At 50.3% G+C, this 144,179-nt stretch overlaps 1 protein-coding gene across 2 annotated transcripts; it reads left to right on the top strand.

Moving 5' to 3' along the window:
- The first annotated feature begins 36,261 nt into the window (after window positions 1-36,261).
- Window positions 36,262-95,930, top strand: LOC134928687 (chondroitin sulfate glucuronyltransferase-like). Of its 2 annotated transcripts, XM_063924680.1 has the most exons (5): window positions 36,262-37,983; window positions 42,690-42,960; window positions 89,455-90,019; window positions 92,120-92,302; window positions 94,497-95,930. In XM_063924680.1, the coding sequence occupies exons 2-5, from the start codon at window positions 42,701-42,703 to the stop codon at window positions 95,757-95,759; spliced, it is 2,271 nt and encodes a 756-aa protein (XP_063780750.1). In that variant the 5' UTR covers window positions 36,262-37,983; window positions 42,690-42,700; the 3' UTR covers window positions 95,760-95,930. The 2 variants fall into 2 exon arrangements, with proteins under 2 accessions (XP_063780750.1, XP_063780751.1); XM_063924681.1 differs by lacking the exons at window positions 36,262-37,983; window positions 42,690-42,960 and adding an exon at window positions 44,164-44,241.
- Window positions 95,931-144,179: the final 48,249 nt, after the last annotated feature.

Below are 144,179 nucleotides of genomic sequence, written 5' to 3'. Positions count from 1 at the left end.
TTGGGAAGAGGAACCACAACTGAGCCGGAACAGGGGTGGCCTAATATAGGACCTCCTCATACAGGACGCTGACAGTAAGGTTTAGTGAAATATTGAAGAGCTTTATTGCAGAAGAAGAACAACTTAAAGTCATAATCATAAAGGAGCTTATGAGGGAATGTCCAGACCCATTGAAGGGTTTAGTGAGCAATATCAGAGATACAGGTGACCGTGGGAACTGTGGGTGATGTTTAAAAGTCACTGTTACTTGAAGAACTTGAAAAATGGTGGTTAAAGACACAACTGGTTAAAGGAACTTGTGAGCGGAGATTAAGACACTGGTGATTAGAAGAACTTAGTGCGGTGGGTTAGGACGCTGATAATTTGTAGAACTTAAGTGCAGTGGTTTAGGACGCTGTTGATTTGTAGAACTTGAGAACGGTGACTGAGACGCTGATGATGTGAAGAACTTAAGTGCAGTGATTTAAGACGCTGTTGGTTTGTAGAACTTGAGAACGGTGACTGAGACGCTGATGATGTGAAGAACTTAAGTGCAGTGGTTTAAGACGCTGTTGGTTTGTAGAACTTGAGAACGGTGACTGAGACGCTGATGATGTGAAGAACGTAAGTGCAGTGATTTAAGACGCTGTTGGTTTGTAGAACTTGAGAACGGTGACTGAGACGCTGATGATGTGAAGAACGTAAGTGCAGTGGTTTAGGACGCTGTTGGTTTGTAGAACTTGAGAACGGTGACTGAGACGCTGATCATATGAAGAACGTAAGTGCAGTGGTTTAAGACGCTGGTGATTCGTAGAACTTGAGAACGGTGATTAGGGCCCGCAGCCCACGCTGATTCCTAGGAGCACTGAAGACTGGTCCGCAGAGAGGCACACCAGCCGCTGGGTACACTGGAACCGGTGCAGCGAACTGGCACCTGGAAATGCCGGAGACACTGGAGTACAACTTCAGAGATCCTCGCTGGGAACAAGAGCGCTGGCATCCACGTCAGAGAGAAGACGATACTCAGGCACTGAGGCTCTGTCCGGCGTCTGACTTTGAATCTCCCGCCACCGCTGGATTGGCGGAACAGTCTGATGACGTCACCTGCCCCCCGTCCACGTGATGCCGGGTGTCATGGCGGCGCCCATACCCAGGAGGACCGCCGGGAGCCGCGCCAGCCAGACGCCGGAGCCCGTGGCCCACCAAAGGCGGAGGCCGCAACACAGACCAGCAAACACGCAGGGGTAAGCGCGGCGAATGCCGCCTCTGGCGTCTGACAGTACCCCCTCTTCCAGGAGTGGCCCCTGGACACTTCCCAGGTTTTGTTGGATGTCTGGAATGGAAGATCTGCACCAGTCGGGGAGCTTTAACTTCAGTAGCCTTGACCCAGCTCCTTTCCTCGGGACCAAAACCTTTTCATTCCACCAAATACTGTAGATTCTTGTGAAGATAGCGAGAATCAAGAATAGCTTTGATTTCAAAGTCCGTACCCTCTTCAGCCTCTGCAGAGGTTGGTCTTGGGGATTTGGAATGAAACCAGTTCAAAACAAGAGGGCGAAGAAGAGAGACATGAAAGGAATTTGGTATCCGGAGATGGGAAGGCAATCCCAATTTGCAAACAACCGGATTCAGGACTTGTAACACGGGATAAGGACCAATGAACCTCGGAGCAAACTTCATAGTGGGCACCTTCAAACGGAGATTGCGGGTAGAGAGCCATACCCTGTCACCAACCTTGTATTGAGGAGCTGCCTGTCGCTTCCTATCCGCAAAGAACTTATAGCGTCCAGAAACTCTCTTGAGGTTGGCATGAACTCGACTCCAGATTTGACTGAAGTGCCGGAGAGTAGAGGCTGCAGCAGGAACTTCTTCCGCAGGACAAATGGGTAATTCTAGAACTTGGGGATGAAATCCATAATTAATGAAAAATGGAGACTCACCAGTCGAAGAGTGGTATAGATGATTATGGGCGAACTCGGCCCAGGGCAGCAACTCCACCCAATTATCTTGTGAGGGGGAGAGATAAACACGGAGCAAAGTCTCTAAATCTTGATTGACGCGTTCAGTTTGCCCATTGGTCTGTGGATAGTAAGCGGATGAAAACTTGAGTTTTATTTATAAGGCCGTACAGAGGGCTCTCCAGAATCTTGCCGTAAACTGTACCCCTCGGTCAGAAACTATTTCCAGAGGTAACCTGTGCAGGCGGAAGTGTTCCCGAATAAATAACAAAGCCAACTTGGAAGCTGATGGTAATCCGGTCAACGGAACAAAATGTGCCATCTTAGAGAAACGGTCAATATTCACCCAGACGGTGTTATGACCCTTAGAGAGAGGCAGTTCAGTAACAAAGTCCATAGAGATATGAGTCCAAGGCCTCTTAGGAATGGACAATGGGTGCAACAACCCCGCAGGAGGCAGACGAAGAATTTTGTGCTGAGCACATTGAGGACACGAGTTGACATACTCTTGAACGTCCTTCTTCATAGTGTCCCACCAGTAAGATCTTCGTAGAAATTCCCACATCTTTTGAACTCCAGGATGGCCGGAAAACTTGGAAATGTGAGCCCACTGCAACAATCTCGGTCGAAATTTAGCTGGCACAGACATTCTTCCAGGAGGAGGACCCAACGCGGTGGGAGCCGCTGAAATAGAAACTGGACTGAGAATCAAAGCCTTTTCAACGGAATTCTCTTCATCCAAAGCCATTAAGGAACGGGATAGGGCATCCGCCTTGGTGTTAAGAGTTCCAGCCCGGTACTTAATGACAAACGAAAATCGGGCAAAGAAGAGCGCCCATCTTGCTTGACAGGGATTCAAGCACTGGGCCGTCTTGAGATACAGCAAATTCTTGTGATCAGTGAAAATCGTAATTAGGTGTTTAGCACCTTCCAAAAGTTATCTCCATTCTTCCAAAGCAGATTTTATTGCCAAAAGCTCTTTGTCTCCAATGGTGTAATTTAGTTCAGCAGGAAAGAACTTGCGAGAATGGAAACCACATGGATGTAACTTCCCATCTGGAGCGTACTGCGAAAGTACGGCACCAATGCCTACCGTAGAAGCATCAACCTCCAGAAAGAATGGTTTGAAAAAGTCTGGTTGCTGAAGTACCGGAGCGGTCATAAAGGCTGCCTTCAACTGAGCGAACGCTGCTACAGCTTCAGAGGACCAATGGCTTGGGTCAGCCCCCTTCTTGGTTAGGGCAGTAATAGGCGCCACAATAGTAGAGAAACCCCTTATGAATTTCTCTAACGTCCTAAGTGGATGCTGGGGACTCCGTCAGGACCATGGGGATTAGCGGCTCCGCAGGAGACAGGGCACAAAAATAAAGCTTTAGGATCAGGTGGTGTGCACTGGCTCCTCCCCCTATGACCCTCCTCCAAGCCTCAGTTAGGTTTTTGTGCCCGTCCGAGCAGGGTGCAATCTAGGTGGCTCTCCTAAAGAGCTGCTTAGAAAAAGTTTTTTAGGTTTTTTATTTTCAGTGAGTCCTGCTGGCAACAGGCTCACTGCATCGAGGGACTTAGGGGAGAGAATTTCAACTCACCTGCGTGCAGGATGGATTGGATTCTTAGGCTACTGGACACCATTAGCTCCAGAGGGAGTCGGAACACAGGTCTCACCCTGGGGTTCGTCCCGGAGCCGCGCCGCCGACCCCCCTTGCAGATGCCGAAGTTGAAGAGGTCCAGAGGTCCAGAAACAGGCGGCAGAAGACTTTCAGTCTTCATAAGGTAGCGCACAGCACTGCAGCTGTGCGCCATTGTTGTCAGCACACTTCATACCAGCGGTCACTGAGGGTGCAGGGCGCTGGGGGGGGCGCTCTGGGCAGCAATGTATTATACCTTTTTTATGGCTAAAATACATCACATATAGCCCTTGAGGCTATATGGATGTATTTAACCCCTGCCAGATCTCACAAACTCCGGGAGAAGAGCCCGCCGTTTTAGGGGGCGGGGCCTATTCTCCTCAGCACACGGCGCCATTTTCCTGCTCAGCTCTGCTGAGAGGAAGGCTCCCAGGCTCTCCCCTGCACTGCACTACAGAAACAGGGTTAAAACAGAGAGGGGGGGCACTTATTTGGCGATACGATTACATATGTGAAAATGCTATAAGGGAAAACACTTGTATAAGGGGTTGTCCCTGTATAATTATAGCGTTTTTGGTGTGTGCTGGCAAACTCTCCCTCTGTCTCCCCAAAGGGCTAGTGGGGTCCTGTCCTCTATCAGAGCATTCCCTGTGTGTGTGCTGTGTGTCGGTACGTGTGTGTCGACATGTAGGAGGACGATGTTGGTGAGGAGGCGGAGCAAATTGCCTGTATGGGTGATGTCACTCTCTAGGGAGTCGACACCGGAATGGATGGCTTATTTAGGAATTACGTGATAATGTCAACACGATGCAAGGTCGGTTGACGACATGAGACGGCCGGCAAACAAATTAGTACCTGTCCAGGCGTCTCAGACACCGTCAGGGGCTTGTAAAAACGCCCATTTACCTCAGTTGGTCGACACAGACACAGACACGGACACTGACTTCAGTGTCGACGGTGAAGAAACAAACGTATTTTCCTTTAGGGCCACATGTTACATGTTAAGGGCAATGAAGGAGGTGTTACATATTTCTGATACTACAAGTACCACAAATAAGGGTATTATGTAGGGTGGGAATAATCTACTTGTAGTTTTTCCTGAATCAGATAAATTAAAGTGTGTGATGATACGTGGGTTTCCTCCGATGGAAAATTATTGGAGGTATACCTTTTCCCGCCAGAAGTGAGGGCGAGTTGGGAAACACACCTTAGGGTGGATAAGGCGCTCACACGCTTATAAAAACAAGTGGCGTTACCGTCTCCAGATACGGCCGCCCTCAAGGAGCCAGCTGATAGGAAGCTGAAAAATATCCTAAGAAGTATATACACACATACTGGTGTTATACTACGACCAGCAATCGCCTCAGCCTGGATGTGCAGCGCTGGGGGGGCTTGGTCGGATTTCCTGACTGAAAATATTGATACCCTTGACAGGAACAATATTTTATTGACTATAGAGCATTTTAAGGATGCATTTCTATATATGCGAGATGCGCAGAGGGATATTTGCATTCTGGCATCAAGAGTAGATGTGATGTCCATATCTGCCAGACGATGTTTATAGACACGACAGTGGTCAGGTGATGCAGATTCCAGACGGCACATGGAAGTATTGCCGTATAAAGGGGCGGTCCATCGGACCTGGTGGCCATGGCAACAGCTGGAAAATCCACTTTTGTTACCCCAAGTCACATCTCAGCAGAAAAGGACACAGTCTTTTCAGTCTCAGTCCTTTCGTACCCATAAAGGCAGGCGGGCAAAAGGCCAGTCATATCTGCCCAGGGTTAGAGGAAAGGGAAGAAGACTGCAGCAGGCAGCTCATTCCCAGGAACAGAAGTCCTCCACAGCTTCTGCCAAGTCCGCAGCATGACGCTGGGGCCATACAAGCGGACTCAGGTGCGGTGGGGGGTCATCTCAAGAGTTTCAGCACGCAGTGGACTCACTCGCAAGTGGACTCCTGGATCCTACACGTAGTATCCCAGGTGTACATTGGAAATTCGAGACGTCTTCCCCTCACAAGTTCCTGAAGTCTGCTTTACCAACGTCTCCCTCCGACAGGGAGGCAGTATTGGAAAAAAATTCACAGGCTGTATTCCCAGCACGTGATAATCAAAGTACCCCTCCTACAACAAGGGAAGGGGTATTATTCCACACTATATTGTGGTACTGAAGCCAAACGGCTCGGTGAGATCTAAAAGATTTGAACAATTACATACAAGGGTTCAAATCAAGATGGAGTCACTCAGAGCAGTGATAGCGAACCAGGACGATATGGTGTCACTGGATATCAGGGACGCTTACCTACAAGTCCAAATTTTGCCTTTCTCACCAAGGGTATCTCAGGTTCGTGGTACAGAACTGTCACTATCAGTTCAGACGCTGCCGTTTGGATTGTCCACGGCACCCCGGGTCTTTACCAAGGTAATGGCCGAAATGATGATTCTTCCTAAAAGAAATATGGACGCTTTCCTGATAAGGGCAAGGTCCAGAGAACAGTTGGCGGTCGGAGTAGCACTATCTCAAGTAGTTCTACGACAGCACGAGTGGATTCTAAATATTCCAAAATCGCAGCTTTTTCCGACAACACGTCTAATGTTCCTAGGGATGATTCTGGACACAGTCCAGAAAAGGATGTTTTCTCCCGGAGAAGAAAGCCAGGGAGTTATCCGAGCTAGTCAGGAACCTCCTAAAACCAGGAAAAGTATCAGTGCATCATTGCACAAAGGGTCCTGTGAAAAATGGTGGTTTCTTACAAAGCGATCCCATTCGGTAGATTTCACGCAAGAACCTTTCAGTGGGATCTGCTGGGAAAATGGTCCGGATCGCATCTTCAGATGCATCAGCGGATAACCCTGTCTCCAAGGACAAGGGTGTTTCTTCTGCGGTGGCTGCAGAGTGCTCATCTATGAAAGGGCCGCAGATTCGGCATTCAGGACTGGGTCCTGGTGACCACGGATGCCAGCCTGAGTGGCTGGGGAGCAGTCACACAAGGAAAAAATTTCCAGGGAGTGTGATCAAGTCTGGAGACTTCTCTCCACATAAATATACTGGAGCTAAGGCCAATTTACAAGGCTCTAAGCTTAGCAAGACCTCTGCTTCAAGGTCAGCCGGTATTGATCCAGTGGGACAACATCACGGCAGTCGCCCACGAAAACAGGGCGGCACAAGAAGCAGGAGGGAAATGGCAGAAACTGCAAGGATTCTTCGCTGGGAGAAAAATCATGTGATAACACTCTCAGCAGTGTTAATTCCGGGAGTGGAAAACTGGGAAGCAGACTTCCTCAGCATAACCTCCACCCGGGAGAGTGGGGACTTCAGCGGGAAGTCTTCCACATGATTGTAAACCGTTGGGAAAAACCAAAGGTGGACATGATGGCGTCCCGCCTGAACAAAAAACTAGACAGATATTGCGCCAGGTCAAGGGACCCTCAGGCAATAGCGGTGGACACTCTGGTAACACTGTGGGTGTACCAGTCATGGTATGTGTTCCCTCCTATGCATCTCATACCAAAAGTACTGAGAATCAAGGAGATGAGTAAGAACGATACTCGTGGTTCCGGATGGGTCAAGAAGGACTTGGTACCCGGAATTCCAAGAGATTCTCACGGAAGAACCGTGGCCTCTACCTTTAAGAAAGGACCTGCTCCAGCAGGGGCCTTGTCTGTTCCAAGACTTACCGCGGCTGCGTTTGACGGCATGGCAGTTGAACGCCGGATCCTGAAAGGGCATTCCAGATGAAGTCATCCCTACCCTGGTCGAAGCCAGGAAGGATGTAACCGCAAAACATTTTCACCGCAATTGGCGAAAATATGTTGCGTGGTGTGAGGCCAAGAAGGTCCCTACAGAGGAATTCCAACTGGGTCGTTTCCTACATTTCCTGAAAACAGGACTGTCTATGGGCCTAAAATTAGGGTCCATTAAGGTTCAAATTTCGACCCTGTCAAATTTATTCCAGAAAGAACTGGCTTCAGTGCCTGAAGTTCAGACGTTTGTAAAAGGGGTACTGCATATACAGCCTCCTTTTGTGCCCCAGTGGCACCTTGGGATCTCAATGTTGTTTTGAGTTTCCTAAAGTCACATTGGTTTGATCCACTCACCACTGTGGACTTAAAATATTTCACATGGAAGGTGAAGATTCTATTAGCCCTGGCTTCAGCCAGGCGTGTGTCAGAATGGGCGGCTTTATCATATAAAAGCCTTTACTTAATTTTTCATTCTGACAGGGCAGAATTGAGGACTCGTCCTCAATTTCTCCTTAAGGTGTTTTCTGTTTTTCACATGAACCAACCTATTGTGGTACCTGCGGCTACTAGGGACTTGGAGGACTCCAAGTTACTTGACGTTGTCAGGGCCCTGAAAATATATGTTTCCAGGACGACTGGAGTCAGAAAATCTGACTCGCTGTTTAGCCTGTATGCACCCAACAAGATGGGTGCTCCTGCTTCTAAACAGACAATTGCTCGCTGGATTTGTAGTACAATTCAGCTTGCTCATTCTGTGGCAGGCTTGCCACAGACAAAATCAGAAAAAGCCCATTCCACAAGGAAGTGGGCTCATCTTGGGCGACTGCCTGAGGGGTCTCGGCTTTACAACTTTGCTGAGCATTTACTTGGTCAGGGGCAAACACGTTTGCTAAATTCTACAAATTTGATACCCTGGCTGAGGAGGACATGGAGTCTCTCATTCGGTGCTGCAGGGTCATCCGCACTCTCCCGCAGGTTTGGGAGCTTTGGTATAATCCCCATGGTCCTGACGGAGTCCCCAGCATCCACTTCGGACGTTAGAGAAAATAAGAATTTACTTACCGATAATTCTATTTCTCGTAGTCCGTAGTGGATGCTGGGCGCCCATCCCAAGTGCGGATTGTCTGCAATACTTGTACATAGTTATTGTTACAAAAAAATCGGGTTGTTATTGTTGTGAGCCGTCTGTTCAGAGGCTCCTACGTTTTGTCATACTGTTAACTGGGTTCAGATCACAAGTTGTACGGTGTGATTGGTGTGGCTGGTATGAGTCTTACCCGGGATTCAAGATCCTTCCTTATTGTGTACGCTCGTCCGGGCACAGTATCCTAACTGAGGCTTGGAGGAGGGTCATAGGGGGAGGAGCCAGTGCACACCACCTGATCCTAAAGCTTTATTTTTGTGCCCTGTCTCCTGCGGAGCCGCTAATCCCCATGGTCCTGACGGAGTCCCCAGCATCCACTACGGACTACGAGAAATAGAATTATCGGTAAGTAAATTCTTATTTTCCGGTAGTAATTTGCAAACCCCAGAAATCGTTGCACTGCTTTCAAGGAAAGAGGCTGAGTCCAGTCCCGAATGGCAGTTTCTCCGGATCCATACGCAGCTCCGTGCCTGAAATAATGTAACCCAGAAATGGAATAGAGGGGACCTCAAAGGTGCACTTGGAAATCTTGCCGTATAGATGGTTCTCTCGCAACCGTAGAAGTACCTCTTTAACTTGTACTCTGTGCTCAGTGAGATTCTTCGAAAATATCAGGATGTCATCCAAATATACCACTAGATTCAGGTAAAACATATCCCGAAAGATTTCATTAATGAATCCTTGGAAGACGGCGGGGGCGTTGCTGAGGCCGAACGGCATTACCAAGTACTCATAATGCCCGTCCCTATTATTGAAGGCCGTCTTCCATTCGTCCCCTTGTCAGATACGTATCAAGTTATAAGCTCCCCTTAAATAGAGCTTGGTGAAGACTCGAGCTCCGCGAACTCTATCAAAAAGCTCTGTGATGAGCGGCAAAGGATACTTATTCTTAATGGTGACTTCATTTAGACCACGATAGTCGATACATGGCCTCAGGCCTCTGTCCTTTTTCTTCACAAAAAAGAAGCCTGCTCCCGCCGGGGAGGTAGAAGGGCGGATGAATCCCTTCTGCAGATTAGACTTGATATATTCTGACATAGCTTGAGTCTCGGGTACAGATAATGGGTAAGTGCGACCCCGAGGTGGCATTTTCCCTGGAATGAGCTCAATAGGACAGTCCCAGGGTCTATGCGGTGGTAACTGATCGGCCGCCTGTTCCGAGAACACATCTGTAAACTCTCGATAAGCCTCGGGAATAAGCCCTTCGTCCGACTTGGAAGATACACGAAGCGGGTAGACAGGAGTGAGACAATTCGAATGACAAAATGGACTCCAAGAGATTATCTGTGTCGACCTCCAGTCGACGTGAGGGTTGTGAAGCTTGAGCCAGGGAAGACCAAGAACGAGATCGTGAGGCATCTCCCGAATCACAAGGAACTCCAGATGTTCTTGATGCAAAGCTCCCACTTGCAGTTGGCATTGTACGACTTGAAATCAGACCATTAGGAATTTGGGTACCATTAATAGCAGTTATCGTAATAGGTCGTTCGACCGACCGTAACTTCAAACCCAGATTCTGGGCACAGGAAAGGGAAATAAAATTCCCTGCAGCCCCTGAGCCCAACAGTGCCTTAACGGTTTTGACTTCAGACTCAGAAAACAGAGACACGGTGAGTAAACAGTCCACTGCCGGAGAAGATTGAGAAAAAACCCCTAGCTCGACTTCTCCAGAACAAGCTAGAGAAACTTGAGAAAATGATCCGCCGCTCCACAGTAGAGGCAGAGTCTACCCTCACGATGACGCTGGCGTTCTTCTGGGGACAGCCGAGACCGATTAATCTGCATAGGTTCGTCTGGACTTGAAATAACTGTTTGCTTAGACGGAAGAGATCAGAATCTCGGCCGGTCTGACCGACTACGTTCACCACCTCATTCCTGCATACGAAGATCCACCTTTACACAGAGTGAGATCAACTGTTCCAAGGAATCTGGCAGATCTCTAGTGATCACTTCGTCCTTTAAACGATCCGAGAGCCCGTTCCAAAAAGCAGCCCGAAGGGCATCATTATTCCAGCACAGTTCTGAAGCTATGGTTTGAAAGTGAATCACATACTGTCCCACTGTACGAGAGCCTTGTCGAACTCGGAGCAAGTCAGCAGAAGCAGCGGTCGTCCTGCCGGCTCATCAAAGATCCTTCGGAATGACGTGATGAAGTTGGTATAACTGGAAACTAACAGATCTGATCGCTCCCACAACGGTGACACCCACTCCAACGCTGAACCCTCAAGCAAAGAGATAATGTATGCCACTTTAGACCGATCAGTAGGGAAGTTATGTGAGAGGAGTTCGAAATGTACTTCACACTGATTGAGGAAACCACGGCAATTCTTTGGATTCCCGTTATAACGAGGAGGAGTGGGAAGCTGAAGGCGTGACCTGGTTCCAGATAAGGACGGAACATTGCTAGAGACAACCACTGGAGCGGATACTGGAACTGGAGCTGGAACCACTGAAACCAGAGAAGTCTGGATTTGATCCAGCCGGCCAGATAATTCCTGGAGATAATGCATCACCTGATTTTGTGCTGCTTCCTGACTCTGTACTCGGGAAACCAGGTCCTGCATGGTGCTTGCCTCTGGGTTCCGATTCCCCGGGTCCATGGGGCCTGAGTATACTGTCACTGGCCTAGACTGAGGGTGTTATGAACTCGGGGATTCTTCCGATGGTTGGGAAGAGGAACCACAACTGAGCCGGAACAGGGGTGGCCTAATATAGGACCTCCTCATACAGGACGCTGACAGTAAGGTTTAGTGAAATATTGAAAAGCTTTATTGCAGAAGAAGAACAACTTAAAGTCATAATCATAAAGGAGCTTATGAGGGAATGTCCAGACCCATTGAAGGGTTTAGTGAGCAATATCAGAGATACAGGTGACCGTGGGAACTGTGGGTGATGTTTAAAAGTCACTGTTACTTGAAGAACTTGAAAATGGTGGTTAAAGACACAACTGGTTAAAGGAACTTGTGAGCGGAGATTAAGACACTGGTGATTAGAAGAACTTAGTGCGGTGGGCTAGGACGCTGATAATTTGTAGAACTTAAGTTCAGTGGTTTAGGACGCTGTTGATTTGTAGAACTTGAGAACGGTGACTGAGACGCTGATGATGTGAAGAACTTAAGTGCAGTGGTTTAAGACGCTGTTGGTTTGTAGAACTTGAGAACGGTGACTGAGACGCTGATGATGTGAAGAACTTAAGTGCAGTGATTTAAGACGCTGTTGGTTTGTAGAACTTGAGAACGGTGACTGAGACGCTGATGATGTGAAGAACGTAAGTGCAGTGGTTTAGGACGCTGTTGGTTTGTAGAACTTGAGAACGGTGACTGAGACGCTGATGATGTGAAGAACGTAAGTGCAGTGGTTTAAGACGCTGGTGATTCGTAGAACTTGAGAACGGTGTGTCACGATCCGGGTATCTGGACGCCATTTCTTACCCATCAGATGCCTCCTAAGGCTGGCTCAGCGCTCCAGGACCGGATCCCATCTGTTATCCTGATGTGTACATTCCTGTATCCTCTCCTGTCACTCTGGGACGCTGTCACAGTAAACGCCATATTACACCTGGCATGGCGTCTCCCGCGGCCTCCGCCGCCGTCCCTGAACTTCTGCATGCAGAGTGTCTGAGTGGCGATTACGTCAGCCGCGGCCTCCGCTGTGTCCGCGTGGTTGGATGTGCATCTGTCAGCCTGGCGCCTCCTGTCTCCGGTGGCCGGCGCCGCCATTACTGTTTTCATTACCACATGGATTACAAACCAAACTTCCCTCCAAGTGTCTGCATGGGCGCAGCCATCTTGGATTCTGTCAGCTGATCATTTCCACCAATCTGTTCTCAGTATTGATAATCTGCATAATTGCCTAGCCAATCCCTTCCTTGCTACAGGTATAAATACACTGTGCCTGAGCAAGGAAGGCGTCAGTGCTTTGGTTGTCAAACCTAGTTCCTGTTTGTCTCTCTCCTGTGATTGTCTTCCAGGTTCCAGCTCCTGTCTCAAGACTTCCACCATAGAGACCCGCACCAGCATTCCACCTGCGGTGTAGCCTGACTCTCCAATCCATTGTGGATTCATCTGTTTCCAGCTACAACATTACCTGCTTCCAGCTCAGCTTCCAGCAGAGTACAGCTTCCCTTAAAGGGCCGGTGTCCTTTCTACACTTTACCACTCTCCACCGGTATTATTATTTCTCCGCTCTCAAGTTCTACATTTCAGTTCATATTTCATCGCTCCCAAGTTCATTTATTATTTAACTGGTTCCAGCCAGTATCCACTCCGTGCTAACAACAGTCTGGTTCCAGCCAGTATCCACAGCAGCTGTTTTATCTTCAGCAACCCAGCTTTTCCTGGAACACCAGCTGGCACAATCCTGGGTTATCTCCATTGCTACAGTCGGGCCTGGTAAGGACTTTCCATCTAGAAGATCATAAGAACTATCTCACACTACCAGTGCCCTGTGGCTCCTGCCATCCTGTAGTACCCAGGAACTGTATTTATTCTTTGCTGACTTTTACGTTTTCTTTTACTGCTGCTGTGTTGCGGAGTTGTCATAATAAACATCATTGACTTTTATCCAAGTTGTCGTGGTCACGCCTTCGGGCAGTTATTATTCATGTTACTTACATGTCCAGGGGTCTGATACAACCTCCCAGGTTCCGGTACATCTCAGCCCCTACAACTGAGGCTGCCTCCCGTCAGCTCAGGCCCTCAGTTGTGACAGTAAGCACTGACCTAATGAATCCAGCCGGAGACCAGGATCAAGCGGCCAGGCCGATGCAAGAACTGGCAGCCCGACTAGAACATCAGGAGGCTGCACAGGGCCACATCATCCGCTGTCTCCAGGATCTCTCTACTCGGCTGGATGGGATTCAGACAACTCTCCGTGGATCAGGCGCGTCTGGTGCGTCAACCACAGTGACTCCAGCTATAACCCCACCCACCTTACCCATTTCTGCTCCACGTCTTCATCTTCCAACGCCAGCAAAATTTGACGGATCTCCAAGATTCTGCAGGGGATTTCTCAACCAGTGTGAGATTCAGTTTGAGCTACAACCTGGCAATTTTCCCAGTGACCGTACAAAAATTGCCTACATTATTTCTCTTCTCAGTGGCTCAGCCCTTGATTGGGCATCACCGTTATGGGAGAGGTCCGACACCCTGCTATCTTCCTACACTGCCTTCGTGTCAACATTCAGGCGCATCTTCGACGAGCCAGGCCGGGTAACCTCAGCTTCATCCGAGATTCTCCGTTTACGCCAGGGGTCACGTACTGTAGGACAATATCTGATACAGTTCCAGATCCTGGCATCCGAACTGGCATGGAACGACGAGGCCCTGTATGCTGCATTCTGGCATGGCTTATCTGAGCGTATTAAAGATGAGTTAGCTACCAGAGACTTACCTTCTAAGTTAGATGAGCTAATCTCACTCTGCACGAAAGTTGATTTACGTTTCAGAGAGAGAGCAACTGAGCGTGGAAGATCATCTGCTCCAAAATCTTCTGCTCCTCCTCCTCGTCAACTGTCACCATCTAAAGATGAGCCCATGCAACTTGGCCGTTCCCGTTTAACTCCTGCTGAGCGCCGAAGACGTCTCTCCGAGTTTCTCTGTCTCTATTGTGCAGCTCCGTCTCACACCATTAATGCCTGTCCCAAACGTCCGGGAAACTCCAAATCCTAGCTCGCCAAGGAGAGGGCCGGCTAGGAGTAATGATCTCCTCTCCATCTCCTCAAGATTGTAATCTCCCAGTCTCGCTTCAAGTTGCTCAACGTTATCGGAACGTCATTGCCCTCCTTGATTCCGGAGCAGCTGGGAACTTTATTACCGAAGCCTATGTTAAACGGTGGTCCCTACCCACCGAGAGACTTCCTTCGTCCATTTCTTTAACTGCCGTGGATGGCAGCAAAATTTTTGATGCAGTTATTTCTTTAAGGACTCTCCCAGTTCGTCTGAGAGTGGGAGTTCTTCATTCCGAACTTATTTCTTTTTTAGTGATTCCAAGAGCCACACATCCTGTGGTCCTGGGCCTTCCATGGCTCCGTCTTCACAATCCTACAATTGATTGGACGACTACGCAAATCCTGGCATGGGGTTCCTCCTGTGCTGAGACATGTTTGTTTAAAGTATTGCCTGTCTGTTCTTCCTCCCCCAGGTCGTCTGATGTTCCACCTCCTCCATATCAAGATTTCACGGATGTGTTCAGTAAAGCTTCTGCTGATATCCTTCCTCCTCATAGAGAATGGGACTGTCCGATTGATCTCGTTCCAGGGAAGGTTCCACCTCGAGGCCGAACTTATCCGTTGTCTCTGCCTGAGACGCATTCTATGGAGGAATATATTAAAGAGAACCTAGCAAAGGGGTTCATTCGACCTTCTTCTTCTCCAGCCGGCGCAGGCTTCTTTTTTGTAAAAAAGAAAGATGGTGGTCTGCGGCCGTGCATCGACTACAGAGGTTTGAACGACATTACCATCAAGAACCGTTATCCTTTACCCCTGATTACTGAGCTCTTTGACAGAGTTAGCGGAGCTACCATCTTTACAAAGCTGGACTTGCGAGGTGCATACAATCTCATCCGGATCCATGAGGGTGACGAGTGGAAGACCGCCTTTAACACCCGTGACGGACATTATGAGTACCTCGTCATGCCCTTCGGATTGAGCAATGCTCCAGCTGTCTTCCAGCATTTTGTCAATGAGATCTTCAGAGACATTCTATACCGTCATGTCGTGGTCTATCTAGACGATATCCTCATTTTTGCCAACGATTTAGAGGAACATCGTTTTTGGGTTAAAGAGGTTCTGTCCCGTCTCCGTGTCAATCATCTCTATTGCAAATTAGAAAAATGCGTCTTTGAAGTCAAGTCCATTCCGTTTCTAGGGTACATTGTGTCCGGTTCCGGACTAGAGATGGATCCTGAGAAACTACAAGCAATCCAAAATTGGCCGGTACCCTTAACCCTCAAAGGGGTCCAAAGGTTCTTAGGGTTCGCCAACTATTACCGAAAGTTTATACGAGACTTTTCCACCATTGTGGCGCCTATTACTGCTTTCACTAAGAAGGGTGCTAACCCGTCCAAGTGGTCTGAAGAAGCCATGCAAGCATTTCATCTTTTAAAACAAAGGTTCATCTCTGCGCCTGTTCTGAAACAGCCTGACATCGACTCTCCTTTCATCTTAGAGGTGGATGCCTCCTCCGTTGGAGTAGGAGCGGTGTTATCTCAGAGGGCTAAAGATGGCCATTTACACCCTTGCAGTTTCTTCTCCCGGAAGTTCTCCCCAGCTGAGCGCAACTATGCCATTGGCGACCAGGAGTTGCTAGCCATCAAGCTCGCTCTAGAAGAGTGGAGGTATCTGTTGGAGGGAGCTTCTCATTCAATCACCATACTTACAGACCACAAGAACCTTTTATACCTGAAGGGCGCACAATGTCTCAACCCTCGTCAGGCCAGATGGGCACTTTTCTTTTCCAGGTTCGACTTTAAACTCCAGTTCTGTCCGGGCTCTCAGAATCGCAAGGCCGATGCCCTTTCCCGCTCATGGGAGCAAGAAAATGAGTCAGAGTCTTCAGACAAGCATCCTATTATAAATCCGTTGGCATTCTCCACGGTAGGGATGGACTCTACGCCCCCATCAGGGAAAAGTTTTGTGAAGCCGATGCTAAGGAAGAAGCTCATGCATTGGGCCCATGCTTCCCGTTTTGCCGGACATACAGGTATCCAAAAAACCCTGGAGTTTATCTCTAGGTCCTATTGGTGGCCAACTCTGAAAAAGGACGTCTTGGAGTTTATTGCATCTTGCCCAAAGTGTGCCCAACATAAAGTATCCCGCCAGTCGCCTGCAGGGCAACTGGTTCCACTATCCGTTCCCCGTCGACCATGGACCCACTTGTCGATGGATTTCATTACAGACTTACCCATGTGCAACAAGTTCAATACCATCTGGGTGGTAGTTGACCGGTTCACCAAGATGGCACACTTCATTCCTCTCACCGGTCTTCCGTCAGCTTCCAAGTTGGCTCAAGTATTCATACAAGAGATCTTCCGACTCCACGGTCTTCCTGAAGAAATTATCTCAGATCGAGGAGTTCAATTCACAGCCAAATTCTGGCGAAGTTTATGTCAAGTCCTCCAAGTCAAGCTAAAGTTTTCCACGGCTTACCATCCTCAGACCAATGGTCAAACCGAGAGGGTGAATCAGGACTTGGAGGCCTTCCTCCGCATCTATGTGTCCTCCTCTCAAGATGACTGGGTTCAATTACTTCCCTGGGCCGAGTTCTGTCATAACAACCAGTATCATTCTTCATCTGCTTCAACACCATTCTTCACTAACTTTGGATTCCACCCTAAAGTCCCTGAGTTCCAACCGCTTCCAGCAACTTCTGTTCCCGCAGTGGATATCACCTTGCATCAGTTTGCCAATATCTGGAAGAGCGTACGATCAGCTCTGCTCAAGGCATCGTTCAGGTACAAGAAGTTTGCGGATAAGAAGCGTCGAGCAGTTCCTGCTCTCAAGGTGGGTGCTCGGGTATGGTTATCCACGAAGAATTTAAGGTTAAGAGTTCCCAGTATGAAGTTTGCACCTCGCTATATCGGTCCTTTCAAGATTGAACAAGTCATCAATCCTGTTGCTTACAGACTCCAGTTGCCTCCCTTCTTAAAAATACCCAGGACATTCCATGTTTCCCTGTTGAAACCGCTGATCTTGAATCGGTTTCATTCCTCACTTCCTCCAACTCCGAAAGTCCAAACTCAATGAGGCGTTGAGTATGAAGTGGCCAAGATCCTGGACTCACGTCACCGTTACGGTCAACTACAATATCTTATTGACTGGAAGGGTTATGGTCCTGAGGAACGTTCATGGACCAATGCCTCTGATGTCCATGCTCCTGCCTTGGTCCGGAGATTCCATTCCAAGTTTCCTCAAAAGCCAAAGAAGTGTCCTGGGGCCACTCCTAAAGGGGGGGGTGCTGTCACGATCCGGGTATCTGGACGCCATTTCTTACCCATCAGATGCCTCCTAAGGCTGGCTCAGCGCTCCAGGACCGGATCCCATCTGTTATCCTGATGTGTACATTCCTGTATCCTCTCCTGTCACTCTGGGACGCTGTCACAGTAAACGCCATATTACACCTGGCATGGCGTCTCCCGTGGCCTCCGCCGCCGTCCCTGAACTTCTGCATGCAGAGTGTCTGAGTGGCGATTACATCAGCCGCGGCCTCCGCTGTGTCCGCGTGGTTGGATGTGCATCTGTCAGCCTGGCGCCTCCTGTCTCCGGTGGCCGGCGCCGCCATTACTGTTTTCATTACCACATGGATTACAAACCAAACTTCCCTCCAAGTGTCTGCATGGGCGCAGCCATCTTGGATTCTGTCAGCTGATCATTTCCACCAATCTGTTCTCAGTATTGATAATCTGCATAATTGCCTAGCCAATCCCTTCCTTGCTACAGGTATAAATACACTGTGCCTGAGCAAGGAAGGCGTCAGTGCTTTGGTTGTCAAACCTAGTTCCTGTTTGTCTCTCTCCTGTGATTGTCTTCCAGGTTCCAGCTCCTGTCTCAAGACTTCCACCATAGAGACCCGCACCAGCATTCCACCTGCGGTGTAGCCTGACTCTCCAATCCATTGTGGATTCATCTGTTTCCAGCTACAACATTACCTGCTTCCAGCTCAGCTTCCAGCAGAGTACAGCTTCCCTTAAAGGGCCGGTGTCCTTTCTACACTTTACCACTCTCCACCGGTATTATTATTTCTCCGCTCTCAAGTTCTACATTTCAGTTCATATTTAATCGCTCCCAAGTTCATTTATTATTTAACTGGTTCCAGCCAGTATCCACTCCGTGCTAACAACAGTCTGGTTCCAGCCAGTATCCACAGCAGCTGTTTTATCTTCAGCAACCCAGCTTTTCCTGGAACACCAGCTGGCACAATCCTGGGTTATCTCCATTGCTACAGTCGGGCCTGGTAAGGACTTTCCATCTAGAAGATCATAAGAACTATCTCACACTACCAGTGCCCTGTGGCTCCTGCCATCCTGTAGTACCCAGGAACTGTATTTATTCTTTGCTGACTTTTACGTTTTCTTTTACTGCTGCTGTGTTGCGGAGTTGTCATAATAAACATCATTGACTTTTATCCAAGTTGTCGTGGTCACGCCTTCGGGCAGTTATTATTCATGTTACTTACATGTCCAGGGGTCTGATACAACCTCCCAGGTTCCGGTACATCTCAGCCCCTACAACTGAGGCTGCCTCCCGTCAGCTCAGGCCCTCAGTTGTGACACGGTGATTAGAGCCCGCAGCCCACGCTGATTCCTAGGAGCACTGAAGACTGGTCCGCAGAGAGGCACACCGGCCGCTGGGTACACTGGAACCGGTGCAGCGAACTAGCACCTGGAAATGCCGGAGACACTGGAGTACAACTTCAGAGATCCTCGCCGGGAACAAGAGCGCTGGCAACCACGTCAGAGAGAAGACGATACTCAGGCACTGAGGCTCTGTCCGGCGTCTGACTTTGAATCTCCCGCCACCGCTGGATTGGCGGAACAGTCTGATGACGTCACTTGCCCACCGTCCACGTGATGCCGGGTGTCATGGCGGCGCCCATACCCAGGAGGACCGCCGGAGGCCGCAACACAGACCAGCAGACACGCAGGGGTAAGCGCGGCGAACGCCGCCTCTGGTGTGTGACATAGGTGAATCCCTAGCTCCATTTTCCAGCTGTCCAAAGTGTAACCAGCGTATCCAAGTTCCGCCTTCAGCCAGCTACCGGTAGAGACCTAGTCAAGCGACTAGTGGGTATTTGTCAGCGCCACACAGGTGTGGTAAGGCAGCGTGTCCACGCATACAGAGCAGAACCGTGGTTCCAAACACCACGGTAGATTAGGAGTTTGGTGGTGGCAGCGTAAACCCGCCCACTGCGCAGTGGGTGGAGTCAGTAACAGGCGGTTACTGATGGTGAGCGGGAATCACCTATGTGGCCAGGTCCCGTGTGACCTAAACACCCATTCTGTGCACTAGGGACGGGACGCGAAAGCGGCGAGGGCTTTCATACTGGACCATCCAGTCACACCCACCAAAATCTAACTCTCTCTGCCGATGTAACATCTGCCCCACCTGCAGTGCACATGGTTTTCCCATTAGCTAATTTTTTTTGTTTGTTAACAACTGTGAATAACACCATACATGGGAGAGCCTGCTTTATGAAATATGAGGGATTTTCTGTGATAGAATCGCAGACGGATTATAAGAACTGACTTATTTTCCATTGTTGGAAACATTGGGAGGTCATTCAGACCCAGCGGCAACAGCGGCCCGCAGCGCAGTTTCCCAGTGGCGGCAAACTGAGCATGGGCAGCGGGAGCACAGTGGCTGCACAGCCATACAAATTGCGGTCTCGTCCCCGATGCGGGCAGGGTTTCAACATTGCAGGGACGGCGCCGGGAAAATGGGGGCAGCCAGGACCATTTTCGGAGGAGGGGGGGGGCTGTTGGGGGTCAATCCTAGATCTGATTTGTTTGCAATTACATTGCGTACGCATCGGGAGGCGGCCTCACACATGCTGGGCGGCCTTGCTCTGTACTGGGCGGCCCTTAGCATGTGCAGAGATGAACGCAGATCTGGCTGCGTATACACCGCTACCCTGGTATGTACATATCAGGGATACAGTTAAGTTCCCGACAGTCGGCATCCCGGCTGTCTAAACATCGATGGCGGAATCCTGTCAGCAGTCAAAATGTTTGTGTCGTTTGATTTGTATCATGGAATGTTTTGGTTCTCACCCTTCGTTGAGCGCTATGTGCAGAAATTTTAATGAACCTCAATATTATTTTTAACGGTCATCCCGAAGATGTGCCCCAACAAAGAAGAGTTCCTTTCTCTCTCTTATCATTTCAGAGAGTCTGGGAAGTATGGGCTTAATGATGCGAAAAACCCAGACTCACCCCATCAATGGTCACCTGAATCTCCTCTCTAGGTGTCCCAGCATGCCAGAGCCCGGTACTTACCAGTTCTGACGGTGATGGTCGCTCGGGCCATGGTGGTTTCATTGCGGGTCAGTGCCTGGTGGGGTCTACTGCAGTGATGTTTTCCGCTGTATCCCCAGCTGTGAGTGACTGTGTGAGTTAAGGCAGCCGCAATGCCCCCCAAATCGTGCGCACTACTCCCCGAATTTAAAGCTGGTGGAAGGAGGCGAAGGCTTCTCTACCAGTATAGTGTGAGAAATTTCAGACTCGCACACAGATAATGTGGACACCCCTAGACTCTCCTCAAGGATTTGTGAACACAGTTTGTTCTTCAGCTTTAGTAGAGGGAATTTTTGGCACTGATTTTTTTTTTTTTTTTTAATGTGACACCTCTACCCCTTTTTTCAATAGTGTGAAAGATTTTGATTTCAGGTGCCCTTTCCTAAACCTTCTGCTACCTGAAACACCTTTAGTAGATGTTGTAGTACTATCATGACAGCAGCCATAGCACTAGTACTTGGTTGCTGCTCCCGCTCTTCTATTGACTGATCATGATCCATATCGACTCAGTGCTTATAGTTATTAACGCAGTGGGGCACGGGCTTTATTAAACACACAAGTTGTAAAAAAAAACACCTAAAAATAAAACAGCCCACACATCTATATCCCGCTAAACCACGCCCCCTAATTTTGGACGCGCGCCCCCTCCTTATCCAATTCAGAAGTTGGGAGGTATGCTATATATTTTTCTAATCTGCACTTCTATATAGTGTGATTCCTAGTGTTAGATCCAGTTTGACTATTTTCCTTGTCTGCTCCCATTATCACTCATAGGGAGTTATTCAGGTTTGATAGCAAACCAAAAAAGCACAATAATGGGAAAAACCATGTTGCACAGCAAGTGGGGCACATGTAACATGTGCAGAGAGAGTTTGATTTGGGTGGATTATATTTTGTCTGGTCATGGTAAATACTGGCTTTTCTTTTACACTGCAATTTAGATTTCAGTTTGAACACACCCCACCCAAATCTAACTCTCTCTGCACATGTTACCTCTGCCCCCCACCTGCAGTGCAGCATGGTGTTACACATTAGTGTGATTTTTTTGGTTTCCTAACAAACCTGAATAAGTCCCGGTGTGTCTCCTAGTTCAGACCTTGGCTACACTAGCTTCTATTCACTGCTGCTCTACAGCAGAGCAGTGACTGACAGAAGCCTCACAACTGCCCCCCCCCCCCCAATTTGAACGAGGTCTTTTAGAAACATCGGAATCAGGCATATCATTCAAAAAGTCATCCAGTGTGTTCCCAGCTTTACTTATCTGTCCAATCTTTCTGGCTGGAGCGAAAACCTGGTAATGTGTGAGAGTAATTAAACATTTGCTCCTAAAAGCCAGGAAATGGGCAAAAATGGTCGTGGAAAAAACGAGATTTATGGTAAGAACTTACCTTTGTTAAATCTCTTTCTGCGAGGTACACTGGGCTCCACAAGGAATAACATCGGGGTGTAGAGAAGGATCTTGATCCGAGGCACCAACAGGCTCAAAGCTTTTGACTGTTCCCAAGATGCTTAGTGCCGCCTCCTCTATAACCCCGCCTCCATGAACAGGGAGCTCAGTTTCGTTAACCAGCCCAATGCAGTAGCAGGTACCAGAGACGACAACCGCTCGTAGCCAAGTACACCACACACTCACAGCAGGAGAGGGTGTCGGCGGCTATGCCAAAACCAACCCAAAGAAGTTAAGTGCGTCAGGGTGGGCGTCTTGTGGAGCCCAGTGTACCTCGCAGAAAGAGATCTAACAACGGTAAGTTCTTACCATAAGTCTCGTTTTCTGCTCCGGGGTACACTGGGCTCCACAAGGATTAACATCGGGGATGTCCTAAAGCAGTTCCTTATGGGAGGGGATGCACTGTAGCGGGCACAAGAACCCGGCGTCCAAAGGAAGCATCCTGGGAAGCGGCGGTATCGAAGGCATAGAACCTTATGAACGTGTTCCGAGGTGTCACGTCTAGCAAAGTTTGGGGATCCGGCAGATGAGATTTGCCCAAGGAGGTAGCAGGCTGTGGAAGAACAAGATGAGGGGGTTGGATATAGTTCCTTTGCATGAGACACAGAGCAATGAAGGATGTAGGCGGGGTTTGAGAGTCAATGGAAAGAATTTATTATGTACAGAGCTGAGGTTGGTGAACGGTGACTTGAGAACGTGGTCGTAGACAAAGAACTGTGGAACTGTGAGTGAGGGTAAAAACGAGGCTGAAGACAAGAACCGTGGACTGTGACTTATAAGATGAAACTGCGGTAGAGGAGCTGAGAACTGTGGACGGTAGTTTGGGTCGTGACTGGAGACTGAGAACTGTAGATTGTGGCTTGAAAGATGAAGCTGGAGATAACGAGCTGAGGACTGTGAATGGTGGTTCGAGGACTTGGCTGGAAGCAAGAATCTGCGGACTGTGGCTTGGAGGAAGAGGCAAGAGACCCAGGGTCGTCCGTGCCAAAGGGTCTTACTGAAACCGGGTTTTCCAAGAGCATCTCCACAGGCAGCAGCAGGCTAGGGACGGCAAGACTGCAGCAGCAACTAAGAACTGGCAAAGCAGGGTTAGAAGTACCAGAATATAGCAAGAATCCTGGGAGCACAGGCTAAAGCATCTACAACAGGGTTGTAACTTGAAGCACTGGCGTCCCTGTCCTAAACCAGCCCCCTTTTATAGGAAGAAGTCTCCCTGGATTGGCTGGAAAACTAGGAACAGGAATTATGTCAGAAACTTGGTCTCCAACATGGCGGCGCCCAGTAATGCAGACCTTTTCTGACAACATGCTGCTCACTGCCCCATGTCTCCTAGGCAACGGTTTAGCGAGAGGGGGGCGCTGCAGCGGCGTCCCGCCGCCACGAGCGGACCCCCTCAGCGCTATTACCGCTGCCTGTATCCCTGAACCCAGTGCCGCAGCCCTCCACCGCCGCTGCCCAGCCGCCCGTGAAGCCCGCCCCGCGGCCCCAGTGTTCCGGTAAGACCCCGGACGCTGACACGAGGACCACGTTGCCGCCTTGCACAATTGTTCAAGGGTCGCACCACGGTGGGCCGCCCAAGAAGGTCCAACCGACCGAGTAGTATGGGCCTTAATGGTAGCAGAAGCTGGACGACCAGCCTGTACATAAGCATGTGCAATCACCATTCTAATCCATCTGGCCAGAGTCTGCTTGGAAGCAGGCCAACCACGTTTGTGAAAACCAAACAATACAAAAAGAGAATCAGATTTCCTAATGGAGGAAGTTCTCTTCACATAGATACGGAGAGCCCGTACCACATCCAAAGACCATTCTTTGGGAGACAACTCAGGAGAATTAAAGGCTGGAAACCCAATCTCCTGGTTAAAGCGGAAAGAAGACACCACCTTAGGTAAATAACCTGGCCGCGTTCTAAGAACCGCCCGGTCACTGTGAAAAATCAAATAGAGAGACTTGCAGGATAAGGCACCCAAGTCCGAGACCCTTCTAGCTGAAGCAATAGCCAGCAAGAATAGGACCTTAAGGGAAAGCCACTTAAGGTCGGCACAGGCAAGAGGCTCAAAAGGAGACACTTGCAAGGCCTCCAAAACCACTGACAAGTCCCAAGGGGCCACAGGCGGCACATAAGGAGGCTGAATCCTCAACACACCCTGAGTGAATGTATGGACATCAGGTAGGGTGGCAATCTTTCTCTGAAACCAAACCGACAAGGCAGAGATGTGAACCTTGAGGGAGGCCAGATGCAGGCCTAAGTCCAGGCCCTGTTGTAGAAAAGCCAATAACTTGGCCGTACTAAACTCGAAAACGTCATGATTGTGAGACGCACACCAAGTAAAGTAAGCATTCTAGACCCTGTGGTAAATCCGAGCAGAAGCCGGCTTATGAGCCTTCAACATAGATTGAACGACCGCCTCAGAAAAACCCTTGGCCCTCAGGACGGAAGCTTCAAGAGCCATGTCGTCAAAGCCAGACGGGCTAAATCCTGGTAAACACAAGGGCCCTGAACTAGGAGGTCTGGTCATTGTGGAAGTAGAAGGGGACGATCCCACGAGAGACCCAGTAGGTCGGAGAACCAGTGCCGTCTGGGCCACGCCAGAGCGACCAGAAGCAGGTTTCCTCCTTCTTGTCCTCCTTCTTGTTTGAACTTCCGTATTACTCTGGGCATGAGTGACACAGGAGGGAACACATACAGTAGCTGAAAATTCCATGGAATTGCCAGAGCGTCTACGAACGCAGCTTGAGGATCCCTTGTCCTTGCTCCGAAGACCGGAACCTTGTGACTGTGTCGAGACGCAATCAGATCCACATCTGGAAGGCCCCACGTGTCCACGAGAAGTTGAAACACCTCCGGATGGAGGCTCCACTCTCCTGCGTGTACGTACTGACGACTGAGATAGTCCGCTTACCAGTTCAGGGCGCCCGAAATGAACACTGCGGATATGGCCGGCAGATGGCGTTTTGCCCACTGAAGAATCCGTGATGCTTCCCTCATTGCCATGCGGCTTCGAGTGCCGCCTTGAGGATTGATGTACGCCACCGTGGTGGCGTTGTCTGATTGTACCTGAATAGGTCTGTTCCGTATTGGATGCTGGGCCATTGTCAACGCATTGAACACTGCCCGCAGTTCCAGAATATTTATCGGGAGTAGAGACTCCTCCTTGGTCCACGGACACTGAAGAGAGTGTTGTTCCAACACCGCGCCCCAACCTCTCATACTGGCATCCGTTGTTAGAAGGACCCATTTGGATATCCAGAAGGGACGGCCCCTGCTCAATTGTTGGTCCTGCAGCCACCAGCTCAGTGACAGGCGGACCTTCGGAGACAATGAGATCATGTGAGATCTTATCTGGTGAGGCAGGCCATCCCACTTGGTCAGAATTAACTTCTGCAGAGGGCGAGAGTGGAACTGAGCATACTCCACCATGTCGAAAGCTGACACCATGAGACCCAGCACTTGCACTGCCGAATGTATCGACACTTGCGGACTAGATAGGAAGCATCGAATCCTGTCCTGAAGCTTCAGGACTTTCTCCTGAGACAGGGACAACCATTGGTTGTGAGTGTCCAATAACGCTCCCTGGTGTAACATGCTCCGAGCAGGAACCAGGGAGGATTTCTTCCAGTTGATCAGCCACCCATGGGCTTTCATGCACTGGACCGTCAGATCGAGATGACACAGGAGAAGTTCTGGGGAATTTGCCAGGATCAACAAATCGTCCAAGTACGGTAGGATCCTGACCCCTTGACGGTGGAGTGTAGCCGTCATGACCGCCATTACTATGGTGAAAACTCGGGGAGCCATTGTCAAACCCAAGGGTAACGCCCGAAATTGGTAATGAAGGTTGCCCACCAGAAACCGCAGGTACTCTTGATGAGATACCGCAATAGGAATATGCAGGTAGGCATCCTGTATGTCCAGGGAGACCATATAGTCCCCAGACTCCATGGCCAGAACAATAGAGCGCAGAGTTTCCATACGAAACTTGTAGACCCGCACATTCCTGTTCAAGGACTTCAGATTGAGGATGGGCCGCGAGGACCCGTTCGGTGTCGGGACTAGAGACAGCGGTGAATAATACCCCTTGCCTCTCTGAGCCAGAGGCACCTGTACTACCACTCCTGTGGTCAGGAGGGAATGTACCACCAAGTGCATCGTGTTTGCTTTTGCCGGATCCAGAGGCACATCTGTCAGGCAAAACCACTGCGGGGGATGATTCTTGAAGGGTATGGCGTAACCTCGAGCGACGACTTCCCTCGCCCAGGTATCTGAAGTGGTCTTCAACCATTCCTGGGCAAAACCTAGAAGTCGGCCCCCCACCTTGGGATCCCCCAGAGGGAGGCCCGCCCCGTCATGCGGCAGGCTTGTCCATTTTGGAAGCGGCTGACGGGCGGCCCAGGCACGCTTCGGTCTGGGCTTGGCAGGTCTAGAAGCACGAGCTTGCTTTGGGTACGCCTGACCTTTTGCTTTCCCTGGAGGACGAAAGGGCTGAGAGAAAGTACTTTTAGCCTTCTGTGTTGAAGGAGCCGTAGGTAGGCAAGCTGTTTTAGCAGTAGCCAGATCAGCCACAATCTTATTGAGGTCTTCTCCAAAGAGAATGTCTCCCTTCAAAGGAAGCACCTCCAGGGTTTTCTTGGAATCCATATCCACCGACCAGGATCTCAACCAAAGGATACGTCTGGCCAAGACGGACGTAGTAGCAGCCTTGGCCGCGAGCACCCCGGCATTGGAGGCCGCCTCCTTAAGGTACAGAGAAGCCGTGGCAATATATGGGAGACATTGTCGAGCATGCTCAGATGCACTGGAAGGCAGTTCCGCCTCAAGTTCCTGAGCCCACGCCTCAACAGCTTCAGCAGCCCAAGTCGCTGCAATTGTTGGCCTATGCACAGCCCCCGTTAGGGTATAAATCGCTTTTAAACAGCCCGCCATGCGTCGATCCGTCGGTTCCTTCAGAGAGGTGACGGTAGTTATTGGCGGAGCAGAGGAAACAACCATACGCGCCACATGAGAATCTACAGGCGGAGGTGTTTCCCAATTTTTACATACCTCCGCAGAGAGAGGATAGCGAGCCAACAGTCTCTTATTCGGTGTAAATTTTGTCCCCGGATTTTCCCAGGATTCCTGACGTATGTCAACCAGGTGTTCAGAATGGGGTAAAACTTGTTTAACCACCTTCTTACGTTTAAACCTATACAGTTTCTTGGAGATAGTCTCAGGATCATCAGCCACCTGAAGAATGAGTCTGATTGCCTCAGTCAAATCCGGGACATCTACCAATGACTTCCCTTCCCCATCAGAAACATCAGTGTTAGTGTCTGTGGGATCAGTATATGCACCGTCCTCATCGGAGGACGTGTCTGGAATAGCAGTGGATTGGGAGGAGGTAATGGCCCGTTTAGAAGATGAATTAGTCTTAGGCGGGCGAGAGTGACACTTAGATTTAGTCATAGATCGGTTCAAATGCTGTAACTGAGTGGAAAGCTGATCTGCCCATGGTGGGTTTACAGCGGGGACCATAAACTGTTGCAGTGGCACAGGTGGTCCCACAGGGGACGTCAATTTAGTCACAAGCGTGTTTAACAATGTGGAAAATGTAGCCCAAGGTGGGTCTTGTGATGCCCCAGATGCTACCGACCCACTGGGGGGTAAGGAACCCCCTGAACCTGAACTCTCAGCTGCCATATTATCCTCCGTTACGTCCGCGGCCTCACTAACACGCAGCGTGGGAGAAGCCCCAGCGTTGTTGCCACGTGTAGCAGACATAACTATGTGCACAATATTGGGCAACCAGGTACAAAGTGTAGCAGCACTATACCTAGCAAGTACTCTCAGTAAAGTGTGCCTATGATAGCACAGACCGGGAGTTCAAGAGATATAGATTATATGGTGACTATACATCACAAGTAAAAATACCCCGTCAGTATATCTTGTGATACACACCTATATTAAACATAAAGAATAACCTGAAACACTTGGCCCCTCAGGTATAGCAATATAGGAATAGCCCGCTGAGTGTAATACCCTTTAATAAGGCAGCCACGCAGAAGCTACATGCACACACACATATATATTGTCACAGGCTTACCATGCAGAAATGATGTACCATAAACTGCACTGGACTAGCAATACAAAGTAATACTCAGTATGGCTATATGTGATAACAATAGATATAACAATGCACAGTCAGCACTGGATGTATATCACAGGGTGTTTGTACCACACAACCCTGACAGTATGCACTCTTTCTTACCTAACAGTCCAAGTGACAGGTAGAACACTCTAGTGTCCTGTAGGAAGCACAGCGTGGCAGTCAGGCGGTTCCACAGAGGAGGATTTGCCCCAGCAGTCCCAGGAACAGCAAGGCTCTATCTGTAATGGCTGCTGACCAGGAGTGAGGGAGAAGGAAGCAGCTCCAGGGCGGGAACATTACAGAAATGGTGCCCTGGGGCTGGGGGGAGGGGCCTGAGGTCCGACCTGCTCCCCCTGCTGGCATCCTCACCGGGTACTGCGGCCTGAAAACGGGGTTAATATAAAGAAAAAAAACCCTGACCTGTGCCCATGAACGTCCCTGGTGGCTAGTGGAGCGGCTGCCCGGTAATCAGTGTCCACGGCCGCACTGGATCGCGGTAAAGTGCGGGCACAGAAGCCCCTTACCTCCCCCTTGTCAGCGGCTCCGTGATCTGGGAGGTCGGCGTGTGTGTGACGGACCTGTTAGAAGAAGCCGGAGCCTCCGCTGCAGTGACCCGGCAACCAGAGCGCGGGAGTATACAGCGCCGCTGGGGGTGACAGAGCTGCACGCAGGGAAATCTGTGAGACTTTTCCTGCTGCCGCCCTGTAGTATTCTAACAAGAATCTTCTGTCTTTTCTTCTTAAATGAAGCTCTGAATAGACTGAGGCAGCCCCCTGTAAAGTGCCTGCTTACTGCACGGCACCAACTTACACACTGAGCTCCAGTGCACGGAGGCGGGGTTATAGAGGAGGCGGCGCTGAGCATCTTGGGAACAGACATAGGGGTATATGCAATTAGGGCGAATCGCGGCAAATTATCGCCGTTTTTTAATTCGACACAATTCGACAGGTGAATTTCGGCAGGTGGCTTCCGGAATTCACCATATTCAATGAAAAACGGATTCGACAGTCCCGCGGGCGAAAAACGGCCGATTTTCCGGATTTTGCCGCGATTTAAAAAAACGGGAAAAACCCGGAAAAAAATGGCGTGGGGTCCCCCCTCCAAAGCATAACCAGCCTCGGGCTCTTCGAGCCGGTCCTGGTTCTAAAAATGCGGGGGGGGAATTTACAGGGGATCCCCCGTATTTTTAAAACCAGCACCGGGCTCTGCGCCTGGTGCTGGTGCAAAAAATACGGGGGACAAAAAGAGTAGGGGTCCCCCGTATTTTTTACACCAGCATCGGGCTCCACTAGCTGGACAGATAATGCCACAGCCGGGGGTCACTTTTATACAGTGCCCTGCGGCCGTGGCATTAAATATCCAACTAGTCACCCCTGGCCGGGGTACCCTGGGGGAGTGGGGACCCCTTCAATCAAGGGGTCCCCCCCCCAGCCACCCAAGGGCCAGGGGTGAAGCCCGAGGCTGTCCACCCCATCCATGGGCTGCGGATGGGAGGCTGATAGCCTTGAGTAAAATGACAGAATATTGTTTTTTCCAATAGTACTACAAGTCCCAGCAAGCCTCCCCCGCAAGCTGGTACTTGGAGAACCACAAGTACCAGCATGCGGGAGAAAAACGGGCCCGCTGGTACCTGTAGTACTACTGGAAAAAAAATACCCAAATAAAAACAGGAGACACACACCGTGACAAGTACAACTTTATTACACACTGCCGACACACATACATACTTACCTATGTTGACACGCCGACTGCCACAGTCTCCGACGATCCGAGGGTACCTGTGAAAAAAATTATACTCACCTACCAGTGTCCAGAGATAAATCCACGTCCAGAGATAATCCTCGTACTTGGCAAAAAAAAAAACACGAACACCCGAACCATCGGACTGAAAGGGGTCCCATGTTGACACATGAGACCCCTTTCCCCGAATGCCGGGACATCACGTGACTCCTGTCACTGAGGTCCCTTCAGCCAATCAGGAAGCGCTACTCCGTGGCGCTCACCTGATTGGCTCTGTGCGCGTCTGAGCTGTCAGCGCATCGCAAAGCCTCTCCATTACTTTCAATGGTGGGAACTTTGCCGTCAGCGGTGGGGTTAACCGCAAAGTTTCCACCATTGAATATAATGGAGGGAGCTGTGCGATGCGCTGACAGCTCAGACGCGCACAGAGCCAATCAGCAGAGTGCAAGGACGTTGCGCTCGCTGATTGGCTTACGAGACCTTTCAGTGACAGCAGTCACGGGGGGGTCTCTCTGCATTCGGGGAAAGGGGTCCCATGTGTCAACATGGGACCCCTTTCAGTTCGCTGGTCGGGTGTTCGTTTTCTTTTTTTGACAAGTACGTGGATTTATCTCTGGACCATGGATCAGGTGAGTATAATTATCTTTTATTTTCAGGTACCTGTGGATTCTACTTGGAGAAGAGGAAAGACTGCTTCGTGTCAACATAGGTAAGTATGTGTGTGTCGGCAGTGTGTAATAAAGTTGTACTTGTCACGGTGTGTGTCTCCTGTTTTTATTTGGGTATTTTTTTTCCAGTAGTACTACAGGTACCAGCGGGCCCGTTTTTCTCCCGCATGCTGGTACTTGTGGTTCTCCAAGTACCAGCTTGCGGGGGAGGCTTGCTGGGACTTGTAGTACTACTGGAAAAAACAATATTCTTTCAAATTTGACAAGGCTATCAGCCCCCCATCCGCAGCCCTTGGATGGGGGGGACAGCCTCGGGCTTCACCCCTGGCCCTTGGGTGGCTGGGGGGGACGGACCCCTTGATTGAAGGGGTCCCCACTCCCCCAGGGTACCCCGGCCAGGGGTGACTAGTTGGATATTTAATGCCACGGCCGCAGGGCACTGTATAAAAGTGACCCCCGGCTGTGGCATTATCTGTCCAGCTAGTGGAGCCCGATGCTGGTGTAAAAAATACGGGGGACCCCTACTCTTTTTGTCCCCCGTATTTTTTGCACCAGCACCAGGCGCAGAGCCCGGTGCTGGTTTTAAAAAAAAGGGGGATCCCCTGTCAATTTTCCCCCCGCATTTTTAGAACCAGGACCAGCTCGAAGAGCCCGAGGCTGGTTATGCTTTGGAGGGGGGACCCCACGCCATTTTTTTTCTGAATTTTACCATTCCATCTAAAAAAAAATAAAAAAAATAAAAATATTATTTAAAAAAATATATAAATAATACTTGTGCCTCCAAAAAAGACAAACCAAGTACCTAATCCCTTCTAATATAAATAGATATGCTATTATCAATAAAAAAAACACAAAAAAAAAACATGTTTTTACATTTTTTTATTGGTTTCACCCACCAAAGTGTGGCGGATTGAAAATGTCGAATTTACTGTCTAAAAGCACTGTTGTCGAATTTCCAAACTTCAATTGAATATACTTTGGTCGAATTGCAGCACTTGTGTCATTGCAGAAAAGTCGAATTTGACAAAAGTCGAATTTTGAAAGTCCGTTTTTTGGACGGAAAGCACTGAAGTGCATTGACGATTTTTTTTTTTTGGGCGAAAAATTCCCGAAATTCGACAATGTCGGGAATTCGACCGCAATTGCATATACCCCTAAAGCTTTGAGCCTGTTGGTGCCTCTGATCAAGATCCTACTCTACACCCCCGATGTTAATCCTTGTGGAGCCCAGTGTATCTCGCAGCAGAAATGGATTCCAATATTATGTCTGAACGACCATTTTTGTCTGTTTTACAGTGTTTAAGAACAAATGGTCAATTGTCATTTACTCCCATCCTTTACCAGGTTTTCACTCCAACCAGAAAGATTGGACAGATAATCTTATAATGTGTATCCAGCCAACTCTGCAGCAATCGTTAGTACAACACTTTAAAAACGCTGTGATGAGCCATCTCTTACATCACTTTACCAGCAGCCGCACACATTCCATCCGGAGACCACAAACAGGGCCGGTTCTTGGGCGCTGTGCGCCCCGGGCGACAATAGGGGGCGTGGTCATTTACGCCTCCTGTACAGACTGAAATGATGTGCGGTGCGCGATGACGTCATCGCGCACCGCACAGTAAAGGACCTCTCCACGAAGGGAAACTAGACGCGTACGCGTCTAGTTTCCCTTCACAGTGGCAGCGGGGGGCAGGCGGCCAGCGGGGGGGCAAAGCAGCAGCAGATCTTGCCCTGGTGCGGCGCCCTCCGGATAGCGCCCTGCGCCCTCCGGAAGGCGGCGCCCCGGGCAAAAGTCCTGCTTGCCCGTGGCAAGATCTGCTACTGTCCACAATTATTAATCATCCGCCCTCTGGGTGTGCAGGCCAAGTTTACAGGTCGCCCTGCTGGCAGTGACACGTACAGCAGCCGCCCTCTGTGTGTGCAGGCCAAGCTTACAGGTCGCCCTGCTGGCAGTGACACGTACAGCAGCCGCCCTCTGGGTGTGCAGGCCAAGCTTACAGGTCACCCTGCTGGCAGTGACACGTACAGCATCCGCCCTCTGGGTGTGCAGCCTAAGTTTACAGGTCGCTCTGCAGGCAGTGACACGTACAGTAGCCGCCCTCTGGGTGTGCAGGCCAAGCTTACAGGTAGCCCTGCTGGCAGTGACACGTACAGCATCCGCCCTCTGGATGTGCAGGCCAAGTTTACAGATCGCCCTGCTGGCAGTGACACGTACAGCAGCCGCCCTCTGGGTGTGCAGGCCAAGTTTACAGGTCGCCCTACTGGCAGTGACACGTACAGCAGCCGCCCTCTGAGTGTGCAGGCCAAGCTAATAGGTCGCCCTGCTGGCAGTGACACGTACAGCAGCCGCCCTCTGGGTGTGCAGACCAAGTTTACAGGTCGCCCTACTGGCAGTGACACGTACAGCAGCCGCCCTCTGGGTGTGCAGGCCAAGCTAATAGGTCGCCCTGCTGGCAGTGACACGTACAACAGCCGCCCTCTGGGTGTGCAGACCAAGTTTACAGGTTGCCCTACTGGCAGTGACACGTACAGCAGCCGCCCTCTGGGTGTGCAGGCCAATCTAATAGGTCGCCCTGCTGGCAGTGACACGTACAGCAGCTGTCCTCTGGGTGTGCAGGCCAAGTTTACAGGTCGCCCTACTGGCAGTGACACGTACAGCAGCCGCCCTCTGGGTGTGCAGACCAAGTTTATAGGTCGCCCTACTGGCAGTGACACGTACAGCAGCCGCCCTCTGGGTGTGCAGGCCAAGCTAATAGGTCGCCCTACTGGCAGTGACACGTACAGTAGCCGCCCTCTGGGTGTGCAGGCCAAGCTTACAGGTAGCCCTGCTGGCAGTGACACGTACAGCATCCACCCTCTGGATGTGCAGGCCAAGTTTACAGGTCGCCCTGCTGGCAGTGACACGTACAGCAGCCGCCCTCTGGGTGTGCAGGCCAAGTTTACAGGTCGCCCTACTGGCAGTGACATGTACAGCAGCCGCCCTCTGGGTGTGCAGGCCAAGCTAATAGGTCGCCCTGCTGGCAGTGACACGTACAGCAGCCGCCCTCTGGGTGTGCAGACCAAGTTTACAGGTCGCCCTACTGGCAGTGACACGTACAGCAGCCGCCCTCTGGGTGTGCAGACCAAGCTAATAGGTCGCCCTGCTGGCAGTGACACGTACAACAGCCGCCCTCTGGGTGTGCAGACCAAGTTTACAGGTTGCCCTACTGGCAGTGACACGTACAGCAGCCGCCCTCTGGGTGTGCAGGCCAATCTAATAGGTCGCCCTGCTGGCAGTGACACGTACAGCAGCTGTCCTCTGGGTGTGCAGGCCAAGTTTACAGGTCGCCCTACTGGCAGTGACACGTACAGCAGCCGCCCTCTGGGTGTGCAGACCAAGTTTATAGGTCGCCCTACTGGCAGTGACACGTACAGCAGCCGCCCTCTGGGTGTGCAGGCCAAGCTAATAGGTCGCCCTACTGGCAGTGACACGTACAGCAGCCGCCCTCTGGGTGTGCAGCCTAAGTTTACAGGTCGCTCTGCAGGCAGTGACACGTACAGTAGCCGCCCTGGGTTATTGAGCACAGTGCCTGGCAGACTCACTCAGTTTCAGACTGTGGCAGAGCAATGTAACGGGGCTAGTCTGTAGAGTGTAAGCTGCGAGCAGGGCCCTCCTATCTCTATGTCTGTCTGTCTTTGCCCAGTTTTGTTCTATAATTGTTGTTCTAATTGTAAAGCGCAACGGAATATGCTGCTATATAAGACACTGCTAATAAATATATTAACTATAGACAAGGACAATACTACACAATGAGGGGGCAGGCATACACTTCACGATCCAGTCATCACCCCGGGCAACGACGGTTATCCCACCTAGTATATATATATATTCACACTGAGCATCTGCACCACTCAGTTATAATTATTCAAATAACAGAATAATGACACACAACTAATAACACACACACACACACACACACACAATGTCACTCATACACACAGTCATACACACACACACAATACACACACACACACACAATACACACTGTCACACACAGTCACTCATACACACTGTCACACACACACACACACACTGTCACTCATACACACAATACACACTGTCATACACACACACAATACACACTGTCACTCATACACACACAATACACACTGTAATACACACACACAATACACACTGTCACACATACACACTGTCATATACACACACACACACACACACACAGTCACTCATACACAGTCACTCATACACACTGTCATACACACACAATACACACTGTCACACACAGTCACTCATACACTGTCACTCATACACACAATACACACTGTCACTCATACACACTGTCATACACACACACACAATACACACTGTCACACACAGTCACTCATACACACAGTCACTCATCCACACAATACACACTGTCACACACAGTCACTCATACACACAATACACACTGTCACACACAGTCACTCATACACACAATATACACACACAATACACACTGTCACTCATACACAATACACACTGTCATACACACACACACACACACACACACACACACACACACAATGCAGTCACTCATACACACAATACACACTGTCATACACACACACACTATACACACTGTCACTCATACACACATACAATACACACTGTCACTCATACACACAATACACACTGTCACACACAGTCACTCATACACACACACAATACACAGTCACTCATACACACTGTCACTCATACACACAGTCACTCATACACACAATACAGTCACTCATACACACAATCATACACACACACACACACACACACAATGCACACTGTCACACAGTCACTCATACACACAATACACACTGTCATACACACACAATACACTGTAATACACACACACACACACACACACACAATACACACTGTCACTCATACACACAATACACACTGTCATACACACACACAATACACACTGTCATACACACACACAATACACACTGTCACTCATACACACAATACAGTCACACACAGTCACTCACACACAATACACACTGTCATAGACACACACACTATACACACTGTCACTCATACACACACACAATACACACTGTCATACACACACACACAATACACACTGTCACTCATACACACAATACACACTGTCATACACACACAATACACACAGTCAATCATACACACTGTCACTCATACACATAATACACACAGTCACTCATACACACAAGACACACTGTCACTCATACACACAGTCACTCATAAACACAATACACACTGTCACTCATACACACAATACACAGTCATACACAATACACACTGTCATACACACAATACACACTGTCATACACACACAATACACACTGACTGTCATACACACAATACACTGTCATACACACACACACAATACACACTGTCACTCATACACACTGTCATACACACACACAATACACACTGTCACTCATACACACAATACAGTCACACACAGTCACTCATACACACAATACACACACACTATACACACTGTCACTCATACACACAATACACACTGTCATACACACACACACAATACACACTGTCATACACACACACACACACACACACACACACACACACACACAATTACACGACTGTCCCAGAATACAACAGCTCTAATAATCAGCTGCTGAAAGCTGACATCTCATTGGCTGCTGCGTAGCTGGAGAGTCACATGACACACAGGATGTCACCTGACATCGGCACCCTCCTACACGCCCACTATGACGTAATATCCTTTTTCTTCCCGTCTCTAAAAATGGTTCTCTTCGTCATCATTTCCTCTTTATGGTCAACTCTAGCCCACACTCTCTATGGTTAGTCTTTTCTATCCCCCTTTTGTCTTTCTATGGTTCGTCCACTCCCCCCCCCCCCTCCTCCAAATAAGCTTTATTGCCATGAACAAACACAGCTTAATACATCAATGTAGTCATTGCCTAGAAAGAGACAGAGAGATATGATATACAGATGTTACTGCTCTCTGTGATCAGCTGGGACCAGAGCAGCACCAGGGACCAGCACTGCACTGACACCCTGCACCAGAGACTGCACTGAGGAGCAGCACCAGGGACCAGAGGCTACACTGCACCAGGAACCAGCACTGCACTGACACCCTGCTCCAGGGACCAGAGGCTACACTGAGGAGCAGCACCAGGGACCAGCACTGCACTGAGGAGCAGCACCAGGGACCAGCACTGCACTGAGACCCTGCACCAGAGACTACACTGCACCAGGGACCAGAGACTGCACTGAGACCCTGCACCAGGGACCAGAGACTACACTGCACCAGGGACCAGAGACTACACTGAGGAGCAGAACCAGGGACCAGAGACTGCGCTGAGACCCTGCACCAGGGACCAGAGACTGCGCTGAGACCCTGCACCAGGGACCAGAGACTGCGCTGAGACCCTGCACCAGGGACCAGAGACTGCGCTGAGACCCTGCACCAGGGACTGCGCTGAGACCCTGCACCAGGGACCAGAGACTGCGCTGAGACCCTGCACCAGGGACCAGAGACTGCGCTGAGACCCTGCACCAGGGACCAGAGACTGCGCTGAGACCCTGCACCAGGGACCAGAGACTGCGCTGAGACCCTGCACCAGGGACCAGAGACTGCGCTGAGACCCTGCACCAGGGACCAGAGACTGCGCTGAGACCCTGCACCAGGGACCAGAGACTGCGCTGAGACTCTGCACCAGGGACCAGAGACTGCGCTGAGACCCTGCACCAGGGACCAGAGACTGCGCTGAGACCCTGCACCAGGGACCAGAGACTGCGCTGAGACCCTGCACCAGAGACTGCGCTGAGACCCTGCACCAGGGACCGGAGACTGCGCTGAGACCCTGCACCAGGGACCGGAGACTGCGCTGAGACCCTGCACCAGGGACCAGAGACTGCGCTGAGACCCTGCACCAGGGACCAGAGACTGCGCTGAGACCCTGCACCAGGGACCAGAGACTGCGCTGAGACCCTGCACCAGGGACCAGAGACTGCGCTGAGACCCTGCACCAGGGACCGGAGACTGCGCTGAGACCCTGCACCAGGGACCGGAGACTGCGCTGAGACCCTGCACCAGGGACCGGAGACTGCGCTGAGACCCTGCACCAGGGACCGGAGACTGCGCTGAAACCCTGCACCAGGGACCGGAGACTGCGCTGAAACCCTGCACCAGGGACCGGAGACTGCGCTGAGGTCCTGCACCAGGGACCAGAGACTGCACTGAGATTCAGCACCAGGTACAAGAGACTGCACTGAGATTCAGCACCAGGTACAAGAGACTGCACTGAGATTCAGCACCAGGTACAAGAGACTGCACTGAGATTCAGCACCAGGTACAAGAGACTGCACTGAGATTCAGCACCAGGTACAAGAGACTACACTGAGATTCAGCATCAGGGATCAGAAATCACAATTGACCAGATCTGAGCACAAATGTGCAATCCTGTTTAAATGGTAAAAGCCAAGACCTGGACTACAGCCTGATGTACTATGATTGGATGATCACCCAGGTCAGTTCTCCACACGTCATATAGTAATGATCATTTACAGGTGATGACAGTGTAGGATCCCTATCTCATGTGCCTGCAGATATTACATTACAGCTGATTATGTAGTTGTCTATCTCTCTCTCCCCCCTCTATGTCAGTTATAGAGTCCGCTACAGAGTGGCTACAGCCTGCAGTACACAGGTAATAATCCCGTGGTCTGCTCATTAGTCTCAGTTATAGAGTCAGCTACAGAGTGGCTACAGCCTGCAGTACACAGGTAATAATCCCGTGGTCTGCTCATTAGTCTCAGTTATAGAGTCAGCTACAGAGTGGCTACAGCCTGCAGTACACAGGTAATAATCCCGTGGTCTGCTCATTAGTCTCAGTTATAGAGTCAGCTACAGAGTGGCTACAGCCTGCAGTACACAGGTAATAATCCCGTGGTCTGCTCATTAGTCTGTTAGTTATAGAGTCAGCTACAGAGTGGCTACGGCTTGTAGTACACAGGTAATAATCCCATGGTCTGCTCATTAGTCTATGTTAGTTATAGAGTCAGCTACAGAGTGGCTACGGCCTGTAGTACACAGGTAATAATCCCGTGGTCTGCTCAATAGTCTGTTAGTTATAGAGTCAGCTACAGAGTGGCTACGGCTTGTAGTACACCGGTAATAATACCGTGGTCTGCTCAATAGTCTGTTAGTTATAGAGTCAGCTACAGAGTGGCTATGGCCAGTAGTACACAGGTAATAATCCCGTGATCTGCTCATTAGTCTCAGTTATAGAGTCAGCTACAGAGTGGCTATGGACTGTAGTACACAGGTAATAATACCGTGGTCTGCTCAATAGTCTGTTAGTTATAGAGTCAGCTACAGAGTGGCTACGGCCTGTAGTACACAGGTAATAATCCCGTGGTCTGCTTATTAGTCTCTGTATTAGTTATAGAGTCAGCTACAGAGTTGCTACGGCCTGTAGTACACAGGTAATAATCCCGTGGTCTGCTCAATAGTCTGTTAGTTATAGAGTCAGCTACAGAGTGGCTACGGCTTGTAGTACACGGGTAATAATTCCGTGGTCTGCTCATTTATCTGTTAGTTATAGAGTCAGCTACAGAGTGGCTACAGCCTGTAGTACACAGGTAATAATCCCGTAGTCTGCTCATTAGTCTGTTAGTTATAGAGTCAGCTATAGAGTGGCTACGGCCTGTAGTACACAGGTAATAATCCCGTAGTCTGCTCATTAGTCTGTTAGTTATAGAGTCAGCTACAGAGTGGCTACGGCCTGCAGTACACAGGTAATAATCTGACACGTTGGCCCCATATGCATATGTACAAATTATGAACACAGAATAGAATTTCTACCGCCAATTTATAGAGATTGCTGGACATATTGATATACTTTTCTAGAATTTGAATGAAGATATCTCAAGGAATAAGGATCCAGCTATACAGTTATTATTTTAAGGTAGGATTTGAGGTATTGCTGCACATGCCTAAGAATCATAAATTATATGAATACGACAGGAGGATTTATCATCATTTTTATTTTATTTTTTGTATGTAATGTTTGTAATTGTTGTCTCATGATTTTTCACATTCTCAGGGATTTTAATTAAATCAAATTAAAAGTTATATTTTAAATTTATTCATTCTCTTTCCTTAAAGTGCGCCAACAAAGAGACAATTCTTTCCTTTCTAGTACTCTCTCTCCATTTTTATTGTCTATGGCGGCACCCCTATATAACATCATGAATTGATCTATGATAATGAAATTGGGGAATGATATTAATTTACCATAGGTATTATCAATTTGTTATGAGTCCAGTGCAGAGGTTCTCTACCTTTCCCCTTTTTCCTTGAATCTATAACCACAGGTAATAATCCCATGGTCTGCTCATTAGTCTATGTTCGTTATAGACTCGGCTACAGAGTGGCTACGGCCTGTAGTACACAGGTAATAATCCCGTGGTCTGCTCATTAGTCTGTTAGTTATAGAGTCAGCTATAGAGTGGCTACGGCCTGTAGTACACAGGTAATAATCCCGTAGTCTGCTCATTAGTCTGTTAGTTATAGAGTCAGCTATAGAGTAGCTACGGACTGTAGTACACAGGTAATAATCCCGTGGTCTGCTCATTAGTCTGTTAGTTATAGAGTCAGCTATAGAGTGGCTACGGCCTGCAGTACACAGGTAATAATCCCGTGGTCTGCTCATTAATCTATGTTAGTTATAGAGTCAGCTACAGAGTGGCTACGGCCTGCAGTACACAGGTAATAATCCCATGGTCTGTTAGTTATAGAGTCAGCTACAGAGTGGCTACGGTTTGTAGTACACAGGTAATAATCCCGTGGTCTGCTCATTAGTCTGTTAGTTATAGAGTCAGCTACAGAGTGGCTACGACCTGCAGTACACAGGTGTAATAATCCCGTGGTCTGTTAGTTATAGAGTCAGCTACAGAGTGGCTACGGCCTGCAGTACACAGGTAATAATCCCGTGGTCTGTTAGTTATAGAGTCAGCTACAGAGTGGCTACGGCCTGCAGTACACAGGTAATAATCCTGTGGTCTGTTAGTTATAGAGTCAGCTACAGAGTGGCTACGGCCTGCAGTACGCAGGTAATAATCCCGTGGTCTGTTAGTTATAGAGTCAGCTACAGAGTGGCTACGGCCTGCAGTACACAGGTAATAATCCCGTGGTCTGTTAGTTATAGAGTCAGCTACAGAGTGGCTACGGCCTGTAGTACACAGGTAATAATCCCGTGGTCTGTTAGTTATAGAGTCAGCTACAGAGTGGCTACGGCCTGTAGTACACAGGTAATAATCCCGTGGTCTGCTCATTAGTCTGTTAGTTATAGAGTCAGCTATAGAGTGGCTACGGCCTGCAGTACACAGGTAATAATCCCGTGGTCTGTTTATTAGTCTGTTAGTTATAGAGTCAGCTATAGAGTGGCTACGGCCTGCAGTACACAGGTAATAATCCCGTGGTCTGCTCAATAGTCTCTGTTAGTTATAGAGTCAGCTACAGAGTGGCTACGGCCTGCAGTACACAGGTAATAATCCCGTGGTCTGCTCATTAGTCTGTTAGTTATAGAGTCAGCTACAGAGTGGCTACGGCCTGCAGTACACAGGTGTAATAATCCCGTGGTCTGTTAGTTATAGAGTCAGCTACAGAGTGGCTACGGCTTGTAGTACACAGGTAATAATCCCGTGGTCTGCTCATTAGTCTGTTAGTTATAGAGGCAGCTACAGAGTGGCTACGGCCTGCAGTACACAGGTAATAATCCCGTGGTCTGTTAGTTATAGAGTCAGCTACAGAGTGGCTACGGCCTGCAGTACACAGGTAATAATCCCGTGGTCTGTTAGTTATAGAGTCAGCAACAGAGTGGCTACGGCCTGTAGTACACAGGTAATAATCCCATGGTCTGCTCATTAGTCTATGTTCGTTATAGAGTCAGCTACAGAGTGGCTACGGCCTGCAGTACACAGGTAATAATCCCGTGGTCTGCTCATTAGTCTCAGTTATAGAGTCAGCTATAGTGGCTACGGCCTGCAGTACACAGGTAATAATCTCAGTCGCTGCTCATGTGACCTGCCCCTGATTTGAGCAGCTGCAGAGGCTTCTGGGAATTGTGGTCTGCCTGTGTCATGGCATTTACATTCCTCGCGTGGCCGGGTATTACAATCAGGTGAATCATAACAAGGAGACCACTGTCTCCTCCCCCTGCGCTGAGATCTCGGGGGGAGCAGAACTGCGTTATAATAAGAAGTTTCAAACAGAGAAATATATCAACTGCGCTGAAATGCAAGGGGTGCAGCTACTCAACAGGTTACCACAAGCCTAAATACATATATGGAATAAAAAAATATGAATAGCGCTCCCCAATTGGGATATATATCACCACAGCGTAATGTCCATCAGATTCTTGCACGGAATAGTGATGACAATAATTCACGTTCTGATATCTTCTCACATTGACGTCCAAGATACCTCAAATAAGATTAGAAAAGACGCTTCTCATAGCGTAAAACAATTTTTTCCATTTATTCTAAAACATCTTTTTAAAATCATGAGATAATGATAAACAAATTATCCACCACCATACAGAGTAACTGCGTACCAGAGTGGGCCTATACAAGGCATGTGTTGCACATGAAAGGGTTAGTCCCGGGTATGACTCCTCCACGGTCCAGATGTTCTGCCCTTCAAGGTTCCACACTGTATCAGTCTCTGATCCAAGGGTGGATCAAGGCAGAGACTGATACAGTGTGGAACCTTGAAGGGCAGAACATCTGGACCGTGGAGGAGTCATACCCGGGACTAACCCTTTCATGTGCAACACATGCCTTGTATAGGCCCACTCTGGTACGCAGTTACTCTGTATGGTGGTGGATAATTTGTTTATCATTATCTCATGATTTTAAAAAGATGTTTTAGAATAAATGGAAAAAATTGTTTTACGCTATGAGAAGCGTCTTTTCTAATCTTATTTGAGGTATCTTGGACGTCAATGTGAGAAGATATCAGAACGTGAATTATTGTCATCACTATTCCGTGCAAGAATCTGATGGACATTACGCTGTGGTGATATATATCCCAATTGGGGAGCGCTATTCATATTTTTTTATTCCATGCGTTATAATAAGAGTTTTATGGACGGATGTATTATATGCAGTAATTTAGGAGGATCTCAGGTCTGATATTAATGGCCGTGTCCTCTGTGTCTCTGTATCGCAGCTTCTCCCTCCATGATGGGTCCAAGGCGTTACTCCGTCCTGCTGGGCTTCCTGCGGCCCGCGCTGCCTCTGATCCTGGGCCTGTCCTTGGGCTGCAGTCTGAGCCTCCTGCGAGTCTCCTGGATACAGGGCGATGAAAATGTTTGTATGGAAAGTCCCCAGAACCTGTATGGGCTACAAACCGGGCGACTGAAATCACAAATGAGTGACCTAAAGCCCCGAATAATTCCCTACATCCGCAAGCCGCACGTCCCCCACAAGAAGGTGCTGAGGTGCGTACCGCCAGACATGCAATGTGCTTTATATGTCAGGTGATAGCTGGAGGACGTTCCGCTATGTGTCCGGGTGTGTGTGGAGAACGTTCCGCTATACGTGTCCAGGTGTGTGTGGAGAACATTCCACTATACGTGTCCGGGTGTGTGTGGAGAACGTTCCGCTATGTGTCCAGGTGTGTGTGGAGAACGTTCCGCTATACGTGTCCGGGTGTGTGTGGAGAACGTTCCGCTATGTGTCCGGGTGTGTGTGGAGAACATTCCACTATACGTGTCCAGGTGTGTGTGGAGAACATTCCGCTATACGTGTCCTGGTGTGTGTGTGGAGAACGTTCCGCTATGTGTCCAGGTGTGTGTGGAGAACATTCCGCTATACGTGTCCTGGTGTGTGTGTGGAGAACGTTCCGCTATGTGTCCAGGTGTGTGTGGAGAACATTCTGCTATATGTGTCTAGGTGTGTGCGGAGAACGTTCCGCTATGTGTCCAGGTGTGTGGAGAACGTTCCGCTATGTGTCCAGGTGTGTGTGGAGAACGTTCCGCTATGTGTCTGTGTGTGTGTGTGTGTGTGTGTGTGTGTGTGTGTGGAGAACGTTCCGCTATATGTGTCCAGGTGTGTGGAGAACGTTCCGCTATGTGTCCAGGTGTGTGTGGAGAACATTCCACTATACGTGTCCAGGTGTGTGTGGAGAACGTTCCGCTATACGTGTCCAGGTGTGTGTGGAGAACGTTCCGCTATGTGTCCAGGTGTGTGGAGAACGTTCCGCTATGTGTCCAGGTGTGTGTGGAGAACGTTCCGCTATGTGTCCAGGTGTGTGTGGAGAACATTCTGCTATATGTGTCCAGGTGTGTGTGGAGAACATTCTGCTATATGTGTCCAGGTGTGTGTGGAGAACGTTCCGCTATACGTGTCCAGGTGTGTGTGGAGAACGTTCCGCTATACGTGTCCAGGTGTGTGTGGAGAACGTTCCGCTATGTGTCCAGGTGTGTGGAGAACGTTCCGCTATGTGTCCAGGTGTGTGTGGAGAACGTTCCGCTATGTGTCCAGGTGTGTGTGGAGAACATTCTGCTATATGTGTCCAGGTGTGTGTGGAGAACGTTCTGCTATGTGTCCGGGTGTGTGTGGAGAACGTTCCGCTATGTGTCCAGGTGTGTGTGGAGAACGTTCCGCTGTGTGTCCAGGTGTGTGGAGAACGTTCCGCTGAAATCACAAATGAGTGACCTAAAGCCCCGAATAATTCCCTTCATCCGCAAGCCGCACGTCCCCCACAAGAAGGTGCTGAGGTGCGTACCGCCAGACATGCAATGTGCTTTATATGTCAGGTGATAGCTGGAGGACGTTCCGCTATGTGTCCGGGTGTGTGTGGAGAACGTTCCGCTATGTGTCCAGGTGTGTGTGTGGAGAACGTTCCGCTATGTGTCCAGGTGTGTGTGGAGAACGTTCCGCTATGTGTCCAGGTGTGTGTGGAGAACGTTCCGCTATGTGTGTGTGTGTGTGTGTGTGTGGAGAACGTTCCGCTATGCGTGTCCGGGTGTGTGTGTGGAGAACGTTCCGCTATGCGTGTCCGGGTGTGTGTGGAGAACGTTCCGCTATACGTGTCCGGGTGTGTGTGTGGAGAACGTTCCGCTATGCGTGTCCGGGTGTGTGTGGAGAACGTTCCGCTATGCGTGTCCGGATGTTTGTGTGGAGAACGTTCCGCTATGCGTGTCCGGGTGTGTGTGTGGAGAACGTTCTGCTATGCGTGTCCGGGTGTGTGTGTGTGGAGAACGTTCCGCTATGCGTGTCCGGGTGTGTGTGTGGAGAACGTTCCGCTATGCGTGTCCAGGTGTGTGTGTGGAGAACGTTCCGCTATGCGTGTCCGGGTGTGTGTGTGGAGAACGTTCCGCTATGCGTGTCCGGGTGTGTGTGTGGAGAACGTTCCGCTATGCGTGTCCGGGTGTTTGTGTGGAGAACGTTCCGCTATGCGTGTCCGGGTGTGTGTGTGGAGAACGTTCCGCTATGCGTGTCCGGGTGTGTGTGTGGAGAACGTTCCGCTATGCGTGTCCGGGTGTGCGTGTGGAGAACGTTCCGCTATGCGTGTCCGGGTGTTTGTGTGGAGAACGTTCCGCTATATGTGTCCAGGTGTGTGTGGAATGTCTCACTGACACAGAGCTAAGGTTTGTCTGTAGACTTGTCCAGTTCTGTGATGTATAGTGCACACGTGTGTGCATATGTGTATGTATGCAAAGAACAGGCAGTAACCTAAGCAACTGGGTGACACCATGCTGCACTGCAGGGGGAGGGGCAGATGTAAGAGGTGCACAGAGGTAAGTGTGGAAGGGGCGCGTCCTACAGATGGGTCCTCTTACCTCTTTGCCCGCAATGCATTTGTAATGCAGGCTGCATTTCGAGACATAGCATGAGGTAGTGGGCGGCATGCATACGCTCCCTCTACCAATACAGCCGCTGCCCAGGTGGGCAGATGTAACATGTGCAGAGAGTTAGGTGTTGGAGGGGAGTGTCCTAGCTCAGAGCTACATTGCAGTGTGAGAATAAAGCTGCCCAGCATGTGTGGGCTACATGCAGAAGCAGCCAGTAACTGGGCACCTGGGTAACACCATGCTGCACTGCAGGGGGCAGATGTAACATGTGCAGAGAGCTAGGTGTGGAAGGGGCATGTCCTAGCTCAGAGCTACATTGCAGTGTGAGAATAAAGCTGCCCAGCATGTGTGGGCTACATGCAGAAGCAGCCAGTAACTGAGCACCTGGGTAACACCATGCCGCACTGCAGGGGGCAGATGTAACATGTGCAGAGAGTTAGGTGTGGGAGGGGTGTGTCCTAGCTCAGAGCTACATTGCAGTGTGAGAATAAAGCTGCCCAGCATGTGTGGGCTACATGCAGAAGCAGCCAGTAACTGGGCACCTGGGTAACACCATGCTGCACTGCAGGGGGCAGATGTAACATGTGCAGAGAGTTAGGTGTAGGAGGGGCGTGTCCTAGCTCAGAGCTACATTGCAGTGTGCGAATAAAGCTGCCCAGCATGTGTGGGCTACATGCAGAAGCAGCCAGTAACTGAGCACCTGGGTAACACCATGCTGCACTGCAGGGGGCAGATGTAACATGTGCAGAGAGTTTGGTGTGGGAGGGGCGTGTCCTAGCTCAGATCTACATTGCAGTGTGAGAATAAAGCTGCCCAGCATGTGTGGGCTACATGCAGAAGCAGCCAGTAACTGAGCACCTGGATAACACCATGCTGCACTGCAGGGGGCAGATGTAACATGTGCAGAGAGTTTGGTGTGGGAGGGGCGTGTCCTAGCTCAGAGCTGCATTGCAGTGTGAGAGTAAAGCTGCCCAGCATGTGTGGGCTACATGCAGAAGCAGCCAGTAACTGAGCACCTGGGTAACACCATGCTGCACTGCAGGGGGCAGATGTAACATGTGCAGAGAGTTAGGTGTGGGAGTGGTGTGTCCTAGCTCAGAGCTACATTGCAGTGTGAGAGTAAAGCTGCCCAGCATGTGTGGGCTACATGCAGATGCAGCCAGTAACTGAGCACCTGAGTAACGCCATCGCGGACCGGGCAGAAAGATTGTTTGGAGGGGCTGGGAATGACCCGGCGGTCTTGGTGCATGTTGGCACCAGTGACAAAGTTAGTGGTAGGTGGGATGTACTTAAGAAAGACTATAGGGACTTAGGCCAGAAACTTAAGGCAAAGACATCTAAGGTAATATTCTCTGAAATATTACCAGTGCCACACGCTAGTCCAGGGAGGCAGAGGGAGATTAGGGAGGTAAATGTGTGGCTTAGGGACTGGTGTAGAAAACAGGGGTTTGTGTTCCTGGAACACTGGGCGGACTTCTCAGTCAGGCGCTGTGACCAGACGGTCCCGTACGAAAGCCCTCACCGCTTTCGCGTCCTGTTCCCAGTACACAGAATGGATGTTTAGGTCACGCCGGACCTGGCCACAAAGGTTTCCCGCTTCCTGTCAGTAACCGCCTGTTACTGACTCCACCCACTGCGCTGTGGGCGGGTTCTACGCTGCCACCACCAAACTCCTAACCTGCCTTGGCGTCTGGAACCACGGTTTTGCTCTGTATGCGTCAGCACGCCGCCTTACCACACCTGTGTGGTGTTGACGAATCCCCACTAGTTGCTTGACTAGGCTCTACCCGGTAGCTGGCTGGAGGTGGAGCTTGGAGACGCTGGTTACACCCTGGAGAGCCGGTGAATGGGGCTATGTTTCGCCTAGCCCTGCAGGTCACAAGATGAAGCGGTCGTCTTGAGGCAAATGATGTTTATTTGCAATAGTTCTAAAGAAAACTCTTCCCTATTGCTAGGGGCAACAGCAATACAGCAAGATGTTCCAGCAGAAAGTAGTTGGTAGAATACACCTTTCATGGGGCAAGGCAACTGCCCTCCTTTTATCCTACTCCAATACACAATACCACAGGGGGTAAGTCCGCCCTGTGGTTTACAACCAATCAATGTTTACCCATGGGCTGTGCATGCCTTGGTCACATGCACAGCTAGCCTTGTCCTCTATGGACAGTGGGGAGTGGTCACTCTCCTTTGGCCGTCCTATCCTGGAGGGTCTGGATCCACCCCGCTGACGTTCAGTCTGCACTGGGTAAAGTTTTCCCACCGAAACTTACTTCCAGGAATCTGCCCGGGACCTAGCCCACTGTCTGCAGCCTGAATTCGGGCTCCAGAGCTGGGCAGCCTAGATCCCCGGTCAGGGTTTCCTGCCCACCACGGGTGATCTCTATGGAGCTCCAGAAAACCACTCAGCTTGTTGGAAAACTGAGCTTTTCCTCTCTCTTCCCATGATACTTTTAAGTCTGAGGCTGGAGGAGAAAGCATTCCATTTTTGAGGAAAAGGTCTGGGGGAATCCATCAGCCTGCACTGCCATGGATTCCCTCCTCCTGGGACACAACAACCAGTGAGTGCATTTTCCTTTAAAACACATTAAAATACACTGTACATGTTTCTTTAAATATACACTGAGCCTGTGCCCTGCACAGGCTCCACATACCCAGACACTGCAGCTGGGGGATCTGCTATCCGCAGCTCAGTGCTTCACATCATACACTATATATTAATACATGTGGAAGCATTGCTTTGTTTTATTTGTACTGCGCTCAGCGCTGGGGTCCCTTAGCCCTGCAGCCTGGCTGCTAGGGCTCTCTCTCAGTGCTGGAGGTATGGGGGCTGGCTTCCCCCATCCTCCAGCCTGCCTGTGCAATGCCTGCCACTGGGGTCCAGGGAGGTGGCTCACCCTGTACCCCCAGTGCGGCACTAACTTGGTGGCCTCGCCGCACTGTGCAGCGCATTTCCCTTCTGATAGTCCGACAGCTCGTGACGCTCGTTCTGGCCGCCACCGCTCTCTGTGTGCGCTGCAGCGGGAGCTGATCTCCCGGCTGAAGCGGTTCCCCCTTCTCCCCCGGCGCGCACACACAGGTCAGCGCGCCGGGGTGCTGTACTCACTGCTGCGGTCGCTGGAGAGGTCTGGGACCGCGGCGCTGCAATAAAATTACTTTTTTAAACATTGTTAGACACTCGGCACTGGCGCCTATACAATTTAAAGATGGCGCCTAGCTCCCAGGTACATTTGAAAGTGGCGCCAAGCGCCTATTGTTCAGTTCATATGGCGCCGGGCACTGCTGGTTATCCCCTGCAGTGCCACGGCCACCACTGTCCATGTGGGCAGAAAGGGGTCTCCAGCCACACTCCCCCCCCCCCCCCCCCCCCCCCCATTCCAGTGGGTTAACCAGGGACCCTGTCCCAACGATTTGGTCCCTGGCCTCGCAGTCCTGATTGGGGTTACTGGGAGTTCTTTGGGGGTTCAGGCTCCTCCTGACGTGACAGTCCATCCGCATTGCTATGAGCCTTGCCTTGCTTGTGGATAATATGAAAGTTATAAACCTGAAGAGCAACAGTCTGCCGTTTTCCCCCGTGGTGTGCTGGAGCCACCGTAATGGATTGTGGTCCGTTACCACCATAAAATGGCGGCCATACATATAGGGCTGAAGCTTCTTCACAGCCCTAACAATAGCCAAACACTCCTTTTCAATTGTGGCATACCCCACCTCCCGTGGTAGCAGCTTTCTGCTCAAATAGGCCACAGGGTGCTCCTGTCCATCCGGACCCTCCTGGCTCAGTACTGCCCCGAGTCCGTACTGTGACGCATCAATCTGTACAACAAAGTTTTTACTATAGTCCGGCGCCATCAGTACTGGGGCTTGTACTAGAGCGGTTTTCAACGACTGGAATGCCAACTCACATGCGGTCGTCCAGTCAACTATCTTGGGGAGTTTCTTCTTAGTCAGTCAGATCAGTCAGGGGTTTGGCCACGGAACTAAAGTCAGGGACAAAACGTCTGTAGTACCCTGCGATCCCTAAGAAAGCCAGGACCTGTCTCTGGGTTGTGGGCCGGGGCCAGTCTCGGATTGCCTCCACCTTCGCTGGTTCAGGCTTCACCTTACCTCACCTTACACGGTGTCCCAGGTACTGCACCTCTGACATCCCCATTTGGAACTTGTCAGACCTGCCCACAGAATCCTCTCTAACACCAACCCCACGTGCCTCAGGTGATCTTCCCAGGTTCGGCTGAAGACAGCAATGTCATCCAAGTAGGCCTGGGTGAAATCTCTAAACCCCTTCAGCAGGTAATCGACCACGCTCTGGAAGGTGGCTGGCATATTCTTCATCCCAAATGGCATGGTTTTGAACTCAAGCCAAAGGAGGTGATGAAGGCGGACCGTTCCTGATCCTCGGGGGTCATTGGTATCTGCCAATACCCTTGCTCAGGTCAAACGTAGAGGTGTATTTTGCGCCGGCCAACTCGTCTAACAGTGAATCAATGCGGAGTAGGGGATAGGTGTCAGATTTGGTCACTTCGTTCCACCTGCGGTAGTCTACGCAGAACCTGGTTGTCCAGTCCTTCTTGCCTTCTTCGGAATCAGTACAACGGAGGCGGCCCAGGGACTGTTGGAACGCGTTATTACGCCTAGCACTAACATCTCCTGCACCTCTTGGTAGATACTCGCCTGCGCCTTTGGTGAGACCCGATACGCGGGTTGCCGAATTGGCCTATGCTCATCAGTGTCTACGTGATGGGCACTTAGGGAAGTCAGGCCGAGCTTCCTGCTGAACTGGGCCTCAAAGGACTGCAGCACTGACTCCAGCTGCTCCCTCTTGGTAGATACTCGCCTGCTACCTCTGGTGAAACCCGATGCGCAGGTTTCCGAATCGGCCTATGCTCACCAGTGTCTACGTGATGGGCACGTAGGGAAGTCAGGCCGGGCTTCCTGCTGAACTGGGTCTCAAACGACTGCATCACTGACTCCAGCTTACTTCTTCTACACCTCCCTCGGCATCCGCGAGGAGGTCAGGAATAGGATCTTTTCCTGGTTCCTCCATTGTCAGGCAGCACACAGCGGCTATTGACTCCACATGCTTGTGGTATACCTTTAGCATGTTTATATGGTAGGTACGCTGCCTCCAACCATCGCTGTCAAATGACAACACATAGGTGATGTCACTTAGGCGTTTTGCGACCGTGTACGACCCCGCCCAGGCAGCCTTGAGCTTGTTCTGACGTGTGGGAACCAGAACCAGCATCTTCTGCCCTACTCCGAAGACCCGGGCACGCGCGCCCTGGTCATACCAAGTCTTTTGCTTGGTCTGTGCTTCTGAGAGATTCGCTTGCGCTAGCCCCATGAGATTATCTAACTGACCTCTGAGATTCAACACGTACTCCACCACGGACTCCTCCTGGTGGGTCAGCTCCCCCTCCCAAGACTCCGTGAACAGGTCAAGAGGTCCACGGACTCTGCGGCCATATGGTAACTCGAATAGCGTGAATCCAGTTGATTCCTGGGGCACCTCCCGATACGCAAACAGGAGTTGCGACAGGAATCGCTCCCAGTCCCCCCCCCCCCCCCCCAAAGTCACAAATGCCCGTAGCATCTGCTTCAGAGTGCCATTAAATCTCTCGCAAAGTCCGTTAGTCTGAGGATGATAGGGGCACTGCAGAGTTGCTGCACTCCACTTTTCGCCCAGAGACACTGGACCAGATCACTCATGAACTGTGTCCCTTGATCAGTCAGGATGTCACTGGGGAACCCTACTCTACTAAATATGCCTAGCAGTCATCCACTACCTTTTCCGCAGTGATGGCGGACAGAGCCACAGCCTCTGGGTATCGGGTAGCATAATCCCCCACGGTGAGGATGTATCTCTTCCCCGATCTACTGGGCACAGGAAGGGGACCTACTATGTCCACGGCCACTCGTTGGAAAGGTTCCCTGGCTATTGGTAAGGACCTCAGGGGAGCTTGAGCGCTGGGGCGAGCAAGCCGTTGGCACACATCACAGGATTTACAGTAGATCCAGACGTCTTCTGACACTCCGGGCCAGAAAAAGTTCTGTGTCAGGCGCCTCAGTGTTTGGTCCCTTCCCTGGTGTCCCGCCAAAGGGATTTCATGCGCAACTGACATCGGTTGCGCCCGAAATCTCCTGGAAACTACCAGTTGAACTTTCTCCCACACTGGCCTATCCCCTTCTACCTTGGCTACCCAGTACAGTAACCCTTTCCACCAGGTCACACTCCCTGCCCCCATCCCAGCAAGGCCGCTGCGATCTTAGCACCTCATACCTTCCAGGGATGGGTCAGAGAGTTGAGCTTCCCTAAACTCCTGCCACTTTCTCCTAAGTCTGAACACTCTACTGGGGGAAGGTTGGGGTCAGTAATGGTAGGGTCACTGTGGTCGCTCATACTCACCGCCGGAGTTGGCAAACCACTAGGGACAAGAGCATCACTGGGCACCCACACAGGATTCAACAAACTGGAACCGACATCCTCTGCATTGCTAGGGGACATAGGCCCATCAGAGGTAAAGGGCAGGTTGGGCATATGTGCTGATCTGGCTGCTGTGGCCAGTACCGCTGGGCTGCGCTGGCAGAGACGATGACGACTGTAGTCTGGCCGCTTGACTCCAGGTGATGGCGTTCGTAAAGGCGGTAACGATTCCTCCACCAAGATCATTCCCCAAGACGACATCAGTTGGGAGGCCATCCATCACGGCAACATCTCGTAGCTCTTGTCCAGCTCCCCAGTCGAGGTAGATTCTGGCCATGGGCACTTCTCGCTCTAACCCATCGGCCACTGTAACTTTTGCAGTGCAACCCTGCAGTACTGCAGCAGGATCGACAAGGTGGGGGCTCACAACAGTGATGAGGCCCCAGAGTCTCTTAAGCTTTGGCCCTGCAGAGGCCCCACTTGGACCAGCTGCAGGTGCTGCCACATATTTTGTGGGGGCTTCTTAGCCATGCAGGTGGTTCTCCGCAGAGTCCACCTGTTCCTCGCCACACTCCATTGGACTGACTGGAGGGGGTACAGTCTCTGAAGGCTCATCTCCACGGGTTAAGCAAGCAATCTGGGCTCCAGCACTCGGATTTGGGGCACGAGTCTGGGGTGCTTGGGATGCAGGACAGTTTTCCCACAGCCGTAGCACTTTTTGTCCAGGCGTGGCTCCGGTGGCCTCTGACTGCTAGCAGGGGCACTACGGGGCGGTTGCTGGCCAAAAGCACCTGGAAGATGCTTGCTTTGGGGGGTGATGAGCTGAAGAGGGATGTCCCCCTGGTGGTACAGTCTTTTGGGGCTGGCTGCTGCTTGGGCGTTTCTTCTCATGTGGCCAAATTGCCACATACTTATCTGCTAGCTGGGCGGCTTCCGGTCTAGCACCCACTCCTTCACATCTGGGATGCACCTGCTGTAGAACTGCTCCCTGCAGATCAGGTCAATCAGTGCGTCCCATGTAGTGGCTTCAGAATCCTTCACCCACTTCACCACGTACTGCCGCAGCTTGGTGGCGGACTGCTCATGGGTGCTGCTAGGATTATTGGGCAAGTCCCGAAATTTCTTCCTGTACGACTCTGGAGTAATGAAGAATCGCTGGAGGAGGGCCTTTGTGACTTCTTCGTAATCCCCACAGTCCTCCGTGGCCATTCCTCATAGGCCTCCAAGGCCTTTCCATGCAGAGTGAGCACAAGGTGTCTCACCCACTCCGACTTGGGTAAATAATGTAGTTTGCAAGTCCTTTCAAAAACTTGCAAATGTCCATCAATGTCCTTATCACTGTCTGCAAACGTGGCAAACTGAATGCGTCCCGATCTGTGTGCAGCAGCGGACAACGGCTCCCGGGGTACCACGGCCTGTGGTGCCCGCTCATCACACCACATCTTGATGATGATCAAGCGCTCTTGCTCCGTTGCCCTTTTCCCCAATTCCACTAGCCAATCCGCTAGGCTATCCTTGCCGCCCCCCCTCCCCCCCAGGGATGTTGGGATCCTGGCCCTGCTAGGGAATGTTGAGAAACATGGCTGCTGCACGAGGGGGCAGGGCTTGTTGGTCTCACCAGGTCCATACGAAGGTCCACTGTTGGGCTGTGCTTTTCGATGCTGACGCTCTCAGCGCTCTCTACCTCTACCCGACTTGACTCCTCCAAGCTTTTGGACACGTTGTAAGGGATCTGCATACGCTTATCCCGACACACGATTTCCAAATCATCCTTGGACATTCTGCCGAAGTCCGCTATCTTGTGCGTTCTCCTGCGCTGCAGTTACTCCTCTCCTGAGTAATTCGGCTTCTCCAATCGGGTGACCGAAAAGCCACCTGGGATTATCCCACCGCTATGCCACCAAGTTCTGTGCTCGTACGAAAGCCCTCACCACTTTCGCGTCCCGTCCCCAGTACACAGAATGGATGTTTAGGTCACATGGGACCTGGCCACAAAGAGGATTCCCGCTTTCTGTCAGTAACCGCCTGTTACTGACTCCACCCACTGCGCAGTGGGTGGGTTCTACGCTGCCACCACCAAACTCCTAACCTGTCGCGGCGCCTTGAACCACGGTTCTACTCTGTATGCGTCTGCACACCGCCTTACCACACCTGTGTGGTGTTGACGAATCCCCAATAGTCGCTTGACTAGGCTCTACATGGTAGCTGGCTGGAAGCGGAGCTTGGAGACGCTTATTACACCCTGGACAGCCGGAAAATTGAGCTAGGTTTCGCCTAGCCCTACAGATCACAAGATGAAGCGGTCGTCTTGAGGCAAATTATGTTTATTTGCAATAGTTCTCAATACCACAGGGGGTAAGTCCGCCCTATGGTTTACAACGAATCAATATTTACCCATGGGCTGTGCATGCCATGGTCACATGCACAGCTACTATTGTTCTCTATGGACAGTGGGGAGTTGTCACCCTCCTTTGACCGTCCCATCCTGGAGGATCTGGATCCACCCCGGGGATGTTCAGTCTGCACTGGGGGAAGTTTTCCCACCGAAACTTCCAGGAATCTGGCTGGGATTCAGCACACTATCTTCAGCCTGAATTCTGGCTCCAAAGCTGGTCCTAGCTCACCGGTCAGGGTTTCCTGCTCACAAAAGGCGGTCTCTGTGGAGCTCCAGAAAACCACTCAGCTTGGTGGAAAACTGAGCTTTTCCTCTCTCTCTTCCCATGCTACTTTTAAGTTTGAGGCTGGAGCAGAAAGCATTCTGTTTTGGGGGAAAAGGTCTGAGGGAATCCATCAGCCTGCACAGTCATGGATTCCCCCCACCTGGGACACAACAACCAGTAAGTGCATTTTCCTTTAAAACACATTTAAATACGCTGTACATGTTTCTTTAAATATACACTGAGCCTGTGGCCTGCACAGGCTCCACAGACTCAGGCACTGCAGCTGGGGGATCTGCTATCCGCAGCTCAGTGCTCCACATCATACAAGATTTTTACAATATTGTTTAATTTGTACTGTGGTCAGCGCTGGGCTCCCTTGGCCCTGCAGCCTGGCCGCTAGGGCTCTCACTCTCTGTGCTGGATTCCCCCATCCTCCTGTGCAAGGCCTGCCACTGGGGTCCAGGGAGGTGGCTCACCCTGTACCCCCAGTGCGGCACTCACTTGGTGGCCTCGCCGCACTGGGCGGTGCACCCCCCTTCTGATAGCCCGTCGGCTCGGGACGCTCGTCCTGGCCACCACGGCTCTCTGTGCCCATGGAGCGCCGAGGCGCCAAGAGCATAGTTCTTGGTCCCCAGCATCCAGTTCCCTGCATACACCTCTGCTGCATAGGGGGCCGGCTAGCCCAATCGGATGCTGCGGCTGGCAACCTCCATCATGCTGAGGCGCCAGGAGCGGAGCGCTCGGCCCTACGGCAGCACACACTCTGCACGCTGCAGCGGGAACTGATCTCCTGGCTGCAGCGGTTCCCCCTTCTCCCCCGGCGCGCACACACATGTCAGCGCGCCGGGGGGCTGTACTCACTGCCGCTGTCGTTGGAGAGGTGCGGGACCACGGCACTGCAATAAAATTAACTCTTTTAAACATTGTTAGACACACTGCGCTTATACAATTTAAAGATGGCGCCTAGCGCCCAGGTACGTTCGAAAGTGGCGCCAAGCGCCTATTGATCAGTCCATATGGCGCCGGGCACTGCTGGTTAACCACTGCAGTGCCACGGCCGCCATTGTCCATGTGGGCGGGGGGGATCTCCGGTCACAGGCGCCATCTTTTTTGTCATGATGGAGTACACCTGAATGAGGAGGGGGCAGCGGTGCTGGGGGGAAGGATGGTTATAAGGTTGGAGAAGTTTTTAAACTAGGTGCCTGGGGGGGAGGGTTTTGTTAGAAACTATGGGTCATGCAGTGAGAATAGTGGGGATGGCGGCAGTAAGCTGAATGGGGGTGGAGAAGGGGGGAGGGAAAGAGCAGTTGGCAAGGGTATTATCATGGGTACTAACAAGGGTATTACAAAAGGTATTGTCAAAACACTAACTAACGATGATTATGGATCACCAATATTACATATAGGAAATGATGTTCCTAGCATAAGAGGGAATACTTATCTTACCTGTATGTATGCTAGAAGCCTTACAGGTAAAAAGGGGGAACTAGAAATCCTTGCAGGAAGACAACAGTATGATATTATAGATATTGCTGAAACTTGGCGGGACGCATCTCATGATTGGACAGTTAATTTCTGGGGTTATACGCTGTTCAGGAGAGACAGATTAAACGGGGTGGCAGGGTATGTCTTTATGTAAAGCCATTTATACAGGAAGATATTCACGAGGGGACTGTAAATACTATTGAGACGTTATGGGTAGAAATTGCAAGCGGAGGAAAGGGAACTAAAAAGATACTAATAGCGATATGCTACAAGCCACTTGGTATTAATGTGTCTGATGAGGAAATGTTACTGATGCAAATAGAAAAAGTGGCAGGATTAGGAAATGTAATAGTGATGGGAGATTTTAACTATCCAGAGATTAATTGGATAAATGACTCATGTAATACTGCTAGGTGTAATAGGTTTTTAAACACAATAAATGAAAACTACTTCAATTAATCGAGAAACCAACTAGGTACAATGCAATCTTACACCTGGTATTAACTAACAATGGGGAATTGATATCAAATATTATAGTAGTGGAGCCCATGGGAAACAGCGACCACAATATGGTCACATTCAATATCCGTTTTCATAAGCAGTCCTATACTGGCTCAACTAGGACTCTAAACTTTGACATTATGAGGGAAGCCTTAAGGGAGATTGAATGGGAAATTTAGTTTCAAGGAAAAAATACTACGGAGAAATGGGATGTATTAAAATCACTGCTCGTTCATAAAACTCACAAATTTATTCCCATGGGCAGCAAACAAAGGATTAAAAATTCCAAACCAATGTGGATTAACAAAAAGATTAAGGAACGAATGAGCAAAAAAAGCGAGCATTCAAAAAATTAAAATCAGACGAGAATGCAGAGTCATTCTAGCACTATAAGGTTTGCAACAAAATATGCAAAAAAGAAATAAGAGTGGCTAAAGTAGAAACTGAAAAGCTAGCAGCAAAGGAAAGCAAATCAAACCCCATTTTTTTTTTATATATCAACAGCGAAAGATTAAAGAAGGAAAGTATAGGCCCTTTAACCACTTAACCGACGATTTTTCCCTTCAAAAGCATTAACAACATTGTTTTTTAAAATTTATTTAATTTAATAAGGTTGAAAAACTTTTTTAAAAATATTTAAACATTATATTATGCACATCTGCAGAACGGATCTCCTCGTCAAAAACAGGGGGACAGGGTGGGATGGCGCAGTTACATGAAATCTGACCATGCCAGTTAAGTGTTAAAGGACAAACTGGGAGTCTTAATCAAATACGAGAATGACATAGCGGGCAAATTAAATGAGTTTTGCTCATTGGTCTTCACAAGAGAGGACCAGATTCAGGGATTAACACACAATCTTAACAAAGATAATGTCGCACTGCTAAGTGCTTATTTAAGTGAGGAAGTAGTCTGTGACCGATTAAAAAAAATGAAGATTAATAAGTCACTTGGTCTCGACGGAATTCACCCAAGGGTTCTTATGGAGCTTCACTCTGAATTAGCAAGACCCCTATATTTGATTTTCAATGACTCACTCACTTACATCAGGCACGTTCCCCAAAGACTGTCGAATAGCGGAAGTAGTGCCAATATTCAAAAAGGGTAGTAAATCTGAACCGGGTAATTATAGACCAGTTAGTCTTACATCTATAGTGGGGAAAGTACTGGAAGGTGTACTAAGGGATAGAATACAGGAGTTCCTTGAAGCCAATAAGGTTTTCTCTAACGTCCTAGTGGATGCTGGGGACTCCGAAAGGACCATGGGGAATAGCGGCTCCGCAGGAGACTGGGCACAAAGTAAAAGCTTTAGGACTAGCTGGTGTGCACTGGCTCCTCCCCCTATGACCCTCCTCCAAGCCTCAGTTAAGATTTTGTGCCCGAACGAGAAGGGTGCAATCTAGGTGGCTCTCCTGAGCTGCTTAGAGTAAAAGTTTAAATAGGTTTTTTATTTTCAGTGAGACCTGCTGGCAACAGGCTCACTGCATCGAGGGACTAAGGGGAGAAGAAGCGAACTCACCTGCGTGCAGAGTGGATTGGGCTTCTTAGGCTACTGGACATTAGCTCCAGAGGGACGATCACAGGCCCAGCCATGGATGGGTCCCGGAGCCGCGCCGCCGGCCCCCTTACAGATGCTGAAGCAAGAAGAGGTCCATAAATCGGCGGCAGAAGACTTTCCTGTCTTCATAAGGTAGCGCACAGCACTGCAGCTGTGCGCCATTGCTCTCAGCACACTTCACACTTCGGTCACTGAGGGTGCAGGGCGCTGGGGGGGGGGCGTCCTGGGAAGCAATGAATTTACCTTATTTGGCAAAAAATACATCACATATAGCTCCTGGGCTATATGGATGTATTTAACCCCTGCCAGTTTTCCAGAAAAAAGCGGGAGAAGAGCCCGCCGTGAAGGGGGTGGGGCCTATCTCCTCAGCACACAGCGCCATTTTTCCCACACAGCTCCGCTGGTAGGAAGGCTCCCAGAATCTCCCCTGCATCCTGCAACTACAGAAACAGGCTAAAAAAGAGAGGGGGGCACTTATTTGGCAAAATAACAGATATAAGCAGCTATAAGGGATAGACACTTATTGTAAGGTTGTCCCTATACATATATAGCGCTCTGGTGTGTGCTGGCAAACTCTCCCTCTGTCTCCCCAAGGGGCTAAGTGGGTCCTGTCCTCTATCAGAGCATTCCCTGTGTGTGTGCTGGGTGTCGGTACGTGTGTGTCGACATGTATGAGGAGGAAAATGATGTGGAGGCGGAGCAATTGCCTATAATGGTGATGTCACCCCCTAGGGAGTCGACACCTGAATGGATGGCCGTAATTAAGGAATTACGTGACAGTGTCGGCACGTTACAGAAAACTGTTGACGACATGAGACAGCCGGCAGCTCAGTTAGTGCCTGTCCAGGCGTCTCAAACACCGTCAGGGGCTATTAAACCCCCGTTACCTCAGTGGGTCGACACGGACCCAGACACAGACACTGACTCCAGTGTCGACGGTGAAGAAACAAACGTATTTTCCAGTAGGGCCACACGTTACATGATCACGGCAATGAAGGAGGTTTTGCACATCTCTGATACTGCAAGTACCACAAAAAGGGGTATTATGTGGGGTGTGAAAAAACTACCCGTAGTTTTTCCTGAATCAGATGAATTGAATGAAGTGTGTGATGAAGCGTGGGTTACCCCCGACAAAAAACTGCTAATTTCTAAAAAATTATTGGCACTATATCCCTTCCCACCAGAGGTTAGGGCTCGTTGGGAAACACCCCCTAGGGTGGATAAGGCGCTCACACGCTTATCAAAACAAGTGGCGTTACCGTCTCCAGAAATGGCCGCCCTTAAGGAGCCAGCAGATAGGAGGCTGGAAAATATCCTTAAAAGTATATACACTCATACTGGTGTTATACTGCGACCAGCAATCGCCTCAGCCTGGATGTGCAGTGCTGGGGTGGCTTGGTCGGATTCCCTGACTGAAAATATTGATACCCTGGACAGGGACAATATATTATTGACTATAGAGCATTTAAAGGATGCATTCCTATATATGCGAGATGCACAGAGAGACATTTGCACTCTGGCATCAAGAGTAAGTGCGATGTCCATTTCTGCCAGAAGAGGATTATGGACGCGACAGTGGTCAGGGGATGCGGATTCCAAACGGCATATGGAAGTATTGCCGTATAAAGGGGAGGAGTTATTTGGGGGCGGTCTATCGGACCTGGTGGCCACGGCAACGGCTGGGAAATCCACCTTTTTACCCCAAGTCACCTCGCAGCAGAAAAAGATACCGTCTTTTCAGGCTCAGTCCTTTCGTCCCCATAAGGGCAAGCGGGCAAAAGGCCACTCATATCTGCCCCGGGGCAGAGGAAGGGGAAAAAGACTGCAACAGACAGCTTCTTCCCACGAACAGAAGCCCTCCCCCGCTTCTGCCAAGTCCTCAGCATGACGCTGGGGCCTTACAAGCGGACTCAGGCACGGTGGGGGCCCGTCTCAAGAATTTCAGCGCGCAGTGGGCTCACTCGCAAGTGGACCCCTGGATCCTGCAGGTAGTATCTCAGGGGTACAAATTGGAATTCGAGACGTCTCCCCCTCGCCGGTTCCTGAAGTCTGCTTTACCAACGTCTACCCCCGACAGGGAGGCGGTATTGGAAGCCATTCACAAGCTGTATTCCCAGCAAGTGATAATCAAGGTACCCCTCCTACAACAGGGAAAGGGGTATTACTCCACGCTGTTTGTGGTACCGAAGCCGGACGGCTCGGTGAGACCCATTTTAAATCTGTAAGCCTTGAACACTTACATAAAAAGGTTCAAGTTCAAGATGGAGTCGCTCAGAGCAGTGATAGCGAACCTGGAAGAAGGGGACTACATGGTGTCTCTGGACATCAAGGATGCTTACCTCCATGTCCCAATTTGCCCTTCTCACCAAGGGTACCTCAGGTTTGTGGTACAGAACTGTCACTATCAGTTTCAGACGCTGCCGTTTGGATTGTCCACGGCACCCCGGGTCTTTACCAAGGTAATGGCCGAAATGATGATTCTTCTTCGAAGAAAAGGCGTCTTAATTATCCCTTACTTGGACGATCTCCTGATAAGGGCACGGTCCAGAGAACAGTTAGAGGTCGGAGTAGCACTATCTCAAATAGTACTACGACAGCACGGATGGATTCTAAACATTCCAAAATCGCAGCTGATTCCGACGACACGTCTGCTGTTCCTAGGGATGATTCTGGACACAGTACAGAAAAAGGTGTTTCTCCCGGAAGAGAAAGCCAGGGAGTTATCCGACCTAGTCAGGAAACTCCTAAGACCAGGCCAGGTGTCAGTGCATCAGTGCACAAGGGTCCTGGGAAAGATGGTGGCTTCTTACGAAGCGATTCCATTCGGCAGATTCCACGCAAGAACTTTTCAGTTGGATCTGCTAGACAAATGGTCCGGATCGCATCTTCAAATGCATCAGCGGATAACCCTGTCTCCAAGGACAAGGGTGTCTCTCCTGTGGTGGTTACAGAGTGCTCATCTCCTAGAGGGCCGCAGATTCGGCATTCAGGATTGGGTCCTGGTGACCACGGATGCCAGCCTGAGAGGCTGGGGAGCAGTCACACAGGGAAAAAATTTCCAGGGCTTGTGGTCAAGCATGGAAACGTCACTTCACATAAATATCCTGGAACTAAGGGCCATTTACAATGCCCTAAGTCAGGCAAGGCCTCTGCTTCAGGGTCAGCCAGTATTGATCCAGTCGGACAACATCACGGCAGTCGCCCACGTAAACAGACAGGGCGGCACAAGAAGCAGGAGGGCAATGACGGAAGTGGCAAGGATTCTTCGCTGGGCGGAAAATCATGTGATAGCACTGTCAGCAGTGTTCATTCCGGGAGTGGACAACTGGGAAGCAGACTTCCTCAGCAGACACGATCTTCACCCGGGGGAGTGGGGACTTCACCCAGAAGTCTTCCACATGATTGTAAACCGTTGGGAAAAACCAAAGGTGGACATGATGGCGTTTCGCCTCAACAAAAAACTGGACAGATATTGCTCCAGGTCAAGGGACCCTCAGGCAATAGCTGTGGACGCTCTGGTAACACCGTGGGTGTATCGGTCAGTGTATGTGTTCCCTCCTCTTCCTCTCATACCAAAAGTACTGAGAATCATAAGAAGGAGAGGAGTAAAGACTATACTCGTGGCTCCGGATTGGCCAAGAAGGACTTGGTACCCGGAAATTCAAGAGATGCTCACGGAAGACCCGTGGCCTCTACCTCTAAGACAGGACCTGCTCCAGCAGGGACCATGTCTGTTCCAAGACTTACCGCGGCTGCGTTTGACGGCATGGCGGTTGAACGCCGGATCCTGAAGGAAAAAGGCATTCCGGATGAAGTCCTCCCTACCCTGATCAAAGCCAGGAAGGATGTAACCGTACAACATTATCACCGTATTTGGCGTAAATATGTTGCGTGGTGCGAGGCCAGGAAGGCCCCTACGGAGGAATTTCAACTGGGTCGATTCCTGCATTTCCTGCAAACAGGACTGTCTATGGGCCTCAAATTAGGGTCCATTAAGGTTCAAATTTCGGCCCTGTCGATATTCTTCCAAAAAGAACTAGCTTCTGTTCCTGAAGTTCAGACGTTTGTCAAGGGAGTACTGCATATACAGCCTCCTTTTGTGCCTCCAGTGGCACCTTGGGATCTCAATGTAGTGTTGGGATTCCTAAAATCACATTGGTTTGAACCACTCACCACTGTGGACTTGAAATATCTCACATGGAAAGTGGTAATGCTGTTAGCCCTGGCTTCAGCCAGGCGTGTATCAGAATTGGCGGCTTTATCCTATAAAAGCCCTTACCTAATTTTTCATACGGACAGGGCAGAATTGAGGACTCGTCCTCAATTTCTCCCTAAGGTGGTTTCAGCATTTCACTTAAACCAACCTATTGTGGTGCCTGCGGCTACTAGGGACTTGGAGGATTCCAAGTTGCTGGACGTAGTCAGGGCCCTGAAAATATGTTTCCAGGACGGCTGGAGTCAGAAAATCTGACTCGCTGTTTATCCTGTATGCACCCAACAAGCTGGGTGCTCCTGCTTCTAAGCAGACGATTGCTCGTTGGATTTGTAGTACAATTCAGCTTGCACATTCTGTGGCAGGCCTGCCACAGCCAAAATCTGTAAAAGCCCATTCCACACGGAAAGTGGGCTCATCTTGGGCGGCTGCCCGAGGGGTCTCGGCTTTACAACTTTGCCGAGCAGCTACTTGGTCAGGGGCAAACACGTTTGCTAAATTCTACAAATTTGATACCCTGGCTGAGGAGGACCTGGAGTTCTCTCATTCGGTGCTGCAGAGTCATCCGCACTCTCCCGCCCGTTTGGGAGCTTTGGTATAATCCCCATGGTCCTTTCGGAGTCCCCAGCATCCACTAGGACGTTAGAGAAAATAAGAATTTACTTACCGATAATTCTATTTCTCATAGTCCGTAGTGGATGCTGGGCGCCCATCCCAAGTGCGGATTGTCTGCATTACTTGTACATAGTTATTGTTACAAAAATCGGGTTATTGTTGTTGTGAGCCATCTTTTCAGAGGCTCCGCTGTTATCATGCTGTTAACTGGGTTCAGATCACAAGTTATACGGTGTGATTGGTGTGGCTGGTATGAGTCTTACCCGGGATTCAAAATCCTTCCTTATTGTGTACGCTCGTCCGGGCACAGTATCCTAACTGAGGCTTGGAGGAGGGTCATAGGGGGAGGAGCCAGTGCACACCAGCTAGTCCTAAAGCTTTTACTTTGTGCCCAGTCTCCTGCGGAGCCGCTATTCCCCATGGTCCTTTCGGAGTCCCCAGCATCCACTACGGACTATGAGAAATAGAATTATCGGTAAGTAAATTCTTATTATTAATAGGAACCAACATGGGTTTGTGAAGGATAGATCATGTCAAACTAACTTAATTGGCTTTTATGAGTTAGTGCGAACCTTTATCAGGGTAAAGAGGTGGATGTAATCTTTTTAGACTTTGCTGAAGCTTTCGCTACAGTACCTAACATGAGACTTATCTACAAATGAAGAGAACTGAGGCTAGGGAGTACAATATGCACTTGGGTCAGAAATTGGTTGGATAAAAGGGAGCAGTGAAGTGTTAAGTGGTGTGCCACAAGGGTCTGTACTTGGACCACTATTGTTCAACATTTTCATTAACGATCTAGCAGTAGATCTAAAGAGCATGGTGTTTATTTTTGCAGACAACACCAAATTGTGTAAGGTTATAAATATGGAGGGGGATGCTGAGAATCTTCAGAATGACTTAGTTAAACTGGAAGCATGGGCAGCAAAATGGAGAATGCGATTCTATACAGACAAGTGTAAGGTAATGCACTGTTGGGGCAAGACCAAAAATTACACCAACACACTAAATTAATATAGGGGATTCTGTACTGGAAAAGGACTTAGGTGTCCTCATAGATAGCAAACTAAGCAGCAGTACCCAAAGTAGGATTGCGGCAAAGAAGGCTAACAAGGTATTGGCATGCATAAAATGGGGAATTGATGCAAGGGATGAGAGTGTTATACTCCCGTTATATAAATCACTAGTGAGGCCACATCTTGAATACTGTGTACAATTCTGGGCACCTTACTACAAAAAGGATATCCTGGAGCTAGAAAAGGTTCAGAGGCGGGCGACCAAACTAATCAAGGGCATGGAGACGCTGGAATACGAGGAAAGGCTTGCAAGGCCAGGCATGTTTACACTGGAAAAGAGGAGACTAAGAGGGGACATGATCAACATTTACAGATATATAAGGGGGCAATACACAGAGCTTGCGCCGGACCGTTTTTGGTAAGATCAACACAGAGGACACGACACTTGCTTAGGTTAGAGGAGAGGAGATTTCGCACACAGAGGCGAAAAGGTTTCTTCACAGTAAGGATAATACGTGTTTGGAATTCCCTGCCTGAGGGAGTTGTAATGACGGACTCAGTCAACACCTTTAAGAATGGGTTAGATAAATTCCTATTGGATAAGGATATCCAGGGTTATGGTGCGTAATCACACACTATAGTTCCTATAAAAAGAGGAATAAACACAACGGCCGATATTAGCATCAGACAAAATTAGTCCTAAAAATAATACAGAGTAGGAGACCACAAATAGGTTGAACTCGACGGACAAATTTTCTTTTTTCAACCACAGAAACTGTTACTATGCTGCGCTGCAGGGGGCAGGGTAACATGCAGAGAGTTACACTAGTGCGATATTGCACGGTTTCATGCAATTGCGATTAATTCCTGAGACGGATAGCATGAAAAATGTCAAATTGCGTGTACTTTTCTTGCGATGCAATGCGTGCTCCCGTGATCGTAGATCACGTGGACTGCACTTAATATTTATCGCAATTGCATGGAAATAGGTGCACATCGCAGTGCTTTGGAACACTTAAGATCCCGTCACATGCGATTCATCACAGAAGTCTCTAGACTGGCAGCTTGGACACTCCCACACACGCCCAGCAGCACCAATCGCAGCGGAACGGGACAGCACACTGCTGCTTGTGATTCCTCCAATCAGATTGCAAGTGAGTACCAGTACCCCGCATCTGCACCAATCACACTGTCCACCACTGTATATATCACTGTACACTGCCCACCTCCCCCCAAACCCCCCAACACGTGCATCCGGTTTATGTGGCCTCATTACCTACACTGTAGCCATATTGTGGCCCATATTCCTAATGTTGTGCCAAATCGTTTAATTAACCTGTTGGTGCTAATTAATGACACATTCCCATCCAAACTTTATTTTTTAAAATTTTAACAACATTAACCATAAACAACAAAATTTCTACATAACAAAGTAATAAAAAAATTTTTTTTGCCTGGCTCCTTTTTTTCAGATATGTCTCTTGAGAAAAATTTGGATTTCATCGCTGGCTTCATTGAGCTGGTACAATCCAAGGAATGCTTGTGGAAAGTCAAGTGGAAGGACTACTCCAATAAGGCCAAATGCCTTTCCGCCAATGAGGAGCTGGTGGAATTTAGCAAGCCATTCTTTGTGGCAGCTGATTTGGAGTGGGTTAAAAAAAGATGGCACAACCACCGCTCAGTCTACAAAAAAGAACAGAAAAAGCACGAGGATTCAAAGCGGTCCGGGGCAGGCACTGACGAAATCTATACGCCTACACTATGGTATTATAGCCATATGACCTTCCTCGATGAGGCAGACCCAACAAGGAGTGGATTCTCCTCCATCCCAAGGCCAGACGCAGCAGAGAGTGAAACCGGTGAAGCTTCGCAGTCCGCATCTGTATTTAGTCATTGACACTTTAATTGCCCCCAATCCACCACACACCACGCACGTGACTTTATTGCAGTCTCCTGCCTGCGCGTACGCCATTAAAATAGGCCAGGAACTTCTCTCTCACCTGGTTTGCAAGAGCAGTCACCTTGGAGAGGAGAGGCGGTGCTTGCAGGGAAGGCATAGGTGAATCCTCCTCTTCCTCTTCCGGTGCTGCTGCTGTGACCATTGTCCTATGCTGGCTTGAGTGTTCTGAAAATTGAGGCCGTGTGTTGTTTCTCATCTAGAAGTCAAGTTAATCTGGTTTGAGTTAAGTGTCTCATAAAAGGCAGTGTTTTTGGAGCCATCTGTGGCCCGGCCATTCTTACCAACATCAACGAAGAGAAACCCGTAGTTTGCATTGACCACTGCCATCAGAACGATGCTGAAGTACCCCTTGTAGTTTTTCTACATTGATCCGCTGTCGACAGGTGTGTTTATGCGGATGTGTCTCCCATTGATGGCTCCACCACCATTAGGGAAATTCCACCTTGTTTCAAACTCCTGCCCGTTGGCTTGCCACTCTTCAACACTTGCAGGGAACTAGGGAAAAAACAAATGATAAATTACCACATGTTCACCGTTTGTCTTTTTACCCCACAGTTTTCAATTTTGGAGCCAGAAATGTCCAGCACCCCAGCTTCTCTGTGTTGGTGGAACCAGAAGATACCACAGAAACCCCACCAGCATATCAAACAAGTCCACCTGTTCCTCCTACCCCCTGTCCACAATCTTCTCGCAGAAGAAGACAAAAGCACAAAAACACCCAGGAGGATGAGGAGGAAGCTGCTTGCTACCAGCAAATCAAGAGAGCGTTAACAAATCATCCAGACCGTTTTGCAGAGTTGGGAACATACATAGCAAGGTGTACCCGCGATGCCCCTCTAGACCAAGTTGAACATTATGAGCGACTGGCCCATGAGATGGTGTTTATGATGAGGAGAGGCCGCCTGAGTGATGACACAGGGACCGGTCACCGGTCCGCAGTCAGCTCAGATTATATGGCACTACCACAGCCTACCCCTCCCACCATAGCCTACCCCTCCCACCCAATCTCAGCCTATCTCTCCCATCCAATCTACTTCTCCCACCCACTCTCAGCCTACCCCTCCCACCCAATCTACCCCTCCCACCCAATCTACCCCTCCCACCCAATCTCAGCCTACCCCTCCCACCACAGCCTAACCCTCCCACCCAATCTCAGCCTATCTCTCCCACCCAGTCTACTTCTCCCACCCACTCTCAGCCTACCCCTCCCACTCTCAGCCTACCCCTCCCACCCAATCTACCTCTCCCACCCAATCTACTCCTCTCACCCAATCTCAGCCTACCCCTCCCACCCAATCTACCCCTCTCACCCAATCTCAGCCTACCCCTCCCACCCACTCTCAGCCTATTCCTTCCACCCAACTCCAGCCTATTTCACACACCGTTTCAACGCCTCTTCCTTCTGCCGAAGACGGGCCTACTCCCCCACCGATTTTCCCCAGATCTTATGTTACTGCTATGCTGGAGGCTGAGGGTGCTGCATTTTAGTTTTTTTGGTAAATGTAATATGTTAATAAATATGGTGAGGTTTGGTGATATATGGTCTTTGGTTGCAGAGTTTGAGGGGAGGATACACACATGCTGCAAGTGCATAGTCGTGGGGCCGGGAACGCTGACTGCACTTTACAGCATGTGTATATTCTCTGGGTCCAATCTGCAACCAAAACACCATATATCCCTCCCACGTTAGGAATATATATACCGCACCATATTTATTGGGAATTTCAGGGAGTGGCTAAAAACCAGACAGGCCCAGATCCTCAAACGCCGCACCGTACTGAACCTGAACCCCTGCACTAATCTTGGGCACTTTTTGGAAAAAGTTCTGCAGGTTCCCATCCGGGGGGTGTCTTTGCCGGGGGGGTTTATATGACAGCAGTCATTGTGGAGAAAGGGAGGGGGAGATTACAGCTGTTCTGCATGATTCAACGCGGAACAACCTAGACCATACAGAGAAGCTGTAATCTCTCCCAGACATATACACCCCACCAGGCTGGAGACCCCACAACCCGGGGCGTATGGGGATATGCGCTACTTTCTCCAAAATACCTGGGATCCGATACGGTGTGGCGTAGGGGGCTCCGGGCGTCTCTGGCTTTTACCCAATCCCTGTACTATGATAGTTTGTGTATTTATGGTTGTTGAAAGCCATGTTGGCTACAGTGCAAATATATGTCACATTGTCAATAAAATGCACTTTTTGACTTGTATGCTACTTTAGCAAAAATTTTTACCACTTAAGCCATGTTGGCATTTGTAGTGCACTTTTTCTGATGTTTTTTCCTCCAATAAATTTTTTTACTAGGCAAGTAAACAAGTGTGTTGTGTTGTTCTTTTACCTTAAAATACCGGTGATTTTGCAGAGCTGAGGGTCCCAAAATTTAGATCTTCCAGTGAACGGCCGGTAGCCAGATACCTCAAGGTAGCCGTCAGTCTCTCCTCAGGCGGAATAGCCGTCTGCATCTTGGTATCCCGCCTGGGAATATAGGGTGTCACCAGGGCCAGGAACTCCTGGAAATGTGTCATCATCCACACGCAAGGGTTGTTCTCTGGCTGCACTAAAATTGCATGGAAGTCATTCCTGAGATACATCTCCCTAGTGTATGGGGTCCTTTAGGTGTGGGAGGGGGGTGTCCTAGCTCAGAGCCACATTGCATTGGGATAATAAAGATATCCTGCTCCTCCCACTATATAACTCTGTCTGTGGCTTCCTGCCGCCTCCATTCCTCTCCTCACATCATGTCACTGCCCCTGTCACATGCAGCCCTGTCCTCACTGACACATCACTCATCTCCTGATATACTCTGTGCTGCTGGGGGACCCTGCTCCTCCCACTATATAACTCTGTCTGTGGCTTCCTGCTGCCTCCATTCCCCTCCTCACATCATGTCACTGCCCCTGTCACATGCAGCCCTGTCCTCACTGATACATCACTCATCTCCTGATATACTCTGTGCTGCTGGGGGACCCTGCTCCTCCCACTATATAACTCTCAGTCTGTGGCTTCCTGCTGCCTCCATTCCCCTCCTCACATCATGTCACTGCCCCTGCCACCTGCAGCCCTGTCCTTACTGACACATCACTCATCTCCTGATATACTCTGTGCTGCTGGGGTACCCTGCTCCTCCCACTATATAACTCTCAGTCTGTGGCTTCCTGCTGCCTCCATTCCCCTCACATCATGTCACTGCCCCTGTCACATGCAGCCCTGTCCTCACTGATACATCACTCATCTCCTGATATACTCTGTGCTGCTGGGGACCCTGCTCCTCCCACTATATAACTCTGTCTGTGGCTTCCTGCCGCCTCCATTCCTCTCCTCACATCATGTCACTGCCCCTGTCACATGTAGCCCTGTCCTCACTGATACATCACTCATCTCCTGATATACTCTGTGCTGCTGGGGACCCTGCTCCTTCCACTATATATCTCTCAGTCTGTGGCTTCCTGCTGCCTCCATTCCCCTCCTCACATCATGTCACTGCCCCTGTCACATGCAGCCCTGTCCTCACTGATACATCACTCATCTCCTGATATACTCTGTGCTGCTGGGGGACCCTGCTCCTCCCACTATATAACTCTCAGTCTGTGACTTCCTGCTGCCTCCATTCCCCTCCTCACATCATGTCACTGCCTCTGTCACATGCAGCCCTGTCCTCACTGACACATCACTCATCTCCTGATATACTCTGTGCTGCTGGGGGACCCTGCTCCTCCCACTATATAACTCTCAGTCTGTGGCTTCCTGCTGCCTCCATTCCCCTCCTCACATCATGGCACTGCCCCTGTCACATGCAGCCCTGTCCTCACTGATACATCACTCATCTCCTGATATACTCTGTGCTGCTGGGGACCCTGCTCCTCCCACTATATAACTCTGTCTGTGGCTTCCTGCAGCCTCCATTCCTCTCCTCACATCATGTCACTGCCCCTGTCACATGCAGCCCTGTCCTCACTGATACATCACTCATCTCCTGATATACTCTGTGCTGCTGGGGACCCTGCTCCTCCCACTATATAACTCTCAGTCTGTGACTTCCTGCTGCCTCCATTCCCCTCCTCACATCATGTCACTGCCTCTGTCACATGCAGCCCTGTCCTCACTGACACATCACTCATCTCCTGATATACTCTGTGCTGCTGGGGGACCCTGCTCCTCCCACTATATAACTCTCAGTCTGTGGCTTCCTGCTGCCTCCATTCCCCTCCTCACATCATGGCACTGCCCCTGTCACATGCAGCCCTGTCCTCACTGACGCATCACTCATCTCCTGATATACTCTGTGCTGCTGGGGACCCTGCTCCTCCCACTATATAACTCTGTCTGTGGCTTCCTGCAGCCTCCATTCCTCTCCTCACATCATGTCACTGCCCCTGTCACATGCAGCCCTGTCCTCACTGACACATCACTCATCTCCTGATATACTCTGTGCTGCTGGGGACCCTGCTCATCCCACTATATAACTCTCAGGCTGTGGCTTCCTGCTGCCTCCATTCCCCTCCTCACATCATGTCACTGCCTCTGTCACATGCAGCCCTGTCCTCACTGACACATCACTCATCTCCTGATATACTCTGTGCTGCTGGGGGACCCTGCTCCTCCCACTATATAACTCTCAGTCTGTGGCTTCCTGCTGCCTCCATTCCCCTCCTCACATCATGGCACTGCCCCTGTCACATGCAGCCCTGTCCTCACTGACGCATCACTCATCTCCTGATATACTCTGTGCTGCTGAGGACCCTGCTCCTTCCACTATATAACTCTCAGTCTGTGGCTTCCTGCTGCCTCTATTCCCCTCCTCACATCATGGCACTGCCCCTGTCACATGCAGCCCTGTCCTCACTGATACATCACTCATCTCCTGATATACTCTGTGCTGTTGAGGACCCTGCTCCTCCCACTATATAACTCTCAGTCTGTGGCTTCCTGCTGCCTCCATTCCTCTCCTCACATCATGTCACTGCTCCTGTCACATGCAGCCCTGTCCTCACTGACACATCACTCATCTCCTGATATACTCTGTGCTGCTGGAGACCCTGCTCCTCCCACTATATAACTCTCAGTCTGTCTTCCTGCTGTCTCCACTCCCCTCCTCACATCATGTCACTGCCCCTGTCACATGCAGCCCTGTCCTCACTGACACATCACCCATCTCCTGATATACTCTGTGCTGCTGGGGACCCTGCTCCTCCCACTATATAACTCTCAGTCTGTGGCTTCCTGCTGCCTCCATTCCCCTCCTCACATCATGTCACTGCCCCTGTCAAATGCAGCCCTGTCCTTACTGACACATCACTCATCTCCTGATATACTCTGTGCTGCTGGGGACCCTGCTCCTCCCACTATATAACTCTCAGCCTGTGGCCTCCTGCTGCCTCCATTCCCCTCCTCACATCATGTCACTGCTCCTGTCACATGCAGCCCTGTCCTCACTGACGCATCACTCATCTCCTGATATACTCTGTGCTGCTGGGGTACCCTGCTCCTCCCACTATATAACTCTGTCTGTGGCTTCCTGCTGCCTCCATTCCCCTCCTCACATCATGTCACTGCCCCTGTCACATGCAGCCCTGTCCTCACTGACACATCACTCATCTCCTGATATACTCTGTGCTGCTGGGTACCCTGCTCCTCCTACTATACAACTCTCAGTCTGTGGCTTCCTGCTGACTCCATTCCCCTCCTCACATCATGTCACTGCCCCTGTCACATGCAGCCCTGTCCTCACTGACACATCACTTGTCTCCTGATATACTCTGTGCTGCTGGGGACCCTGCTCCTCCCACAATATAACTCTCAGTCTGTGGCTTCCTGCTGCCTCCATTCCCCTCCTCACATCATGTCACTGCCCCTGTCACATGCAGCCCTGTCCTCACTGACACATCACTCATCTCCTGATATACTCTGTGCTGCTGGTGACCCTGCTCCTCCCACTATATAACTCTCAGTCTGTGACTTCCTGCTGCCTCCATTCCCCTCCTCAAATCATGTCACTGCCCCTGTCACATGCAGCCCTGTCCTCACTGACACATCACTCATCTCCTGATATACTCTGTGCTGCTGGTGACCCTGCTCCTCCCACTATATAACTCTCAGTCTGTGACTTCCTGCTGCCTCCATTCCCCTCCTCAAATCATGTCACTGCCCCTGTCACATGCAGCCCTGTCCTCACTGACACATCACTCATCTCCTGATATACTCTGTGCTGCTGGTGATCCTGCTCCTCCCACTATATAACTCTCAGTCTGTGGCATCCTGCTGCCTCCATTCCCCTCCTCACATCATGTCACTGCCCCTGTCACATGCAGCCCTGTCCTCACTACACATCACTCATCTCCTGATATACTCTGTGCTGCTGGGGACCCTGCTCCTCCCACTATATAAGTCTCAGTCTGTGGCTTCCTGCTGCCTCCATTCCCCTCCTCACATCATGTCACTGCCCCTGTCACATGCAGCCCTGTCCTCACTGACGCATCACTCATCTCCTGATATACTCTGTGCTGCTGGGGACCCTGCTCCTCCCACTATATAACTCTATCTGTGGCTTCCTGCAGCCTCCATTCCTCTCCTCACATCATGTCACTGCCCCTGTCACATGCAGCCCTGTCCTCACTGATACATCACTTATCTCCTGATATACTCTGTGCTGCTGAGGACCCTGCTCCTTCCACTATATAACTCTCAGTCTGTGGCTTCCTGCTGCCTCCATTCCCCTCCTCACATCGTGGCACTGCCCCTGTCACATGCAGCCCTGTCCTCACTGATACATCACTCATCTCCTGATATACTCTGTGCTGTTGAGGACCCTGCTCCTCCCACTATATAACTCTCAGTCTGTGGCTTCCTGCTGCCTCCATTCCTCTCCTCACATCATGTCACTGCTCCTGTCACATGCAGCCCTGTCCTCACTGACACATCACTCATCTCCTGATATACTCTGTGCTGCTGGAGACCCTGCTCCTCCCACTATATAACTCTCAGTCTGTCTTCCTGCTGTCTCCACTCCCCTCCTCACATCATGTCACTGACCTTGTCACATGCAGCCCTGTCCTCACTGACATATCACTCATCTCCTGATATACTCTGTGCTGCTGAGGACCCTGCTCCTTCCACTATATAACTCTCAGTCTGTGGCTTCCTGCTGCCTCCATTCCCCTCCTCACATCATGTCACTGTCCCTGTCACATGCAGCCCTGTCCTCACTGACACATCATTCATCTCCTGATATACTCTGTGCTGCTGGGGACCCTGCTCCTCCCACTATATAACTCTCAGTCTGTGGCTTCCTGCTGCCTCCATTCCCCTCCTCACATCATGTCACTGCCCCTGTCACATGCAGCCCTGTCCTCACTGACACATCACCCATCTCCTGATATACTCTGTGCTGCTGGGGACCCTGCTCCTCCCACTATATAACTCTCAGTCTGTGGCTTCCTGCTGCCTCCATTCCCCTCCTCACATCATGTCACTGCCCCTGTCACATGCAGCCCTGTCCTTACTGACACATCACTCATCTCCTGATATACTCTGTGCTGCTGGGGACCCTGCTCCTCCCACTATATAACTCTCAGTCTGTGGCTTCCTGCTGCCTCCATTCCCCTCCTCACATCATGTCACTGCCCCTGTCACATGCAGCCCTGTCCTCACTGACACATCACCCATCTCCTGATATACTCTGTGCTGCTGGGGACCCTGCTCCCCCCACTATATAACTCTCAGCCTGTGGCCTCCTGCTGCCTCCATTCCCCTCCTCACATCATGTCACTGCTCCTGTCACATGCAGCCCTGTCCTCACTGACGCATCACTCATCTCCTGATATACTCTGTGCTGCTGGGTACCCTGCTCCTCCTACTATACAACTCTCAGTCTGTGGCTTCCTGCTGACTCCATTCCCCTCCTCACATCATGTCACTGCCCCTGTCACATGCAGCCCTGTCCTCACTGATACATCACTTGTCTCCTGATATACTCTGTGCTGCTGGGGACCCTGCTCCTCCCACTATATAACTCTCAGTCTGTGGCTTCCTGCTGCCTCCATTCCCCTCCTCACATCATGTCACTGCCCCTGTCACATGCAGCCCTGTCCTCACTGACACATCACTTGTCTCCTGATATACTCTGTGCTGCTGGGGACCCTGCTCCTCCCACTATATAACTCTCAGTTTGTGGCTTCCTGCTGCCTCCATTCCCCTCCTCACATCATGTCACTGCCCCTGTCACATGCAGCCCTGTCCTCACTGACACATCACTCATCTCCTGATATACTCTGTGCTGCTGGTGACCCTGCTCCTCCCACTATATAACTCTCAGTCTGTGACTTCCTGCTGCCTCCATTCCCCTCCTCAAATCATGTCACTGCCCCTGTCACATGCAGCCCTGTCCTCACTGACACATCACTCATCTCCTGATATACTCTGTGCTGCTGGGGACCCTGCTCCTCCCACTATATAACTCTGTGTCATCCTGCTGCCTCCATTCCCCTCCTCACATCATGTCACTGCCCCTGTCACATGCAGCCCTGTCCTCACTGACACATCACTCATCTCCTGATATACTCTGTGCTGCTGGAGACCCTGCTCCTCCCACTATATAACTCTCAGTCTGTCTTCCTGCTGTCTCCACTCCCCTCCTCACATCATGTCACTGCCCCTGTCACATGCAGCCCTGTCCTCACTGACACATCATTCATCTCCTGATATACTCTGTGCTGCTGGGGACCCTGCTCCTCCCACTATATAACTCTGTCTGTGGCTTCCTGCTGCCTCCATTCCCCTCCTCACATCATGTCACTGCCCCTGTCACATGCAGCCCTGTCCTCACTGATACATCACTCATCTCCTGATATACTCTGTGCTGCTGGGGGACCCTGCTCCTCCCACTATATAACTCTCAGTCTGTGGCTTCCTGCTGCCTCCATTCCCCTCCTCACATCATGTCACTGCCCCTGCCACCTGCAGCCCTGTCCTTACTGACACATCACTCATCTCCTGATATACTCTGTGCTGCTGGGGTACCCTGCTCCTCCCACTATATAACTCTCAGTCTCTGGCTTCCTGCTGCCTCCATTCCCCTCACATCATGTCACTGCCCCTGTCACATGCAGCACTGTCCTCACTGACACATCACTCATCTCCTGATATACTCTGTGCTGCTGGGGTACCCTGCTCCTCCCACTATATAACTCTCAGTCTGTGGCTTCCTGCTGCCTCCATTCCCCTCCTCACATCATGTCACTGCCCCTGTCACATGCAGCCCTGTCCTCACTGATACATCACTCATCTCCTGATATACTCTGTGCTGCTGGGGACCCTGCTCCTCCCACTATATAACTCTGTCTGTGGCTTCCTGCCGCCTCCATTCCTCTCCTCACATCATGTCACTGCCCCTGTCACATGTAGCCCTGTCCTCACTGATACATCACTCATCTCCTGATATACTCTGTGCTGCTGGGGACCCTGCTCCTTCCACTATATATCTCTCAGTCTGTGGCTTCCTGCTGCCTCCATTCCCCTCCTCACATCATGTCACTGCCCCTGTCACATGCAGCCCTGTCCTCACTGATACATCACTCATCTCCTGATATACTCTGTGCTGCTGGGGGACCCTGCTCCTCCCACTATATAACTCTCAGTCTGTGGCTTCCTGCTGCCTCCATTCCCCTCCTCACATCATGTCACTGCCCCTGTCACATGCAGCCCTGTCCTCACTGACACATCACTCATCTCCTGATATACTCTGTGCTGCTGGGGACCCTGCTCCTCCCACTATATAACTCTCAGTCTGTGACTTCCTGCTGCCTCCATTCCCCTCCTCACATCATGTCACTGCCTCTGTCACATGCAGCCCTGTCCTCACTGACACATCACTCATCTCCTGATATACTCTGTGCTGCTGGGGGACCCTGCTCCTCCCACTATATAACTCTCAGTCTGTGGCTTCCTGCTGCCTCCATTCCCCTCCTCACATCATGGCACTGCCCCTGTCACATGCAGCCCTGTCCTCACTGACGCATCACTCATCTCCTGATATACTCTGTGCTGCTGGGGACCCTGCTCCTCCCACTATATAACTCTGTCTGTGGCTTCCTGCAGCCTCCATTCCTCTCCTCACATCATGTCACTGCCCCTGTCACATGCAGCCCTGTCCTCACTGATACATCACTCATCTCCTGATATACTCTGTGCTGCTGAGGACCCTGCTCCTTCCACTATATAACTCTCAGTCTGTGGCTTCCTGCTGCCTCTATTCCCCTCCTCACATCATGGCACTGCCCCTGTCACATGCAGCCCTGTCCTCACTGATACATCACTCATCTCCTGATATACTCTGTGCTGTTGAGGACCCTGCTCCTCCCACTATATAACTCTCAGTCTGTGGCTTCCTGCTGCCTCCATTCCTCTCCTCACATCATGTCACTGCTCCTGTCACATGCAGCCCTGTCCTCACTGACACATCACTCATCTCCTGATATACTCTGTGCTGCTGGAGACCCTGCTCCTCCCACTATATAACTCTCAGTCTGTCTTCCTGCTGTCTCCACTCCCCTCCTCACATCATGTCACTGCCCCTGTCACATGCAGCCCTGTCCTCACTGACACATCACCCATCTCCTGATATACTCTGTGCTGCTGGGGACCCTGCTCCTCCCACTATATAACTCTCAGTCTGTGGCTTCCTGCTGCCTCCATTCCCCTCCTCACATCATGTCACTGCCCCTGTCACATGCAGCCCTGTCCTCACTGACACATCACTCATCTCCTGATATACTCTGTGCTGCTGGGGACCCTGCTCCTCCCACTATACAACTCTCAGCCTGTGGCCTCCTGCTGCCTCCATTCCCCTCCTCACATCATGTCACTGCTCCTGTCACATGCAGCTCTGTCCTCACTGACACATCACTCATCTCCTGATATACTCTGTGCTGCTGGGGACCCTGCTCCTCCCACTATACAACTCTCAGCCTGTGGCCTCCTGCTGCCTCCATTCCTCTCCTCACATCATGTCACTGCCCCTGTCAAATGCAGCCCTGTCCTTACTGACACATCACTCATCTCCTGATATACTCTGTGCTGCTGGGGACCCTGCTCCTCCCACTATACAACTCTCAGCCTGTGGCCTCCTGCTGCCTCCATTCCCCTCCTCACATCATGTCACTGCTCCTGTCACATGCAGCCCTGTCCTCACTGACGCATCACTCATCTCCTGATATACTCTGTGCTGCTGGGGACCCTGCTCCTCCCACTATATAACTCTCAGTCTGTGGCTTCCTGCTGCCTCCATTCCCCTCCTCACATCATGTCACTGCCCCTGTCACATGCAGCCCTGTCCTCACTGACACATCACTCATCTCCTGATATACTCTGTGCTGCTGGGTACCCTGCTCCTCCTACTATACAACTCTCAGTCTGTGGCTTCCTGCTGCCTCCATTCCCCTCCTCACATCATGTCACTGCCCCTGTCACATGCAGCCCTGTCCTCACTGACACATCACTCATCTCCTGATATACTCTGTGCTGCTGGAGACCCTGCTCCTCCCACTATATAACTCTCAGTCTGTCTTCCTGCTGTCTCCACTCCCCTCCTCACATCATGTCACTGCCCCTGTCACATGCAGCCCTGTCCTCACTGACACATCATTCATCTCCTGATATACTCTGTGCTGCTGGGGACCCTGCTCCTCCCACTATATAACTCTGTCTGTGGCTTCCTGCTGCCTCCATTCCCCTCCTCACATCATGTCACTGCCCCTGTCACATGCAGCCCTGTCCTCACTGATACATCACTCATCTCCTGATATACTCTGTGCTGCTGGGGGACCCTGCTCCTCCCACTATATAACTCTCAGTCTGTGGCTTCCTGCTGCCTCCATTCCCCTCCTCACATCATGTCACTGCCCCTGCCACCTGCAGCCCTGTCCTTACTGACACATCACTCATCTCCTGATATACTCTGTGCTGCTGGGGTACCCTGCTCCTCCCACTATATAACTCTCAGTCTGTGGCTTCCTGCTGCCTCCATTCCCCTCACATCATGTCACTGCCCCTGTCACATGCAGCACTGTCCTCACTGACACATCACTCATCTCCTGATATACTCTGTGCTGCTGGGGTACCCTGCTCCTCCCACTATATAACTCTCAGTCTGTGGCTTCCTGCTGCCTCCATTCCCCTCCTCACATCATGTCACTGCCCCTGTCACATGCAGCCCTGTCCTCACTGATACATCACTCATCTCCTGATATACTCTGTGCTGCTGGGGACCCTGCTCCTCCCACTATATAACTCTGTCTGTGGCTTCCTGCCGCCTCCATTCCTCTCCTCACATCATGTCACTGCCCCTGTCACATGCAGCCCTGTCCTCACTGACACATCACTCATCTCCTGATATACTCTGTGCTGCTGGGGACCCTGCTCCTCCCACTATATAACTCTCAGTCTGTGACTTCCTGCTGCCTCCATTCCCCTCCTCACATCATGTCACTGCCTCTGTCACATGCAGCCCTGTCCTCACTGACACATCACTCATCTCCTGATATACTCTGTGCTGCTGGGGGACCCTGCTCCTCCCACTATATAACTCTCAGTCTGTGGCTTCCTGCTGCCTCCATTCCCCTCCTCACATCATGGCACTGCCCCTGTCACATGCAGCCCTGTCCTCACTGACGCATCACTCATCTCCTGATATACTCTGTGCTGCTGGGGACCCTGCTCCTCCCACTATATAACTCTCAGTCTGTGGCTTCCTGCAGCCTCCATTCCTCTCCTCACATCATGTCACTGCCCCTGTCACATGCAGCCCTGTCCTCACTGATACATCACTCATCTCCTGATATACTCTGTGCTGCTGAGGACCCTGCTCCTTCCACTATATAACTCTCAGTCTGTGGCTTCCTGCTGCCTCTATTCCCCTCCTCACATCATGTCACTGCCCCTGTCACATGCAGCCCGGTCCTCACTGATACATCACTCATCTCCTGATATACTCTGTGCTGTTGAGGACCCTGCTCCTCCCACTATATAACTCTCAGTCTGTGGCTTCCTGCTGCCTCCATTCCTCTCCTCACATCATGTCACTGCTCCTGTCACATGCAGCCCTGTCCTCACTGACACATCACTCATCTCCTGATATACTCTGTGCTGCTGGAGACCCTGCTCCTCCCACTATATAACTCTCAGTCTGTCTTCCTGCTGTCTCCACTCCCCTCCTCACATCATGTCACTGCCCCTGTCACATGCAGCCCTGTCCTCACTGACACATCACCCATCTCCTGATATACTCTGTGCTGCTGGGGACCCTGCTCCTCCCACTATATAACTCTCAGTCTGTGGCTTCCTGCTGCCTCCATTCCCCTCCTCACATCATGTCACTGCCCCTGTCAAATGCAGCCCTGTCCTTACTGACACATCACTCATCTCCTGATATACTCTGTGCTGCTGGGGACCCTGCTCCTCCCACTATATAACTCTGTCTGTGGCTTCCTGCAGCCTCCATTCCTCTCCTCACATCATGTCACTGCCCCTGTCACATGCAGCCCTGTCCTCACTGATACATCACTCATCTCCTGATATACTCTGTGCTGCTGAGGACCCTGCTCCTTCCACTATATAACTCTCAGTCTGTGGCTTCCTGCTGCCTCTATTCCCCTCCTCACATCATGGCACTGCCCCTGTCACATGCAGCCCTGTCCTCACTGATACATCACTCATCTCCTGATATACTCTGTGCTGTTGAGGACCCTGCTCCTCCCACTATATAACTCTCAGTCTGTGGCTTCCTGCTGCCTCCATTCCTCTCCTCACATCATGTCACTGCTCCTGTCACATGCAGCCCTGTCCTCACTGACACATCACTCATCTCCTGATATACTCTGTGCTGCTGGAGACCCTGCTCCTCCCACTATATAACTCTCAGTCTGTCTTCCTGCTGTCTCCACTCCCCTCCTCACATCATGTCACTGCCCCTGTCACATGCAGCCCTGTCCTCACTGACACATCACCCATCTCCTGATATACTCTGTGCTGCTGGGGACCCTGCTCCTCCCACTATATAACTCTCAGTCTGTGGCTTCCTGCTGCCTCCATTCCCCTCCTCACATCATGTCACTGCCCCTGTCACATGCAGCCCTGTCCTCACTGACACATCACTCATCTCCTGATATACTCTGTGCTGCTGGGGACCCTGCTCCTCCCACTATACAACTCTCAGCCTGTGGCCTCCTGCTGCCTCCATTCCCCTCCTCACATCATGTCACTGCTCCTGTCACATGCAGCTCTGTCCTCACTGACACATCACTCATCTCCTGATATACTCTGTGCTGCTGGGGACCCTGCTCCTCCCACTATACAACTCTCAGCCTGTGGCCTCCTGCTGCCTCCATTCCTCTCCTCACATCATGTCACTGCCCCTGTCAAATGCAGCCCTGTCCTTACTGACACATCACTCATCTCCTGATATACTCTGTGCTGCTGGGGACCCTGCTCCTCCCACTATACAACTCTCAGCCTGTGGCCTCCTGCTGCCTCCATTCCCCTCCTCACATCATGTCACTGCTCCTGTCACATGCAGCCCTGTCCTCACTGACGCATCACTCATCTCCTGATATACTCTGTGCTGCTGGGGACCCTGCTCCTCCCACTATATAACTCTCAGTCTGTGGCTTCCTGCTGCCTCCATTCCCCTCCTCACATCATGTCACTGCCCCTGTCACATGCAGCCCTGTCCTCACTGACACATCACTCATCTCCTGATATACTCTGTGCTGCTGGGTACCCTGCTCCTCCTACTATACAACTCTCAGTCTGTGGCTTCCTGCTGCCTCCATTCCCCTCCTCACATCATGTCACTGCCCCTGTCACATGCAGCCCTGTCCTCACTGACACATCACTCATCTCCTGATATACTCTGTGCTGCTGGAGACCCTGCTCCTCCCACTATATAACTCTCAGTCTGTCTTCCTGCTGTCTCCACTCCCCTCCTCACATCATGTCACTGCCCCTGTCACATGCAGCCCTGTCCTCACTGACACATCATTCATCTCCTGATATACTCTGTGCTGCTGGGGACCCTGCTCCTCCCACTATATAACTCTGTCTGTGGCTTCCTGCTGCCTCCATTCCCCTCCTCACATCATGTCACTGCCCCTGTCACATGCAGCCCTGTCCTCACTGATACATCACTCATCTCCTGATATACTCTGTGCTGCTGGGGGACCCTGCTCCTCCCACTATATAACTCTCAGTCTGTGGCTTCCTGCTGCCTCCATTCCCCTCCTCACATCATGTCACTGCCCCTGCCACCTGCAGCCCTGTCCTTACTGACACATCACTCATCTCCTGATATACTCTGTGCTGCTGGGGTACCCTGCTCCTCCCACTATATAACTCTCAGTCTGTGGCTTCCTGCTGCCTCCATTCCCCTCACATCATGTCACTGCCCCTGTCACATGCAGCACTGTCCTCACTGACACATCACTCATCTCCTGATATACTCTGTGCTGCTGGGGTACCCTGCTCCTCCCACTATATAACTCTCAGTCTGTGGCTTCCTGCTGCCTCCATTCCCCTCCTCACATCATGTCACTGCCCCTGTCACATGCAGCCCTGTCCTCACTGATACATCACTCATCTCCTGATATACTCTGTGCTGCTGGGGACCCTGCTCCTCCCACTATATAACTCTGTCTGTGGCTTCCTGCCGCCTCCATTCCTCTCCTCACATCATGTCACTGCCCCTGTCACATGCAGCCCTGTCCTCACTGACACATCACTCATCTCCTGATATACTCTGTGCTGCTGGGGACCCTGCTCCTCCCACTATATAACTCTCAGTCTGTGACTTCCTGCTGCCTCCATTCCCCTCCTCACATCATGTCACTGCCTCTGTCACATGCAGCCCTGTCCCCACTGACACATCACTCATCTCCTGATATACTCTGTGCTGCTGGGGACCCTGCTCCTCCCACTATATAACTCTGTCTGTGGCTTCCTGCCGCCTCCATTCCTCTCCTCACATCATGTCACTGCCCCTGTCACATGCAGCCCTGTCCTCACTGACACATCACTCATCTCCTGATATACTCTGTGCTGCTGGGGACCCTGCTCCTCCCACTATATAACTCTCAGTCTGTGACTTCCTGCTGCCTCCATTCCCCTCCTCACATCATGGCACTGCCCCTGTCACATGCAGCCCTGTCCTCACTGACGCATCACTCATCTCCTGATATACTCTGTGCTGCTGGGGACCCTGCTCCTCCCACTATATAACTCTGTCTGTGGCTTCCTGCAGCCTCCATTCCTCTCCTCACATCATGTCACTGCCCCTGTCACATGCAGCCCTGTCCTCACTGATACATCACTCATCTCCTGATATACTCTGTGCTGCTGAGGACCCTGCTCCTTCCACTATATAACTCTCAGTCTGTGGCTTCCTGCTGCCTCTATTCCCCTCCTCACATCATGTCACTGCCCCTGTCACATGCAGCCCGGTCCTCACTGATACATCACTCATCTCCTGATATACTCTGTGCTGTTGAGGACCCTGCTCCTCCCACTATATAACTCTCAGTCTGTGGCTTCCTGCTGCCTCCATTCCTCTCCTCACATCATGTCACTGCTCCTGTCACATGCAGCCCTGTCCTCACTGACACATCACTCATCTCCTGATATACTCTGTGCTGCTGGAGACCCTGCTCCTCCCACTATATAACTCTCAGTCTGTCTTCCTGCTGTCTCCACTCCCCTCCTCACATCATGTCACTGCCCCTGTCACATGCAGCCCTGTCCTCACTGACACATCACCCATCTCCTGATATACTCTGTGCTGCTGGGGACCCTGCTCCTCCCACTATATAACTCTCAGTCTGTGGCTTCCTGCTGCCTCCATTCCCCTCCTCACATCATGTCACTGCCCCTGTCAAATGCAGCCCTGTCCTTACTGACACATCACTCATCTCCTGATATACTCTGTGCTGCTGGGGACCCTGCTCCTCCCACTATATAACTCTCAGCCTGTGGCCTCCTGCTGCCTCCATTCCCCTCCTCACATCATGTCACTGCTCCTGTCACATGCAGCCCTGTCCTCACTGACGCATCACTCATCTCCTGATATACTCTGTGCTGCTGGGGACCCTGCTCCTCCCACTATATAACTCTCAGTCTGTGGCTTCCTGCTGCCTCCATTCCCCTCCTCACATCATGTCACTGCCCCTGTCACATGCAGCCCTGTCCTCACTGACACATCACTTGTCTCCTGATATACTCTGTGCTGCTGGGGACCCTGCTCCTCCCACAATATAACTCTCAGTCTGTGGCTTCCTGCTGCCTCCATTCCCCTCCTCACATCATGTCACTGCCCCTGTCACATGCAGCCCTGTCCTCACTGACACATCACTCATCTCCTGATGTACTCTGTGCTGCTGGTGACCCTGCTCCTCCCACTATATAACTCTCAGTCTGTGACTTCCTGCTGCCTCCATTCCCCTCCTCAAATCATGTCACTGCCCCTGTCACATGCAGCCCTGTCCTCACTGACACATCACTCATCTCCTGATATACTCTGTGCTGCTGGTGACCCTGCTCCTCCCACTATATAACTCTCAGTCTGTGACTTCCTGCTGCCTCCATTCCCCTCCTCAAATCATGTCACTGCCCCGGTCACATGCAGCCCTGTCCTCACTGACACATCACTCATCTCCTGATATACTCTGTGCTGCTGGTGATCCTGCTCCTCCCACTATATAACTCTCAGTCTGTGGCATCCTGCTGCCTCCATTCCCCTCCTCACATCATGTCACTGCCCCTGTCACATGCAGCCCTGTCCTCACTACACATCACTCATCTCCTGATATACTCTGTGCTGCTGGGGACCCTGCTCCTCCCACTATATAACTCTCAGTCTGTGGCTTCCTGCTGCCTCCATTCCCCTCCTCACATCATGTCACTGCCCCTGTCACATGCAGCCCTGTCCTCACTGACACATCACTCATCTCCTGATATACTCTGTGCTGCTGGGGACCCTGCTCCTCCCACTATATAACTCTCAGTCTGTGGCTTCCTGCTGCCTCCATTCCCCTCCTCACATCATGTCACTGCCCCTGTCACATGCAGCCCTGTCCTCACTGACGCATCACTCATCTCCTGATATACTCTGTGCTGCTGGGGACCCTGCTCCTCCCACTATATAACTCTGTCTGTGGCTTCCTGCAGCCTCCATTCCTCTCCTCACATCATGTCACTGCCCCTGTCACATGCAGCCCTGTCCTCACTGATACATCACTTATCTCCTGATATACTCTGTGCTGCTGAGGACCCTGCTCCTTCCACTATATAACTCTCAGTCTGTGGCTTCCTGCTGCCTCCATTCCCCTCCTCACATCATGGCACTGCCCCTGTCACATGCAGCCCTGTCCTCACTGATACATCACTCATCTCCTGATATACTCTGTGCTGTTGAGGACCCTGCTCCTCCCACTATATAACTCTCAGTCTGTGGCTTCCTGCTGCCTCCATTCCTCTCCTCACATCATGTCACTGCTCCTGTCACATGCAGCCCTGTCCTCACTGACACATCACTCATCTCCTGATATACTCTGTGCTGCTGGAGACCCTGCTCCTCCCACTATATAACTCTCAGTCTGTCTTCCTGCTGTCTCCACTCCCCTCCTCACATCATGTCACTGTCCCTGTCACATGCAGCCCTGTCCTCACTGACACATCATTCATCTCCTGATATACTCTGTGCTGCTGGGGACCCTGCTCCTCCCACTATATAACTCTCAGTCTGTGGCTTCCTGCTGCCTCCATTCCCCTCCTCACATCATGTCACTGCCCCTGTCACATGCAGCCCTGTCCTCACTGACACATCACCCATCTCCTGATATACTCTGTGCTGCTGGGGACCCTGCTCCTCCCACTATATAACTCTCAGTCTGTGGCTTCCTGCTGCCTCCATTCCCCTCCTCACATCATGTCACTGCCCCTGTCACATGCAGCCCTGTCCTTACTGACACATCACTCATCTCCTGATATACTCTGTGCTGCTGGGTACCCTGCTCCTCCCACTATATAACTCTCAGTCTGTGGCTTCCTGCTGCCTCCATTCCCCTCCTCACATCATGTCACTGCCCCTGTCACATGCAGCCCTGTCCTCACTGACACATCACCCATCTCCTGATATACTCTGTGCTGCTGGGGACCCTGCTCCTCCCACTATATAACTCTCAGTCTGTGGCCTCCTGCTGCCTCCATTCCCCTCCTCACATCATGTCACTGCTCCTGTCACATGCAGCCCTGTCCTCACTGACGCATCACTCATCTCCTGATATACTCTGTGCTGCTGGGTACCCTGCTCCTCCTACTATACAACTCTCAGTCTGTGGCTTCCTGCTGACTCCATTCCCCTCCTCACATCATGTCACTGCCCCTGTCACATGCAGCCCTGTCCTCACTGACACATCACTTGTCTCCTGATATACTCTGTGCTGCTGGGGACCCTGCTCCTCCCACTATATAACTCTCAGCCTGTGGCTTCCTGCTGCCTCCATTCCCCTCCTCACATCATGTCACTGCCCCTGTCACATGCAGCCCTGTCCTCACTGACACATCACTTGTCTCCTGATATACTCTGTGCTGCTGGGGACCCTGCTCCTCCCACTATATAACTCTCAGTCTGTGGCTTCCTGCTGCCTCCATTCCCCTCCTCACATCATGTCACTGCCCCTGTCACATGCAGCCCTGTCCTCACTGACACATCACTCATCTCCTGATATACTCTGTGCTGCTGGTGACCCTGCTCCTCCCACTATATAACTCTCAGTCTGTGACTTCCTGCTACCTCCATTCCCCTCCTCAAATCATGTCACTGCCCCTGTCACATGCAGCCCTGTCCTCACTGACACATCACTCATCTCCTGATATACTCTGTGCTGCTGGGGACCCTGCTCCTCCCACTATATAACTCTGTGTCATCCTGCTGCCTCCATTCCCCTCCTCACATCATGTCACTGCCCCTGTCACATGCAGCCCTGTCCTCACTGACACATCACTCATCTCCTGATATACTCTGTGCTGCTGGAGACCCTGCTCCTCCCACTATATAACTCTCAGTCTGTCTTCCTGCTGTCTCCACTCCCCTCCTCACATCATGTCACTGCCCCTGTCACATGCAGCCCTGTCCTCACTGACACATCATTCATCTCCTGATATACTCTGTGCTGCTGGGGACCCTGCTCCTCCCACTATATAACTCTCAGTCTGTGGCTTCCTGCTGCCTCCATTCCCCTCCTCACATCATGTCACTGCCCCTGTCACATGCAGCCCTGTCCTCACTGATACATCACCCATCTCCTGATATACTCTGTGCTGCTGGTGACCCTGCTCCTCCCACTATATAACTCTCAGTCTGTGGCATCCTGCTGCCTCCATTCCCCTCCTCACATCATGTCACTGCCCCTGTCACATGCAGCCCTGTCCTCACTACACATCACTCATCTCCTGATATACTCTGTGCTGCTGGGGACCCTGCTCCTCCCACTATATAACTCTCAGTCTGTGGCCTCCTGCTGCCTCCATTCCCCTCCTCACATCATGTCACTGCCCCTGTCACATGCAGCCCTGTCCTCACTGACACATCACTCATCTCCTGATATACTCTGTGCTGCTGGAGACCCTGCTCCTCCCACTATATAACTCTCAGTCTGTCTTCCTGCTGTCTCCACTCCCCTCCTCACATCATGTCACTGCCCCTGTCACATGCAGCCCTGTCCTCACTGACACATCACCCATCTCCTGATATACTCTGTGCTGCTGGGGACCCTGCTCCTCCCACTATATAACTCTCAGTCTGTGGCTTCCTGCTGCCTCCATTCCCCTCCTCACATCATGTCACTGCCCCTGTCACATGCAGCCCTGTCCTTACTGACACATCACTCATCTCCTGATATACTCTGTGCTGCTGGGGACCCTGCTCCTCCCACTATATAACTCTCAGCCTGTGGCCTCCTGCTGCCTCCATTCCCCTCCTCACATCATGTCACTGCTCCTGTCACATGCAGCCCTGTCCTCACTGACACATCACTCATCTCCTGATATACTCTGTGCTGCTGGGGACCCTGCTCCTCCCACTATATAACTCTCAGCCTGTGGCCTCCTGCTGCCTCCATTCCCCTCACATCATGTCACTGCTCCTGTCACGTGCAGCCCTGTCCTCACTGACACATCACTCATCTCCTGATATACTCTGTGCTGCTGGGACCCTGCTCCTCCCACTATATAACTCTCAGCCTGTGGCTTCCTGCTGCCTCCATTCCCCTCCTCAAATCATGTCACTGCCCCTGTCACATGCAGCCCTGTCCTCACTGACACATCACTCATCTCCTGATATACTCTGTGCTGCTGGTGACCCTGCTCCTCCCACTATATAACTCTCAGTCTGTGGCTTCCTGCTGCCTCCATTCCCCTCCTCACATCATGTCACTGCCCCTGTCACATGCAGCCCTGTCCTCACTGACATCACTCATCTCCTGATATACTCTGTGCTTCTGGTGACCCTGCTCCTCCCACTATATAACTCTCAGTCTGTGGCATCCTGCTGCCTCCATTCCCCTCCTCACATCATGTCACTGCCCCTGTCACATGCAGCCCTGTCCTCACTACACATCACTCATCTCCTGATATACTCTGTGCTGCTGGAGACCCTGCTCCTCCCACTATATAACTCTCAGTCTGTGGCTTCCTGCTGCCTCCATTCCCCTCCTCACATCATGTCACTGCCCCTGTCACATGCAGCCCTGTCCTCACTGACACATCACTCATCTCCTGATATACTCTGTGCTGCTGGGGACCCTGCTCCTCCCACTATATAACTTTCAGTCTGTGGCTTCCTGCTGCCTCCATTCCCCTCCTCACATCATGTCACTGCCCCTGTCACATGCAGCCCTGTCCTCACTGACACATCACTCATCTCCTGATATACTCTGTGCTGCTGGTGATCCTGCTCCTCCCACTATATAACTCTCAGTCTGTGGCTTCCTGCTGCCTCCATTCCCCTCCTCACATCATGCCACTGCCCTGTCACATGCAGCCCTGTCCTCACTGACGCATCACTCATCTCCTGATATACTCTGTGCTGCTGGGGACCCTGCTCCTCCCACTATATAACTCTCAGTCTGTGGCTTCCTGCTGCCTCCATTCCCCTCCTCACATCATGTCACTGCCCATGTCACATGCAGCCCTGTCCTCACTGACACATCACTCTTCTCCTGATATACTCTGTGCTGCTGGGGACCCTGCTCCTCCCACTATATAACTCTCAGTCTGTGGCTTCCTGCTGCCTCCATCCCCCTCCTCACATCATGTCACTGCCCCTGTCACATGCAGCCCTGTCCTCACTGACACATCACTCATCTTCTGATATACTCTGTGCTGCTGGGGACCCTGCTCCTCCCACTATATAACTCTCAGTCTGTGGCTTCCTGCAGCCTCCATTCCCCTCCTCACATCATGTCACTGCTCCTGTCACATGCAGCCCTGTCCTCACTGATACATCACTCATCTCCTGATATACTCTGTGCTGCTGGGGACCCTGCTCCTCCCACTATATAACTCTCAGTCTGTGGCTTCCTGCTGCCTCCATTCCCCTCCTCACATCATGTCACTGCCCCTGTCACATGCAGCCCTGTCCTCACTGACACATCACTCATCTCCTGATATACTCTGTGCTGCTGGGGACCCTGCTCCTCCCACTATATAACTCTCAGTCTGTGGCTTCCTGCTGCCTCCATTCCCGTCCTCACATCATGTCACTGCCCCTGTCACATGCAGCCCTGTCCTCACTGACATCACTCATCTCCTGATATACTCTGTGCTGCTGGGGACCCTGCTCCTCCCACTATATAACTCTCAGTCTGTGACTTCCTGCTGCCTCCATTCCCCTCCTCACATCATGTCACTGCTCCTGTCACATGCAGCCCTGTCCTCACTGACACATCACTCATCTCCTGATATACTCTGTGCTGCTGGGGACCCTGCTCCTCCCACTATATAACTCTGTGTGTGGCTTCCTGCTGCCTCCATTCCCCTCCTCACATCATGTCACTGCCCCTGTCACATGCAGCCCTGTCCTCACTGACACTTTACTCATCTCCTGATATACTCTGTGCTGCTGGGGACCCTGCTCCTCCCACTATATAACTCTGTGTGTGGCTTCCTGCTGCCTCCATTCCCCTCCTCACATCATGTCACTGCTCCTGTCACATGCAGCCCTGTCCTCACTGACACATCACTCATCTCCTGATATACTCTGTGCTGCTGGGGACCCTGCTCCTCCCACTATATAACTCTGTGTGTGGCTTCCTGCTGCCTCCATTCCCCTCTTCACATCATGTCACATGCAGCCCTGTCCTCACTGACACATCGCTCATCTCCTGATATACTCTGTGCTGCTGTGAGCATTGGAATGATGGGGGGAATGATCAGGGTAGAGCTGATTGGATGGTAATAGGGGGTAATGAAGCACTGCTCCCCTATTGGCACATGCAGTAACGTTGGTCAGCGCTACATTCCCACCCCCAGTAGCTGGAGACCCGTGGTTGGCAGTCTGCCCCATAATCAGGGGAGATGGTGGGTTTTGGGCATCAGGGGGAGACTCCCTGAGTCCGGTCTGCCTGATGGCCCTCATGCGTTGCATCATGATCTCGTGTCTTTCCTCCACAGGACCCGGTATATCCAGTCTGAGCTCGGCTTCAGAGAGCGCCTCCTGGTGGTGGTCTTGTCTTCTCGCTCCACGCTGAACTCCCTCGGGGTGGCTGTGAATCGCACTCTCTCCTCCCATGTCAGCCGCTTGTTGTTTTTCACGGGGGCCCGGAGCCCCAAGGTCCTCCCGGGAATGGAGGTGGTGTCCCACGGAGATGAGCGCCCGGCGTGGCTGATGTACCACACCTTACGCCACCTGGAGAACCATCTTCTGTCCACGTATGACTGGTTTTATGTCACCCAGGATGACTCTTACACTAATGGATACCACCTGCAGGACCTCGTGAGTCACCTGAGCCCCGGGCCTGCTGTGTACGTTGGCCAACCTATGGAGTTCATCGGTGGCCAGGAGGAGTGGAGATATTGCCACGGAGGCTCTGGCTACCTGCTCTCTAGGGCCCTTCTGCTCAGCCTGGGGCCACACTTGGATTTCTGTCGTTCTGATATACTTGGTTCGCGGCCGGATGAATGGTTGGGGCGCTGCCTGCAGGACACCCTGGGTATTGCATGCGTGGCAAACTATCAGGTAAAGTATGAGGACACCGTATGGTGTGCACCCTCAGCCCACGCCTTAGGGCGACCTTCTCAGGCACCATCAGTATCTTATTGCTTTGTGACAGGAGATGGGAGGACGGGGCAGGTGGCTTCTCGTGGTAACCAGTCATGGTGATAGCAGACGTAGGCCAGGGCAGAGCATTGCAGAGGGCAGGATGAGTAGGACCACGAGGAACATGCAGAAGAAAGCGTGGAATCGGGTATTGGTGACATAAATAGATGATTATCTCATTCAGGTAGAAGTCACCGCGCAGCTAAGGACAGCCCCTATATACGTGTCTCTCTGTCGCTCGCTGGCGGTGTCCTCATACACCGCGCCTCAGTACGCCATGCGGTGCGAGATGACCGGCGAAAAGGAGCCGTGATGACCGGTGTAGTGTTGTGCCTTTTATTTTCATTTGTCTTATTCGCATCACAGACGCAGGCGCACGGTGCCGCAGCTCTGCCCCCCCCCCCCCCCCCCCTCCATCTGTCCTGATCACTGTGGCCAGCAGGGATTGGTCAGTCTAGCGGTGCCGGCCAGCAGGGATTGGTCAGTCTAGCGGCACCCGCCAGCAGGGATTGGTCAGTCTAGCGGCACCCGCCAGCAGGGATTGGTCAATCTAACGGCACCCGCCAGCAGGGATTGGTCAGTCTAGTGGCACCCACCAGCAGGGATTGGTCAGTCTAGAGGTTCCCGCCAGCAGGGATTGGTCAGTCTAGCTGCACCCGCCAGCTGGGATTGGTCAGTCTAGCGGCACCCGCCAGCAGGGATTGGTCAGTCTAGCGGCTCCCGCCAGCAGTGATTGGTCAGTCTAGCGGCACCCGCCAGCAGGGATTGGTCAGTCTAGTGGCACCCGCCAGCCGGGATTGGTCAGTCTAGGGGCTCCCGCCAGTAGGGATTGGTCAGTCTAGCGGCACCCGCCAGTAGGGATTGGTCAGTCTAGCGGCACCCGCCAGCAGGGATTGGTCAATCTAGTGGCACCCGCTAGCAGGGATTGGTCAGTCTAGCGGCATCCGCCAGCAGGGATTGGTCAGTCTAGCGGCTCCCGCCAGCAGTGATTGGTCAGTCTAGCGGCACCTGCCAGCAGGGATTGGTCAGTCTAGCGGCACGCGCCAGCATGGATTGGTCAGTCTAACGGCACCTGCCAGCAGGGATTGGTCAGTCTAGTGGCACCCGCCAGCAGGGATTGGTCAGTCTAGAGGCTCCCGCCAGCAGGGATTGGTCAGTCTAGAGGCTCCCGCCAGCAGGGATTGGTCAGTCTAGAGGCTCCCGCCAGTAGGGATTGGTCAGTCTAGCGGCACGCGCCAGCAGGGATTGGTCAGTCTAACGGCACCCGGCAGCAGGGATTGGTCAGTCTAGTGGCACCCGCCAGCAGGGATTGGTCAGTCTAGAGGCTCCCGCCTGCAGGGATTGGTCAGTCTAGCGGCACCCGCCAGCAGGGATTGGTCAGTCTAGCGGCACCTGCCAGCAGGGATTGGTCAGTTTACAGCCAGCAGTGATTGGTCAGTCTAGCGGCACCCGCCAGCAGTGATTGGTCAGTCTAGCGGCACCCGCCAGCAGTGATTGGTCAGTCTAGCGGCACCCGCCTGCAGGGATTGGTCAGTCTAGCGGAACCCGCACAGCACCTAGCAGTATAACAGCTGCGACTCAGACTGTGCGCCGTCAGTGCTGGTGACAGTGATTGGGCAGCGACGTTTCACCCCTTCCCCGTATACAGCGGGTGTTATGTGTATGAGTGACTGAGCCGCACAGATTTAATGGGCGGGATATCATAGAGTCAGAGATCGCCGGAGGCGCGGGATGCCGGTCGATCGGACATTTTTTAATGGACAGTCACAAGGCATGGTCCGAGGTCGGCCCTCCTCCCGCACCGCCGTCGATCTCAGACTCCATTACATCGCTAGGAAGCCGGAAACAGCGCAGACTTATCACTCGTTACTAATGCTGCTCCAGCCAATCAGCTCCTAACTGTCACATGTTATACCACGCCTTGTTAAATCTGCCCCTTAGTCCACGTGTTCCGCTGCTACTGTAGCTGTCAATGGTTCTAGACTGTTCCGTGGTGAGTAACGCTTCCTCTCTCGCCAGGGGTTGCGGTACGTGTCATTTGCCCTCCCACGGAATGTGGATGTGGAAGCTATAGACGGGGCGGTGTTGGGCAGCTGCGTGTCTGTGTACCCTGTGCGAGACGCCGCGCTCACGTACAGACTGCAGAGGAAGCTCAGCCAGATCCGACTGCACAGGACCTACAGGGAGATCCACAGGCTCCAGGTAACGGCAGCACTCTCGCAGCGAGACACCCCCTTCTCTGTACTCTCTCATAGCCATCTCCTCTCTGTCCTCTCATAGCTGTCTCTTCTCTGTACTCTCTCATAGCCATCTCCTCTCTGTCCTCTCATAGCTGTCTCTTCTCTGTCCTCTCTCATAGCTGTCTCTTATCTATACTCTCTAATAGCTGTCTCTTATCTGTAATCTTTCATAGCCGTCTCCTCTCTGTCCTCTCTCATAGCCGTCTCCTCTCTGTCCTCTCTCATAGCTGTCTCCTCCCTGTCCTCTCTCATAGCCGTCTCCTCTCTGTCCTCTCTCATAGCTGTCTCTTCTCTGTCCTCTCTCATAGCTGTCTCCTCTCTGTCCTCTCTCATAGCTGTCTCTTCTCTGTCCTCTCTCATAGCTGTCTCTTCTCTGTCCTCTCTCATAGCCGTCTCCTCTCTGTCCTCTCTCATAGCTGTCTCTTCTCTGTCCTCTCTCATAGCTGTCTCCTCTCTGTCCTCTCTCATAGCTGTCTCTTCTCTGTCCTCTCTCATAGCTGTCTCCTTTCTGTCCTCTCTTGTAGCCATCTCCTCTTTGTCCTCTCATAGCAGTTTCTTATCTTTACTCTCTAATACCTGTCTCCTCTATGTCCTCTCATAGCTGTCTCCTCTCTGTCCTCTCTCATAGCAGTCTCCTCTCTTATAGCCTTCTCTCTGTCTTCTCTTACAGCCTTCTCTCTGCCCTCTCTCTCATAGCCATCTCCTCCCTGTCCTCTCATAGCCTTCTCTCTGTCTTCTCTCTCTCTCTCGTAGCCTTCTCCTCTCTGTCCTCTCTCGTAGCTGTCTCCTCTCTCATAGCTGTCTCCTCTCTGTCCTCTCTCGTAGCCATCTCCTCTCTGTCCTCTCTCGTAGCTGTCTCCTCTCTCATAGCCGTCTCCTCTCTGTCCTCTCTCATAGCCATCTCCTCTCTGTCCTCTCTCGTAGCTGTCTCCACTCTGTCCTCTCTCATAGCCTTCTCTCCCCCTTCTCTCTCGTAGCAGTCTCCTCTTTGTCCTCTCTCATAGCAGTCTCCTCTTTTATAGCCTTTTCTCTGTCCTCTCTCTCATAGCCATCTCCTCTCTGTCCTCTCTCATAGCCATCTCCTCTCTGTCCTCTCTCGTAGCTGTCTCCACTCTGTCCTCTCTCATAGCCTTCTCTCCCCCTTCTCTCTCGTAGCAGTCTCCTCTTTGTCCTCTCTCATAGCAGTCTCCTCTTTTATAGCCTTTTCTCTGTCCTCTCTCTCATAGCCATCTACTCCCTGTCCTCTCTCATAGCTGTCTCCTCTCTGTCATCTCTCGTAGCTGTCTTCTCTCTGTCCTCTCTCATAGCCTTCTCCTCTCTGTCCTCTCTCGTAGCCGTCTCCTCTCTGTCCTCTCTCATAGCCATCTCCTCTCTGTCCTCTCTCGTAGCTGTCTCCTCTCTGTCCTCTCTCGTAGCTGCCTCCTCTCTGTCCTCTCTCATAGCCTTCTCCTCTCTGTCCTCTCTCGTAGCTGTCTCCTCTCTGTCCTCTCTCATAGCCTTCTCCTCTCTGTCCTCTCTCGTAGCTGTCTCCTCTCTGTCCTCTCTCGTAGCCGTCTCCTCCCTGTCCTCTCTCATAGCCTTCTCCTCTCTGTCCTCTCTCGTAGCTGTCTCCTCTCTGTCCTCTCTCATAGCCTTCTCCTCTCTGTCCTCTCTCATAGCTGTTTCCTCTGTCCACTCTCGTAGCTGTCTCTTCTCTGTCCTCTCTCGTAGCTGTCTCCTCTCTGTCCTCTCTCATAGCTGTTTCCTCTCTGTCCTCTCTCGTAGCTGTCTCCTCTCTGTCCTCTCTCATAGCCTTCTCTCTACCCTCTCTCTCTTGTAGCTGTCTTCTCTCTGTCCTCTCTCATAGCCTTCTCTCTACCCTCTCTCTCTTGTAGCCATCTCCTCCCTGTCCTCTCTCATAGCCTTCTCTCTGCCATCTCGCTCGTAGCCGTCTCCTCTCTGTCCTCTCTTATAGCCGTCTCCTCTCTCATAGCAGTCTCTCCTCTCTCCCCCTTCTCTGTCCTCTGTCATAGCCTTCTCTCTGCCCTCTCTCTTGCATAGCTGTCTCCTCTGCCCTTTTTCTCCTATCCTCATTTTCCCGAGAACCGATCTCCATCTGTCTCACACTTTCTACCTGTTATATCCCTCTTCAATTCTGTTTCATGGTTTTGTTGCAGAACGAGATCCGGAACCTTTCTTCTCTAACCCCAAATGGAGAAGCCAGTCTCCTGTGGCCGGTTGGTATAAATCCGCCTTTCAGCCCTACTTCCCGTTTTGACCTGTTGACGTGGGAGTATTTCACAGAGAGCCACACTTTCTCCTGCCCTGATGGTGCTCCCAAGTGCCCTTTACATGGAGTGTGGCGGCTGGATGTGCAACAGGTCCTTGATGAAGCTTTGGATCAGCTGAACCAACGCTACCACCCATGGCTCCGCTTCAAAATGCATCGCCTGCTCAATGGGTATAGACGCTTTGACCCGACACGGGGTATGGAGTACACACTGGATCTTTTGCTGGAAGCCACGACTGAGAGGGACCATGTCGGAGTGATAACCAAGCGTCTTAGTCTCTTGCGGCCCCTGGGCCTTGTAGAAATTCTTCCTATGCCCTACGTGACGGAGGCCACACGAGTCCAGCTGGTCTTACCGCTGATGCCAGCCGATGTCAGCCATGTTGCAGGTTTTCTTGATGCCTTTGCAACAAACCTTCTTGACCCGCAGGAGAATGTGGCTCTGACTGTACTGCTGGTATATGACATGGGCTCCTCTGGGCAGGAGAAGGATGTCTTTGAGGATGTACGTGGCATGGTGTCGGAGCTGGAGAGGAGGTATTCATATCTACACCTGGAATTGTCTGTTGTCCACACTGAGTTACCTTCTCAGGTCCGGCTCATGGAGCTGGTATCCAAGAAACATCCAATGGACACGTTGTTCTTCCTGGTGAGTGTTTGGAGTGAGGCAACCACAGAGGTGCTGAACCGATGCCGTATGAACGCCATTACGGCTTGGCAGGTCTTCTCCCCAGTCCACTATCAGGAACACAGCCCTGAAGTGTCCCGCCACAGCTTCTCCGCCCCACCGCCGGCGGACTTTCTGCGTGATGGCCACTTCGACCGTCTGTCTTCCTCTGAGTTCTGCTTCTATAACTCTGACTTCATGGGGGCGAGAAGCCGGATGGCAGCAGAGGTGGGTGCGCAGGAGGAGGAGGATGAGGACAACGGAAACATAGAGCTTCTGGAGTTGTTTCTGCGGCACTCAGAGCTGCACGTTTTCAGGGCGTTAGAGCCGGCGTTGGTGCAGAGGTTCTCCCTGAGAAAGTGCAGCACCCACCTCTCGGGGGAAGGTTACCACCGCTGTGTGCTCAGCACCCTGGAGGCATTGGGCTCCCGCAGCCATCTTGCTATGGCTCTGTTTGACCAGGACCAGACTAACAGTACGTAGGCGAGCGCCCAAGCCGCGGCAGTGCCCACAGACATGTACTAACAAGATTATACGCAATGTGCCAGGAACGTAAAATGTGTTATCACATGTATAGTAACACATCGTACGTGACATTTATTAATGTGACCTCTTGTAAATATGCATATAAATACTATTTATATCATCTGGAAATGGATTGTCACTTGTACAGAGTTGTGTGTGTGTGTGTGTCTATATATATATATATATATATATAGATAGATAGATAGTCTGACACTAGTAAGTGGCACGTTCACTACTACCAAAGTGCCTTATAGGAAATACAAGCAATGGGTTGGTATTGATATGCCAGCGGCCAGAATTCTGACTGAGGCATCCTGATGTTGAGAATCTTTTCCTTCCAGTAGCAGAAACCTGTCCCCCCCCCCTCCTCACAGCCTGACCCACGCCCTGCAACCTCCATCCCCCCACCCACCCCTTCCACGGCTTACCTGTCTGACGGGCCAGCAGTCACTTTTTCAGTATCCGGAATCCCGATCACCATGATCCTGAGTGGATCTCCAGGCACAAATGTTCCATAAGGCACAGCAGGCGCTCCTGTGACTGGATTCAGCATCAGACTGAGAGTGACGTGTCTGACGATTTGTACGTATGCTGGAGACGCAGCTGGTAATTATGTACTGAGAGCTGTATATAACATATGATGCTGAAGCCAGTGAGGGCCGCTTGCTGTTTCTTAGTGTTCCCGGTGGAAACAGTTATAGGGTTATACGAGTGCAATGGAGTATTAGGTGAAGGCAAAAATACACACAACAATATATGAAAATGCAGTTTAATATTCAGTGTACTTAGCTGTCAATTTCCATTCAGACAGAGAAATGTTCGGTTACAGTAATTCATAATCCAGGAGCCCCTCCATACCACGTAGGCTGGATACGTCAGATATCCCAGTATGTCTGCAGTCAGGCTGGGTGTAAAGAGCTACTGTTCCACCCGAAGGTCACATACTTCTAGAGCTACTGACCAGCCTCAGATGTGGCAATACCATAAAAGGGCATAAACCTAAAGGTCACATACTGATAGGTCATGTATGATACACAAAAGAATGTACAGTAATGTATGCAACGTCCTGTTATACACACTCACCTAAGCATTAAAAGTACAAAGGAACAATAAAACCACAAGATGACAGTAGAGTCAATTGTCCCATATCACACTCCACACTCACTTTTACTGCGTGATATTGTGATGTGTCTGTGCAAGGACAGGGGTGCTTATGAACCCGTCTTCCTGGATACATTTTTGTTCTCTCAGCAGTGTCACACAGCTTCCCCATAACCCACATTACTATTTCTCTAACGTCCTAGTGGATGCTGGGGACTCCGTCAGGACCATGGGGGATAGCGGCTCCGCAGGAGACAGGGCACAAAAGCAAGCTTTTAGGATCACATGGTGTGTACTGGCTCCTCCCCCTATGACCCTCCTCCAAGCCCCAGTTAGGTTTTTGTGCCCGTCCGAGTAGGGTGCAATCTAGGTGGCTCTCTTAAAGAGTTACTTAGAAAAAGTTTTTAGGTTCTTTATTTTCAGTGAGTCCTGCTGGCAACAGGCTCACTGCATCGAGGGACTTAGGGGAGAGATTTTCAACTCACCTGCGTGCAGGATGGATTGGATTCTTAGGCTACTGGACACCATTAGCTCCAGAGGGAGTCGGAACACAGGGCTCGCCCTGGGGTTCGTCCCGGAGCCGCGCCGCCGACCCCCCTTGCAGATGCTGAAGATGAAGAGGTCCGGAACCAGGCGGCAGAAGACTTTCAGTCTTCATCAGGTAGCGCACAGCACTGCAGCTGTGCGCCATTGTTGTCAGCACACTTCTCACAGCAGTCACGGAGGGTGCAGGGCGCTGGGGGGGGGCGCCCTGGGCAGCAATGTATAATACCTGTATGGCGAAAAATACATCACATATAGCCCTTGAGGCTATATGGATGTATTTAACCCCTGCCAGATATCAAAAACTCCGGAGAAGAAGCCCGCCGAAAAGGGGGCGGGGCCTATTCTCCTCAGCACACAGCGCCATTTTCCCTCACAGAAATGCTGGTGGGAAGGCTCCCAGGCTCTCCCCTGCACTGCACTACAGAAACAGGGTTAAAACAGAGAGGGGGGGCACTGATTTGGCGATATGTACATATATTAAAATGCTATAAGGGAGGAACACTTATATAAAGGTTGTCCCTGGATAATTATAGCGTTTTGGTGTGTGCTGGCAAACTCTCCCTCTGTCTCCCCAAAGGGCTAGTGGGTCCTGTCCTCTATCAGAGCATTCCCTATGTGTGTGCTGTATGTCGGTACGTGTGTGTCGACATGTATGAGGTAAATGTTGGTGAGGAGGCGGAGCAAATTGCCTGTAATGGTGATGTCACTCTCTAGGGAGTCGACACCGGAATGGATGGCTTATTTATGGAATTACGTGATAATGTCAACACGCTGTAAGCCGGTTGACGACATGAGAGGGCCGGCGAACAAATTAGTATCTGTCCAGGCGTCTCAAACACTGTCAGGGGCTGTAAAATGCCCATTTACCTCAGTCGGTCGACACAGACCCAGACAAGGACACTGATTTCAGTGTCGACGGTGAAGAAACAAACGTATTTTCCTTTAGGGCCACACGTTAAGGGCAATGAAGGAGGTGTTACATATTTCTGATACTCCAAGTACCACAAAAAAGGGTATTATGTGTGAGGTGAAAAAACTACCTGTAGTTTTTCCTGAATCAGATAAATTATATGAAGTGTGTGATGATGCGTGGGTTTCCCCCGATAGAAAATTATTGGCGGTATACCTTTTCCCGCCAGAAGTTAAGGCGCGTTGGGAAACACCCCTCAGGGTGGATAAGGCGCTCACACGCTTATCAGAACAAGTGGCGGTACCATCTACAGATAGGACCGTACTTAAGGAGCCAGCTAATAGGAGGCTGAAAAATATCCTAAAATGTATACACACACATGCTGGTGTTATACTGTGACCAGCGATCGCCTCAGCCTGGATGTGCAGACCTGAGGTGGCTTGGTCGGATTCCCTGACTAAAAATATTGATACCCTTGACAGGGACAGTATTTTATTGACTATAGAGCATTTAAAGGATGCATTTCTATATATGCGAGATGCGCAGAGGGATATTGCACTCTGGCATCAAGAGTAAATGCGATGTCCATATCTGCAAGAAGATGTTTATGGACACGACAGTGGTCAGGTGATGCAGATTCCAAACGGCACAAAGATGTATTGCCGTATAAAGGGGAGGAGTTATTTGGGGTCGGTCCATGGGACCTGGTGGCCACGGCAACTGCTGGAAAATCCACCGTTATTTACCCTAAGTCACATCTCTGCAGAAAAAGACACCGTCTTTTCAGCCTCAGTCTTTTCGTCCCTATAAGAGTCATATCTGCCCAGGGATAGAGAAAAGGGAAGAAGACTGCAGCAGGCAGCCCATTCCCAGGAATAGAAGCCCTTCGCCGCTTCTACTAAGTTCTCAGCATGACGCTGGGACCGTACAGGACCCCTGGATCCTACAAGTAGTATCCAAGGGGTACAGATTGGAATGTCGAGGCGTTTCCCCCCTCGCAGGTTCCTGTAGTCTGCTGTACCAATGTCTCCCTCCGACAGGGAGGCAGTATTGAAAATAATTCACAAGCTGTATTCCCAGCAGGTGATAATAAAAATACCCCTCCTACAACAAGGAAAGGGGTATTGTTCCACACTATATGGTGGTACTGAAGCCAGAAGGCTAGGTGAGACCGATTCTAAATCAAAAAATTTTTTTGAACACTTACAAAGGTTCAAATTCAGATGGAGTCACTCAGAGCAGTGATAGCAAACAAGGGGACTATATAGTGTCCCGGGACATCAGGGATGCTTACCTCCATGTCCCAAAAATTTGCTTTTCTCACCAAGGGTACCTCAGGTTCGTGGTACAGAACTGTCACTATCAGTTTCAGACGATGCCGTTGGATTGTCCAAGGCACCCCGGGTCCTTACCAAGGTAATGACCGAAATGAGGATTCGTCGTCAAAGAGAATGGACGACCTCCTGATAAGAACAAGGTCCAGAGAACAGTTGGAGGTCGGAGTAGCACTATCTCAAGTAGTTCTACGACAGCACGGGTGGATTCTAAATATTCCATAACCGCAGTTGTTCCGACGACACGTCTGCTGGTCCTAGGGATGATTCTGGACACAGTCCAGGAAAAGGTGTTTCTCCCAGAGGAGAAAGCCAGGGAGTTATCCGAGCTAATCGGGATCCTCCTAAAACCAGGAAAAGTGTCAGTGCATCATTGCACAAGAGTCCTGGTAAAAATGGTGGCTTATTACGAAGCGCTTCCATTCGGCAGATTTCACACAAGAACTCTTCAGTGGGATCTGCTGGACAAATGGTCCGGATCGCATCTTCAGATGCATCAGCGGATAACCCTATATCCAAGGACAAGGGTGTCTCTCCTGTGGTGATTACAGAGTGCTCATCTTCTAGAGGGCCGCAGATTCGGCATTCAGGATTGGATGCTGGTAACCACGGAGGCCAGCCTGAGAGGCTGGGGAGCAGTCACACAGGGAAAAAATTTCCAGGGAGTGTGATCAAGTCTGGAGAATTCTCTCCACATAAATATACTGGAGCTAAGAGCAAATTTATAATGCTCTAAGTTTAGCAAGGCCTCTGCTTCAAGGTCAGCCGGTATTGATCCAGTGGGATAACATCACGGCAGTCGCCCACGTAAACAGAAAGGGCGGCACAAGAAGCAGGAGGGCAGTGGTCAAAACTGCAAGGATTTTTCGCTAGGCGGAAAATCATGTGTTAGCACTGTCAGCAGTGTTCATTCCGGGAGTGGATGACTGGGAAGCAGACTTCCTCAGCAGGCACGACCTCCACCCGGGAGAGTGGGAACTTCATCGGGAAGTTTTCCGCATGATTGTGAACCGTTGGGAAAGACCAAAGGTGGACATGATGGCGTCCCGCCCGAACAAAAAACGTGACAGGTATTGCGCCAGGTCACGAGACCTTCAGGCGATAGCTGTGGACGTCCTGGTAACACCGTGGGTGTAACAGTCGGTGTATGTGTTCCCTCCTCTGTTTCTCATAACCAAGGTATTGAGAATTATAAGACGTAGAGGAGTAAGAACTATACTCGTGGCTCCGGATTGGCCAAGAGGGACTTGGTACCCGGAACTTCAAGAGATGCTCACAGAGGACTAATGGCCTCGGGAGCTAAGATGGGATTTGCTTTCAGCAAGAACCATGTCTGTTCCAAGAGGAACCGTGGCATCTGCCTCTAAGAAAGGACCTGCTCCAGCAGGGACCTTGTCTGTTCCAAGACTTACCGCGACTGCGTTTGACGGCATGGCGGTTGAACGCCGGATCCTAACGGAAAAGGCATTCCGGAAGAAGTCATACCTACCCTGGTCAAAGCCAGGAAGGAGGTGACCGTACAACGTTATCACCACATGTGGTGAAAATATATTGCGTGGGTGAGGCCAGGAAGGCCCCACGAAAAAATTTCGACTAGGTCGATTTCTGCACTTCCTGAAAACAGGAGTGTCTATGAGCCTCAAATTGGGGTCCATTAAGGTTCAAGTTTCGGCCCTGTAGATTTTCTTCCAGAAAAAATTGGCTTCAATTCCTGAAGTCCAGACGTTTGTCAAGGGAGTATTGCATATACAGCCCCTTGTGTGCCTCCAGTGGCACCGTGGGATCTCAACGTAGTGTTGGGATTCCTAAAATCATATTGGTTTGAACCGCTCAAATCTGTGGATTTGAAATATCTCACATGGAAAGTGACCATGTTGTGGCCCTGGCCTCGGCCAGACGATTGTCAGAATTGGGGGCTTTGTCTTAAAAAAGCCCATATTTGTTTTTCCAGTCGGACAAGGCAGAACTGCGGACTCGTCCCCAGTTTCTTCCTAAGGTGGTGTCAGCGTTTCACCTGAAACAACATATTGTGGTGCCTGCGGCTACTAGGGACTTGGAGGACTCCAAGTTGCTAGACGTTGTCGGGGCCCTAAAAATATATAGATATATATATATATATATATATTTCCAGGACGGCTGGAGTCAGAAATTCTGACTTGCTGTTTATATTGTATGCACCCAAAAAGCTGGGTGCTCCTGCTTCTAAGCAGACTATTGCTTGTTGGATTTGTAGTACAATTCAGCTTGCACATTCTGTGGCAGGCCTGCCACAGCCAAAATCTGTAAGTGCCCATTCCACAAGGAAGGTGGGCTCATCTTGGGCGGATGCCCGAGGGGGTCTCGGCTTTAAAAATTTTGCCGAGCAGTTACGTGGTCAGGGGGGAACACGTTTGTAAAATTCTACAAATTTGATACCCTGGCTGAGGAGGACCTGGAGTTCTCTCATTCGGTGCTGCAGAGTCATCCGCACTCTCCCGCCCGTTTGGGAGCTTTGGTATAATCCCCATGGTCCTGACGGAGTCCCCAGCATCCACTAGGACGTTAGAGAAAATAAGATTTTACTTACCGATAAATCTATTTCTCGTAGTCCGTAGTGGATGCTGGGCGCCCATCCCAAGTGCGGATTGTCTGCATTACTTGTACATAGTTATTGTTACAAAAATCGGGTTATTATTGTTGTGAGCCATCTTTTTTAGAGGCTACTTCATTGTTATCATACTGTTAACTGGGTTCAGATCACAAGTTGTACGGTGTGATTGGTGTGGCTGGTATGAGTCTTACCCGGGATTCAAGATCCTTCCTTATTGTGTACGCTCGTCCGGGCACAGTACCTAACTGAGGCTTGGAGGAGGGTCATAGGGGGAGGAGCCAGTACACACCATGTGATCCTAAAAGCTTGCTTTTGTGCCCTGTCTCCTGCGGAGCCGCTATCCCCCATGGTCCTGACGGAGTCCCCAGCATCCACTACGGACTACGAGAAATAGATTTATCGGTAAGTAAAATCTTATTTTTTTAAAGGACATATAACCCCAGCAATAAAAGCAGCACATACCCCACCATATGCAGTATGCCTTCTACCCACCCTTTGATACCTGTGAGCCAGTTAGCTGGGTTCAACAGGGACAACCAATTGGGATCTCCATCATATTCAGGGTCATTGTGTTCCTTCCTAAATTCCTCTTTCAGCCTCTTTATCTCTTGTATGTGTGCAGATATGGGATCAATGGAATTATCCGCCATGTAACTACAACAAGCTGGACACAGACCACCCTGTGCAGCAGTCAGGTAATCAGGTATTATCAGTATTATAACATGGATTCTCAGAGTCTCAGTGGTGAGTCCCAACACATCCAAGATCTGATCTGTCACATTATCAAATAGCTGACAGAATGAAGACATTTCTTGTACCAGGGCATATACACTAAATCATGTGCATGTTCCTTCTTGACTATACGTGCCCTCTTGGCTCTCATATGAGCTGGGCTTTCTTGTAGGTTTATGGTCTCCTGTACCCACGTGGCTGAACTGAGTCTAGCTACCGTACAAATTCCTGTGCCTCCTATTGGTAGGAATTTATATGCTTGGTGGCCGCATATATAATAATAACTGTCTGGTAATTGGTTTTGGCCTCCTCTTACTATGTCATTTGCATACCGCAATAGGGCTGAGGTGGCCTTCTCCGGACACTACCCTTGCACTGCTACACCTTGGGCCACGGAAACGTCATCACCACACCATGTACCATTGACGGTAATAGACTGGTTAAGTATATTTCTCTGACGTCCTAGTGGATGCTGGGAACTCCGTAAGGACCATGGGGAATAGCGGCTCCGCAGGAGACTGGGCACAACTAAAGAAAGCTTTAGGTCACCTGGTGTGCACTGGCTCCTCCCACTATGACCCTCCTCCAAGCCTCTGTTAGATTTTGTGCCCGGCCGAGGTTGGATGCACACTAGGGGCTCTCCTGAGCTTCTAGAAAGAAAGTATAGAATTAGGTTTTTTATTTTACAGTGAGACCTGCTGGCAACAGGCTCACTGCAGCGAGGGACTAAGGGGAGAAGAAGCGAACCTGCCTGCTTGCAGCCAGCTTGGGCTTCTTAGGCTACTGGACACCATTAGCTCCAGAGGGATCGACCGCAGGCCCAGCCTTGGTGTTCGGTCCCGGAGCCGCGCCGCCGTCCCCCTTACAGAGCCAGAAGCAAAAAGAGGTCCGGAAAATCGGCGGCAGAGGACATCATTCTTCACCAAGGTAGCGCACAGCACTGCAGCTGTGCGCCATTGCTCCTCATACACACTTCACACTCCGGTCACTGAGGGTGCAGGGCGCTTGGGGGGGGACGCCCTGAGCAGCAATAAAAACACCTTGGCTGGCAAAAATACCACAATATATAGCCCCAGAGGCTATATATGTGGTAAATACCCCTGCCAGAATCCAGAAAAAAGCGGGAGAAAAGTCCGCGAAAAAGGGGCGGGGCTATCTCCCTCAGACACACTGGCGCCATTTTCTCTTCACAGTGCAGCTGGAAGAAAGCTCCCCAGGCTCTCCCCTGTACTTTTCAGGCTCAAAGGGTTAAAAAGAGAGGGGGGGCACTAAATTTAGGCGCAATATTATATATACAAGCAGCTATTGGGGAAATTTCACTCAGTTATAGTGTAATTCCCCACATTATATAGCGCTCTGGTGTGTGCTGGCATACTCTCTCTCTGTCTCCCCAAAGGGCTTTGTGGGGTCCTGTCCTCAGTCAGAGCATTCCCTGTGTGTGTGCGGTGTGTCGGTACGGCTGTGTCGACATGTTTAATGAGGAGGCTTATATGGTGACGGAGCAGATGCCGATAAATGTGATGTCGCCCCCTGTGGGGCCGACTCCAGAGTGGATGGTTAGGTGAAAGGTATTAACCGACAGTGTCAACTCCTTACATAAAAGGGTGGATGACGTAACAGCTGTGGGACAGCCGGCTTCTCAGTCCGCGCCTGCCCAGGCGTCTCAAAGGCCATCAGGGGCTCAAAAACGCCCGCTCACTCAGATGGCAGACACAGATGTCGACACGGAGTCTGACTCCAGTGTCGACAAGGTTGAGACATATACACAATCCACTAGGAACATCCGTGACTTGATCCCGGCAATAAATAAAAAAATGTGTTACACATTTCTGACATTAACCCTCTAAAAATGGGTTTTTATGTTGGGGAGAAAAAGCAGGCAGTGTTTTGTTCCCCCATCAGATGAATGAATGAAGTGTGTGAAAAGCGTGGGTTCCCCCCGATAAGAAACTGGTAATTTCTAAAAAGTTACTGATGGCGTACCCTTTCCCGCCAGAGGATAAGTTATGCTGGGAGATATCCCCTAGGGTGGATAAGGCGCTCACACGGTTGTCAAAAAAGGTGGCACTGCCGTTTTAGGAATGGCCACTTTGAAGGTACCTGTTGATAAAAAGCAGGAGGCTATCCTGAAGTCTGTATTTACACACTCAGGTACTAGACTGAGACTTGCAGATCGTGCTGCTGCAGCGTGGTCGGTGACCCTGTCAAACATAAGAACATATTAAAGACGTCGTCTTATATATGAGGGATGCACAGAGGGATATTTTGCCGGCTGGCATCCAAAATGAATGTAATGTCCATTCTGTCAGGAGGGTATTAGAGACCTGTCACTGGACAGGTGATGCTGACTTTAAAAGGCGCATAGAGATTCTGCCTTATAAGGGTGAGGAATTATTTGGGGATGGTCTCTGGGACCTCGTATCCACAGCAACAGCTGGGAAGAAATATTTTTACCTCAGGTTTCCTCACAGACTAAGAAAGCACTGTATTATCAGGTACAGTCCTTTCGGCTTCAGAAAAGCAAGCGGGTCAAAGGCGCTTCCTTTCTGTACAGAGACATGGGAAGAGGGAAAAAGCTGCACCAGTCAGCCTGTTCCCAGAATCAAAATTCTTCTCTCGCTTCCTCTGAGTCCACAGCATGACGCGGGGGCTCCACAGGTGTAGCCAGGTACGGTGGGGGGCCGTCTCAAAAATTTCAGCGATCAGTGGGCTCGCTCACAGGTGGATCCCTGTTTCATTCAAGTAGTATTTCAGGGGTACAAGCTGGAATTCGAGATGTCTCCCCCCCGCCGTTTCCTCAAATATGCCTTGCCGACGACTCCCTCGGGCAGGGAGGCTGCGCTGGAGGCAATTAATAAGCTGTATTCCCAGCAGGTAATACTCAAGGTGCCCCTACTTCAACAAGGACGGGGTTACTATTCCACACGGTTTGGGGTACCGAAACCGCATGGTTCGGTGTGACCCATTTTATATTTAAAATCCTTGAACACATACATAAAAAAATTGAAGTTCAAGATGGAATCGCTCAGGGCGGTTATTGCAAGCCTGGACGAGGGGGATTACATGGGATCCCGGGACATCAAGGATGCTTACCTGCATGTCCCCATTTACCATCCTCGCCAGGAGTACCTCAAATTTGTGGTACAGGATTACCATTACCAAGTCCAGACACTGCCGTTTGGACTGTACATGGCACCGAGGGTGTTTACCAAGGTAATGGCCGAAATGATGATACTCCTTCGAAAAAAGGGAGTTTTAATTATCCCGTACTTGGACAATCTCCTTATAAGGGCAAGGTCCAAGGAGCAGTTGCTAGTCGGGGTAGCACTATTTTGGAAAGTGCTACAACAGCACGGTTGGATTCTAAACAGTCCAAAGTCACAGCTGGTTCCTACGACACGTCTACTGTTCCTGGGGATGGTTCTGGACACAGAACAGAAATAAGTGTTTCTCCCGGAGGAGAAAGCCAAGGAGCTGTCATCTCTAGTCAGAGACCTCCTGAAGCCAAAACAGGTATCGGTGCATCATTGCACGCGAGTCCTGGGAAAAATGGTAGCTTCCTACGAAGCAATCCCATTCGGTAGGTTCCATGCAAGAACTTTTCAGTGGGACCTGTTGGACAAGTGGTCCGGATCACATCTTCAGATGCATCGGCTGATAACCCTGTCTTCAAGGACCAGGGTATCTCTACTGTGGTGGCTGCAGAGTGCCCATCTTCAAGAGGGCCGCAGGTTCGGCATACAGGACTAGGTCCTAGTGACCATGGATGCCAGCCTTTGAGGCTGGGGGGCAGTCACACAGGGAAGAAACTTCCAGGGACTTTGGTCAAGCCAGGTGACTTCCCTACACATAAATATTCTGGAACTGAGGGCCATTTACAATGCCCTGAGTCAGGCAAGGCCTCTGCTTCAAAACCAGCCGGTACTGATCCAATCAGACAACATCACGGCAGTCGCCCATGTAAACCAACGGGGCGGCACAAGAAGCAGGATGGCGATGGCAGAAGCCACAAGGATTCTCCGATGGGCGGAAAATCATGTGTTAGCACTGTCAGCAGTGTTCATTCCCGGAGTGGACGACTGGGAAGAAGATCTTCTCAGCAGACTCGACCTCCACCCGGGAGAGTGGGGATTTCATCCAGAAGTCTTCCAAAGGATTGTACACCATTGGGAAAGGCCACAGGTGGACATGATGGCGTCCCGCCTCAACAAAAAGCTATAAAAGATATTGCGCCAGGTCAAGGGACCCTCAGGCGATAGCTGTGGACGCTCTGGTAACACCGTGGGTGTACCAGTCGGTTTATGTGTTCCCCCCTCTGCCTCTCATACAAAAGGTACTGAGAATAATAGGAAGGCGAGGAGTAAGAACGATACTCGTGGTTCCGGATTGGCCAAGAAGAGCTTGGTACCCAGAACTTCAAGAAATTATATCAGAGGACCCATGGCCTCTGACGCTCAGACAGGACCTGCGGCAGCAGGGGCCCTGTCTGTTCCAAGACTTACCGCGGCTACGTTTTGACGGCATGGCGGTTGAACGCCGGATCCTAAAGGAAAAGGGCATTCCGGAGGAAGTCATTCCTACGCTCATTCAAGCCAGGAAAGATGTAACTGCAAAACATTATCACCGCATATGGCGAAAATATGTTGCTTGGTGTGAGGCCAAAAAAGGCCCCAACAGAGGAATTTCAACTAGGTCGATTTCTGCATTTCCTACAAGCAGGAGTGTCTATGGGCCTAAAATTAGGCTCCATTAAGGTACAGATCTCGGCTCTGTCGATTTTCTTCCAGAAAGAACTAGCTTCAGTACCTGAAGTTCAGACATTGTAAAAGGAGTGCTGCATATTCAGCCCCCGGTTGTGCCTCCAGTGGCACCTTGGGTTCTCAACGTGGTGTTGAGTTTCTTAAAATCACATTGGTGTGAGCCACTAAAAACCGTGGATCTAAAATATCTCACGCGGAAAGTGGTCATGTTATTGGCCTTGGCTTCGGCCAGGCGTGTATCAGAATTGGCGGCTTTGTCATATAAAAGTCCTTATCTGATTTTCCATATGGATAGGGCAGAATTGAGGACTCGTCCCCAGTTTCTCCCTAAGGTGGTATCAGCTTTTCACTTGAACCAACCTATTGTAGTGCCTGCGGCTACTAGGGACTTGGAGGATTCCAGGTTACTGGACGTAGTCAGGGCCTTGAAAAATTATGTTTCCAGGACGGCTAGAGTCAGGAGAACTGACTCGCTGTTTATCCTGTATGCACCCAGCAAACTGGGTGCTCCTGCTTCTAAGCAGACTATTGCTCGCTGGATTTGTAGCACAATTCAGCTGGCGCATTCTGCGGCTGGACTACCGCAGCCAAAATCTGTAAAAGCCCATTCCACAAGGAAGGTGGGCTCATCTTGGGCAGCTGCCCGAGGGGTCTCGGCTTTCCAACTTTGCCGAGCTGCAACTTGGTCAGGGGCAAACACGTTTGCTAAATTCTACAAAATTGATACCCTGGCTGAGGAGGACCTGGAGTTCTCTCATTCGGTGCTGCAGAGTCATCCGCACTCTCCCACCCGTTTGGGAGCTTTGGTATAATCCCCATGGTCCTTACGGAGTTCCCAGCATCCACTTAGGACGTTAGAGAAAATAAGATTTTACTCACTGGTAAATCTATTTCTCGTAGTCCGTAGTGGATGCTGGGCGCCCATCCCAAGTGAGGATTGTCTGCAATACTTGTATATAGTTATTGCCTAACTAAAGGGTTATTGTTGAGCCATCTGTTGAGAGGCTCAGTTATATTTCATACTGTTAACTGTGTTTCATATCACGAGTTGTACGGTGTGATTGGTGTGGCTGATATGAGTCTTACCCGGGATTCAAAATCCTTCCTTATTGTGTAGCTCGTCCGGGCACAGTGTCCTAACTGAGGCTTGGAGGAGGGTCATAGTGGGAGGAGCCAGTGCACACCAGGTGACCTAAAGCTTTCTTTAGTTGTGCCCAGTCTCCTGCGGAGCCGTTATTCCCCATGGTCCTTACGGAGTTCCCAGCATCCACTACGGACTACGAGAAATAGATTTACCGGTGAGTAAAATCTTATTTTTCTCATTTTTAGGACAGGGTATGATATTTCAATGTTGTGTTTAAACCAAATGTTACCTCTGCAGATTCTAACAATATCCCCAGATTATTAGTGGTAGCTTTACCTCGGATACATTTCCCTCCACTGGATGTCTCTCTACATATTTGTATTGGGAACTGGAACTGGGCAGAACAAGTGGCTGCCCACCATGGTGGCTCTACCCATCCCACCACATACAAAGCTACTTTGGTGTTATTGAAATGTGAGGAAGTCAATTTAGTAGGGGCATCCATGTCTGCGTCATCTTCTTGTGAGTCCCCCTGCTCCATTCTCTCAGTTCATCCCAGGATACTGGCACAGCTACACATGGCATAGTCTGAGATGATATGGGAGAATGTGACCTCAGTAGATGGTGCATGTAAATGAATTTATTGTTCCATTTGTCCTGCATAGAATCATGTTCTCTTTTGGACCGGTTGGGCCTAGTGGCATTGTTATGGAGTAGATCCGTTGCCTCTAAAGTCATCCAGACAGTGAACACAATAGCTACTGTGATAGCACTGGACACCAGGATACATCTCAGAGGCATTTGTCCGTTCTAGGGCCAAGTAATATATACACGGTCATTATGTTGTTCTACGGTATAACCTGTGAGAAGGGAAATAAACAGGATTAGTATCTCCCTCCAGTAATACATAATAGGTCCTGCCTAAACCTTCTGCCACTATTTCTCCCTTTAATTTCTCTTACGTCCTAGAGGATGCTGGGGACTCCGTAAGGACCATGGGGAATAGACGGGCTCCACAGGAGACATGGGCACTAAAAAGAACTTTAGGTATGGGTGTGCACTGGCTCCTCCCTCTATGCCCCTCCTCCAGACCTCAGTTTATTACTGTGCCCAGAGGAGACTGGGTGCACTACAGGGAGCTCTCCTGAGCTTCCTGAAAAGAAAGTATTTTGTTAGGTTTTTTATTTTCAGGGAGACCTGCTGGCAACAGGCTCCCTGCATCGTGGGACTGAGGAGAGAGAAGCAGACCTACTTAAATGCTAGGCTCTGCTTCTTAGGCTACTGGACACCATTAGCTCCAGAGGGAGTCAGAACGCAGGTCTTCCCTAGCGGTTTGTCCCGGAGCCGCGCGGGGGGGCGCCCTGGGCTGCAATGTAGACCTCAGCACTCACCAGCGCCATTTTCTCCACAAGCACACACTGAGAAGCTGGCTCCCCGGACTCTCCCCTGCTGATCACCGGTGACAGAGGGTTTTAAAGAAGGGGGTGGGGCACATAATTTGGCACAGTACATATATAAAGAAGCGCTGTATCTGGGTAATTTTTTCCAGGGTTATTGACGCTGGGTGTGTGCTGGCATACTCTCTCTGTCTCTCCAAAGAGCCTTGTGGGGGAACTGTCTCCAGATAGAGCTTTCCCTGAGTGTGTGGTGTGTCAGTACGTGCGTGTCGGCATGTCTGAAGCGGAAGGCTCTCCTAGGGAGGAGGTGGAGCGCATGAGTGTGGTGTCGCTGTCGGCAACGCCGACACATGACTGGATGGATATGTGGAATATTTTAAATGCAAATGTGAATTTATTACACAAATGTTTGGACAAAGCAGAGTCCAGGGACAGCACAGAGGGTCATACCCTGCCTTTCCCTATGTCACAGGGGCCTTCTGGGTCTCAAAAGCGTCCGCTTTCTCAGATAGTTGACACAGATACCGACACAGAGTCTGATTATGATGATGCGAGGTTGCAGTCAAAATTGGCAAAGAGTATTCATTATATGATTATTGCTATAAAGGATGTGCTGCATATTATAGATGACCCCGCGGTGCCTAATCCAAAAATCCACATGTTTAAAGAAAAGAAACCTGAGGTTACTTCTCCACCTTCTTTTGAATTAAATGAGTTATTTGAAAGTGCTTGGGAAACTCCAGACACGAAGCTGCAGATTCCCAAAAGGATTCTTATGGCGTATCCTTTCCCGATCAAGGACAGGATATGGTGGGAATCCTCCCCAAGGGTGGATAAAGCGTTGACGCGCCTTTCCAAAAAGGTGGCGCTGCCGTCTCAGGATACAGCGGCCCTCAGGGATCCTGCGGACCGCAAGCAGAAAACTACCTTGAAGTCAATTTACACACATACCGGTACATTACTCAGACCGGCAATAGCGTCGGCTTGGGTTTGTAGCGCTGTAATAGCGTGGACCGATACCTTATCTGCTGATATGGATACGATGGATAGGGATTTTATCTTATTGACCCTGGGTCATATTAAGGATGCAGTCCTTTATATGAGAGAGGCTCAGAGGGATATAGGCATACTGGGGTCCAGAGCAAACGCTATGGCGATTTCTGCCAGGCGAGCACTGTGGACCCGACAGTGGTCGGGTGATGCCGACTCAAAACGGCATATGGAGGTTTTGCCTTACAAGGGTGAGGAGTTGTTTGGGGAAGGTCTCGCGGACCTAGTCTGCACAGCTACGGCAGGTAAATCAGCTTTTTACCTTATGTTTCCTCACAGCCTAAGAAAGCGCCACATTATCAGATGCAGTCCTTTCGGCCGCATAAATCCAAGAGGGCTCGGGGATCTTCCTTTCTTGCCAGAGGTAAGGGCAAGGGGAAAAAGCTGCCAACTACAGCCAGTTCCCAGGAACAAAAGTCTTCCCCGGCCTCTACTAAATCCACCGCATGACGCTGGGGCTCCGCGGGTGGAGTCCGCTCCGGTGGGGGCACGTCTTCGTCTTTTCAGCCATGTCTGGATTCATTCTCAGGTGGACCCCTGGGCAATAGACATTGTTTCCCGGGGGTACCAGCTGGAATTCGAAGAGGTGCCCCCTTGCCGGTTTTTCAAATCGGCACTGCCGACTTCTTCCCCAGAGAGGGAGGTAGTTTTGGCAGCAATTCAAAAATTGTGTCTCCAACAAGTGGTGGTCAAGGTTCCCCTGCTGCAGCAGGGGATGGGCTATTACTCAACCCTGTTTGTGGTCCTGAAACCGGACGGTTCGGTCAGACTCATTCTAAATTTAAAATCCTTCAACCTATACTTAAAGAGGTTCAAGTTCAAGATGGAGTCGCTCAGGGCGGTCATTGCAAGTCTTGAAGAGGGAGATTATATGGCGTCTCTAGACATAAAGGATGCATACCTTCATATCCCCATTTATCAACCTCATCAGGCGTTCCTGAGATTTGTGGTGGAGGATTGTCACTATCAATTTCAGACGTTGCCGTTTGGGATGTCCACGGCCCCGAGAATTTTTACCAAATTAATGGCGGAGATGATGGTGCTCCTGCACAAGCAGGGGGTCACAATTATCCCATACTTGGATGATCTCCTGATAAAAGCGGGATCGAGAGAACAGTTGCTGGTCAAAGTATCACTCTCTCTGAGGGTTGGATTCTAAACCTGCCAAAGTCACAGTTAGTTCCAACAACCAGATTGCCTTTCTTAGGCATGATTCTGGACACGGAACAAAATTGGGTCTTTCTCCCGACGGAAAAGGCTCAGGAACTGCAGGGCTTGGTCAGGGACCTGTTCAAGCCAGACAGGGTGTCGGTACATCACTGCACCCGAGTGCTGGGAAAAATGGAGGCGTCTTACGAGGCCATTCCATTTGGCAGGTTCCATGCCAGAACCTTTCAGTGGGACCTTCTGGACAAGTAGTCCAGGTCACATCTACAGATTCATCAGATGATCTGCCTGTCCCCCAGGGCCAGGGTATCTCTCCTGTGGTGGCTGCAGAGTGCTCACCTTCTAGAGGGTCGCAGGTTCGGAATCCGGGACTGGGTTCTGGTGACCATGGACGTGAGTCTCCGAGGATGGGGAGCAGTCACACAGGGAAGAAACTTCCAGGGTCTGTGGTCAAGCCAGGAGGCTTGTCTACACATCAACATTCTGGAATTAAGGGCCATATACAACGGCCTTCGTCAGGCGCAGACCTTACTTCAAGGTCTACCGGTTCTGATTCATTCAGACAACATCACAGCAGTGGCTCATGTAAACCGCCAAGGCGGCACAAGGAGCAGAGTGGCAATGGCAGAAACCTCAAAGATTCTTCGATGGGCGGAGAGTCATGTAAGCGCTCTGACAGCAGTCTTCATTCCGGGAGTAGACAACTGGGAAGCAGACTTCCTCAGCAGACACGATCTGCATCCAGGAGAGTGGGGACTTCATCAGGAAGTCTTCGCAGAGATTGCAAGTCAGTGGGGTCTGCCTCAAATAGACATGATGGCTTCACGCCTCAACAAGAAACTTCCGAGATATTGCGCCAGGTCGAGGGACCCTCAGGCGATTGCAGTGGACGCACTGGTGACACCGTGGGTGTTTCAGTCGGTCTATGTGTTCCCTCCTCTTCCTCTCATCTCAAAGATACTGAGAATCATAAGACGAAGAGGGGTTCAGGCGATTCTCATCGTTCCAGATTGGCCTCGAAGGGCCTGGTATCCGGATCTACAGGAAATGCTCTCAGAAGATCTGTGGCCTCTTCCTCTCATGGAAGACCTGTTACAACAAGGGCCCTGTCTGTTCCAGGACTTACCACGACTGCGTTTGACGGCATGGCGGTTGAACGCAGGATCCTAGCGGAGAAGGGCATTCCAGAGGAGGTCATTCCTACTCTGATAAAGGCTAGGAAGGAGGTGACATCGAAACATTATCACCGTATCTTGAGGAAGTATGTGTCTTGGTGCGAAGCCAAGACTGCTCCTCCGGAAGAGTTCCATCTGGGCCGTTTTCTCCACTTCCTGCAAACTGGAGTGAATTTGGGCCTAAAGTTAGGCTCCATTAAGGTTCAGATTTCGGCCCTATCCATTTTCTTTCAAAATTAATTGGCTTCTCTTCCAGAAGTCCAGATTTTCGTCAAAGGGGTGCTGCATATCCAGCCTCCTTTTGTGCCTCCAGTGGCACCATGGGACCTTAACGTGGTGTTACGGTTCTTTAAGTCTCACTGGTTTGAACTGCTTCAAACAGTTGAATTGAAGTATCTTACTTGGAAATTGGTCATGTTATTGGCCTTGGCTTCGACACGGCGAGTGTCAGAGTTGGCGGCTTTGTCTCACAAAAGCCCTTATCTGATTTTCCATGTGGATAGAGCTGAGTTGCGGACTCGTCCCCAATTTTTGCCTAAGGTGGTTTCTTCTTTTCATATGAACCAACCTATTGTGGTGCCTGTGGCTACAAGGGACGTGGAGGATTCCGAGTCCCTAGATGTGGTCAGGGCATTGAAAATTTATTTGGCCAGAACGGCTCAGGTTAGGAAAACAGAGGCTCTGTTTATCCTGTATGCAGCCAACAAGGTTGGTGCTCCTGCGTCTAAACAGACTATTGCTCGCTGGATCTGTAACACGATTCAGCATGCTCATTCTACGGCTGGATTGCCGTTACCGAATTCGGTTAAGGCCCATTCCACTAGGAAGGTGGGCTCTTCTTGGGCGGCTGCCCGGGGCGTCTCGGCATTACAACTTTGCCGAGCCGCGACTTGGTCGGGTTCAAACACTTTTGCAAAATTCTACAAGTTTGATACCCTGGCCGATGAGGACCTAATGTTTGCTCATTCGGTGCTGCAGAGTCGTCCGCACTCTCCCACTCGTTTTGGAGCTTTGGTATAATCCCCATGGTCCTTACGGAGTCCCCAGCATCCTCTAGGACGTAAGAGAAAATAAGATTTTAAACCTACCGGTAAATCTTTTTCTCGTAGTCCGTAGAGGATGCTGGGCGCCCGTCCCTGTGCGGACAACATCCTGCAGGACTTGTATATAGTTGTTGCTTACATAAGGGTTATGTTTCAGTTGGATCAGTTTTGGACTGATACTGGTTTTGTTTCATACGGTTGACTGGTTCGTATATCCCATGTTATACGGTGTGGATGGTGTGGCTGGTATGAATCTTGCCCTTGGATTTGCAAAATCCTTTCCTCATACTGTCCGTCTCCTCTGGGCACAGTTTCTCGAACTGAGGTCTGGAGGAGGGGCATAGAGGGAGGAGCCAGTGCACACCCATACCTAAAGTTCTATTTAGTGCCCATGTCTCCTGTGGAGCCCATCTATTCCCCATGGTCCTTATGGAGTCCCCAGCATCCTCTATGGACTACGAGAAAAAGATTTACCGGTAGGTTTAAAATCTTATTTTCTCTGTTTGCTGTCCAGCAGGGAGCACCCAAACCTTTCCACCAGGTACAGAGTATTCGGTTTCTTGTCTAATGGTACAGCTGATTTGGCATAATCAACAGATAACCTACTGGTTCTCCTTCTGTGAGTTCCAGTTTTGCACAAACACTTATGTTGACAATGTACTCTCCATCCTCTCCCATCCTGACCTTGTCTTGCCAAGTACATCTAATCTTTATTTTTAATGTGGGAAGGAAGTAAATGACTTCCCCATCTTCCAACCTGGTAATACCTGTGGAGTAGAATAACAAACATACTGGTGTTTCCACCCTTGTATCATCAGGATATCTGTCTCATACACTTCAGTGAAGGGGTCTTTCACTACCAGATCATGACTGCAAGTCTAGTCTATGTGTTTTTTAGTCCGAATGATGACCGTATGAGGTGGTCTTGGGTTGGGAGGTGTAAGCAACCTTTCATAGGGTGATACATTTCCCCCATTCAAACACTTCGCAGCCTCCTGAAGGACCTTGTGACAAAGCAGAAAACGGTTCTGCTACTACCACCGGTCCTCCTCCGATTTGGAGTGGGGGCAGTTCTTTTTCTTCACTTTCAAAATTCACCATCCCGCCGAAATGAGTGACCAATTGAGAGGGTCCTTGACTTGAAATTCCTCCTCTTTCTTGGAGATACCACTTCCATTTCATCATTGTGGATTTCCGTGCCACTGCTGTATGTGCTCCCAAACCTTCTTGTCGCACCCATCCAGCCACAGGTAACTCAGTTCTGATTGTCACACTTTGCTGCTTGGTAGTGCTTTCCACATGTTGAAGGGCTGTATATGCAGCTAATAGTGTCTTCTCCAGAGGAGTGTATCTTAACTGGGCTGGTGCAAACTGTTTTGCCCAGAAACCAATGGTAATTTCCTTTTCTCCACTGTTGGCGTTTTTCTGCCATAGACCCCAAGACATACCATGTTGTGTTACCATCATGTCCAGGAAGAATGGCTGGTCTCCCTGGATGGGGCCCAGGGCATTATGCGCCTGGATGGCTTGCTTTGCTGCTTGAAAAGCATCCTCTTGTTCACTTGTCCATACAAACTGTGTCTTCTTGCAGGTGATATTGTATATAGGCCGTAGAATGAGGCCTAAATGTGGGACAAAAGATCTCCAGTATCGCATGGTGCCCAAAATTTGTTGTGTTTCTTTTGCTGATGTGGTTTTCATCTGTGTTATTACCTCCAATACAGGCTCTGGTATGGTTCTCTTGGGTCCTGTGCATATCATCACCAGGAACTTCACAGTTTGGGCTGGGCCTTGTACCTTGTCTTTGTTCACAGCCCACCCTCGGTTTACCACATATTCCATCAGTACATGCAGATCTGTGGTCACCTCTTCTGCAGATTCACCAGACAACATGATGTAATCTATGTAATGGTATGTCTGACACTTTAATTGTTCTTGTATGGTGTCCAGGTCCCTGGACACCAAGCCATGGCAGATTGATGGACTGAGTTTGTAACCCTGGGGTACAACGGTAGGGGCATATTGTGTGTCCCCCCCCCCCCCCCCCCCGCCCAGGTAAAAACAAACTGATCTTGACTCTCTCTTGCAATGGGTATGGAAAAGAAAGCATTGGCCAAGTCTATTACTGCATGTCATTTTCTTGTTGTGTCTTGAATCTTTTCCATGATGGATATCATATCAGGGACTGCTGCTGCCAAAGGAGAGGCTACTTTGTTGAGACCCATGTAATCGATTGTCAGTCTATATGAACCATCTGGCTTTTTCACAGGGTACACTAGAGCATTGTGGGGGCTGCAGGCTGGCCTGAATACGCCCACTTTCACTAATTCAGCAATGGTTTCAGATATTTCTTCATGGCCTCCATGGATGCGGTATTGCTTTAAATTTACTGGCTCTGGTGGTGGGGGTATGTATACGGGTTCCCACTTTGCATTTCCCCGTACTGCCGGCTTCACTGCAGAGATAGTAATGGCTCTTATTGTACAACCAAACATATAAGTGCCGGACGGGGTGTCTATGGACTGTCCCTTCAATATGTCCATTCCAATTATATTGTCTGGTAGGTCCGAGACCAAAACTTCAGCATGGAACCAGGGGCCTTTCCCCAACCACATCTTGCAGTGTAAGCGGGCCACCCAAGTTTGCTGACCCCCCCCCCCCAATCCCTCTACTGCTACCCAGGTTGTTTGTCCTGCTGGTAGGTGTGACCTGTGAAATAGTGAAACCTCTGCCCCTGTATCTAGCAGAGCTGTACATTGTGTTATTGTGTTTCCATTATCCTAACTCAAAATGCAGTTTACATAAGGGCATTGGTCCCCGACTTTCATTGCACACTCTTGATAACGTACCACCTCTGTGGGAGGAGGAAGTTCCAAAGCCAAGAACTTGCCTTCATCTCATAAGGGTTGTGACACCTTCCATGTGTTATGCTTAGGGCATACTTGCCTACCCTCCCGGAATGGCCGGGAGGCTCCCGAAAACGGGTGACCCTCCCGGCCCCCCGGAAGAGCAGGCAAGTCTCCCGATATCCGCGGGTCACCCCCTGCCCGCCACCCACTTAACGAGTAAAGTGGGCGGTCCGGGCAGGCGATGACGCGATTCTTGTTGTTGTTGTTGTAACCACGCCCCCTGCTGTATAATGCCGGTAATCGCGTGGCTTAAATGACGCGATCCAGAAGCCACGCCCCGTTCCGCCTCTGGTCCGCCTCCATTCCGCCTCTGGCCCGCCCCCCTGTTACGTCACCTCACTGCCCGCCCCCCCCTGCTGAGCCGACGGGCTGCTCTCTCCCAGAGAGAGCAGCCCAGAAGTCAGGAAACTATGGCTTAGGGGCTGCACCATGCACTTCCTCTAGTGCCTCCCTTGCTTCCTGATGGGCAGACCATGGGAGGGACGGATGGAACGACTTTCTCTGTCACTTCCTCATCCACATCACTCTTAGCAATACGCTTGGAGGATGCTGAACCAATGCCCAGTTTCTGTAGCTTTTGCTGCAGCACTCTCCACCTTTCAAATGCATCCTCATTTGAAATGCCATCTATTTCTGTGTGGGGAACTCCAGCATTCACTAAATCAAAGAACATTTGCTTACATGATGTTTTATAACGCTTAGGGGGAGCTGTTCCCATCTGGGCAATCTGCCTGTGTTGTTTGCGAGCAGAGCCGGCCTTAGGCATAGGCAAACTAGGCAAATGCCTAGGGCATTTGGTATGCTTAGGGGCACCAGCAGCTTCTGCTGATTAAAATGATATGCAGCATGCCTATATTCTGTGTGTGACTGTGGCTGTATCTGCATACAAAATGCTACGTTGCGTGTATTCCTGGAAATCACTGTAATGTAGCATTTCGTATGCAGATACAGCCGCAGTCGCACACAGAATATAGGCATGCTGCGTATCATTTTAATCAGCAGAAGCTGCTTGTGCATTCTAGCCATATAGTAATGCAAATTATATGCATTTTTATAAACTAATGGTGCCCGATGTTAGCTGAGCTTCCAGCTGACTCATGCCAGGCATCTCCTGCAGAACTAGCGGCGGTGCTAGGGGGCACCAGCCAAAATCTTGCCTAGGGCATCATATTGGTTAGGGCCGGCTCTGTTTGCGAGAATCACTTATTTTCCTATCACCTCCTAATGCTGCAAGTTTTCCCAAACTCACACAACTCCCACAGAGTGCGCCTCTGCGCTCCTGTCACTCCTAGCACCAGAAACACAGATGTTTTGTACATTTGCGGGGCATAAAGAGCTGCAAAATCCTATCATGTAAACGTGTCATATCTGGCTCTTCCCAATTCCAATCTAACTTTCTGGTCATTTTTCTCTACACCCGACACACAGCCTAACAATCGCAGCCTAGGTATACCTGCAGTAATGTCTGCCCATGGTGTGCTTGGCACTAAGACGGTAATTCAGACCTGATCGCTGCTGTGCATTTTCGCACAGCGGGCGATCATGTCCAAACTGCGCATGCGTATGCACCGCAATGCGCAGGTGCATCGCATGGGTACAAAGCGGATCGCCGCTCAGCAAAGGGTTTGTGCGACGGATCTGTTCACACGGACGATCGCAAGGAGATTGACAGGAAGAGGGCGTTTGTGGGCGGCAACTGACCGTTTTCTAGGAGTGTTTGGAAAAACGCAGGAGTATCCAAGCGTTTGCAGGGCGGCTGTCTGACGTCAATTCCGGTCCCGGACAGGCTGATGTGATCGCAGCGGCTGAGTAAGTCCTGGGCTGCGCAGAGACTGCACAAGATCTGTTTGTACCGCTCGGCTACACATGTGATCGCACAATTGCAACGTGAAAATGCACTCCCCTATCGGCAGCAACTATGCGAACGCAGGACTGCTAAAATCACCTGCTAGCAATCAGGTCTGAATTAGGCCCTAAGTCAGAAGGATACGTGTGCACATCAGCAATTGCGCTACGTATTATGCTAAGCACTGACCACTCCCCAGTGTCTGTACTCATGCATACCTCCCAACTCTGTGTCTCTCCAAAGAGGGACACACGTGCGGCAAAACCGTGCGCGCTCCCGAAAAAGGGGTGTGGCCTAAGAAAAGGGTGTGTGGCTTCACGGGAGGACCGCGATTGCGAGCCACGCCCCGTTTTCGTCACTGAGGGGGCATGCCCAGCGATCTGTGAGCCGCTGGCATGCCCCCTCTCCCTCTGACTCCCCTGATTAGACGCTGTGCGCATGCGCACAGCGTCTATTCACCGCTGCTCTGCTAAGCAGGGCAGCGACAGACAGAGCCTCCCAACTGCCCCCCCACCGCGGGACACTTCGGCCCACGGGTGGGACAGCGGGACAGTCCCCAAAAAACAGGACTGTCCCGCGAAAATGGACAGTTGGGAGGTATGCTCATGGACCCTAATTGTGCAGCTTCTGGTGCTTCCAACTTAATACTGCCACCTCCTTTCTCCCACATACGTAACAACCAATCCAACAATCCTTCCTGACTCCTTTGTTTAAACTTGGAGCCTATCTGCACTAATTCATTGGGAAACCAATTCCTTTTCTCTATCACAGCCCCATCTACTTCAGTGCTCTCATGTTCAGCCCACATCTCGCCCCCTGTCCCACTAATACCCCTTCCACATCGCACAAATAACCCGGTACCGACACGGCATATTGCCGTGTCGAACCGGGTCAGTGTGCGATGTGAAAGCACACTGGCCGATTTAGCGGGTCGCCTGACCCGGTAAATCAACCCGGTAAAAAAGAAGGGTTTTACCCGGGTTGATTACCGGGTCAGGTGCGGTGTGAATGGGAGCCGTGTCGATGCGACACGGTTCCCATTCACAAGATAGGGAGAGGCGGCGCTGGAGATGAGCTCATCTCCCGACGCCGCCTCCACCCCCGCCCCTGCTGCTGCTGCGCGCTCTGTTGTTATGGCAACCGACCCGGTATATTGCCGGGTCGGAAAGCCAGCAGCGGAGTGCAAATGCCGGATCCCACCCGGTAAGTACACGTTTGTCTTACCGGGTAGGATCCGGCATTTGCAGTCTGAATGCAGCATATGTGTTGCATGGGAGGATGTTGCTTTATATTTAGGGTTGATTACATATGCTGGGACCGTGTCCCCAGACTCCCATGTGACCTTGACATGTGAATTATCATCATTATTTATCAGGGGCAGAAATTGTTCATGTCCTGACTCATCCACCAGAAACCCAGGATTTGCTGTTCTCAATGCAGACTGAGCGTGAGTGTGTTCACTACGCTGGGTTTTTGTTGTAATTGGTTTCAGTTGTTCCCCTGACAGTTCATACTCAATTTCCGCATCAGGGGATTCACAATCAGTTAATGTCTACTACTGCTGCCCCACAATCAAAGTTCTAATTCGGACAGCATCCACATTAGGTCTCTAACGGCATTTTTGCCGCTTATTTACAGTTTTAACAACATAATGCTCGAACTACCTCTGCAAATCTTTTGGACATTCATCCTGGGATTGTACACACGACCTCAATACACAATTCTGTTCATGGAGTGAATCCGTTTCTACCTGCAGCTCTTGTAGGCGTGAGTCCACGTTACACACCGCTCGTGCTGCTAGGCTAAGAATTGAAGATGCGGATCTTGCTTCTGACTTTGAAAATACCGTCATATCAATATTTTGCAACTCTTCAACTTCATTTTTACTTTGTACAGGCTGTAAATACTGACAGGCAGTCCGCATCATTATATCCCAGGGTCCGGATCTTCGAAACCAAGATGGCTACCTCCCTGCTTTTTCTGACTTAAACATTTTCTTTAAAAAAATACATTTTTACCTTCAACTACTCACACGGTACTCCTGCCTGGCTCGCCAATATTAATGTTCCCGGAGGAAACAGTTATAGGGTTATACGAGTGCAATGGATTTGTACGTATACTGGAGACGCAGCTGGTAATTATGTACTGAGAGCTGTATATAACATATGATGCTGAAGCCAGTGAGGGCCGCTTGCTGTTTCTTAGTGTTCCCGGTGGAAACAGTTATAGGATTATACGAGTGCAATGGAGTATTAAGTGAAGGCAAAAATACACACAACAATATATGAAAATGCAGTTTAATATTCAGTGTACTTAGCTGCCAATTTCCATTCAGACAGAGAAATGTTCGGTTACAGTAATTCATAATCCAGGAGCCCCTCCATACCACGTAGGCTGGATACGTCAGATATCCCAGTATGTCTGCAGTCAGGCTGGGTGTAAAAAGCTACTGTTTCACCCGAAGGTCACATACTTATAGAGCTACTGACCAGCCTCAGATGTGGCAATACCATAAAAGGGCATAAACCTAAAGGTCACATACTGATAGGTCATGTAGCAACAGGATATATGATTTACAAAACAATGTACAGTGATGTATGCAATGTCCTGTTATCCACACTCATAAATGTATGTGATATAACCACAGGAGAGCGTTACCTGGCCAGCTCCCATACGTCTGGAGAGCGTTACCTGGCCAGCTCCCATACGTCTGGAGAGTGTTACCTGGCCAGCTCCCATACGTCTGGAGAGCGTTACCTGGCCAGCTCCCATACGTCTGGAGTGAGTTACCTGGCCAGTTACCATACGTCTGGAGAGTGTTACCTGGCCAGTTCCCATACGTCTGGAGAGCGTTACCTGGCCAGCTCCCATACGTCTGGAGTGAGTTACCTGGCCAGTTACCATACGTCTGGAGAGTGTTACCTGGCCAGCTCCCATATGTCTGGAGAGTGTTACCTGGCCAGCTCCCATACGTCTGGAGAGCGTTACCTTGCCAGTTCCCATACGTCTGGAGAGCGTTACTTGGCCAGCTCCCATACGTCTGGAGAGCGTTACCTGGCCAGTTCCCATGCGTCTGGAGAGCGTTACCTGGCCAGCTCCCATGCGTCTGGAGAGCGTTACCTGGCCAGCTCCCATGCGTCTGGAGAGCGTTACCTGGCCAGCTCCCATGCGTCTGGAGAGCGTTACCTGGCCAGCTCCCATACGTCTGGAGAGCGTTACCTGGCCAGCTCCCATACATCTGGAGAGCGTTACCTGGCCAGCTCCCATACGTCTGGAGAGCGTTATCTGGCCACTTCCCATACGTCTGGAGAGCGTTACCTGGCCAGCTCCCATACGTCTGGAGAGCGTTACCTGGCCAGCTCCCATACGTCTGGAGTGAGTTACCTGGCCAGTTACCATACGTCTGGAGAGTGTTACCTGGCCAGCTCCCATACGTCTGGAGAGTGTTACCTGGCCAGCTCCCATACGTCTGGAGAGCGTTACCTGGCCAGTTCCCATACGTCTGGAGAGCGTTACCTGGCCAGCTCCCATACGTCTGGAGAGCGTTACCTGGCCAGTTCCCATGCGTCTGGAGAGCGTTACCTGGCCAGCTCCCATGCGTCTGGAGAGCGTTACCTGGCCAGCTCCCATGCGTCTGGAGAGCGTTACCTGGCCAGCTCCCATACGTCTGGAGAGCGTTACCTGGCCAGCTCCCATACGTCTGGAGAGCGTTACCTGGCCAGCTCCCATGCGTCTGGAGAGCGTTACCTGGCCAGTTCCCATGCGTCTGGAGAGCGTTACCTGGCCAGCTCCCATACGTCTGGAGAGCGTTACCTGGCCAGCTCCCATACGTCTGGAGAGCGTTACCTGGCCACTTCCCATACGTCTGGAGAGCGTTACCTGGCCAGCTCCCATACGTCTGGAGAGCGTTACCTGGCCAGTTACCATACGTCTGGAGAGTGTTACCTGACCAGCTCCCATACGTCTGGAGAGTGTTACCTGGCCAGCTCCCATACGTCTGGAGAGTGTTACCTGGCCAGCTCCCATACGTCTGGAGAGCGTTACCTGGCCAGCTCCCATACGTCTGGAGTGAGTTACCTGGCCAGTTACCATACGTCTGGAGTGAGTTACCTGGTCAGTTCCCATACGTCTGGAGAGTGTTACCTGGCCAGTTCCCATACGTCTGGAGATCATTACCTGGCCAGTTACCATACGTCTGGAGATCATTACCTGGCCAGTTCCCATACGTCTGGAGATCATTACCTGGCCAGTTCCCATACATCTGGAGAGCATTACCTGGCCAGTTCCCATACGTCTGGAGAGCATTACCTGGCCAGTTCCCATACGTCTGGAGAGCATTACCTGGCCAGTTACCATACGTCTGGAGATCATTACCTGGCCAGTTCCCATACGTCTCAAGAGCGTTACCTGGCCAGTTCCCATACGTCTGGAGAGCGTTACCTGGCCAGTTCCCATACATCTGCAGAGCGTTACCTGGCCAGCTCCCATGCGTCTGGAGAGCGTTACCTGGCCAGCTCCCATACGTCTGGAGAGCGTTACCTGGCCAGTTCCCATACGTCTGGAGAGCATTACCTGGCCAGTTCCCATACGTCTGGAGATCATTACCTGGCCAGTTCCCATACGTCTGGAGAGCGTTACCTGGCCAGTTCCCATACGTCTGGAGAGCGTTACCTGGTCAGCTCCCATACGTCTGGAGAGCGTTACCTGGCCAGTTCCCATACGTCTGGAGAGCGTTACCTGGCCAGTTCCCATACGTCTGGAGATCATTACCTGGCCAGTTCCCATACGTCTGGAGAGCGTTACCTGGCCAGTTCCCATAAGTCTGGAGAGCGTTACCTGGTCAGCTCCCATACGTCTGGAGAGCGTTACCTGGCCAGTTCCCATACGTCTGGAGAGCGTTACCTAGCCAGTTCCCATACGTCTGGAGATCATTACCTGGCCAGTTCCCATACGTCTGGAGAGCATTACCTGGCCAGTTCCAATAGGTCTGGAGAGCATTACCTGGCCAGTTCACATACGTCTGGAGAGCATTACCTGGCCAGTTCCCATAGGTCTGGAGAGCATTACCTGGCCAGTTCCCATACGTCTGGAGAGCATTACCTGGCCAGTTCCCATACGTCTGGAGAGCATTACCTGGCCAGTTCCCATACGTCTGGCTGCCCTGCTGCTTCCTCCGTCTTCAGTGGAGAACTTCCTCCTGCTGCATTGATGATCAGTTCCTTCTGCCCCACATGCTGCGCTCTGCTATAAGGTGATGCGGTGGGGCTATAAAAGGAGGAGGGGGGTAGTCTAAAATAGTGGGCTCATCATTTGACAATGGGGGGTTTAGGGACTGCCACATAAAATGATTTTATTAGCTGGTGGGGGGATTATATATTAAAAATAAAAATGACACAAATAGTGACACATGGAGAGGGGGCATTAACCAGTGGGTGCCCATGGACACTGAGTGTGAGGGGGCTCTGCCACTGGGGTCTATTACCACTGGAGGGGTGGAGATAGATAACACTGGGGTCTATTACCACTGGAGGGGTGGAGATAGATAACAGTGGGGATCTATTGCCACTGGTGGGGCTATTTCTGTTGGGTGGGAAGTCATTTCACAAAAAATGGGACTATAGGGATGTACGATCAAATACATCATCGGCCAAACCCGGCAGGACTTTCCATAGACACGGAAATTTACCACGAATCGTTTCTAAAACACACCCGTGAATATTGCAAACTAGGATCAAAATGCACTTTTCATATAGACGTCCCCTGAGCAGCGTGTTTAGAGAAGTCTGCATGGATCAGTGACATCTGTTCAGTGCCTCTCTGTGTAAAAGTTAAAGAGTTAACATTAAAGAAAAAAAAAATCTGTGTGGGATCCCCTCCTAAGCATAACCAGACTGGGCTCTTTGAACTGCTCCTGGTTCTAAAAATACAGGGGAAAAATTGCATGCAGTCCCCATGTATTTAAAGAGACAGCACCAGGCTCTTGGACCGGTCCTGGTTCCAAAATACGGGGGGAAAGGACATAGGGGTTCCACGTATTTTTAAAACCAGCACCAGCCTCCACTAGCCAAGGATGTCACAGCTGGGGGGACACGTTTATAACGGTTCCTGTGGCTGTAGCATTACCCCCCCAACTAGTAAGCCCTGGCCAGGGTGCCCTGGGGGAGTGGAGACCCCCTCCAGGGGCCAGGGCTGAAGCCCAGGGCTATGCCCGCCACCTGTTGGCTGTGGGTAGCGAGTTCATAGCAATTGAGTGTAAAATTAAGAATTCATATTGTGTTTTAATGGTAGAACTACAGGTACCAGCAAGCCTCCCCTGCATGCTGGAATTTGAGAACCACAAGTACCAGCATGCAGGGCATTAAAGGACCGATGGTTTGCGGTAGATCACAAGGTTAATTGAGGTCAATCTTGTGGTTGACATCATTTAACCTTGTGGTCTACCACAAACCAACGTTTTCCACCCATAGACTTCTATAGGGACTTTTCCTCATAGAATCGTATGGGCTCTGCTTCACTAACAGCCGAGCAGCGCTAAGCCAATCAGGAGGCCGCTACTACTTGGTGCTCCCTGATTAGCTGGCGAGTCTCTAAGTGACAGATGTCACGTGGAGGCCCAACATTCAGGAAAGGGGATCTATGTGTATATACATATAGCTCTCCTAAGTCCGCTGGATTGGATTTTTCATTTGTTTTTTTATTTCTGTTATGTCTTAGAGGATGCTGGGGTCCACATTAGTACCATGGGGTATAGACGGGTCCCTTAGAAGCCATGGGCACTTTAAGAGTTTAATAGTGTGGGCTGGCTCCTCCCTCTATGCCCCTCCTACCAGACTCCATTTAGAAAATGTGCCCGGGGGAGCCGGTCACAGCTAGGGGAGCTCCTAGGAGTTTTTCTAGTTTTATTTTTTTCTAAGAGTGTTAGATACAGGCAGGCTGCTGGCAACAGGACTTCGTCTGACTTAGAGGGTAGTAGGAACCAAATCTAGAAGTTAATGGTTCTCTATCTCCGCTGACAGGACACTGAGCTCCTGAGGATGTTGATCGCAAGCTCACAAGTCGACCGCTCACTCCCGCAGCACGGCCGCCACCCCATAACAGAGCCAGAAGATAGAAGAGTAGTGAGTATGACACCGGCTGCCCGGGAAGCAGGTCGCCGGCGGGAATGGTGGCACAAGGGTGGGAGTGCAGCTCTGACAGGCTGCGCTCCGGAAGGCTCAGCGGCACTTGGTGTACGGTGCTGTGAGGGGCGTCCTGGGCCAGCGCAACATACCCTACACTGGTCACATATGCTAACAGGGACTAATCCCACTGCTAGCAGCACAAAACCTCAGGCCAGTATAATCTGTAAAGTGCAGGAAGATGCGCCATTACAGGGGGCGGGGCTTCTCAGAGCAGATCCAGCACTCACCAGCGCCATTTTCTCCCTGCAGATCACACTGAAGAGACGCTGACAGGGAGCGCTGCCCTCCACATAACTCCAGCATACCTCTGCGGTACCAGGGTGTTATAGACGGGGGTAGAGTGTTATAATCACTGTTTAAGCCTATTAAGGTTATTCAGTCAGCGCCGGATGTTTAGTGTATTAACTGCCTACTGGAGCGCTGTGTGTGGCTCCTTATACTCTGTGACTCTCTGAAGGTACTCTGGGGGAAACTGTGTCTGACATTTACCTGTGTATGTTATATATCTCACATTACCATGTCTAGGGACTCTGGGGTATATTTACTAAAATTCGTATTTTCCCGTTTGAGGTCAAAGTTCAATCACGAATGACATCGAAAGTGTAAAATTGCAACTTTTTGAATTTAGTACGACTAATTTACTAAGCTGCCGTATTCTGCACTTTCGGATTTACCGATGTCGATGTCATTCGTTTTTTTAGGCAGTGTTTTACGTGAGTGACTTGTAAAACACTGCCGACTTTAATACAATGAATCTCGGCCGGATCTGAGAGATCCGTGCTGGGCTACATTGTGCACCTTTTAAATAAATAAAATCAGTGTTAAAATCCCCCCAAAAATTGCGTGGGGTCCCCCCTCCTAAGCCAAACCAGCCTCGGGCTCTTTGAGCCGGTCCTTGTTGAAAAAATATGGGGAAAAAAATGTCAGAGGTTCCCCCATATTTAAACAACCAGCACCGGGCTCTGCGCCTGGTCCTGGTTCCAAAAATACGAGGGACAAAAAGCGTAGGGATCCCCCGTATTTCTGAAACCAGTACCGGGCTCCACTAGCCAGATACATAATGCCACAGCCGGGGGACACTTTTATATAGGTCCCGGCGGCCCTGGCATTACATAACCAACTAGTCACCCCTGGCCGGGGTACCCTGGAGGAGTGGGGACCCCTTCAATCAAGGGGTCCCCCCCTCCAGCCACCCAAGGACCAGTGGTGAAGCCCGAGGCTGTCCCCCCCATCCAAGGGCTGCGGATGGGAGGCTGATAGCCGTTTTGTCAAAAAATGAATATTGTTTTTAGTAGCAGTACTACAAGTCCCAGCAAGCCTCCCCCGCAAGCTGGTACTTGGAGACCCACAAGTACCAGCATGCGGTGGAAAACCGGGCCCGCTGGTACCTGTAGTACTACTACTAAAAAAATACCCCAATAAAAACATAAGACACACACCTTGATAGTAAAACTTTAATGCATACATCCACACCTCCATATACACATACTTACCTATGTTCACACGAGGGTCGGTCCTCTTCTCCATGTAGAATCCATGGTGTACCTGTTGAAAAAATTATACTCACAAAATCCAGTGTAGAAACCTCTTCTTCTTGTAATCCATTTGTAATCCAGGTACTTGGCAAAATAAAAAAACAGACACCCGACCTCGCACTGAAAGGGGCCCCATGTTTTCACATGGGACCCCTTTCCCCGAATGCCATAAACCCCCTCTGACTTATGTCTAAGAGGGTTCCATCAGCCAATCAGGGAGCGCCACATTGTGGCACCCTCCTGATTGGCTGTGTGCTCCTGTACTGTATGACAGGCAGCACACGGCAGTGTTACAATGTAGCGCCTATGCGCTCCATTGTAACCAATGGTGGGAACTTTGTAGTCAGCGGTGAGGTTACTTGCTACTAAAAACAATATTAATTTTTTGACAAAACGGCTATCAGCCTCCCATCCGCAGCCCTTGGATGGGGGGGACAGCCTCGGGCTTCACCCCTGGTCCTTGGGTGGCTGGAGGGGGGGGACCCCTTGATTGAAGGGGTCCCCACTCCTCCAGGGTACCCCGGCCAGGGGTGACTAGTTGGTTATGTAATGCCAGGGCCGCCGGGACCTATATAAAAGTGTCCCCCGGCTGTGGCATTATGTATCTGGCTAGTGGAGCCCGGTGCTGGTTTCATATATACGGGGGACCGCTACGCTTTTTGTCCCCCGTATTTTTGGAACCAGGACCAGGTGCAGAGCCCGGTGCTGGTTGTTTAAATATGGGGGAACCTCTGACATTTTTTCCCCCATATTTTTTCAACCAGGACCAGCTCAAAGAGCCCGAGGCTGGTTTGGCTTAGGAGGGGGGACCCCACGCATTTTTTTTTCAAAAAAATAACACTTTCCCATCCCCTTCCCACTGATAAACATGCACGGATCTCATGGATCCGTGCATGCCTATCCAAACACGGGATAAAAAAGCAGGTCTGTTTTTTTTAAGCACTTTTTCACGAATTGTATTTTAGCACGGCAGTGTTTGGCTATTGTCGGCAGTGTTTGTGATTTGCACTTTTTAGTAAATTACCGATTTCTACCAAATTGCAGGCGTATTTGACCGATGGTGTATTGATTCGTGATTTTTTCCTAGGACTTCCAAAATATTACGAATGCCCTCATCACTGCCGAGATTTTTGCTTAGTAAATTACCGAAATGACACTTTGAAGAAAAAACGGCATCTCGGTCAAAATCGGGACCTTAGTAAATATACCCCTCTGTGTCCTGTGCTGCAGAGTGTGTATCTTCTCCAGAAGAGTCTATTCCATGTACTCAGGACTGCAATATACTGTCTCAGCCCTCTGAATCTGAACCCCCATGGGTGGATTCTCTTAGGGGAATGATATCCCAGATTTCATCTCGGATGGCTCAAAATGAGACTGAAACACAGGATTTAAGAAAGTCTGTTGAGGTTTTGTCGTATTCACCTCCCGCTACCTCATCAAAAAAAAAACCCAATTATATCCCTAAAGAAGTGTGCTCTTGCCCAGATAATGCAAGCTGACACGGATACCAACTCTGATACAGAGGACGGTGAGGGGGATATACAGGGGGGAGATGCATCCCTGGTTAAGGGGGTGCATCTTATGATTGAGGCTTTTATGGACATTTTACACATTACTGCTAAGGTACCTGAGCAGGTAGAGGAGGCTTACTTTACAGACAATAAGAAAACCTCCCTTACCTTCCCTGCGTCTAAGGAATTAAACGCATTGTTTGGAAAATTCTGGGAAAACCAGATCCCAAAAGAGTTCTCATTGCTTTTCCTTTCCCTAAGGAGGATAGGAAAAAGTGGGAAACCCCTGCCTGTAGTAGACGCTTCTGTATCTAGGTTGTCTAAAAAGGTGGTTTTACCTGTCCCTAGGTCCACCGCTTTAAAAGAGCCGGCGGACCGCAAGATTGAGACTACGCTCAAATCACTATACACGGCTACTGGCGTAGCTTTAAGACCCACTATTGCTTGTGCGTGGATTTCTAAAGCCATAGTAAAGTGGTCAGGCACGTTACTAGAGGAATTAGATATTATGGATAGAAGTGACATTGATTTGTTTTTACGTCACATACAGGATTCTGCAGGTTTCATGGTGGAGGCCATGAAGGACCTTGGCCATCTTAATGCGAGAGCTTCTTCCATGGCTGTCTCGGCACGCAGGGGACTTTGGCTGTGCCAATGGTTGGCGAATGCAGAATCCAAGAAAAGTATGGAGAACCTACCCTTCACAGGCCAGGCTCTGTTTGGGGAAGCATTAGATACGTGGATCTCCACTGCAACTGCGGGTAAGTCAACCTTTCTTCCCTCAGCAACAGCACCGACTAGGAAATCTTATCCTATGTCTACAATGCAGTCCTTTCGGACCGCGAAAGTTAAAGTCCAAACCCCCTTCCACTTTCTTTAAAGAAGGTCGGTGGAAATCCAGAAAACCTGCACCAACAGGTTCCCAGGAACAGAAACCTGGTTCTGCTTCCCAAAAATCCTTGGCATGACAGTGGACCTCCCAGCCTGGAGATCGGGCAGGTTGGAGCAAGACTAAGAAATTTCAGTCACGTCTGGGTGTCATGATGCCTGGACCTCTGGGTACAAGATATTGTTACCCAGGGGTACAGACTGGAGTTTCAAGAACTCCCACCTCACAGATTCTTCAAATCAGGCTTACCAGCTTCGCTGACAGAATGTGCTATCCTGCAGGAAGCCATTCACAAATTGCTAAAGTCAAATGTCATTGTTCCAGTTCCACCTCCCCTAACAAACAAGGGTTAGTACTCAAACCTGTTTGTGGTACCGAAAGCGGATGGTTCGGTCAGGCCGATATTGAACATAGGGGGTCATTCCGAGTTGTTCGCTCGGTATTTTTTTCTCGCAACGGAGCGATTAGTCGCTAATGCGCATGCGCAATGTCCGCAGTGCGACTGCGCCAAGTAAATTTGCTATGCAGGTAGGTATTTTACTCACGGCATTACAAGGTTTTTTCTTCGTTCTGGTGATCGTAATGTGATTGACAGGAAGTGGGTGTTTCTGGGCGGAAACTGGCCGTTTTATGGGAGTGTGTGAAAAAACGCTACCGTTTCTGGGAAAAACGCGGGAGAGGCTGGAGAAACGGAGGAGTGTCTGGGCGAACGCTGGGAGTGTTTGTGACGTCAAACCAGGAACGACAAGCACTGAACTGATCGCACTGGCAGAGTAAGTCTCAAACTACTCAGAAATTGCACAGAGAAGTCTTTTCGCAATATTGCGAATCTTTCCTTCGCAATTTTGATAAGCTAAGATTTACTCCCAGTAGGCGGCGGCTTAGCGTGTGCAATGCTGCTAAAAGCAGCTTGCGAGCGAACAACTCGGAATGACCCCCATAAAGTCATTGATCCCTTATTTGAGGGAATTAAAATTCAAGATGGAGTCTCTGAGAGCGGTGATCTCAGGTCTGGAGGAGGGGGAATTCCTGGTATCCCTGGATATCAAGGATGCATACCTTCATATTCCGATCTGGCCACCTCACCAGGCTTATCTAAGATTTGCGCTGCTGGATTGTCATTATCAGTTCCAGGCACTGCCGTTTGGCCTCGCACCGAGGGTGTTCACTAAGGTCATGGTGGAGGTGATGTTACTCCTCCGAAAGCAGGGTGTGAACATTATTCCTTATCTGGATGATCTGCTGATAAAAGCGTCTTCCAGGGAAAAGCTGTTACAGAGCATTGCTCTCTCAACTCAACTACTCCAGGATCATGGATGGATCCTTAATCTTCCAAAGTCGCATTTGGAGCAGACAAGGAGACTGTCCTTCCTGGGGATGATCCTCAACACGGAAGTACAGAGGGTGTTTCTGCCGGCAGAGAAAGCGTTGGTGATGCAAACAATGGTTCAGGATGTCCTGAAGCCAGCCCGGGTATCTGTTCATCAGTGCATTTGCCTTCTGGGGAAGATGGTTGCCTCCTATGAGGCTCTACAGTATAGAAGATTTCATGGATGGTTTTTCCAACTGGATCTCCTGGACAAATGGTCGGGATCTCATCTTCACATGCACCAGAGGAGACATCTGTCGCTGAAAGCCAGAATTTCGCTCCTCTGGTGGCTGCAAACTTCTAACCTACTAGAGATTCGGGATTCAGAATTGGATCCTTCTAACCACGGATGTAAGTCTCAGAGGTTGGGGAGCAGTCACCCAGCGGGAAAACTTCCAAGGAAGGTGGTCAAGTCCGGAATCCATCCTTCCGATAAACATTCTGGAACAAAGGGCCATGTACAACAGTCTTCTACAAGCGGCACATCCTCTAAAAGATCAGGCCATTCAGATTCAGTCGGACAATGTAACGATGGTGGCCTACATAAACCGACAGGGTGGAACGAAGAGCAGAGCTGCAATATCAGAGGTAACACGAATCCTCCTCTGGGCAGAAAAGCACACAGTGGCACAGTCGGCAATCTTCATTCCGGGAGTGGACAACTGGGAAGCGGACTTCCTCAGCAGACACAATCTCCATCCAGGAGAGTGGGGCCTCCACCCGGAGGTGTTTGCGGAGGTGACAGGTCTGTGGGGCGTACCTCACATAGACATGATGGCCTCCCGCCTCAACAAGAAGCTTCAGAGGTACTGTTCCAGGTCGAGAGACCCACAGGCAGTAGCGGTGGACGCCCTGGTGACTCCGTGGGTGTTCAAGTCCATGTATGTGTTCCCTCCACTTCCACTTATCCCAAGGATTTTCAAACTAATAAAAAGAAGAAGAGTTCAGGTGATCCTCATTGCTCTGGACTGGTCAAGAAGGGCTTGGTACGCGGATCTTCTGGAGTTACTTCAGGAATATCCGAGGCTTCTTCCTCTCGCGATGACCTTCTGCAACAGGGGATGTTTGCTTATCAAGACATACCACGGCTACGTTTGACGGCATGGAGGTTGAACGCCAGATCTTAGCTTGAAAGGGCATTCCGAACAAGGTTATTCCTACCCTGATACAGGCTAGGAAAGGAGTAACGTCTAAACATTACCATCGAATTTGGAAAAAGTATGTGTCTTGGTGTGAATCCAAGAAGTTTCCTGCAGTAGAGTTTCAACTAGGATGATTTCTCCTCTTTCTGCAAGCAGGTGTGGATGTGGGCCTGCGTTTGGGCTCCATAAAAGTCCAGATTTCGGCCTTGTCCATTTTTTTCCAGAAACAATTGGCTGCCCTCCCTGAGATTGACTTTCTTGAAAGGGGTTCTGCACATCCAGCCTCCCTTTGTGCCTCCTACGGCACCTTGGGATCTTAATGTGGTGCTGCAGTTCCTGCAGTCGGATTGGTTTGAGCCTTTACAGGAGGTTGATGTCAAGTTTCTTACTTGGAAAGTGGTCACACTATTGGCATTAGCTTCTGCTAGACGTGTGTCAGAATTGGGGACATTGTCCTGCAAGAGCCCCTACTTGATTTTCCATGAAGAGAGAGCTGAGCTCAGGACGTGTCAGCAAATTCTTCCGAAGGTTGTGTCGGCTTTTCATATCAACCAACCTATTGTGGTGCCAGTGGCTACTGATTCCTCAATTACCTCAAAGTCCCTGGATGTGGTGAGGGCTTTAAAGATTTATGTGAAGAAAACTTCTCGTCACAGAAAGTCGGACGCTGTTTGTCCTTTATGTACACTGCGCCATAGTGAGTAGTATTCCCTGTGCCATCTAGATAACTATGCACTGCGCCATAGTGAGTAGTATTCCCTGTGCCATCTAGATAACTATGCCCTGCGCCATAGTGAGTAGTATTCCCTGTGCCATCTAGATAACTATGCCCTGCGCCATAGTGAGTAGTATTCCCTGTGCCATCTAGATAACTATACACTGCGCCATAGTGAGTAGTATTCCCTGTGCCATCTAGATAACTATGCCCTGCGCCATAGTGACCAGTATTCCCTGTGCCATCTAGATAAGTATGCCCTGCGCCATAGTGACCAGTATTCCCTGTGCCATCTAGATAACTATGCCCTGCGCCATAGTGAGTAGTATTCCCTGTGCCATCTAGATAACTATACACTGCGCCATAGTGAGTAGTATTCCCTGTGCCATCTAGATAACTATGCCCCGTGCCATAGTGAGTAGTATTCCCTGTGCCATCTAGATAACTATGCCCTGCGCCATAGTGAGTAGTATTCCCTGTGCCATCTAGATAACTATACACTGTGCCATAGTGAGTAGTACTCCCTGTGCCATCTAGATAACTATACACTGCGCCATAGTGAGTAGTACTCCCTGTGCCATCTAGATAACTATACACTGTGCCATAGTGAGTAGTATTCCCTGTGCCATCTAGATAACTATGCCCTGCGCCATAGTGAGTAGTATTCCCTGTGCCATCTAGATAACTATGCCCTGCGCCATAGTGAGTAGTATTCCCTGTGCCATCTAGATAACTATACACTGCGCCATAGTGAGTAGTATTCCCTGTGCCATCTAGATAACTATGCCCCGTGCCATAGTGAGTAGTATTCCCTGTGCCATCTAGATAACTATGCCCTGCGCCATAGTGAGTAGTATTCCCTGTGCCATCTAGATAACTATACACTGTGCCATAGTGAGTAGTACTCCCTGTGCCATCTAGATAACTATGCCCTGCGCCATAGTGAGTAGTATTCCCTGTGCCATCTAGATAACTATACACTGCGCCATAGTGAGTAGTATTCCCTGTGCCATCTAGATAACTATACACTGCACCATAGTGAGTAGTATTCCCTGTGCCATCTAGATAACTATACACTGCGCCATAGTGAGTAGTATTCCCTGTGCCATCTAGATAACTATACACTGCGCCATAGTGAGTAGTACTCCCTGTGCCATCTAGATAACTATACACTGCGCCATAGTGAGTAGTATTCCCTGTGCCATCTAGATAACTATACACTGCGCCATAGTGAGTAGTATTCCCTGTGCCATCTAGATAACTATACACTGCGCCATAGTGACCAGTATTCCCTGTGCCATCTAGATAACTATGCCCTGCGCCATAGTGAGTAGTATTCCCTGTGCCATCTAGATAACTATGCCCTGCACCATAGTGAGTAGTATTCCCTGTGCCATCTAGATAACTATACACTGCGCCATAGTGAGTAGTATTCCCTGTGCCATCTAGATAACTATGCCCTGCGCCATAGTGACCAGTATTCCCCGTGCCATCTAGATAACTATACACTGCGCCATAGTGAGTAGTATTCCCCGTGCCATCTAGATAACTATGCCCTGCGCCATAGTGAGTAGTATTCCCCGTGCCATCTAGATAACTATACACTGCGCCATAGTGAGTAGTATTCCCTGTGCCATCTAGATAACTATACACTGCACCATAGTGAGTAGTATTCCCTGTGCCATCTAGATAACTATACACTGCGCCATAGTGAGTAGTATTCCCTGTGCCATCTAGATAACTATGCCCTGCGCCATAGTGAGTAGTATTCCCTGTGCCATCTAGATAACTATGCCCTGCGCCATAGTGACCAGTATTCCCTGTGCCATCTAGATAACTATACACTGCACCATAGTGAGTAGTATTCCCTATGCCATCTAGATAACTATGCCCTGCGCCATAGTGAGTAGTATTCCCTGTGCCATCTAGATAACTATGCCCTGCACCATAGTGAGTAGTATTCCCTGTGCCATCTAGATAACTATGCCCTGCGCCATAGTGAGTAGTATTCCCTGTGCCATCTAGATAACTATGCCCTGCACCATAGTGAGTAGTATTCCCTGTGCCATCTAGATAACTATGCCCTGCACCATAGTGAGTAGTATTCCCTGTGCCATCTAGATAACTATGCCCTGCGCCATAGTGACCAGTATTCCCTGTGCCATCTAGATAACTATGCCCTGCACCATAGTGAGTAGTATTCCCTGTGCCATCTAGATAACTATGCACTGCACCATAGTGACTAGTATTCCCTGTGCCATCTAGATAACTATACACTGCGCCATAGTGAGTAGTATTCCCTGTTAGAGATGAGCGGGTTCGGTTCCTCGGAATCCGAACCCCCCCGAACTTCACGCTTTTTACACGGGTCCGAGGCAGACTCGGATCTTCCCGCCTTGCTCGGCTAACCCGAGCGCGCCCGAACGTCATCATCCCGCTGTCGGATTCTCGCGAGGCTCGTATTCTATCGCGAGACTCAGATTCTATATAAGGAGCCGCGCGTCGCCGCCATTTTCACACGTGCATTGAGATTGATAGGGAGAGGACGTGGCTGGCGTCCTCTCCGTTTAGATAGAGAGTGAGACACTTGATTTACTGGAGCATTAGGAGTACTCAGAGAGTGCAGAGTTTTGCTGATAGTTATACTAGTGGTGACCACCAGTTTTATTTATTATTTAATATAATCCGTTCTCTGCCTGAAAAAAAACGATACACAGTCACATACCATATCTGTGCTCAGCCTCAGTGTGCTGCATGATAATATCATCTATGTAATGTATATCTGACTGTGCTGAGTAGTGCTCACTGCTCACACAGCTTAATTGTGGGGGAGACTGGGGAGCAGTTATAGCAGGAGTACATATTTAACAGTGCACACTTTTGCTGCCAAAGTGCCAGTGTGACTGACCAGCAGTGACCACCAGTATATTGTCTGCCTGAAAAAGTTAAACACTCGTGTGGTGTTTTTTTTTAATTCTATATATAAACGCATTCTGCTGACAGTGTCCAGCAGGTCCGTCATTCATTATATTTCTATCTTCTTCATACTAGTAGTTTAGGAGTCTGCAGTGCTGACAGTGTCCAGCAGGTCCATCATTATACAATATATACCTGTCCTGCAGTAGTGATATATATATTTTTTATATCATTATCATCCAGTCTATACTAGCAGACGCAGTACGGTAGTCCACGGCTGTAGCTACCTCTGTGTCGGCAGTCGCTCGTCCATAATTGTATACCTACCTGTGGTGGTTTTTTTTTTTTCTATCTTCTTCATACTAGTAGTTTAGGAGTCTGCAGTGCTGACAGTGTCCAGCAGGTCCGTCATTATACAATATATACCTGTCCTGCAGTAGTGATATATATATATTTTTTATATCATTATCATCCAGTCTATACTAGCAGATGCAGTACGGTAGTCCACGGCTGTAGCTACCTCTGTGTCGGCAGTCGCTCGTCCATAATTGTATACCTACCTGTGGTGGTTTTTTTTTTTTCTATCTTCTTCATACTAGTAGTTTAGGAGTCTGCAGTGCTGACAGTGTACAGCAGGTCCGTCATTATACAATATATACCTGTCCTGCAGTAGTGATATATATATATTTTTTATATCATTATCATCCAGTCTATACTAGCAGACGCAGTACGGTAGTCCACGGCTGTAGCTACCTCTGTGTCGGCAGTCGCTCGTCCATAATTGTATACCTACCTGTGGTGGGTTTTTTTTTTCTATCTTCTTCATACTAGTAGTTTAGGAGTCTGCAGTGCTGACAGTGTCCAGCAGGTCCGTCATTATACAATATATACCTGTCCTGCAGTAGTGATATATATATATTTTTTATATCATTATCATCCAGTCTATACTAGCAGACGCAGTACGGTAGTCCACGGCTGTAGCTACCTCTGTGTCGGCAGTCGCTCGTCCATAATTGTATACCTACCTGTGGTGGGTTTTTTTTTTCTATCTTCTTCATACTAGTAGTTTAGGAGTCTGCAGTGCTGACAGTGTCCAGCAGGTCCGTCATTATACAATATATACCTGTCCTGCAGTAGTGATATATATATATTTTTTATATCATTATCATCCAGTCTATACTAGCAGACGCAGTACGGTAGTCCACGGCTGTAGCTACCTCTGTGTCGGCAGTCGCTCGTCATCCATAAGTATACTAGTATCCATCCATCTCCATTGTTTACCTGAGGTGCCTTTTAGTTGTGCCTATTAAAATATGGAGAACAAAAATGTTGAGGTTCCAAAAATAGGGAAAGATCAAGATCCACTTCCACCTCGTGCTGAAGCTGCTGCCACTAGTCATGGCCGAGACGATGAAATGCCATCAACGTCGTCTGCCAAGGCCGATGCCCAATGTCATAGTACAGAGCATGTAAAATCCAAAACACCAAATATCAGTAAAAAAAGGACTCAAAAATCTAAAATAAAATCGTCGGAGGAGAAGTGTAAACTTGCCAATATGCCATTTACCACACGGAGTGGCAAGGAACGGCTGAGGCCCTGGCCTATGTTCATGGCTAGTGGTTCAGCTTCACATGAGGATGGAAGCACTCAGCCTCTCGCTAGAAAAATGAAAAGACTTAAGCTGGCAAAAGCACAGCAAAGAACTGTGCGTTCTTCGAAATCACAAATCCACAAGGAGAGTCCAATTGTGTCCGTTGCGATGCCTGACCTTCCCAACACTGGACGTGAAGAGCATGCGCCTTCCACCATTTGCACGCCCCCTGCAAGTGCTGGAAGGAGCACCCGCAGTCCAGTTCCTGATAGTCAGATTGAAGATGTCAGTGTTGAAGTACACCAGGATGAGGAGGATATGGGTGTTGCTGGCGCTGGGGAGGAAATTGACCAGGAGGATTCTGATGGTGAGGTGGTTTGTTTAAGTCAGGCACCCGGGGAGACACCTGTTGTCCGTGGGAGGAATATGGCCATTGACATGCCTGGTGAAAATACCAAAAAAATCAGCTCTTCAGTGTGGAAGTATTTCAACAGAAATGCGAACAACATTTGTCAAGCCGTGTGTTCCCTTTGTCAAGCTGTAATAAGTAGGGGTAAGGACGTTAACCACCTCGGAACATCCTCCCTTATACGTCACCTGCAGCGCATTCATCATAAGTCAGTGACAAGTTCAAAAACTTTGGGCGGTAGCGGAAGCAGTCCACTGACCAGTAAATCCCTTCCTCTTGTAACCAAGCTCACGCAAACCACCCCACCAACTCCCTCAGTGTCAATTTCCTCCTTCCCCAGGAATGCCAATAGTCCTGCAGGCCATGTCACTGGCAATTCTGACGAGTCCTCTCCTGCCTGGGATTCCTCCGATGCATCCTTGCGTGTAACGCCTACTGCTGCTGGCGCTGCTGTTGTTGCTGCTGGGAGTCGATGGTCATCCCAGAGGGGAAGTCGTAAGACCACTTTTACTACTTCCACCAAGCAATTGACTGTCCAACAGTCCTTTGCGAGGAAGATGAAATGTCACAGCAGTCATCCTGCTGCAAAGCGGATAACTGAGGCCTTGGCATCCTGGGCGGTGAGAACCGTGGTTCCGGTATCCATCATTACTGCAGAGCCAACTATAGACTTGTTTGAGGTACTGTGTCCCCGGTACCAAATACCATCTAGGTTCCATTTCTCTAGGCAGGCGATACCGAAAATGTACACAGACCTCAGAAAAAGACTCACCAGTGTCCTAAAAAATGCAGTTGTACCCAATGTCCACTTAACCACGGACATGTGGACAAGTGGAGCAGGGCAGACTCAGGACTATATGACTGTGACAGCCCACTGGGTAGATGTATGGACTCCCGCCGCAAGAACAGCAGCGGCGGCACCAGTAGCAGCATCTCGCAAACGCCAACTCTTTCCTAGGCAGGCTACGCTTTGTATCACCGCTTTCCAGAATACGCACACAGCTAAAAACCTCTTACGGCAACTGAGGAAGATCATCGCAGAATGGCTTACCCCAATTGGACTCTCCTGTGGATTTGTGGCATCGGACAACGCCAGCAATATTGTGTGTGCATTAAATATGGGCAAATTCCAGCACGTCCCATGTTTTGCACATACCTTGAATTTGGTGGTGCAGAATTATTTAAAAAACGAGAGGGGCGTGCAAGAGATGCTGTCGGTGGCCAGAAGAATTGCGGGACACTTTCGGCGTACAGGCACCACGTACAGAAGACTGGAGCAACACCAAAAATGCCTGAACCTGCCCTGCCATCATCTGAAGCAAGAAGTGGTAACGAGGTGGAATTCAACCCTCTATATGCTTCAGAGGTTGGAGGAGCAGCAAAAGGCCATTCAAGCCTATACAACTGAGCACGATATAGGAGGTGGAATGCACCTGTCTCAAGCGCAGTGGAAAATGATTTCAACGTTGTGCAAGGTTCTGCAACCTTTTGAACTTGCCACACATGAAGTCAGTTCAGACACTGCCAGCCTGAGTCAGGTCATTCCCCTCATCGGGCTTTTGCAGAAGAAGCTGGAGACATTGAAGGAGGAGCTAACACAGAGCGATTCCGCTAGGCATGTGGGACTTGTGGATGGATCCCTTAATTCGCTTAACAAGGATTCACTGGTGGTCAATCTGTTGAAATCAGAGCACTACATTTTGGCCACCGTGCTCGATCCTAGATTTAAAACCTACGTTGTATCTCTCTTTCCGGCAGACACAAGTCTGCAGGGGTTCAAACAACTGCTGGTGAGAAAATTGTCAAGTCAAGCGGAACGCGACCTGTCAACATCTCCTCCTTCACATTCTCCCGCAACTGGGGGTGCGAGGAAAAGGCTCAGAATTCCGAGTCCACCCGCTGGCGGTGATGCAGGGCAGTCTGGAGCGACTGCTGATGCTGACATCTGGTCCGGAATGAAGGACCTGCCAACGATTACGGACATGTCGTCTACTGTCACTGCATATGATTCTCTCCCCATTGAAAGAATGGTGAAGGATTATATGAGTGACCGCATCCAAGTAGGCACGTCAGACAGTCCGTACGTATACTGGCAGGAAAAAGAGGCAATTTGGAGGCCCTTGCACAAACTGGCTTTAATCTACCTAAGTTGCCCTCCCACAAGTGTGTACTCCGAAAGAGTGTTTAGTGCCGCCGCTCACCTTGTCAGCAATCGGCGTACGAGGTTACTTCCAGAAAATGTGGAGAAGATGATGTTCATTAAAATGAATTATAATCAATTCCTCCGCGGAGACATTGACCAGCAGCAATTGCCTCCACAAAGTACACAGGGAGCTGAGATGGTGGATTCCAGTGGGGACGAATTGATAATCAAAGAGGAGGGGATGTACACGGTGATGAATCGGAGGATGATGATGAGGTGGACATCTTGCCTCTGTAGAGCCAGTTTGTGCAAGGAGAGATTAATTGCTTCTTTTTTGGTGGGGGTCCAAACCAACCCGTCATTTCAGTCACAGTCGTGTGGCAGACCCTGTCACTGAAATGATGGGTTGGTTAAAGTGTGCATGTCCTGTTTATACAACATAAGGGTGGGTGGGAGGGCCCAAGGACAATTCCATCTTGCACCTCTTTTTTCTTTCATTTTTCTTTGCGTCATGTGCTGTTTGGGGAGTGTTTTTTGGAAGGGCCATCCTGTGTGACACTGCAGTGCCACTCCTAGATGGGCCAGGTGTTTGTGTCGGCCACTAGGGTCGCTGAGCTTAGTCACACAGCTACCTCATTGCGCCTCTTTTTTTCTTTGCGTCATGTGCTGTTTGGGGGAGTGTTTTTTGGAAGGGCCATCCTGCGTGACACTGCAGTGCCACTCCTAGATGGGCCAGGTGTTTGTGTCGGCCACTTGGGTCGCTGAGCTTAGTCACACAGCTACCTCATTGCGCCTCTTTTTTTCTTTGCGTCATGTGCTGCCGAGGTCGCTGAGCTTAGTCATCCAGCGACCTCGGTGCAAATTTTAGGACTAAAAATAATATTGTGAGGTGTGAGGTGTTCAGAATAGACCAAAACGCGTTCGAACCCAAAACACGGCCGCGGAACCGAACCCAAAACCAAAACACAAAACCCGAAAAATTTCCGGTGCACATCTCTATTCCATGTGCCATCTAGATAACTATGCTCTGCACCATAGTGATTAGTATTCCCTGTGCCATCTAGATAACTATGCCCTGCGCCATAGTGACCAGTATTCCCTGTGCCATCTAGATAACTATGCACTGCGCCATAGTGAGTAGTATTCCCTGTGCCATCTAGATAACTATACACTGCACCATAGTGAGTAGTATTCCCTGTGCCATCTAGATAACTATACACTGCACCATAGTGATTAGTATTCCCTGTGCCATCTAGATAACTATGCCCTGCACCATAGTGAGTAGTATTCCCTGTGCCATCTAGATAACTATACACTGCGCCATAGTGAGTAGTATTCCCTGTGCCATCTAGATAACTATACACTGCGCCATAGTGAGTAGTATTCCCTGTGCCATCTAGATAACTATGCCCTGCGCCATAGTGAGTAGTATTCCCTGTGCCATCTAGATAACTATGCCCTGCGCCATAGTGAGTAGTATTCCCTGTGCCATCTAGATAACTATACACTGTGCCATAGTGATTAGTATTCCCTGTGCCATCTAGATAACTATACACTGCACCATAGTGAGTAGTATTCCCTGTGCTATCTAGATAACTATACACTGCGCCATAGTGAGTAGTATTCCCTGTGTCATCTAGATAACTATACACTGTGCCATAGTGAGTAGTATTCCCTGTGCCATCTAGATAACTATACACTGTGCCATAGTGAGTAGTATTCCCTGTGCCATCTAGATAACTATACACTGTGCCATAGTGAGTAGTATTCCCTGTGACATCTAGATAACTATACACTGCACCATAGTGAGCAGTATTCCCTGTGCCATCTAGATAACTAAACACTGCGCCATAGTGAGTAGTATTCCCTGTGCCATCTAGATAACTATACACTGCACCATAGTGAGTAGTATTCCCTGTGCCATCTAGCTAACTATGCACTGCGCCAGAGTGAGTAGTATTCCCTGTGCCATCTAGATAACTATACACTGCGCCATAGTGAGTAGTATTCCCTGTGCCATCTAGATAACTATACACTGCGCCATAGTGAGTAGTATTCCCCGTGCCATCTAGATAACTATACACTGCGCCATAGTGAGTAGTATTCCCTGTGCCATCTAGATAACTATGCCCCGTGCCATAGTGAGTAGTATTCCCTGTGCCATCTAGATAACTATGCCCTGCGCCATAGTGAGTAGTATTCCCTGTGCCATCTAGATAACTATGCCCCGTGCCATAGTGAGTAATATTCCCAGTGCCATCTAGATAACTATGCCCCGTGCCATAGTGATTAGTATTCCCTGTGCCATCTAGATAACTATACACTGCGCCATAGTGAGTAGTATTCCCTGTGCCATCTAGATAACTATACACTGCGCCATCGTGAGTAATATTCCCTGTGCCATCTAGATAACTATACACTGCGCCATAGTGAGTAGTATTCCCTGTGCCATCTAGATAACTATGCACTGCGCCATAGTGAGTAGTATTCCCTGTGCCATCTAGATAACTATGCCCCGTGCCATAGTGAGTAGTATTCCCCGAGTAGTATTCCCCGTGCCATCTACATAACTATGCCCTGCGCCATAGTGAGTAATATTCCCTGTGCCATCTAGATAACTATGCCCCCTGCCATAGTGAGTAGTATTCCCCGTGCCACCTTGATAACTATGCCCTGCGCCATAGTGAGTAGTATTCCCCATGCCATCTAGATAACTATGCCCTGCGCCATAGTGAGTAGTATTCCCTGTGCCATCTAGATAACTATGCCCTGTGCCATAGTGAGTAGTATTCCCTGTGCCATCTAGATAACTATGCCCTGTGCCATAGTGAGTAGTATTCCCCATGCTATCTAGATAACTATGCACTGCGCATAGTGAGTAGTATTCCCTGTGCCATCTAGATAACTATGCACTGCGCATAGTGAGTAGTATTCCCTGTGGCATCTAGATAACTATGCCCTGCGCCATAGTGAGTAGTATTCCCTGTTCCATCTAGATAACTATGCACTGCGCCATAGTGAGTAGTATTCCCTGTTCCATCTAGATAACTATGCACTGCGCCATAGTGAGTAGTATTCCCTATGCCATCTAGATAACTATGCACTGCGCCATAGTGAGTAGTATTCCCTGTGCCATCTAGATAACTATACACTGCGCCATAGTGAGCAGTATTCCCTGTGCCATCTAGATAACTATACACTGCGCCATAGTGAGTAGTATTCCCTGTGCCATCTAGATAACTATACACTGCACCATAGTGAGTAGTATTCCCTGTGCCATCTAGATAACTATGCACTGTGCCATAGTGAGTAGTATTCCCTGTGCCATCTAG

The sequence above is a fragment of the Pseudophryne corroboree genome, chromosome 5 (assembly GCF_028390025.1).
Source record: "Pseudophryne corroboree isolate aPseCor3 chromosome 5, aPseCor3.hap2, whole genome shotgun sequence".
NCBI lineage: Eukaryota > Metazoa > Chordata > Amphibia > Anura > Myobatrachidae > Pseudophryne > Pseudophryne corroboree.
This window is presented reverse-complemented; position numbering and strand designations above follow the sequence as displayed.

Coding starts and splice junctions, on each gene's coding strand:
- LOC134928687 (XM_063924680.1), top strand. CDS start 42,701: ATGATGGGTCCAAGGCGTTACTCCGTCCTGCTGGGCTTCCTGCGGCCC. Junction 42,961..89,454: donor CCCCACAAGAAGGTGCTGAG/GTGCGTACCGCC, acceptor TTTCCTCCACAG/GACCCGGTATATCCAGTCTG. Junction 92,303..94,496: donor GGGAGATCCACAGGCTCCAG/GTAACGGCAGCA, acceptor GTTTTGTTGCAG/AACGAGATCCGGAACCTTTC.